At 41.3% G+C, this 144,179-nt stretch overlaps 1 protein-coding gene across 1 annotated transcript; it reads left to right on the top strand.

Moving 5' to 3' along the window:
• The first annotated feature begins 31,705 nt into the window (after nt 1–31,705).
• LOC149279518 (homeobox protein notochord-like) lies at nt 31,706–33,056 on the top strand. The gene is made up of 3 exons (XM_089501096.1): nt 31,706–32,042; nt 32,337–32,536; nt 32,907–33,056. Exons 1-3 carry the CDS (start codon nt 31,706–31,708, stop codon nt 33,054–33,056), a joined length of 687 nt encoding a protein of 228 aa, XP_089357222.1.
• Nucleotides 33,057–144,179: the final 111,123 nt, after the last annotated feature.

Here is a 144,179-nt window from a genome sequence, read left to right as displayed (position 1 = left end):
ATACGGTCAAAATATTGCCCGACGATATCAGATATGATTTCGTTGGATTTAATAAAGAACATTTTCTCGTAACAAGGAACATTATTATTCTAGTTAGCTTAGAGAGGTGAGTCCAGAAGGACGGTAGCTTCCGGCCATTTTTCCAGGGGGCAAACTGCCCTATTGGGAAACCGGCCTCCATAGTGCGTTGCTGTTCCTTGGGTAGATCAAAGATTTCCTTGAAACCGGACCTGCAGGGGTTTTTGCAGACCTCCGTAGTGACTTCTTCATGTGAACTATGACTTAGCACTGGGATATGACATCATTTCTACCACTTCTCAATACATCTGCGTACGTAAAGTTCCTTAAGCTACCTGACAATGAATTCTATGCTCGCCATGTGGCAGGAGTATTAGACAGACAGATAGATATATAGACAGATAGATGCTCAGACATGCCTGGAATAAACGCATTTATACAAGTAAAATGAACAATCTAGATGGAATGCATTTGAACTCTAATGGTCTCCTTTACTCCATTAGATAATAATGATAATAATAATAAAAATGATAATAATCGTAATAACCAGTATTTTTATAGTGCCTTTCTCCCAAGTGGGACTCTTTTTAGCGCATTCTCAAGTCAGCAGCTGAAAAATAGATGATATGCTTCTGCCAAGGCTGTTACTGAGTATCAATGCAGCTCTTCAAGAGCAGCCCCCATATTTTCGGGCTCTTAATTCATGCCCTCCTCTCGTTACCATCACTTGGTTGGCCCCAATGTGGAGATTCGTATCCTTACTCTATAGAAGGTATATATCTTCCATTAATCCCGTGACCTGCAGAGATTTATCTCCTTAATATTTAAATATTTTTATCACATCTCCTACTTCTCTTCTTTTCTCCAAGCTCTACAAGTATAATTATATGCAATATGCATCTCTATAATATATGATCCCAAATGATTCTACCCGTAATGTATCAACCCATATGATTGTAAAACCTACCAACATCCATGTGAAAATATAGGTAAAGAATAATAATGTATTATGAATATAATTGTCTGACATATCCACACGAATACAATATACACTAGGGTGCGACGTGTGTTTAAAAACATTGGTGGGGTCGAAACCCTAAGACTCTGGTTTTGCTATAGAGGTATGACCCTAAGATTTTGGTATGAGATGTGCGCATGCAGAATTAACTGGCTTTGAGAACTCGCCATGTTCTCCATTTGCCAAATTGCCCGCAAGGCACATGGGTTCACCCAGGTTTTGTCTCCACTTTAGTGAGGAAAGAACTCTGAATTTCAATCTAACTCATTTTATAAAAGTTGCTCCTGAATTTGGGCAGGCATCAGCGGTCCTCCAGAGTCCAGGTTCGGTCTTACCTAACTTTATCATTCCTGGGTTATTACTAATGGATTATCACATACGGTGAAGCCTCTGAGCATCTTAACCTTTGGTGAAGACCTCCTCTGCTGACCCAACCCAAAAGTCACAAACTTTTCACCTGAAAAAAATCTATTTGGAATGATTATCCCGAACTCATTTATCTTGAATTAATTTCATTTATAAGAACAAACCAAATTGTACATAATGAAATCAAATAAGGCAATGCAACAGTCTTCTGTTACTGTCGTGGGAGTTTGTAGTTTTTAGTTCTAAAATATATATATTTTTTTTAAATAAAATTTTAAAAAAAGATCTGTATAAAATTGTGAAATTAGTAAAAAAGGCAATTGGACTAATTTGCTGTTTATCGCGATTAAAATGTATCTAGGCCTGCCTATGGAATAAAAGGTTATGGATTTCCATTACGAAGAGGCATGAGGACGACTCAACTTAGTAGCCTACCCTATATCTCAATCAACAGCTCAGTCTGATATCACACAAGGGAAGTCCAGAACCAAAATGTGAGGAACGTTTCCTCTGGACCAAGGGAACCAACAGCCCCAAAATGTCCGGCTTGGCCTCGACGGGCCACGTCATTGGGGTTCGGACATTATCCTTCTACGAACAAGTCAGCGAGGTGCTCCACGTCTGGACTTTGGGTGGACAAGAAAAGATTCCCAAGGGGTGGAATTCCATACAAAGGGGTATCCATTATCTAGAAACCGATTTGTGGTTTATATGCAAATCATGATGGGGATGATCGGTATACGGCCAGTAGGGCCAGTCATTGTGTTTACAAAATAAACAGCTATATCCTCCTCTTTTACAGGAGGTGTTAGAAGAAACTTGCTGGCCGGAGACCTCCTGTGAAGCTTCAGATAACAGAACTACCCTCGTCCTTGTGATACTGGATATAACACAAGAATCAAATGCCCCTTTTGTTGAGGGCTATTAAAGGAGAGGATGGGATTATTCAAATGTAACGAAAATAAAATGCATTTTTTTAATGAGGAATTTGCATGCTTAGACTTTTTTTTTAAAATCCTGCTGTTATTGTTAAATATATTCAGTGTCCTTACAGCGCTGGTGGTATACACATAAATGTACCGTAACATCATGTCCCTTTATGGTACAGTATTAGAAATAAGTCGTAATAATTGTTCAAACCATATGATACATGAGGAAAAATACACTGGCGGGCTTAGAATATGTATTAAAAGCAAAGTGTATAGTCAGTCGTACTTTGTGGTTTCCCCTGTAAATAATTTTATACATTCTGTAACAAGTTTGGACCTAATGGGCATCCTTAGTATTGAACTTTTTTTCCATCTTTGTTTATGTAGTTGTACATACATGTAGATGTCATACGCAGCCCATGTTTGTAACAGGGCACAATATAGCGCAGGCTATATATATATATATATATATATATATATATACGAAGGAGGGTACCGTGGGGGGTGTTTTAACAGTTGGAGGGGCTTCTGTGACTTTACAGAGACTGATCCCTGATTGCTTGAGACATTTTTCCGACATGCTGTCCAGATGATCTCACAACAGATATAGAATAGATACACAACTCTGCACACATTACTATTTTCTTTTTTAAAACAGTTTTTGCCCCATAATATAATGTTTTCAGGCAGCTGCATATCAGCCGTTTTTTATGATTCCCGCTCTGTTATCTGACCCCCCCAATCTACTAACCCCCCCGACTCCTTATCATACTGCCTGTGGGGAGCAATAGAATGGCTCAGTCTTAAATATCCGGCCAGACACTCTGACTATTTAAAGACTAGGAACAGCAGGGCCGGCCCAAGGCAAAATGCCACCTGGGACGAATTTTACCCCCCCCCCTATCTATCCTTTCTAACCTTCCTCTCCCTCCGTCCCTGCCACCCCCCCCTTATCTACCTCCCCCCCAGGTACTTACCTTTCAGCAGTCCTGCGGCGAGTCTCCCTGTTCGGTCTCGGTGCCGGCTTGTAATGCTGAGCGCCGGAAATCTTCCGGCACTCAGCATTACAAGCCGGCACCGAGACCGAACAGGGAGACTCGCCGCAGAGGAGAGAGAGAGAGGCGCCGAGCGGGTACTGACAGCTTGGTAAGCGAAAACCACTCGGCGCCCCTTTCTCTCTCTTTCACTTTAAAAAAAAAAAGGGGCTTGGGGCGGCAAAGTGCCGCCCGTCCAAAAGTGCCGCCTGGAGCGGTTTCCCCACTCGGCTCCATTGTCGGGCCGGCCCTGAGGAACAGTGTGGTGTTGAGCCAAACATATCACATGGAACAAAATAAGAGAAAACCAGGTTTTTGTCACTGACCAATATTACTGTATATAGCATTGGGGTTATATTACTGTATACAGCGCTGGGGTTATATTACTGTATACAGTGCTGGGGGTTATATTACTGTATATAGCATTGGGGTTATATTACTGTATACAGCACTGGGGGGGTTATATTACTGTATACAGCGCTGGGGGGTTATATTACTGTATACAGTGCTGGGGGTTATATTACTGTATACAGCACTGGGGGGGTTATTACTGTATACAGCGCTGGGAGGTCATATTACTGTATACAGTGCTGGGGGGTATATTACTGTATAAAGCGCTGGGGGGTATATTACTGTATACAGCGCTGGGGGTTATATTACTGTATACAGCACTGGGGGGTTATATTACTGTATATACCGCTGGGGGTTATATTACTATATACAGCGCTGGGGGGTTATATTACTGTATACAGTGCTGGGGCTTATATTACTGTATACAGCGCTGGGGGGTTATATTACTGTATACAGTGCTGAGGGTTATATCACTGTATACAGCGCTGGGGTTTTTTTTTATATATACAGCGGCGGGGGTTATTACTGTATACGGCGCTGGGGGTTATTACTATATACAGCGGCGGGGGTTATTACTGTATACAGCGCTGGGGGTCTGTACAGTATACAGAAATGAGGGTCCTCCAGTATTAACCCTTCAGTAGTATATGAGGGAGTCACCTCTAGGCTATGAGACACTAGAGGCAATCTGTCCATTAAACAGAGATTTGGGTAAAATTCCTGAGACTTGAGGCAAACCAGTGACGTCACCAGGCATACAACTGTGGGCAGATGGTCTGATGCATCAGCAAAACTACATGAACCAAATACCTGCCAAACCCGGGACAGGTGTCCCAGATAGTACAACAGAGCATCCTTTTCTTTCTTACTCTCCGTGAATTGGCTCTGTAGAATAGAACATTGTTTGTCTCCAGGGTTCCTAACACAAGAATGAGTTTAAGCACAAAAACGAAAATTCCGCAAAGTATACAGATCGATGCCAGACAAGAGAAAAGCTTTCTGATTTTGGGCTGGTTTAAAAGTGGGGAAATTTGGAAAGATTTCAGAGGCTTGAGCCTCCTTTTCATAAGCGACCAAAGGGGAACTGAAAAAAATTCCATTTTGGAACCTTGAGTTGTAGTTAGTAGGAATTAGAGTTCTCAGGGATATTTCTTCTACAGAATGTTTGGAAGGTTTTTATTGTATACACTTTAAAATAGCGGTTTTCTTCACCAGGATTTAGAGAAAGGGGACGTTATTTGAAAGGATGGCCTGCCTGACTCATTCGTTGGGTTCGGCCAACGTTTGAACTAGTGTTTAACGAGCAGAGATGAGAACATCCATCCAAGAGGCTCGGGACAATAAAAAGTGCCCTGGGTAAATTTGCTGAGCTGGATGGAATGACCCTTGAGAAGAAGAGGGAGAAAGTTGAGTGTAATGAGACAAGCGGACCTCTGAGATGAGAGGGGGCACTGCCTTTTCATCCTGGTCTTTTCAAGTTTGTAATTAAGAAGTAATTATCCCAAAGCTGATTGGCAATTCTGGTCTATCATCTCGCTTAATGCTTTCTGTAGAAACTACGGCACCTGCTGTAAAGGGTGATCTTTAAAAAAAACAAAAAAAAAAAACCAAAAAAACAGGACCAATTATATTATTAGAAAACACACCAGGGGAAACTTAAAATATGACCCAAGCGGAAAAAAAAACAAAAAAAAAACTAGAAAAAATGTAAATGTATAAATAATATTTTCCAGAATTCCATTTATGCTAAAAAGTACACAAAAAGTACACAACCATGCCACAAAATATGGTGTTTAAAATTTCTAAAATTGTTAGGATTTTGCTTAAAAACTACTAATATTTACAACTTTTTTAATGTACTATACATATTGTTATGACATGAGCGCTACCGAGTTTCCTAAAATTCTGTATATTTAAGTAAATCCATAAACACCTCTATTCCGAATTATTTTTTAAAAAACATCTTCTTAAGCTGATGTTTATTTATTAATTCATTTATTAAGCACTGTTTTATTCTGCCTTTCAACCACAATGGCAGATACTCGTAACAAGGTCTTATCTTACTGCACATTAAATCTATACTCAATAATTCAGAATAAGTTGAGAGACCACAAGCAGACGGTATAAAATAAAAGATTAAAAATATATAACAATAGGTAAGCACCAAATATTTCACTGGTACCAAACATTTTACCTTTCACCTATATAATTAGAAATCCTTCCTATATACATGTATCTTACAATATTAAAATTTCAATTGTCACAAATGCCTAACAATTTTTAAAACATTATTATTATTATTTTATTTTTTTTGTAATGTATTTATATAATAATAATAATACTAGTCTTGATAATTATAATCTTCTATAATAATAATCTTTTATAATAATAATAATAATCTAGATTGTAAAGTCCAATGAGCAGGGCCCCTTCTTACCTTTTGTTTTTTGTAAGTGAAAATTGTTATGTGATGCGATGCTATATTCTGTTTACCTGCTGTACAGCGGTATGGAATATGATGGCGCTATATATCCATCAAACCATAAATAATAATTATAGCAGGTCACACTTACCTGTAATTAACCTTGTGATCCATTCAAATAAATTGTCCTGAATATGTCATAAAGATAGAAGCTTTTAAAATGTACAGAAATGTTTTCTTATGACATCATGTGGATGTATAAAATGTTTTTTGACATATAATATTGAGACAGAATTAAAACTTTTTTTTTTAAAGGAATGGGAAAAACAAACTCTGCATGTTTTGGGTAGGGACTGTTTTATATGCCGGTATATTAAAATACAAACAGACTGCGGTCTCCTTTTTTTGTATAAAGTGTCCCAACAAGTTACATCTTGTTTGTATAGAGGGGTCACGGGGGGGGGGTTAATCCTGATTAAAAGCATTAATTGAGATCAAAAGGACTGAAGGTGATACCCTAAAAATATAAAATTTAAAAAAGTAATGGCGCTTGTTAGGTATGGCAATTTAGTTTGTGCCTCTTTTATTCCCTCCCTCACTTTTGCTGCAATTTTATAACATATTAGCAAGATTTCATATTATACCAAATGCTACCGGCACAAGAAACCCAATGCGTACCCTACTTAACCTACGCCATCTACTGTACTGGAGGTAGAATAGCATCTAAACTGAGCTTAATATGGTGTATTTAACATTTACGTCTGAATAAGATATTCGAAATAAAGAAAGGAGAGGTGTCTATTTTCCTCTTATAAGAAAACCCCAGCCGTCTACACGCAAATGCCTAGATATTAGGATAATGTGGTGTCCGATAACTTTATTGTGAGGAATGGCCACATTAGGACTTGTTACCTTTACTGTAGTTAGGCAACGGGGTCTATGAGAGACTCTCGGCCATCCTCCCTGCAGAGACATGTTAGCATCAGAAGCAAGTGATATTGTAGTCAGAGATGTATTTAACTTGGGAAGGACTGAGTAAGCGTATTATGAAGGCTTGTCAGCTAGGAAAAGACCTCCATCGTGTAATTGGCCCCTAAAAAGAGAGATCACCTCTGCTGGTCCATTAAGCACCCGGCTCCTGTGGTGAATTTTCACTGAGTGGTCTTGACTCATTAAGTATCAGATGTTCGGGAGTCATGGCCTAGTTGGGGTCCCACAACTGGCTCTGGATGGTATCAGTCCAATCCTGCACACAAGTTTATGTCAGATGAAGGGGATTTTGCGCCCTCTAACATCTACATTTATTATCCCTCCCTGTTTCTTTATCTCTCCTATAGTTAAGGTAATGATTGTTGTTGATTGGATCAGGCATGATTTGTAAGACTGGAAGAAAAGGGTGAGAGATTGATTTTCAGAAATGGTGTTGGTGGAATGGTTGGGGGGATTAAGGCTGTAGGCTGGAGAGACCTCTGACCCAATAGACAGTATCAAAATGGACTAAGTAACAAACTAATCTCTTAGTTTAGGCTAATACAGCTACATCTATTTATCTATTAAATAAATAAACGTTAGATTGGTGGACATGGATTGGAGGAGAGACAGGGTTCTCCAATGAAGTTTGAAAGTGGTCACCAACAATGTGAGTGGTAGACATCTTGCTAAATGCCAAATAGGTCACAATGATTTCCACAAGCCTGATTGTCACAGACAATGTTATCTATCCAAGAACGCTTAAATCATTGACAGAGTTCCCTAATCTAAGACCATAGTCTGGATAATGCTTGGAACACTTTTCGTGTGGTGGCCTACGATGAGTAGAAGTTATATCTGTTGAGTAGAACGTACATAAGGTGGTAACGTCGAGCTTTCTCCTTCAGATATAAAATGTACCTGGTTTACTTCTAACAAGAAGGAATCATTGAGTCAATTACTCAAATAATCCTAATATTAATGACATGATTTGCAGGAGACCAAGTGCCGAGATGTGCAACACCTAGAAAGGAGGTGGGGAACAGCTACACAGCTGGCCTCCTGTTTGTAAAGCAAAATTACAGTAGCGTTAGATCTCACAGATCAAGAGTAAGCCAACATTACTTTACTGACTATCTGGACACCTTTCCCTAATCTATGGGCAGATCTGATAATTAAGGGACGTGAGTGCGACCTAACGCCTATCCCTCCTCTTTCCCATTAACGGCAGTCCGGCTCAACACGGAAGGTCATCTAGAACAGCTTTCCAGTGTCATGCTAGATTTGTCACTTTGCTCACAAACATTGCACGCCATTTATTACCGCAAATATACTTCTTCCTGATCATGGCTGTTTTATTTCAAAGAATATTTGCTTTAGTGCACAGGAGTGAGTATTGGTGGGTTACAATTTGTTATTTATCTCAAGGAAACAAACCCAAAATGTATGCAAGAAATATAAGACATTATTTGTTAAAGGGACGCTATCCACAACATTCTTGTGCCTCATCATTTTATTTTCATCAGCTATGAAACCATATTTAATGTTTTGATGCTCTATTGATATAAAATGACATATCGTTATTGAGATATATGTGAGTTTCCCTCTATATGACCAGAAGTATGTGGACGCCGCTCCTAATTATTGAGTTTAGGGGTTCCAGTCGCACTCAGCACTATCAGGTGTATAAAATCAGCCCATAGGCAGCCGTCTTCATAGACAGACATTGGCAGTAGAACGGGTCGTACTGAAGAGCTCAGTGGCGCTGTCATAGGATGCCACCTTTGCCAGGAGTCAGTTCCCGAAATTTCTGCCCTGCCTTTGCTATTATTTTGAAGCAGATGCATCTGGCTCAGCCACAAAGCGGTAGACCACGCACAGAGCGAGCGAGTGTTTTAGTATGCCTTGGTAGGTCTTTGGTTTAAAGTCTAACCAGTTGTGTCCTCCTTGACCTTCACTTGGTTTCCAAACGGAATTTAAATGCACCCAGTAGACTTTTCAAGAATCATACATTCAAAAAAGAATGTCTATTGTTCTAGATAGCTGCGAGATGGATCCACATTGTGGTATTTTCTAGATCAATAAAGATGAACCGGGATTATTGTTTCTTAATGTTCTATTTAACAAATTCTGGATGTTTATATCACTCGAACGGTACAACCCCAGGGTAGCAAAATGGGACAAGAGGAACTGACTTAGGAAGGAACTTAGGAGGCAAGATATTCTTTGCTACGAGTGTTCATACTAAACAATGTTTGTTCTTTTTCCGCACGATAAGGTCTCTTTAAGACCGCAGCGTGCTACCTTACCGGTCCCGAAAAACAGATAAACTACGGCTTACGATATCTTCTATGTGTCAAAATATAACCCTTGCCCGTTACTCCGGTATATAAAGCTTTGTTCTGGTTCCTCGTTGGACGCAAGCTGTTCATTCTCAGTCTAACGCTCCAGATGTTAGTCTATTTAAAGGTCCCTCAAACTAAGAACATTCCAGGAGCTCACAGATCCAGAGATATGCATTTAATATGTTTTTTTTCTTTCCTTTCTACTGGTTGTCCTAATGACCTTGCTATACGGAAAGTGAAAATGTACAAGCTTTTAAATTAGTAATGCTAATCCTAACCCCCTCCCCAAGCCAGTTTGTGTTAATCAGTTCTCTGTGTGTGTGTGCAAACACCGGTGACCGTCATTCTAGAGTAATATGGTGTATATTGGCTTGGGACCCGCATAGCGTCCTCTCTCAGCTCCGGCAAAGCCGAGGTCAGCACACAGGGATGTTTGCGAATGTCTGAAGAATTACTTGTTCTCCCCGTCCTCCTATTTCCTCTCTAGTAAAATAAAAGCGGAATTGACTTCTTTTGAATGTGACCTCCATCCCACCCACCTACCCCCCCCCCCCCATCGCAGGTCCAGGGATTGAGGTGTGAACTTTCCCAGCTCATTAGAAGATGGTGTTAAATTTTAGACCTTAAAATTAATGGCCATCTGAATCCCATCAGCCTGGAAATGGAACTGAGCAGGTAGCAGAAGGATAGGATCAGGGACACGCTCCGCGGGTCGTAAAGTCACAGTGTACTAAGAAGAGTAGAAAATCCTTTGGTAAATATTAAAAAAAACTGCTATTTTTTCGGGGGGGAAAAAATAAACAAACAATTTCTTACAAAGGAAACATTATCTAATCGATAAAACTGGATACTTAACGGTGTTGGCGGTGACGCAATGCTCTGAAGAAGCACTGAAAATAATACATTTATTGATTATATATGCCACGAGTCCACTCAAATTCTCCTGTTGAGTGCCAAATACAGGAAACTTTGGAGCCAGAGTCATAGGGGTTTATGGCACAGTCTTGGGGTAAAAGGGCAGATTTGCAGGGCTGATACTTCATATCCTGTTCTGAGGATGATCATAGCTAAAATCCCTTGAATACAGATGACTCCATTGAGAATGTCTTCACTACGGTTGGGTGGATGTTGAAAGTTACTTCTACTAAATGATGTGCCGGCGCTGGCTAGATGTGCACGGAAGCCGCATCCATCCCACGGCCGCTGACTGCAGGACCCGATCTTCCCGTGCAGCACCAGTAAAAGTATGAATGGGGTGCCATCGGCCAGCAGCCCAACAGGTATTGGCCAGGTGTGCCAGATGGCCATTCCGGGCCTGGTTTCGCCCAACATGCAACATTTTTGGGGACGTATGTGGGTTTGTTGTGATCACAAGTGTTCATGTGACGTACACCTCACAACCCTTGGCATCTATAAGTCTGGGGGAACAAGAAAGGTCCCCCTTGGTGGAAAGTGCTACCGCCCGGCAATTTTTTGACTTCCTCTGATCAGTTTTCAGTCTTAGAACCTTTCGGTTGCAACAATTAGTAAACCTTTCCAATAGAGTTTTTGCGATCCAAGGGTTGCGATTTCTAGTCTCGGTTCGAGTAGAAGGTTCCCCGTTATGATCAAATGCCAATAGTGAATAATGCCCGTTAAATCACGTTAGTCTTATTTCACGATGATACAAGTTTTAGTTTAGCTTCTCACCAACCAAACCAAGAAAGCCGAAGGTTATGTCAGGAGCAGAAACTATGTAACAGACGTTATGTCCAGGTAGGTGTCTACTGAGAACAAGCAAGTGAGCAACAAATATTATAAATATATAATATATACAATAGGTAAGATATGACTATCCATTCTAATTAATTAGCACCTGGTGTATAAGTGTATATATACCGTGGTACGCAGTCTTTAATTGCGAGAGCAGCTATAATTAATTAGTCCGCTGATTTAATTGAACGGTTTAGCGTCAAGCAATTAATAATTAAAATAACAAAATTCCTTTAGAGATAGAACAGTAACACTTCCAGGAGAATTAATTAGCAATGAGGTCATAGTCTTCCTGAATGGGGAGGATAATTGTAGCTGGTTTTTTTTTTTTTTGCTGGCCTTTTAATTAGATCGGCGCTAACAGGGTTAATTGATTAGGTGTTGCAGGGCTGGACAGGTAATCGTATCCCTATAATTCAGCTAATTAGGCTACTAATTAAATGTTCTAGTAACAGTAAGCTGCGCTATTCTAACGTCATTCTTTCCCTATTATTCTTTTTTTATTATTTTTTTTAGAATTTTCAGCATCGTCTGTAATATAATTCTCTACCGTCTCGGTGCTATAGAGAGATCACTGGTTTGCATCTCAGACTGTGCAGGAATCATTGCACTAGAGGGTCAGTGGCTTAGAGGTAATCTAAGAATGTTTTACTTTACTGAGAGGATGGTGGATAAATGGGACAACCTCCCTGCAGAAGTGGTAGAGGCAAAAATTGTGAAGGATTTTAAACATGAATAGGGTAGGCTTATGGCTCTAAGATGAAATTAAGGACTTATTAAGGCCATAGACCAGACTAGAACGGTTCTTTTCTGCCGTCATATTCTATGTTGGCCAAAAGTTCAGAACACATAACGTATGTCAAAAAAGCAGACAGAAGCAGATCCGGGGGGGGGTTATAAATGGAAGTTTTCAGGGGTGTTGCTAGTTTCAAAACCGATCTGAACTGCGCATCATCATCATCATCGCATCATGCACAATGACATCACACCATAGGTCACCAGTCGCGCAAACTCACGCTGTCTGCCTAATGCTGCTAGTTATCATGACTTTGTTCTGGAAATAGAGGATCTTCGCTAAAAAAGCTAAATTTCAGCTAAAGGATGAAGTGGAGGCTGACGTATACCTCATCCTCAGAGACTCAGGGCTGAAGTATACCTCATACCCAGAGACTCAATGATTAAGTATACCTCATCCTCAGAGACTCAATGATTAAGTATACCTCATCCTCAGAGACTCAGTGCTGAAGTATACCTCATCCTCAGAGACTCAGTGCTGAAGTATACCTCATCCTCAGAGACTCAGTGCTGAAGTATACCTCATCCTCAGAGGCTCAGTGCTGAAGTATACCTCATCCTCAGAGACTCAGTGCTGAAGTATACCTCATACCCAGAGACTCAATGATTAAGTATACCTCATCCTCAGAGACTCAGTGCTGAAGTATACCTCATCTCCAGAGACTCAGTGCTGAAGTATACCTCATCTCCAGAGACTCAGGGCTGAAGTATACCTCATCCTCAGAGACTCAAGGCTGACGTATACCTCATCTCCAGAGACTCAGGACTGAAGTATACCTCATCCTCAGAGGCTCAGTGCTGAAGTATACCTCATCCTCAGAGACTCAGTGCAGAAGTATACCTCATACCCAGAGACTCAATGATGAAGTATACCTCATACCCAGAGACTCAATGATTAAGTATACCTCATCCTCAGAGACTCAGTGCTGAAGTATACCTCATCCTCAGAGACTCAGTGCTGAAGTATACCTCATCTCCAGAGACTCAGGGCTGAAGTATACCTCATCTCCAGAGACTCAGTGCTGAAGTATACCTCATCTCCAGAGACTCAGGGCTGAAGTATACCTCATCCTCAGAGACTCAAGGCTGACGTATACCTCATCTCCAGAGACTCAGGACTGAAGTATACCTCATCCTCAGAGACTCAGTGCTGAAGTATACCTCATCCTCAGAGACTCAGTGCTGAAGTATACCTCATCTCCAGAGACTCAGTGCTGAGGTATACCTCATACCCAGAGACACAGGACTGAAGTATACCTCATCCTCAGAGACTCAGTGCTGAAGTATACCTCATCCTCAGAGACTCAGGGCTGAAGTATACCTCATCCTCAGAGACTCAGGGCTGAAGTATCATCCTTGGAACCTCCACCAAAACACCTCTTGGACCACCTAGAAGCGCTTCTTGAATTCATATAGTCCAAGTCTACGTCAACCAAATCGTCTTCTAAAACGACATGAGGTGAGCTGTAGAGATATTTCTAGATTAAAATGAAGGTTGATCACAAAGCTTCTGTGTATCCTCATGGCTGTGTCATTATTTTTTTGGCTGATTCTTTTAGCGCGACCCGTTAGATGATAGAACGACCTTCTGGTACCTTCACACGTTTCACGCCTTATTTGTGCTGCTCTATACGCCGGCTCTATACCTACCCGGTATTTTTTGAGCTTGAAATAATCCAATTAGCTGCTACTATGCCTTCTAAACAAGAAACATAGATGTTGAATGTATCTTTGTCGGCGTGACGAACGTCAATGAGATTGGGTGAGATCGAGGTTTAGTGCTCGCATCTGGCAAAATAAAGGAAAAAATTCTATTCCCGTTTATTGTCCATAAAGATAAGTCGCTTTTATGTAAAATTACACATTTAGAGAAAGTTCAGATAAATGTTATAAGACTGTTTTGCCTTCTACTGCTGAAAAGTAATGAAATGGACTAAAAAAAAAACAGACAAAAATGGATAATTTACTTTTTATTGCTGTTTTTAGAAAATACCTAGATTTCAAGTCCAGAAAATAATCACATTGGTATAAGCTATAAGTGTCCCCTATAAAACTACCTATATATCTAAATTACACTTTTAAATTGCACTTTAACCTAAGCCTTCTTTGGATGGTTCTGTCCCTTTAATAGCTAGCATTTGGAGATTTACAGCTTGTGCCGAATAAAAACGTGCTATTTGGTAAGCTGAGATCCAGAGCAGCTCCAGCCAGCTTGGAATATAATGTGTGCGGCCAGGTGCTCCAATAGGAAAAAAGACGACAGGGGTTAAACTTCCTCAGCCAATAAACTTTTACTTTACTGAGAAGGTGGTAGGTAAGCAGAACAACCTTCCAGCAGAAGTGGTAGAGGGTAATACAGTGAGGATATTTAAACGTGCATGGGATGGGCATACGGCTCCTGAATCCAAGACGAGACCAACGACCGATTAAGGTCTTTACGGCAGGAGAAACGGGCAGACCAGACGGGGGCCGAATGGGGCCGATCTGCCGGCAGAGTCTATTCTTTCTCTTGTCGTATGTCTGCACTTCCGTAGCCCATCTGCGGATACATTGTATCGACTATTAGGTATCATATAACTGACCGCTCCTCACCGATGATTGGATAACATCTTCCAGGCCCTTCCTGTACGGGAGAGATTACAAGGTGCTACAAGTCTCTCTTGTACAAACACGTACCGCTGCGTTTTTATGGAGCTCCAGCCTTCCTCTGTGACTCGGTTTCTGCCCGACTCTGGTCCACGTGTCAATTCCATCCATTGTTCCGCGGCTGAACGTATCACTCGTTGTAACAAAATGAAGCTCTTTTTAGTGGACTCCCCAGGCCCTATAAAAGTCTGCGCCGGGTGGAATTTACACCTGTACTTTTACAGCCCACAGACTTTCTCCCTCTCTACCCTGGAATCCGATAGGAGTGAAACTGAAGAAGGTGAATTATATGCCCCACGACATCACCTGCCTGCCCCCCTTCTAGCCTTTAACATGGCTGCTGCTTTAAGTGGGAATGTAGACCGGGTCCTCGAAATGTGTCACCGCAGTGCACACCACAAGTGAGAAAACTTCTATAAAACACACGGGGAACAGACAGGCAGTGCTTTCAATGGCCAGAGTCCTATTATGTGTAAGAATAATACATACATGGGAACTATCTAGAAATAATCAGGTATATCCTTTCAAAATAGGCTTAATCCTTAAATTCACTGAGAAAATATCAACAAGAAAAAGAATTGTGTGTCCCTACTTTAACATAGGGAAAATAAGTAACTCATTTCCTTTCTTCCAACAGCGCATCTGCAGAGTTTTAATGCCCATTCCTGGGCTCCACAATTCCACCAGTTTTGGCTGCTCATTAGGCAGGAAGGTGCGCTTCTTGAAATCATAACGTCCCCCGTGAGCCAGAGTTGGGTTTGCCTTTTTGACCAAGGGAATACCTGTGAGAGGGGAAAAAAGCTAATCTCTGACCTAGAAGCTGTGGAAGTAAATAAGCCTGATATATCTCTCCAAAGTCATCAGGTTATATCCACCTGAGCACTCTCTGGTTGACCGTGTTGTTCTAGGTGAAGGGTACACCTGAGCATTGACTGGTTGACCGTGGTGTTCTAGGTAGGGGTACACCTGAGCATTGACTGGTTGACCGTGTTGTTCTAGGTGGGGGTACACCTGAGCATTGACTGGTTGACCGTGGTGTTCTAGGTGGGGGTACACCTGAGCATTGACTGGTTCACCGTGGTGTTCTAGGTGGGGGTACACCTGAGCATTGACTGGTTCACCGTGGTGTTCTAGGTGGGGGTACACCTGAGCATTGACTGGTTGACCGTGGTGTTCTAGGTGGGGGTACACCTGAGCATTGACTGGTTGACCGTGGTGTTCTAGGTGGGGGTACACCTGAGCATTGACTGGTTGACCGTGGTGTTCTAGGTGGGGGTACACCTGAGCGTTCACCGGTTCATTGAGCTGATAAGCCCATCACAGGCACTGTGATCATTTCCTTGCATTTTTGTGTTTTCTCCTCACTACGCTAGCGATGTTTCCATTTTTATAGTTCCAGCTTTTTGTTTGTGCACGCGTGGTACCTGCTTGATTGAGTTTATTCACTAGATGCATACTCTGAAAATGCCACAGTGGATCCGCGTCCCAGAGGACTCAACTTTTTGGTTGAGGATGTGGTTTGATCTGTTGGCTTCCATGTCCCCTCGAACACTCGCAGGAAGGGGAAGGTGGGAAGGAAAGGGCTATATATCATTTTGAGGAGTGTGGCCCCAGAAGAAGAAGATTGGGGACCTGGTGTTCCTCAGGGGCACAGTCACAGACTGAGTAAAGTACATTATCTGGGGCTTCTAAGTGAAATCACCTCTAGATGCTGCTTAGAAATGAGAAATCATTAATACTAAAGTGAGAACCAGATTTTTTATTTATATTTATTATGGTTAGAAAAAATTAGTTTCATTGCTGCTTAAATCCTCCTTACTGGAAGATTCTTTTCCCATATAGAGGGTTTTTTTTAAAGTTTTTTTTATTTGCGCACCAGGCAGTAGGTCCAGCTTTGTTCATATATACATATAAAACGTCTAATGAACGTTAAAAAGGTTGTGTTCGGTGGTACCTGATACGGCGAAAAGACGGTGAGCTGATTAGTGACCAAAATCAAATTGTGATTGCTGGGCAAGCGTTTAAAATGAAGCCGTTATTAACAGCCGGGAAGGTTTATTGCAGCTTAGCAAAGCAAACGCCAGATTTCCTGACCTCACGTTACAGACACATAAACCTGTGCTCATTCCTGACTTCTCGACGAAGCCCTTCCAGAAGGTTTGTCAAATCTCGCCTAAATTCATCAAATGGGAATTCATTCATCAATTTGTTTAAAAAAAAAAAAACAGCAAAAAAACCCCCAAAAACAACACCTCAAGAGGACTTTAACTGAAAGAAAAAATACTATAATAATTGTACTAATATTATTTATTGTTTTATATAGCGCCATCAAATTCCGTAGCGCTGTACAATGGGATGATTCACATCTATTGATTTTATTCACTAAAACTGTAATTTGGATTTGGACAAGCCCTAAATCATGTATAATTAAATCAGCGAGAGGACTTATTATTGGAAATTATTATGGGCAAACATTTTTTATTTGTTTAATAGACGCCCTTGTTATATTTACTCTTTATTATAATTGGGTAATACTCTTCTATGGTGTCAAGCCAAATTGGGGCTCTTTCAATATTCTTTGAGTTTACTGAATATGCACAAAACTTAAAAAAAAATCTTGTGTTGGATTCATGACTTTTATTATCCGTCCCACAAATTGAAGAGTGTCCGCTTTATTTATTTCATGCGCACGAACAATTCATTTCGTAAAATAATGAATTAAAACCATTAGCGAGACCCAAGTGGATCCGACCATCTTCAAAACCGCATTTCACATTGAACTAATTAGAATTCTGCGTACGCGTTAACATAGAATCCTAGAATTAATATCGAGCCTATTAGTTCATGGTGTCGCTGGCAGAGAGCCTTTCCCATAGTTTCCCCATTGAGCTCCTAGGCAGTGAATTAGCGAAACCAGCTGCCGGTCGGCATCACCGTCCAAGATCTGATTATAAGGATGGACGTGTAATCGTTTGAACCTGTTCAAACAACACTTTATCTCCGTAATCTGATTGTCTCTTTAATCCTCTTCTGTCTCCTTCTCCTGGAAAGCAACTTTGTAACACTGTACAAACTCCTCCAAAGTGTTTGGATAACTTTCCCAGAAAACTTTACATTTCATGTAATAATCCTCTTCTTCCAGATCATCATCTTCATCAGCCACGCCGGTTCTTCGCGCGGCACGGAACTAATTCATTCATCGTTACTAATACATTTTCTTAGCCAGTTAGCTTTTCCAGCGTCGATATTGGTGAACGACTTCAAGCTATCGTGTTACTCGTGATCAAGAGACATCTCGTAAATAACCTTTTCAATATTTGATTTTTAGTTTTGTCCACTTTGGTCACAGATTTCCATTGTCTCGATCAGCGACGTTACGAGAAACACTTTTTTTTTCCCGCCGACCCTTGATGTTAAAAGAGACCTTCGATAAACAACTTTGAAAACCCCTCCATGCTCAAAAGCAATCTAGTGTATTCGATAAAGCCTCCGCAGGATTAGGCAGTGCATTCTAGAACTTTACAGCCCTTGCTGGATTCCCGCCCTAATTTTTGTTAACGTATCTCACTGTTCCAGACATTTTCTTTTTGCACTGTCGAAAGTTTTTCTGATCCAGACAGCTGGAGGGCTCAAGGGTTAGGAACCTTTTCTGGTTGGGAAACAATCTTTTTGGAGAGGTTAAAAGGTCTGTCATGGCAGCCTTAGTCATCTTACTTAATCTTGTTAAATGGTTGGTGAAGCTCTTCCTGGGTTGACCAAGCAGATGGACATCTGTCTCGTAGAGGAGGTTTAAATGACTCGGCAGGCTATACGAGAGGAAAATTAACCTGCGATCAGCTTTGAACTCAACGGGCGATTGGAAATTTACAGAAAATAAGTACCTGGTTATGAATGGTATATATCCACGGGTTAGGAACCATCATACATACATTAAATCTTGGTTCTAGATACAGGGGAAATAAGAGAGCCTGCAAGCAAACAGTAGCACAGAGGGTTATAGTAGAACATATGTAGACAAAATATGTAATACATGTTTCCAAATCTACCTTATCCCCAATTCGTTAAGTGTGTGTATGTGTGTGTGTATGTATGTGCGTGTGTGTGTGTATGTGTATGTGTATGTGAGTGGTCTTCAAAAAAGTATAGACTCCAAACATTATCAGTGGGATTTAAAAGAAAACTGATTCTGAAAGATTGTCCTGTGACCAGAACCTGTGTTCAAGGCAACAGATTGGAAAATATAATGGGTCGTTTTATATGATAAATGTAAACAACTCAGCTTTTGAAGACTCACATGAAGACTCACAAAATGTGTGTTGGCAGGTGAGACCAAGAAAGCACTTGCCTGTTAACCCGTTGGTTTATGGGGGTCATGGAGTTGGGCTGAAGGGTTTAAGCGAGTCAAGGTTTCTCCCCATAAAGAACGTGTATCTTGGTGTAAATCTGATTGGTCTAAGGGGTTCTTTAAACCCAGTAATTCCAAGTTGATGATTGTAATACAAGGTGCCCAATAAAAATGTGAAAAATCAGGGTGCGATAGTTGGAAAAAATTGGAAAATACTAGAATAGGCGTCTGAGGGTCCATAAACTACAAGGTACTATGTAGTTTGATGGGACGGATACCGAGCACAAGGAATGCCCCGCCATTTACATAGACATACTAAATTCCATAGAAACATTTAGGGAATATAGAAACTACACAGATAAACACTAGGACAAGTGATCACAACCCAAAGTTAGAGGTTTAGAGGCTCAGATAACCTAAGAAAGTATTTCTTCACCGAGAGAGTGGAACAGCCTGGCAGTAGAAGTGGTAAAGATTATCCCAAGGACGAAGTAAAGTCTTACAACATCTAGAAAAGTAGATAATATGGGCCAAACGCTCCAGTCAAATGGTGCATCTATATATGTATAAAACAAATAATTATATTTTTGGGATCACTACTTTTCAGGATTTCTCCTCTACCCAGGAAGCCCCCCCCCCCGCATTTCTGCGCCGAGTAAACAATTAGGGGGATATTTGTATTGTGGCGGGGGGGGGGGAGAATAATATAAATCCAGCATAACCATCCTTGATGTGATCAGGCTGTCCCTCTGCCTGTAACTTGTGATCTCTTTGTTGATGCCTAGCCTCGGGGTAGAAGAGTCTGGGAACCTGCGAGAGAAAGCTCTCTTATTCATTAACGATCCCAATTAACAGGGGGACAATGCGGCGGCAGCAGAGCAAAGAGAGTAAGAGAGCCGGAGAATGGGAGAAAAGATAATTAAACAGAGTGGCCGGGATTATAGCCCATCATGAATGTACTAATTCTAGATCAATGGGGACCGGGCTTAGAACTCCTAATTCATTAGACATTAAAGGTCCCAGTACGCTTCTTTATATAATACCAGAACAATACAGAGAGGAGAAAGGAACGAGGGGGATAATTTGTGTCTACAATGATATGATACCCTCTGCCATTAACCCTTACAGGCTTTGATTCAAATGATTAATGAACAGGGCACTGGCTTTGTTTATTAGGGAAACAAAAGTAGGTGACATATATATTGCATTTCTATACGTTCACGTGATTTGGCAATTACGAGTGATCTTGATGGGGTGAAAAGTTAATATTTTGACGCAATAAATCTCGTTTTTGATTAGATCCTTGTGAAGGCTAATTTTTTTTTTACAATATATTTATTATATATATGTATATTGCATTTATGCCATTGGACAAACATAGCTATCAACAACAATAATATATATATTTATATATTATTTTTATTATTATTATTTTTTACCAGTATGTTCAATAAAGTTATTGTTAATTTTGTAAATTGTTATTTTTTATGTTATTGTTAATTTCCCTTCATTATAATAGTGTGTAACGGAGCTCTATAAGTAAAATAAGAGTAGTTTGGGCTGACACAGACCATATTTTAAGTAAAATTCACAGACAATTTATATGCAGTTATGTAAATTACATCACACAGAATACAGATACGTGGATGGGACAAATACATGCATAAAATCTATATGTAATATATGGATTGTTGTGATTAAATATTTTATTTTCCTACGGTTCCACATATAATATATTGTTTACAGGTTTTAATTAAAAATTTAGAGTCACTTTTATCGGAAACACCAAAAAATAATACTTGAGTTTTAGATCCATAGACCCTGCCCTACACATAGATAAATACTCATACTCACTGAGAAGCCTCTTTTACTTTGCCCAGACACTAAAATTAGGTTACAGAAAATATTTATCTAAAAAGGACCCCCAGCATTTATTTTATTCCCAGTATCAGACTAAAAATAAGTTTAAAAAATATTGTTTTTCTTTTTTTTTTAAAACCTTTGTTGTTGTTTTTGCCCCGTAATATAATATTTTCAGGCCTCATCATACTGCCTGAGGGAAACAACAGAAAGCAGAGAAAATTTAGGGCCCGGTACAAACCTAAAGAGCCGCTTTCCTGCTTCATCCCGCCCCGTGCCACTAGGCCCCATACTCCAGAAAGGGGCCCCTGGACACAGGAAGTAGGATGCAATAGCCTAGTTCCGCTGGGGGTTATTACTATATACATCACTGGGGGGGTTATGCTCAAGGAGAAAAATATATTTTTCCACAGAATTTCCACTATAAATAAGACACAATAAGAAATAAAATCTGCAAACCACGCGATATAACCAGGTATAAAATCTTATGTTCCCATGGCGAAAAATTATAAAAGATTAAAAAAGGTTGGTTAAACCCAAAATACCTGAGGCCGCACTTTCAAAAAGATTTATATAATAAGTACCTATAACCATTCACTTTTTACATATATACATAAAACTCATGTATGTATATATATATATATATATATATATATACACACCGAAAAAAGAGTACTTTTCTGGTAGAAATACTGCAAGAAAGCTGACTTTTTAACATTATTCCACTAATTAATGGATATATAAACTTGGAGATTGTTGAAAACAGTTGGTAACTATTAAGCACAATTTATAATTTCTATTATCCAGTAATAACACCCAAACTAACTATAGTGAAAAGTGAATTAAAAATCTAAGATGTCTGTCCCCAGAAACATTATTATTACTTTGTTTATAATATTTCCCCCTATAACCAAGGATACATATAGGAAATCTATACTTTTTTTTTCCCAGAAAATTTCTTACAAAAAAAAAGTTTTTGACCCTTGACCCTACACAACTAGTATTGATAGTTTAGTTTAACTTGAATTTGCAGTTTCTTTTGACTTTAAATGACTTGGAAATATTACTTATTTGCGGTATAATATCAGCTGATTTAAGGACCATTTCCATCCTAACTTCATGTAAAAGGCACATCAAATTGACTTTACTGGAAGTGTACTTAAGTATGCTTCCTGGTAACACTTCCTGGTTTCAGTAGAGGTAACCACGGGGAGCAGTTAAATGAGACAAAACTCAAGTTATATGCAGTAAAATTCATTGGGAAGACTAGATTGTCCCTCCAACCGCTATCATTTTTAGCGCTACCACAAAATGGCTGACTAGAATAAACGAGAGAGGCCATTTGGCTGGGTTGGCCAGAGAGCGTCATTAGGTCTGGTGATTGATGGGATTCCGCTATAATATATGTATGTATACATAAAATAGTAAAAGCACAGGCCTAAATCTCACTCATTTGTAGTAATGACCCACTCCCAACTTCACCCAACCGAAGACACGCATAAATCATGCAATCCGTTGACAATTAGCAATCAACAGCGTTATCAATAGACCATTAGTCTTCAAATGGCTAGAGAAAACCCCGAATGATGCCTGAATGAATAGTCTTCACCCAGCGAGCATAACCCGCACCAAACCAGGCACAATACACATCATTTTATAAACAAGGGAGTGGGCCACGTGCATATCCAAGCCTCGCGCTCCTCACCCCCTGCTGTTACCACCAGATCTCCAATGTCTACCATCTGAGTGCCATACAATATGTGGCCCAACTGCCAGGCATAACAATACAAATTGGTCGCACCTTATGTTAACGCATTAGGATTCGCATAAGAAGCAGCTTACCCATGTCTTGTGAAATTCATTCTTTACATATGATATGTTTATTTGGTGTTTTTTTTGCACAGCTGTTAAATAGATTGTAAACTCACATAACCAGGGTCCCCCTTTTGCATCAATTTCATTTTAAGTCTTAATGTTATTGTTTATTGGACTGTAATGTCATTGTTCATCTTGTCGTTTTGGCTCGTTGTAATAGTGCTATAGAATCTGGTTGTGCGCCATAATAATAACAAAAAATAATAAAAGTAATAGCAATAATATTAAATGTAAGAAATCAGAGGAAAAATAGGTAGTTAGCATTAGGCAACTAGAAGATATAACGGACCCCCATAAAGTTTCTGCATTCTCTTAAATAAAGAATATTAATGTACAGTTTCTGTCTTCTCTGATTTGTCCTGGTTTTATGATGAATTAAAAATAAATATATGAATCACAAAGAAACAAACAGAACTAAATATGTAAAAAAAAAATATATAACTAGTATATTATCATCGTTTCTTTTATATCGCCAACGCAGCGCTTCTTACAGTCCATTTAAAGGGTATGACGAAACTCAACACAATACATTAGGTAAAGCGTGCCCTGCTCCCAAGATTACAATCAATGTTGAAGGTGATTAAATACATTTAAAAAATATATTTGGTGGGTATTTTTTTTTATATACCATTAATTTTGTTCAATAAGTTTCATTAGAATTAAAGATTTTTTATTTTTTTATTATTTTTCTGGACGAGGCATGGTACAAGTTTTGGATTAAATAATATTAACTATTTTTATGATTAGACTTTTCTCCTTTCGGGTTAACAAAATAATATTTTTGAGGTTCAAGAAACCCCCCTGTTGTTAGAAGCTGATGATTAAGCGTCTCATTATTAACAATAATTGTCGGAATTATTAATCACCACCCCCTTTCTTCCACCCAAAACAGAGCGACGGCAATCAGGCTACACTCCTTTCCTTAAAGTTTTAAACTGTACACCTGTGATGTCATAATATTCTCTTACCAGTTAAAGTAACTAGGGCTATGATTTCTCTATAAAACAAAGTTAAAAGCCCAGCAGTGACTTTCATGTATATACATTGCAATCAGGCCTTTTATACAATACCCCGGCAAAGCATGTGTATAGATTTCAAACTATCCCTTATTTTTATTGTTTTAATTTGAAATTGAAAAGCCATCATTCCATCAACATAATTACAACACCTGATTAAAATTATTGAATTAAATTATTATAGTACATCTTGTAATAAATGATTATTATTATACTCATCTTGTAATAAATGATAAATAAGTAGCTTTTTCTACTTATTAACTTTTTTGTGATTAGATTGATAGATAGATAGATAGATAGATAGATAGATAGATAGATAGATGGATAGATGGACTGCTATTCCCAGTACTGATATATCTCACTACTCACAAGGGATTTAGTAGGACATCAAAGTGACAACAGTCTCTTGTATAGTAAGCCTCTTACACAAACATTTACAACATGACAAGTTAAAAGGAAACATGTTTTTGTATTACTTTTGTACCCTGATCCCGATGGACCCTTCCCTACCGGCCATCCAACAGAGAAGAACATTTGGTTTGTTAGTCTCACAGCTGGGGAAGGGTTAATCACGTTACATGGTTAAATCTACCCAGCTAGGAATATTACAGAGATTAGCCCAGGTTCCTAATTCCATTGATTGGAAAGTGTCAGCCTGTGGAACATCTTACTTTAATAATTAGAAGACGTTTTGAATGGATGGATCCCGGAGGAGTAGTTAAAGCTTGCGATGGTCAACCATGTGTCCTCCATGAGACGTGTAAAATTACGTGTAGAACATATGTTAGTAAGCGTGCCCTGTTTAGCACTACGATGGTCTTTGTTTAAAGGTGGATCTGTATAAATACCAATAATCTAGATGAATAAAATAATAATAATTACAAAGATAATATTTTAAGAGAAAGATTGTAAAAGAAAAAAATAAGCAAAAAAAAAAAAACAGTCAAAAAGTGGGTAAGAAAAAAAACACTGATAAATCTGAAAAATCATGAAAACTAAATTGTGTGATTTTTTTTTAAACTTTTTTTTTTTTTTAAAGACAAAACATTTATTTCTAGAAAATATTAGAATTGACAATATACAATGTGACAAATAAGTTAAACACACATTAAGACATACTGGTACAGAAGGAGAAGAGGGCCCTGCTCTTGTGAGCTGACAATCAAATATATATTTAATTCCTCTGATCCCTGTGACGGTGAATATAACAATTTATAATACAGGCTGTAGAATTGTATTTTGCGAAGTAAATAAAACTTTCAATTTCTTAGTGGTCATAATAATTAGCATCACAGCCCACATTTTTAGAAGACAAGAAAAAGAATTAGGACTCTTTAGCTAGAACTTTTTTTTTTAGCCATATGCATCTTGGCTAATATCAATACTGACCCTTCTATACACCAACAAAGCTGGTATTTCATACCTCGTGGGTCTGTTATATATTTGTATTATCCGGGTTAAAAAAAAAAAAAAGGTTTATGGCACAATTGGTACAAAAAATTATAGCCTAATGTGCACATTATATAATACTATACCTGATACAAGTTATAATATGGTTTTAAACAAAGACCCTTCACTGAGACATGGAAAATATTGCAATCACAATATGGGATCCCAATCTGCGCATGTGGAAAAGGGGTATGTAACATGATGCAAAGGTATTGCCTACTGCGCAGAATGGGCTCTCTTATTGGGATCTACAACAATTAGAATTTTGGAGGGAAATGAAGGACCCGGCAGATACACGGTCAGGTTCCAAGTGGGCGCCGATTTGTTTATCCATGTGATTTAAAAGGGGGTTAAGCTACCCGAGATATTTCCATCTCTCACCCAGGGACCCAGAGACCTGGGCAGATGTTAATGTTGGCTATTGATAAGATGCACGATAGGTGTGAAATGCCTCAAGACCAGACAAGGAGCTCCACAGGGTGTCACTGGGCTCTATCAACCCAATGGAAACTCATTGGGGGGGGGGGAATGGAGGTTTCTGTTGGGGCGATTGTAAAATGCACCGTCTAAACTTCTCTTTTCCTTGTCCCCTATTCTTCTCCTACAAGAGTCCCCACTCCATATACTAGTCATTAGCATCTATTAGGGTCTTTTGAAGTGTCGAGCAGCATTGTGTGTGTGTAGAGGCCTTTCACTGGCCATACAATCCCATCTGCGGAGAGGACAGCGGAGCTCTCCTGGTTCCTGGCTTTCATCTTCTTACAAGGCACTTGGAATGTCAATAAGAACGCTTTTCATTAATAAAGTTATCAGGAAATGCTTTTCAGCTCCTCTCCTCCCTTTTAAGAGCAGGGGGTGTCCCAATCAGGGCTGCAGTTTATAGGAAATCGAGTTCGAATTCCCACAATCAACGTATTTGTCCAACTAGACGTAGCATGGAGAATGGCGCGGGTTCTGCATATTCATTACGGGCTGAAAGGTTATGCCAAGGTATAAAAAAAACTTTAATGATATCAGCCAAATTCTTTAGGCCCCTCCATTGTCAGGAAAACTATAAGGGGGGCATCTTTCCAGGTAGACACCTTGCTTTACACTGAATACTTGAATTACAATCTTTATAGGCTGGGTTTTTTTTCCCTTAAAGAAGTTTTGAACTTTTATCAATGAAACAAGAACAAGGCTACAATAAACCCACAAGATCAAAAGGACGGCAAGCGGTAAAGGGGGAAATGGGAAAAAGATAGAAGAAAAAAAAATATGACGGAAAATAACATTTTTTCCGTCAGATTTTTTTTAAACAATGTCTCAATAGAACTCTAGATTGATAGAAGCTCGTTTGATCTGGTTCTCCTTACCTGTCACTTCTGTAAGTCAAATTGTTATGTTATATACTACGTGTTGTATCCTGTTTACCCATTGTACAGCGCTGCGGAATATGATGACGCTATATAAAACAATAAATAATAATTGTGCGTTCTGCCACCAGTTTGCCGACACCGCTCTTTTGTATTTTATTATTATATTCTTATATTATTCTTAATCATAAAAAAACAGGGGATTGTAGATAATTGTAAAGGATATTTGATGTGTTGGTCAGACAAACGATAAGTGTCTTGTTGTGGCTTTCTGTGGTAATGGAAATATGTAGAGTCATTTCCAAGGCTTTCAAGACCTCATAGGTCTTTTCTTGAAATGTAAAACAATTTCCGCCACCTGAGGATTTTTTTTTGGGGGGGGGGGGACTAGATTGTTTAAAATTGTATATTTCATTTTAGGAAATTAACTAATGGGGGAATATGATACAGAGATTATTATATATTATTAATTTAGGATTATTAATATAGGATCCATCTCTATTTTTTTTCTTTCTGTTGTAAGCCATATTACCTGAAATCAATAAATTAATTAGTAAATGAGTACAATTCCAGTTTTCAATTTGGGGCACATTCTACACCATGGGTGCTCAAATCAACCCGCAAATGACGGATTATATATTCATTTATTATTGTCATATTGTAACTGTTTACAATAGTATTACACATGTAATTAAAGAGAAGATCACTCCCATCAATCTCAAATGGGGGCCGAGCAAATGGGAGCTACGTTTCGCAGCGACTTCGGTTTTCTGAGCTGGAGATAAGAAACAAGAGTCTAATAAATAAAGTAAAAAATAATAGAGTTAATATGGATTAGGATATGTTTGTCTGGGCTAGACTTTTTTAATGCAAAAACAAATCTTTCGAAATAAATAATAAATATAGGTTATATTTCGTGAACATGCGGTTTGAGTAACAATCTATTCAAAGTCCAAAGGCAAAGGTTTTTGTTTGGGGGATATATAGCATTCTTTGGTTCCCCTGAGTTGAAATTCTAGAGATAACCTGAAGGGAAACCCACAATACCCCCCCCCACTCACACCGATCACCTATTAGAAAGGGCCAGGTGACCCTGTATAATGTATAATTAAAGCAAAGATATTTCTTGTAACGTAACTTTGGCAGCTGAGGGGTCCCGTTAAATTTACGTGGCGTCCCCCTTCCAAATGCATGGAGAGATTCTGTAGAACCCCCCCCCATCTCCTATCTATTTTCTGTGCGGGAGATGTGTTCAGCGGGTATATCTCCTGGCACGTGATATATTTACAGACAGTCAGCTCCAGCACTGGCTCAGTAAACATCACTTTGGGGTGCCTAACGAGACCCCCCCCTGCGCATGTGCGCAAAGCAATCCCTTTGGTTTCAACAACCCGCTTTCCTGCCACTGGTTGGTTGCTTTAAGTTCTGGAGCTGCAGCTTCCCCCTAATGTAAAGGATTTAATTGTTATTATTTTTACATTTCAAAGAATGCATATTAAAGTACTCATGAAGTAATTAAGCATACATTATTATTTGGTAAAGCTGTTGGGCACACTGAGCTGTCCCTTTAAGGTTATCCATAGTAATATCATGAAATTGAAACAGTCAGCTCTACAGAGTCCCAGTTCACTGAATAGATCCTTAGTTTTCATAAGCCTTCCTAGGCTAGGACCCTGTGATAGGTAGAGTGATAACTCATATCATCTGCAGACAGTAATTATCTTACCCTGGCACTGAAATGGTTAAGACACTTAGGGGGGGGGCTACAGCTGTGTTCACCAAACCCCCCCTTCCAAGAACATCACAGCCACAAGTGTTGGTGGACATTGGCTTTAGCTAACATTACAGCCCTGTGTCACTTGTCACAAGGGCCCCTGTGATGGGAGACCCCCCTCTATTCTTCACTATCTGGTGCAAGATTTCCCAAGTCATTACCAAAGAGAGAAATTCTGCAGCTTTTTAAGTAAAATACATTAACAAAGCACACACAGCTAATGGGAAACAAAGTGACCCATTACCTTCTTAATTAATAAAAGCCTCATCCCCTGGATGGGAATGCAAGGCACATCTGCCCATATAATTACAGAATTATCACAGAATTTAAGGATTTCAGGTGCTCATTAATAATAACATGCTGCTCTTAAGTGCTGATTGTCCTGGTAAGCAGGAGGGGTTAAATTGTGCTAAACCCTTTAACGGCTTGTTGGGTGAGTGAACAAGGCACTGGCACACCTAAGGGTTAAATGCAAGACTACTTATTAAAATCTATGCCGCTCCATTCTGAATGGGTTAATTAAATCTGTGAGTCTGTCTCTCAAGGGGTTAAAATGCTTGTTTTACTTATGCATGTTTTTCTAAGATTATCAAAGGAGCTAACGTTTTTTTTTAACGTTTTATAGAACTCCATGTAGAGTATTGATACATTGTATATCATTTTACCATCAATACTGTTATTAGTTCTGTGTTCTATCTTATTTTGTTGGCTGTATTTCAATCTATTAAAATAATTTACTGTATGGGATAAAAACTCCTTATACAGTAATATACAAATCTGTACTGGCTTATTTTTTATATAAAATCAAAATAACCAAAAATAATAAAATTAAAAAAATCAAATTAGTGTTTGCTTGACATATATATTTATTTTGTTTAAAATATATTTACTTATATATATATGTATTTGGTTTTAAATGATGGCCTCTAATTGAAGCCCGTAGCATTGTTTCCTTCAGCACATATATCTCAGGTGCGAATGTACCTGGCCAGGTATCACCCTAAGTGTGAAGCGAAACACCTTGACCAGCTAGTGCATAACAGCCATTTTTCTCCAATCATTTTAATTATGGGAACATCAGAGGTGATAATGATTACATTAAAAGTGATACATCATTTATTTATCATGTGGTAATTTGGTGGCCATCATCAACAAATTCATAAATAACACAAAACCTTTCATAAACACCAAGCATTACAAAAATATATTAAGCAATATCCTAAAATCTTAAATATGATATGTATTATATGAATTAATGGCAGGATAGAAAAATATACAATTTCTATGCAAAATAATAAATATATGGTCTCCAAATTTCACTGATAAAAATAATTTGGGTTGATTAAACCTCTACTTACTATATATTTTATTAGTCATTTATAGGTGTGTGTGTGTACATATATAGATAGATAGATAGATAGATATACAATGAATATGATTTATTGTTCAAATACAGATTTTAAAACAAGTGTAATAAATAATAATAACAACAATTAAGTCCAAGAGGAATTATCAATATGTCTTTTAAGTTTTATTTTTAATTAAATGTTCAAATTTAATGGGGAGTCAACCTTAAAAACGCCCAGATTTTTAAAAATGATTAAATGTAGACCAGTCTATCCATCCTATTAATTAAACAAAAAGAGAACATTTATTTATTATAAAAGAAAACTTTTTGATATTGTGAACACACTATTTGAGCTTTTGTATTTCATCATGAAACCAATGCATGACCACAAGAAAAAATAGCTCTTCACTGATGCAAATTCAACCTGGCGATTTACTTATTTATACAAACACCCGGCATTTATAAGATAATGGAGCTCTTGTTTACACAAATAAAAATTTATAATCAAGGAATGTTTTCGAAGTAGAAAAAAAACCCAATCAATAAATTAGTCATTCCTAGGTCTTTCAAATCTATCATCAGATTCAGATTGACTTGATAGTGTCCAATATACTTATATATTTAAGTGGATAAATATATTTAGTAAATATCAAAAAATATATTTTTACAAAACATATTCTAAAATAAAAAAGGTAAAATACGCTCTTCTATATAATATGAATTAATACACCAGGATGGGATTTAAAAAAAAATAAAAAAAAAATATATATATATATATATATAAAAATAAAATAAAAATATAAAAATAATATAAATATCTAATCTATAAATGTCGATGTTAAAAATAATTAGGGTTGTTAAATCTTCCCTCCATCACATATTTTATTAGAAATATATAAGTGTAAAATCAATGTATTTAAATAACCCATCTAATTACAAATAATCAACATTCTGTCTTTTGCTCGATCATTTAATTTTAGAAATGATCAAGATTTTTACTCAACAGAATTTTAAATGTGTTAATTATTTAATTTCCCACAGATAACAGCTGATTTTATTAGGTCAGTGTAAAATGGATTGTGATGAATGGAGTAATTTTAAGGGGAAAGGGGGGTAATTGATGATTACTATAATTATGCTTAATTATTAGACCTTTCTAAGAGACCCTTTAATAATCAGCTTTATTTTAAACCTCATATTGTATTTTATTTTATTTTTTTTCATTGTAGAAAGAAATCTGTAAACTCCAAATACACAAAACAAGTGAAAGTAGCTAATAATTGTGTTTAAACTTTCTGATTGGAAATCTCTTAACCCTTTCAATACATGCTGAGTAACCCATTAATAATTCACCTGCTATAACTAAGTGAAATTGGAATTTATTACCAGTGGGGACATGAACATTGTATGGCACTGAAAGGGTAAATCCAAGTGGATCCTGCTCCTAAGGTTAAAAGTCCTGCAACCTTAAAGTCCTGCAATTAGGGTATTCATCAGAATTGATCATTTTTTGGTGGTAAACCCCCCAAAACAATACAGTGAAAGCAGTAAATAAACACACGGGGCTGTTAACTGCATCTAAAGTGATGGTGTCTTTGCTTTGGGTGAAATTCATTAGCCTGGTGGTTGAATGAGTTACAGGAAACTTTCTTCTGCTCTGTGATCCCTCTCTAAGCTGTGATGGGGGGTATACAAACCTTTACTTCCTTTCTCCTCCCATCAGACAGAGTGAAGTTTTGTTTGTAGAAGACAACAGAGTGTGAACATGGTCCCCCTCACCCTCCTGTCCTGACTGGGTGAACATTTGCATACTAATGCCCTATTAACATTTCAGAGCCCAGAGAGGGGCATATATACCAAACACCCCTTGCTAGCCTCACTTGCCTACACAATCTTGATCCGAGCAGATCTTCTAACTAACCTCAGGTCTTCGCTGAAGGTCAACCAAGGTCCGCAGAGAAGATAGCGATCTCCCTGTGGATAATCACTAGCAGCCTACAGTTTTTTTGGAATATTTTGGAGTTTCTTGGCTGCCATCATGCTGCACAATCCCGTGTTTCCTGGTTATGTGCACTCCTTCTCCGAACCACCCAACATTCCTGTGGTCACGGAGGTTCAGAGGAGCTCTAAGCTTTCCTTCAACATAGACTCCATCCTGGCCAAGAAGGATACAGCTGCTTCCAAGGTGGCACCAGAGATGCCAGCATGGCAACCACCCTGTCCTCCTTCAGTGCCCTATGGATGTGCCTATGGTGTGGCACCCTACCCACCTGTGTGGGTTTACCGACCAACACCAGGCTACCCGCACCTGGCACCCCAACACCAGCCAGCTAGAGCACCCTGCCCATGCCCAGACCCCTTCTGCCAAGATAAAGGTGAGTCCACTTCCACTTTTGCAATCATTGATTTGTACATGCAATTTCAGACAGTTGTAACAAGTTATATCCATAGTTATAAAAAAGGCAATAATATTAATTTGCTATTGGTTTTGCAAATACATAGTAATATGTATGTACTGTGTAGCTTGGTTTTGTACAGTAGCATTTTGAATGCCCCAGTTGTATTGCACTCGCCACTTACATGTCAAGGGTTAACTTTACTTATGGCATTGCACAAATGTATTTTTTTTTTCTCCTAATGCTTATACTGCCATCTTGTGTCCGTTCTAGGAATTGCTTACACACATTACAGCAACAGCTCTATGGATTCCCTGCCTTGGCAGACAGGACAGTGCAAAATGAAAAGGGTCAGGACAGTTTTCACCCCAGAGCAGCTGGACAGACTGGAGAAGGAATTCCTCAAACAGCAGTACATGGTGGGCACCGAAAGAGTAGATCTGGCCTCTACACTGAACCTCTCTGAAACACAGGTAAGGACTTTTCCCATAACTGATCTGTCACCTCTTATACACCTTTTGTTGATATTCTGGGTGATAGGGGGTAATACATTGGGGTTCAGCATACCAATGGGATCCAACTTGGTCTGTCTTTTATAGTAACTTTTGAGAGTTGAACATTTTCAACCTGACAACTTTTACAGTGTTTTATGAGGGGCCAGCCCCAGTGAGCTTAGTTAATGCGGAGGGTTTCTTTCTTAATCGCTTAATATACATTAAGCACGGATAGCTAAACCCTTCTTACAAGAAAAACCTGTTGGAGTTAAAAACCACCTGTCTTACCCTCTGCTATTTTAATAAGACAAATGTACTGGTTTCCTTATCGAGTTTTGCTTTCTTCTAGGTGAAAGTCTGGTTCCAGAACCGCCGTATCAAATGGAGGAAACAGAGTCAAGAACAGAAGAAGGCCAAATTGTCTCAGTTTGGGGTAATCCCTGCAGACTCAACAGGCCAAACAGAAGAGAGAAATCCAGAGGAACAAAAGAGAGGATAATCCAGAGACTGCACTCAATGAGACAGGGCTGACTCATGTCCTATGAACTTTGATCAGTAAGACTTTGGATAATGTTCAGTTTCCCTGGATCATCAGACCTCTTCACCATAGCTTTTGTCGGTGGAGAATGTTGCCAAAATTTAATTGAAAGAAGAGCACTACAGATTATGATCTAGATATAAAAGAAGCCAATTAATTGACTTCTAGCAGCTGGACTATGATTCTTTCAAGCAATGCCATCCTTGGGACTAATCTCTTACCCTGGTTTCTCCTAGTCCTTCCAGGTTGCACTTAAACCAAGGGTTCCTGGCAGTGATTGGGATCAGCAATGTCCCCTCTCTAGACTGCATATACAAGGCCAAAGTATTTATGTTTTTACCAAAAAAATGTTTATTGATCATTTTTCTTTGCAGTGGTTTACTCTTTGGGCCGTTTTTATTATAATGATCCAGCACTTGGATGCTATTACCAAGTAAAGACTGCAGGAAGGGATCATCTTACCAAATACTTGGCAAATAAGTGCCAAGAGACAGACAATCAAAGTATGATGGATTATTGCCTCCTTTTTTTATTAAATGTGTTCCAAAAAAGGATACAAAAAAAAGCTTTTCTTTCTTTTGTTGGATTACAACTCCCATTGTCTAAGCATCATGGGAAATGTAGTTCAACAGCAGCTGGAAAACCTTTGTAACTTGTTTTAAGAGAATGTGGTTTCCTGCTTTTAACCCACTTGACACCACTGATCATAGTGAAATTAAGTAATTTATGGAATTTATCAAATTCTTTCCTCTGGACACCCTTCTTTCTAGAAGGTTTTCAGAATATCCTTTCTATTTTTTATGTAAACAATTATATGATCCTTTCTTGAATTAAAATGATTCTGGCTTTTGAAACATTTAAAGCTTACAGCTCAGTTCTTACACTGCAAAATGGAATGTTTTTTATATCCTCTTAGATTGGGTTAACCATTCAGCTGCTATTGGTTTGCAACTCCAATTTATAGCCAACAAAATTCTTGTTTGGCTGATGGTAATGAGAGTTGTCCTCTAATATCAGCTGTGGCATTGCACAAGTAAGCATACACCCCGTTCTAGACTAATTATGTGACATCCACTGTGAATCTCTCAGGATGATTTTATCCCTTATTCCTGTACATATCTGTTAATATGTTATTATTTATACAGACACCCAATCTTTTTGTTTTTATATTGTAATTTATTTATATATGGTTTTTTTTTTTTTAGTTTTTTTTAATTTTACTCCTATACATGAAATTGTCTTATCCTTATTCCAAATAAGAATAGGGCAGATTGATGGGATTATATAGATGTTTGCATTTTCACTAAAAAAGAGAAAGTTGGCTGTAATGTTTCATGATACTGGAAAGATATTGCCTTATTTTCAGACTTTTTGTATTATGTACTTTGTTTAAAAATGTAACAGAATATCTGCAAATGTTTTTGACCCAAACATTTCTATAATGGATTTTTCTCTCCTTCCAAATAAATCCATACAATGAACTCACATCAGCTTGTGCTTTATTTTATAATGTCACATTTCCACCTTCACTATTTAATCGGCTTTAGCCATTGCAGATGAAGAAACATACAGCTCTAGTTATTCATTTATTCACAAAAAATTGATCTATACCTTTTACACACTGTCCTAATACATCAGTGACCTGATTGTACAGCGCTACAGAATTTGATGGCGCTATATAAAACAATAAATAATAATGCTCATGAGACACCTTCATGATGTTTCATGAACATACAGCATTCTGGGATAGAACAGAAGGCTGCTAGCAGCAATCATTTCTTTGAATTTGTGCCTCCTGGGTACAATTTTTACCATACAAACTGCTTTTTTGGGATACGTCTAGATTTTATACTGGCCGCGTCATAAAATCTAAGGATTTTGGGGTTTTATTCACTAAAGAAAGAGAGCGATTTTTGTCATCGTTTTGGTTTCTACTCGAACTCGGTATACACTGCTGTAGGCAGTTCCATATTAATATTCAGTGCTCACCTATGCCTAAGAAACCTAACTTCTGAGCGCTAGCAAAGGACGTCTCTTAAGGATTTAACTTTGTCTTTTATGGACACAGAAGTGAACTTAGTACTGTCCTCCGTAGTGTTAAAGAGCTCTCCCTTTTAACAGAGTAGTGGTGCTACAAGGAGCCTGATGACCCAATGGGCCAGCTCATCCTGGTCTTTGTAATTAATAGTAAAGGAAGGGAGCTTAAACCACAACTATTCAGCAAACTCTCCATTTAGTGAATAAAACTCCCTTTTAGCCTATCTGTGAGCATAGAAACAGATAGAAGATAGACTAATGTATTCTCTAAAAATAATTTAGTTGTATTAAAATTGAAGATTAAGTTAAATAGCCACTACTTGATCAAAATAGCTTTGCGATAGCAGCACCAATTTTTTTTGCCTAGAATTCTAGTGCACACAATGTACAAAGGAGTTGTGAAGCCTGGATGTTGCTGGTTGCGCCACCACATATGATGCAAAAGTGACACCTAGTGGACAAACTGGGAATATAACAATATTTGTATGACCAATCTAGAATGACACACTGCAGAAAACAAAAACAAACCAAAAAAACCCCACAATGTTAAATACAATTGCGAGAGTCTGTGTGTTGAAGTTAGATTGCTCTTTAATATTACAAGTTTTCATTGTATTCAAATGTTGTTTTTCCAAAAAAAAATAAAAAAAGTAACAAGGAAATTAGGTGGTTTGATTCTTTTTTTGTTGCAATGTTTTTTTTGGTTACTTTTTGTGTTTTTGATCAGTTAGGATTCAATAGGATTCTCAGTCTGTGAAGTAATGTAATAATTACGAATAACAAAGCTACAGTATGTTTACTTAAAAAAAGGCTGATGCCCTTTAAAATGCAAAATGCGACCTATTTTCACGCTGATCTGCATACAGTTAAGCTTCCATTATAAAAACAAAGCTTATTTTGGGGTTTATTTGGTTTGGGGCTATTTTTTGCTTTCTGGTCTTTACAGAAGGTGTTAGAGTGTATTTTCTGGGTGTGGATTCAACATAAGAAGAACACACCTGGATTTTGCATTTACTGGGGTGAGCACCTGCTGATGCATATTTTGGAGCCAGATAAATGTAACATGGATATACGAATTGTTATATTGGTATATTTACATGCCTATACCTTGGGAATTGATAACCACACTGGATTTATGTTTAAACCTCAATAGGACCAAAAGCGGCTTTATCTGTAGGAGACCACAGTTGGCAGAAAGGTCAGAACTCTGAAGCCTTCTTGATAAATGTACAGAGAGCAGAGATAATCCATCCATCCATGTATTTGTATGCAAAAAATAAAAAAGAATCTTTCATGTGCATTTATATGAAGTCTTTAGGGCCACGCCAAGGCAGCTGCAAGATTGTGATGTCCCCAACCAGCCCTGCTCAGCGGGCGCCCCTGTGGGCAGTGCGAACCCAGGCACCATGAGTGCTGGTCTGAGTAGGAGGTATCCGATGAGCAGGGCTGGTTGGGGAGATCCCAATCCCCCTCTAACTGGCCCAACATTAGAGATCGTGAAGTCTGTCACTTCAGATCTCAGCTTCTGTGCTCCATAATCACTACGTATCAGCGAATGATGCCGAGCGCCGGGATATGATGTTTACCCCGTGCTCTGCATCAATAGTCGGCGCATAGTGATGAGGGAGCGAAAAAGCAGAAGTGACAGACCTTGTGCTCCTACGACAGGATGGAAGATAGAACATGAGAAAGATAAGATATGGGGAGAAAGGGGTGTAAGGGCAGTCTATGTGTATGTACATGTGTGTTTGTAAGCTGGTGTGTGTGAGAGCAGTGTATGTGTGTGTGTATGGGCAGGTGTGTATAGATGTGGGTTTGTAAACTGGTATCTGTATATGTGTGTGTATGGACAGGCGTATGTCAGGGCAGTGTGTGTGTATATGTGTATGTGTGTTTGGGCAGGTGTTTCTAAAAGCAGTGTGTGTGTGTATAAGAGCAGTGTAGGTAAATGTGTGTTTGTAAGCTGGTATGTGTATATGTGTGTGTAAAGGCAGGGGTGTGTAAGGGCAGTGTATGTAGATATGTGTTTATGGGTAGGTGTGTGTAAGGGCAGTGTAGTTGTATATGTGTGTTTATGGTTAGGTGTGTTTATGGGCAGTCGTGTGTGAGGGCAGTGTATGTGTATATGTGTATTTATGGGCGGTTGTTTGTAAGGGCAGTGTATTTGTATATGTGTGTTTATGGGCAGGTATTTGTAAAGGCGGTGTGTAAGGGCAGTGTATGCGTGTTTATGGGCAGGTGTGTGTAAAGGCAGTGTGTAAGGGCACTGTCAATAAAATAACCTCTGTAAAAAAATAGCGAGAGGAGACACAATTTTCTATTCGTTGGGCTCAAAAGCAGCCAGCTACGGCTCTGCTCACAACAACCAGGCAGCGCGACAGCCCGTCGCTCTGTCTCTGCATTTATTTGTAAACTAGAAAGAAAAGCTTTCAATAGTTTTCCTCTCTTTCTCAGGTCTGAAGCATGATCAAGGCACTAGATACATTTGTGGGTCATGTGGAGAGTGTATGTTCAATAAATAACGACAGACACCAAATTGGATTTTGAAAGGCCACAGTTTTATTTATGAAATACTGTGACACGTAAAAAACTTTATTCAAACTTTAAAACATACATTTTCTTAAACTTGTGTAACCTCCAACCTTAGCGTACGAACCGCCAGACTTAACCCTTTAGAATCAAGGAGGTTACAACCACCGACCGTGCGACAACTAAGTGCTTAACATCGATACCTCAACACAGGTAACTCACACCAACATGTTGCCGCGTACACCAACCACAAGCCGTAAAGCTGCACTAGCTCGTGGTGTAAACGAAGGCCCTCCCTTTCCCATGGGACCCTGCCCGTGGAAAAAAGGCCCACCATAACTCACAATAACCACGGATTCCATACCTCGGATGAAAACCGCGACAATTTCACCCCGTACCATGAATAAACCGACCATAAAACCTGACGGGAACCTCAGTTCCCCGCCACGGCCAGCGCATTCGACCCCACTTGAAAGCGCTGGCTCCTCCACAAAGACACCGCTTTCTCCACGCCACACCTAACGTCTAGCAACCATATATCCGAACCAATGTCGGTCAGGTGAACACCATCCCTGCGAAACAAAGCCGCATTATCGCCCTCCAAATCAGAGTGAGGCACCACAATACCTCCAAAGCGGGACACAAACCTAGACACCGCCTTGTTGACCTTAACCCTGGCCCTGTTAACCCCCTGTAAGGACCGGGCACCGCGCCAAAAAAGCCGAGGAGTGATATGGGACCAAACCACCACCAGCCCCGGAAACCGCGTCCACAACCGCAACAGATCACATTTAATGTTCCGAATTAAAACCCTCAACGGAACTCCACAAAGGTCATTACCACCGCCATGCAATACCAAAACATGTGGGGGAGAACCGGACCGTGCCCTAGCGTAGAATTCGGCGATCACATCCCCCCAGGGCTTGCCCCTAAAACCGAACCAGCTGACCTGAGCGTCGTCAACGGAAAGGCCCAATTGAGCACCCCGCTCCCGAACAGCCGCCCTCCTTTCCGCCCAGTAGACAAAGGAATGGCCAAAAATCCACACCTGGCAGCAAGCATGATCTGCAAAACAAACAAACCAAAAAAAACCGGTTAACAACAAACCAACAGAAAGGAGGGGGCGAAAACAACAACATCAGACAAGCTGAGGCCGGACGTAAGACCGAAACCTAGACGATCTCCACCTCCCGATGCGCTGAATGGTCTCATCAGAAAGGCCCCACCGGGCCGCCTCCGTGGCCGCACCAATCCGGAACGAGTGAGACGCAAACGCCCCAGGGGACAGCCCCAGCCGCGCAAGCCCCTTACGAAAAACCGCTACAAACTGATAGCGCGACAAAAATGAGCCATCAGCGTGCACAAAAAACGGCCCCTGTACATCAGGGCGCAACTGTAAAAAACGGGACAAGCACACCACCGGACACAAGGACGAACCGGACAACTGAAACAAAGACACCGTAAAACCCTTACCCAACTGATCCGTCTTGGACCTCCGAACAAATAACTTCACCACGTCAACCCCAATCAACACGTCCTGCAAGCGCACACCACCACCGACCCGACGCGATGGACTAACAAATTCGCTGATGCGTAAGGCCCCGAAGAAGGCCACCACAAAAGCAGCACGAAATAAGACAACCTCATATGAGTCCCTACAAAACGCATCCAAACCGTCGCAGAGCCCACCCAGTATCTGAAAAGTAACCGGCCGACGAGAGTCCCTCGTCTGAAAACCCTTGCGAAAACCCCTCAAAGCCTGTTGGACCACAAAGGCTTTACAAAAATCCGCCTCACCCATCAGTTTACAACGAAACGAGAGAGCCGAGACTAACTGGTTTACCTTGGAAACCGACACCCCGTTTTCAAACGAGTCGCCTAAATACCTCAGCAGCGCCAGCACCTTGCCATCAGTAGAGGAGGGGTTTCCGCAGGTCCCCAGGAAAGCATCCCAATACGCCCAAGCCGTCTGATAGGCCGTCCAAGTAGAGGGAGCCAGCGACCGACGTATCAGGTGCAAGGCGCGACGTCCCCCATCGTCCAAAGCCAGGACGGGCAAGGCGAGCCCACCGGAAGGGCCGTAGGTGCCAGCTGTCGAAACCGCGACCACTGCTGTCGAGACAAAGCATCAGCAACAGAATTCTCAACACCGGGTATATGGACAGCCGACAAAAACATATTAAGTTGCAAACAGCGCAAAACTAGATGCCGCAACAGTGCCACGACCGGGGGCGAAGAGGCCGACACGTTATTAATGGCCATCACCACACCCAAATTGTCACAATGCAAACGCACTCGCTTATTCTGAAACAAATCGCCCCACAACTCCACAGCCACAACCACCGGAAAAAGCTCGAGAAACACGAGATTCCGACAAAGGCCAGACTCCCTCCAATCCGCGGGCCAAGGAGAGGCACTCCACCGGCCCCCCAAAAAGGCCCCGTAGCCGTCGCCACCAGCGGCGTCCGTGTAAAACTCCAGATCCACATTCGAAACGGCCTCATCCATCCAAACAGTTCTCCCATTAAATTCGCCTAAAAACACATCCCAAACCGCCATATCCTCGCGCAGATCATGCGTGATCCGGATAAAGTGATGGGAGGCCTTAACCCCGGCCGAGGCCATCGCCAACCGTCGACAAAAAACCCGGCCCATCGGGATGATGCGACAAGCAAAATTAAGTTTTCCCAAGAGAGACTGCAACTGCTTCAGAGTCACCTTCCTAACCGAACGAAAATGACCAACCAAAAAACGCAAGTCTGTCACCTTATCCAGGGGTAACTGGAAAATCATGGCCACCGTATCAATTTCGATCCCCAAAAACTTCAACTTAGTCACCGGTCCTTCCGTCTTGTCGGGGGCCAAGGGGACCCCAAAACGCCTCATGACACTCTGGAGCGTAGACAAAATCATGGCACAGACCTGTGACCCCCCGGGACCAACACACAGAAAATCATCCAAGTAGTGGATAACAGAAGAAACCCCAGCCTCTTCCCTGACCACCCATTCCAAAAAACAGCTAAAGGTCTCAAAGTAAAAACAGGAAATGGAACACCCCATAGGGAGACACTTATCTATGAAGTACTGTCCTTCCCACAAACAACCCAGAAGGTGAAAACAGTCCGGATGAACAGGAAGGAGCCGAAAGGCCGACTCAATGTCGGTCTTAGCCAACAGCGCCCCCCGCCCACAACGCCGAACCCAGTGTAACGCCGAGTCAAAAGAGGCATACGAAACGGTACACAGCTCCTTGTCAATCCCGTCGTTCACGGAACCCCCTTTAGGAAAGGAAAGGTGGTGAATCATCCGAAACTTCCCGGGTTCCTTTTTGGGAACCACGCCTAAAGGCGAAACACGCAAATGGGCAAGTGGGGGGGTAGGGAAAGGGCCCGCCATCCGACCCAGGGCAACTTCCTTCGCCAATTTTTCCCCCACAACCTCAGGAAAGGACAGGGCAGACTTCAAATTCCTAGGAATGCCACAAACACTAACGTCAGTAAACGGAATGAAAAAACCCTCAGAAAAACCAGCTTCCAACAACCCAGCAGCCGGCCTGTCAGGGTAACGAGACAACCAAGGGAGCATTTCATTTAGCTTCACTGGAGTCTTCCCCTTTTGAGCCAGACCCAGACCCCTTTCCCCCCTTTCCCTTCTTAAAGCACTTGGACAGGGGGTGGGACCCGGAGCATCCGGAGCACTCGTGCTTAAACCTGCAGCTGGTACCCCACTTGCACTGCCCTTCATTAAACTGCCAGCAATAGCCTTTTTTGAGTCCTGCCGGCGACGAGCTGCTGGCCCCGCCGGCAGTCCCTGAAAAGGGCTGCCGAACAGGGGCCGTGACCTTAAGCCACAACGCAATGTCTTTATGGTCCCATCGCATGGACGACCGCACCGCCTTACGCTGACGAAACTGTTCATCATAGCGGAGCCAGGCTAACCCCCCATACACTCTGTGAGCTTCCCCAATACTGTCCATGTAACAGAACAGCTGGGAACACTGGTCTGAGGCTTTCTCCCCAATCACGCTAGCTAGGATAGCAAATGCCTGCAACCAATTCTGAAAAGTTCGAGGTATCAGGCGATACCTCCGCCTTTCCTCGTCCTCCTACTTTTTCTCATCAGACTTAGAAGACCTGTCTAATTGAAAACGCTCCAATGGCAGAAGGGTAAAAATATCAACATACTCCCCTTTCCAAATCTTTTCCTTCACTTCCTGCTTTAAATGAGCCCCCAAAGGACCCTCAAAACAGACGTACACCTCCCCCTGTGCCGTATCAGACGGACGCACTGGATCAGCCACAGCGGCCGCTGCCACCACACCAGAAGCACCAGAAGCCTCAGGTGAAACGGAAGCCACAGAAACAGTAGCCGCAGTGGGCACGGTGGTCGCAGCAGGAATGACAGGCGCAGCAGGCGCAACAGGCCCAGCAGTAGCTACAGCAGCGGGTGCAACAGGCGCAGCAGGCGCCGTACCACAGGTACCAGTACCCCACACCACTGTCGGCGACGCAGGCGCAACCCCAGAACGGCCCGGAGATGGGGCCGGGAAAGTTTGTAAAAGGGAAGCTAACGCCCCCACAAAAGAACCCCAAGCCCCTGGCTTAACCCCAGGCACATCCCCAACCCCCGTCACAGATTGTGAGCATGGTAAAGGTGCAGCCAAATTAACCCCTGCGGGACCAGTATCCCCTGCAGACTCACCAGGCTGGCCAGGTGGTGTCTGCTCAGCCGTTCCCGAAGTCATCAGAGAGCCCTGGGCAGGAGTGGTGAAGAGGTCAGGAGAGGCAGCCAGCCGTTGAGAAGATGAAGCCCGGCTGGACTGCCCAGCAGCCGGTACAGATGAAGGGGCAGCCGGTACAGATGAAGGGGCAGCCGGATCAGAACGGCCACCCGCACTGGAACGGGGAGGAGACGCCCGTCGAGAACCGGACCGCCGTGAGGAGCGAGTCCTGCTCCTGCTCCGGTCCCTGGAAGCCGCGGCGGACGAGCGGTCACGTGACCGGGAGGGAGACCGCCGTTCAGCACTGCCGGGTCGCCGGGAGTCCCGCCTCTGGAAAACAGGCTCCGCCTCCGCCCGCCGAGATGAACTAGGAGCCGGGGACAACGATACACGCCGTCCCCGGCCGTCTCGCCGCACGGCCGCTCTGGTGCTCCTGCGAGCCGCACGGGGCTCCGGCACCACCACGCTCACCTCCTCTGGACGAGATCTTCTCGGGCTGACGTCCGCCCGACCAGCAACTCCGGAACCCTGCCGCCTGCCGGTGGACCAGTCTGGGCTGAGCCTCACTGGGGGTCGTGCACGCCTCGCTCTGGTAGCCCTCTGCGTCGCCGCGGGAGACCCAGGTGCTGCTTCTTCCTCCGGCCGCGAAGGTCCTCCGGTCAGCTGCTCCAGACGTTCTTCCAGCCACGACGTCCCCAGCTGCAGGGCCGAATCCCGGATCCTGGACAGCATCTCCTCCAAATCAGCCATGGTAAGTGGCAGAGCCTCACTGGAACACAGGAACGCCGGAACACTAGAACGAAACGCTTCTCACTGCCTCTCCTTCCTGTTTAAAGAAAAATGGTAGAGGGTCAGAGAAAACAGCCACTTTTAAAGACCCTTAACCCCACCCCCACCATAAACTTTTGACCTATGGCAACCTAGCCATGAGGTGATCATGCCCCCCTAGCAAGATCCAGGCCTGATCATGCGGCCCCTTCTTTGATGTTTGTGTCTCCGGGGCCCACTATACCCGAGGAAGAAAGGAAGACTTTGAAAGCTTGTCTTAAGTATTATGTTAATCAAATAAAAATGTATCACTGCATACTGCAATACTCTGGTAATTTGGCATCTTATATATATATATATTTATTTAGTTTTTCAGTGGCATGATTTAGTGGTGGAACTTAATAGTGCCAGTTTTGGCTGTGGTATCTTTTGTGCCCACCCCCCCCCTATATCTTATTCCTAGAGTCGCCACCGGTAGTGAGTGATGCTACAGAAGACAGAAGATTTTTACACAATACATGCTTCAGCACTTGGCAGCCCCACTCAATGAGTGTGCGTGTTCTACAGCTTTATGGCAGAGCTGTCGCTACTTTTAGATGCTTCTACTTAACAATAACAGCACTCACACTTGACTGAGGCAGATCTAGCAGGGCAGAAGTTTCACCAACTGGCTTGTGGCAAAGGTGGCATCCTATGACACCTTTAACCCCTTAAGGACTGAGATGTTTTTAATAAAATGTCTACCCTTCATGACCGTTGGCTGTTTTTAACATTTCTGGTATTTGTGTTTTCTCTCTCATTTACTGTACGCGCACAAATTATGTATTGCTTCTTACAGAACAAGAAGGACTTTCTTTCAATATCATTATTGTGATCATATCATCTAATTTACTAAAAAAATAAAATATGGATTGGAGGATCGGGGAGATTAGCTGCCAGTGTCTCTTCTTGATACACAACCAACAATGATGTGCCCGCAAGCGTCATATTGCACTTAGTTCACCTGAGGGCAAAATGACTGCGCTTGAAGTGATGTCCTTTCTGACATCATTATGTCTGTCACTGCAAGCACTGCAACACTGCTGCTTTCAGTGACATCATCTTCCCCAATTGGAGGATTCGGGAGGACGTTACCATAGCGCCGCCATTTTGGCAGAAGTTAATGGGCTATGTCCGCAGAGACACGGACGAAGAGAAAAGACACCATTAAGGTTTGAAGATAGAATAGAAAAGATAAAAGATGAAGAAGACTATGCAGAAGAAGATGCCAACGTGGAAGTGGTTGTCAGAAGCAAAAGTGTTTGGCAGAGAAGGTGGGGAAACATTTAGAGAGCGTGAGAGAGTGAACAAAAATGAAAGTGTGAGAGAGTGAATGTGAGCACTGGGCCGAAAACTAATAGGCCAAAAGTGAACCGAAAATTTTGATTTATTTGGTCTTATGGCTATCAATCCGATTTCTTCATCCACAATATCTTTTGAGCCTAGAAGCTCAAGCAGGTGTTCATCACATTATAAGTTCTGCTGCCCGCTGATAGCCCGGCATCCATCCCACTGTACTTAGAAAAAGAGGTATTTGATGAATGGAGATTGGTGTATAGTTGAAGAACTAGATATATTGATCTCAAGTATAAAGAGGACCCTAACCCCCAGATTATACCGACAGGATATCAGGAGAACAATCACCTTATTTGAAAATTACTATGGGATGAATTCCATTCAGGGGTCGGAATTGTGAGTGTGAGAATTTTATTCTGCAACGCATTTTGTTCCAGAATAAAAAAGGGGCCCTTGCATTTTCAGCCGAAGCGAATGGGCAGGGAACGTAATTTGTTGGCCAAAAAAAACGAACCTTTTTGACCTATTTGCGCATGTCTACTATCTATATTAAGAACCCTTTTTGTCCAAAGACTAACAAAATATAATTTGTTTTTATTACCTGCACACAGGGGTGTAAGTAGAAACCACAGGGCCTTGCTGAGAAAATTGCCCCCGGGCCCCCCCCAACTTCAACAGATGGGGCATCATGTGCCTTCTTTGACCTTTGCTCCCCCTTCCAGCATACAACAAATGTAACACACACTTACTCATACTTACTATACACACACTCCATCTCACCTCACTTACACATACATGCTCACACACACACAAGTACACAAAAATACACAAGTATACATCCCTACCTTCACCCACACAAAAGTACACATCCGTGCTCACACTCATTACACACACACAATACACTCACAAGTACACATCCATGCTTACATCCATCCATCCATATAAATATACATACAGTACATACATACAAACACATATATCCATCCCACCGCCCGCCCCTGCTTACCTCTCACCGCTCCTGCAGCTTCTCCTTTGGCTGCTCACACATTGTGCGGGCAGTATCAGCTTTACCGCGGGGTCACATGAACCCCATACGGTACTGTCTAGAAACTATTGTGAACCGTCAAGGGGAGACAAGAATAAGGAGTTGCAGGTAGTTACGCCAGTGTCTGCACCTAACATTTATCTCCGGAGGTGTTTATCTTTAAATTTTGGGGATTACCCGCCATGCAACCCCAGAAGGAGAGGAATCAGACCGATTTGTTGATGGAGATTTTTCCTCTGTAATGGAACAAGGGAGCGAAAACTTGAGATTCTCCCAAGTTCTCCCCAGTTGGAATTCGGTTTTGGTGGATGCATTTATTTTGTTGATAGAAAAAAGTGATGTCCCAGACAGCCGATCAGCACAGGTAGCAGGGTTATTTATATTAACCACAACCCTTGAACTATCAACTGGATACACGGTAAAGATTTATTCTGATTCTTCATATGCCACTAATACATGTTATTGTTTTGAAAACCTCTGGAGTGAAAAAGAGATTGTTCAACTCTCAAGAGAATGACATTTAAAACCATAATTACATACAAAGGCTTTTGTGTCCCATATGTTTTCTCCCACTCACACATTGTATGTCAAAATTGTGTAGAGTAAAAACAAAGATATCACTGAATGTATTGAATTACAGGCTATGGTAATGATGGAACAGACAAATAACTCTGACAAAGAAGGGAACCCTAAAGGGTTTATCTTTTATATATAATTATTATTATAATATACATAATAATTATATATAAAATATAATTATTATTATACATAATAATTATATTTTATATATAATTATTATGTATATTTGGTAGTTAGCGTGGTGGGGGTTGCTTAGTGGGGAACTAGTGGTTGTTATTAGGCATAAGGTAAAAAAAACAACCTATTTTTTTTATATAAATAGGGGGGATTGTAATCTGTATATATCTCCCCAAACCACAATGGGTATGACAACTTACAAAATGGTCCCTAACGTAACAACACACAGCCTTAACCTCCCTTTAACCTCTCCACCAAAATTCAAAAGATGCCGCTGAGCCTAGTCCTCCTCAGCATTCCAGTCAAGGCCCACTCTGTCCTATTCTATCCCATTTTGGCCCCATGGTCTTCGGTATTGTATTTTTGATTATATTCATTTTCACAATGTATTTCTCTAACTCTTTACTCAAAAGATTTCACATCAGTCTTATGCCAGGTAGATTATTATTACATACCTCCCAACATTTCAAAATGTGAAAGAGGGACACTTAAAACACACTTCCTTTTTGTCAGCAATCATGCATATTAAAAATAACCAACACATTGAATTGAATTCCCATAATTCAGACATACTACTTCCATGATGCTGGCTGAACGTCATGAGAAGTGCAGCAACAGTGAAGCTGCATATGCTAGCTGTGAACAAAAATTCACATGATTCTCAGCCAGCCAGTTGACCACCATAATGCTGGCTGAGCATCATTGGAAGAGTAGTCAACAGCAGCAGAGATTTTTTTAAATGAAAAAAGGCTAATGTTAGCCTCCCTCCCAGGACCCTTACACACTGCCATAAACACACATATACACATACACTGCCTTTACACACACATATACACTGCCCTTACACACACCTGCCCATAAACACACATATACACATACACTGCCCTTACACACACATATACATGTACACTGCCCTTACACACACACATACATGTACACTGCCCTTACTCGCACACACATACATGTACACTGCCCTTACACACACACATACATGTACACTGCCCTTACACACACATACATGTACACTGCCCTTACACACACACGCATATATACATACATGTACACTGCCCTTACACACACATATGTACACTGGCCTTACACACACATATGTACACATACACTGCCTTTACACACCAGCGAACAAATATCTATACTCTTACACACACCGGCCCATACACATACACACTCCCTCCCACGACCCTTACACACTGCCATGAACACACATATACACATACACTGCCTTTACACACACATATACATGTACACTGCCCTTACACACACACATACATGTACACTGCCCTTACTCGCACACACATACATGTACACTGCCCTTACACACACACATACATGTACACTGCCCTTACACACACATACATGTACACTGCCCTTACACACACACGCATATATACATACATGTACACTGCCCTTACACACACATATGTACACTGGCCTTACACACACACATGTACACATACACTGCCTTTACACACCAGCGAACAAATATCTATACTCTTACACACACCGGCCCATACACATACACACTCCCTCCCACGACCCTTACACACTGCCATGAACACACATATACACATACACTGCCTTTACACACACATATACATGTACACTGCCCTTACACACACACATACATGTACACTGCCCTTACTCGCACACACATACATGTACACTGCCCTTACACACACACATACATGTACACTGCCCTTACCACCCTTTCCACCCATCTCTTACCTCTTCTTCAGTCCTTCTTCCTTCTGCCTCCATCCTGTATCCTGCAGTGGGAGCGCGAGGTCTGTCACTTCAGACCTCGTTTTACTACTCCCTCATCACTACACGCCGGCTATTATCTGAAGTGACAGACCTCGCACTCCCTAATGTTGAAACGACTAGAGGGAGATCGTGATCTCCCAGCTAGTCTACAGGTTGCAGCTGCTGATTGGGCGTCTGTGCCCCCCGCAGCTGCACCTGAGGTGAGTATCGCTCTCGCCTCACCCTTCCTCTGCCCTTGCAAAGCAGGACAGAGGAAAGGATAGGCAGGATAGGCGGGACAGCGGGACACAGACCCGAAATAGGGTCTGTCCTGCATAAATCGGGACAGTTGGGGGGCATGCTATTATTATCTTTTATTTATATAGCACCAACAATTTACGCAGCGTTTAATACAATACATATATTCAAGCGGTCTGACAAAACGAGAATTGACAGACTAAGACAAACTGATACATTAGGTGGAGAGAGCTCGGCTCGCAAGCTTACAATCTAGAGCAGGGGTGGGCAATTAATTTTCCCATGGGGCCACATGAGAAATTGGAATGGTTTTAGAGGGCCAGACCTCTACAAACTACAAACTCCGAAGCCTTGTCCATTTTGTTAACTTATGTGCTGTTTAATAAAGTTATTCAAGCCTACGTCATTGGTAGAGGTGCTTGAATAAGTAAGGCCTGAATAACTATTAGCACAGCACAGAAGTGAACAAAATGAACAAGGCTTCGGAGTGCATACCGTATTTTTCGCTCTATAAGACGCACCTAGATTTTAGAGGAGAAAAAAAAGGAAAAAATATTTTGAGCTAAAAAATGGGCTAAAATATTTATTACAATAACTGAATAAGCTATGAACACAGTAAGACACACGCAGTAAGACACACACAGACACAGTAAGACACACACAGACACAGTGAGACACACACAGACACAGTGAGACACACACAGACACAGTAAGATACACACAGACACAGTGAGACACACACAGACACAGTAAGACACACACAGACACAGTAAGACACACACAGACACAGTGAGACACACACAGACACAGTGAGACACACACAGACACAGTAAGACACAGTGAGACACACACAGACACACACAGACACAGTAAGATACACACACACACAGTAAGACACACACACACAAACACAGTAAGACACACACACACAGTAAGACCTCCCTCCCTAACCCCCCTTCTCAGTATCTCCCCTCTAACTCCCTAACCCCCCCTTCTCAGTATCTCCCCTCTAACTCCCTAACCCCCCCTTCTCAGGATCTCCCCCCCCGCCCCGGTCACTTACCTTAAACTCCTGTGTTGGAAGCGTGAGGCGTTTGTCTCGGGTGCCGGCGCTTCACTGCTGATCGCCGGCGTCTGACGTCATATGCCGGCGCCCCGCGTAAAGCGCCGGCACCCGAGACAAACGCTTCCAACACAGGAGTTTAAGGTAAGTGACCGGGGCGGGGGGGGACACCGGACTCATTGGTGAGTCACCAGGACACTCTTTGCGGGCCGGTCCGAGCTATTCAGCGGGCCGGACGTGGCCCGCGGGCCGTGCTTTGCCCAGGTCTGATCTAGAGGGAATGGGGTGACAAACATAAGGAATAGAGAAAGGGTGAGAGGTAGTGTGGTGGTTGTATCAATGACAAGGAGGTTCTTGCAACTAAGATGGTGCGGCTTCTCTGAAGAAGTGAGTTTTGAGATGTTTCTTGAATGTTGGGAGGGTGAATGCTGAAGGTTCGGTGGAAGTAGATTCCAGAGATCTGGAGCAGCCTGAGAGAAATCTGAGAGTATTTGCTTATAAGGGCAGAAATGTATGGAGGAGCAGAGTTATGGAGGGCCTTATATGTTAGTACCAGGATTTTAAATTTAATTATAAAGGTAGTAGGGAGCCAGAGGAGGATTTCACACAGTGGGGAAGCAGAAGATGAGCGGTGTGTAAGGAAGATAAGCCTAGCAGCGGCATTTAGGACAGACTGCACAGGAGAGAGTCGAGACAGTGGAGTGCCAACCAGGAGAGTGTTGAAGTAGTCAAGACGGGAAATGATATGTGAATGAACCAGAGTTTTTGTGGATTCTTGGGTAAGGTAGATGAATTAATATGCACACTCGTCATTTATGTTATAATTTGTTGTATGCATGTTCTGATGATTTTGATAAGTTTTAAATGTGAATAAGGTTTACACTGTCCATGTTGCAGGGGGAAGGTGTTTGGGGTAGGACTGTTACTCAGAAGGAAAGGGTATGCTGAGTCACACTGGTCACAGCAGTAATGAACAAGAGAGCCGGCACATTATCAAGAGTTAACAGAGTCCTTTCTCATATGTAAGGTTGATTAGTTTGTTTAGCAAATCCCCTGAAAAGGTATAAGGTCTGTATATTTGGTGTACCCACATAAGTTATATATTGTTTTTTTCAGGACAAGATGGGCTTTCTTCAGATACCATTATTTTGATCGTATCATCTTATTTACTATAAAAAAATAAAAAAAAACATGGTGAAAAATTGAAAAAAACCCACATTTTATGACTTTTATTTGAAAAATCTTTTACTCACCTAAAAAAGCAAGTAAAAAAACTAGCTAAATAGATTCTACTACTTGTCCTGAGTTTAGAAATACCCAATGTTTTTATGTTTTTTTGCTGTTTTTTGTAAGTTATAGGGCAATAAGTACAAGCAGCGTTTTATGATTTCCAAATCTTTTTTAACAAATCTGGTCAGTCTGCCTCCATCTCCTCTTTGGAACATCTTTGAAGCCGGTTAACTCAATTTAACCCATTCAAACCATATATTTTTGAAAACTAGACACCCCAGGGTATTCCAAATGCTGTTATTTTAACCCTTTCCATGCACCAATTATACAACTACACTTTGTCAAACTTTGTAATAGTAATTTTTTTTTATTTTTTTTCACACAAATTGTACTTTAGTTATAGATATACAGGTTCTGGTATATGCCACTGTCAAACAACACCCCAATGTGTGTTCAGGAACATCTCCTGAGTGCAGTGATACCCGACATGCATGGGTTTGTCGTGTTGTTTGAGATTTAAAATGCCACATTTGGGAAGTGCGCTTTTTTTCTCCATTTTGGTCAGTCTGTACCTATGCCCTATCTTTGAGCTCGGCCACTCCAATTTACCCCATCAGCCATTTTTTTTTATATTAGACACCCCTTGGGTATTTGAAGTGCTTTTATTTTAACTCTTTGTTGATATTTTTGAGAAATCTTAGCACTTGCTCAAAATAATAAACTTTATTTTTTTATTTTATTTTATTTTTTTAATACTTTTTTTTATATTTTTTTACACATTTTGCTGGTACTGGATGGTTCATCTAGTGACATCACTGCATAATTATTTTTAAATGTTAGCACATTTTTTTTCCCATTTTTTTTTTTTTTTTTTTAAATATTTTACTAATCACATTGTGATTAGAAAGCTGGGCTCCATTGACTTGCATGGTTGAGTGCAGTACCTGTATTCAACCTGCAAGTGGAGCCAGAGTTCTCTAGAGGGTCTGGAGACCGTCTAACGAACTCTTTCATCTTTATTGTTTTTTTTCCCGGGCCGCCGCCATCAGCCATGCTGATGGCGAAGATCACCGGCAGCTGCCAGAGGTAAGTGTTTGGTGTCGCTGGATGCCTCCTGATCGAGGCATTCCAGCGACACCATTTAAGTTTAAACGCTTTAAACGCCTAAACGCTTTTAAAACGGGCGTCCGCCGCCATACAATGTATGGCGGCTGTTGACGCCCCGGGGAGGGGCCAGACATGGCCTCCGATGCCGATCTCGGCCTTGCTGAATGCCTCGACATCGAGGCATTACAGTAACGCCGTTTAAGCGAAGAAAGTGATCGTTGATCACTTTCTAAGCTTATTAAATTTTTTGACGGTTCAGGACCGTCAAAGGTCGTTAAGCGACCGTTTTTCCATGACGGTCCTGAACCGGCAAAGGTCGTTAAGGGGTTAAATCACTCTGTATTAATAATAAGGCTAAAGATGGATAGAGTTTATGGATAAGTCATTAATGCATATTATTTGTATTTTGTTCAGCTCTTACGGTGAATTTTTGGCGTTAAAACGGATAGTGTACAATAAAGCTTCTTAAAAATCATCAGTAAAGTTTTGGCCATCATTCAGACGGGGCCTGCTACACTGCTCACTATGTGATAATTAGTCAACGTAATTTGGGCGTTTTTTTTTCAATATTTTTATTAATAACATGAAACCTGCTGCTTTAGGGACATCAGAGGTCCCTCATTGCCTAGGGTACAATATACTGTTTTCAGTGCATTTTTTTTGCAATCATTTAAACCAAAGAGTTTTCAGGTATGGCTTAACCTTTTCAGTCCCCTCAGGACATACCTGTACATCCTTACAACTTGTGGCAAGAAGACCATTAGGACTACAGGTACGTACTGATTCTGTTGCAACAGCAGGCCCATCTCCCTGCCACTACACAGAAGGTCATGCAGTCTATCGACAGCTTGAACTCTCCCCGTTGGCAGAAGCCAGCATCTCTGGTTTCCTGCTGATTGTGTGTAACGGCACTTGCCGGTACACCCTCATTCCAGAAACACCCGCCGATAGTTTTTTTTTTCTTTTTTAGTATAGGTTTTTTCATCTATTATCATTTATTATTATTAATAATTAAATATTATTAATTATTTTTTTATGTATTTCTCTGCTTCCTGCTGTGAAACGGACTTTTAACACTGGTCATGCGTTGACGTGCGTTACAAATAATAATCATTGGTATAAATTGTCACACCTCGTTACAAGTCTAAATGGCAATTCTCTCGCTACCATCTTAGATGAAAATGTCTACAATCATTACAATCAGTGGCTTCGCTACAGGGGGGCAAGGGGGGGCAATTGCCCCCCCTTAGGTTATTCCTTGCCCCCCCTGTTGCCCCATTTAGCCTGTGTGGTACGTGAGTAACCATCTCATCCCTGGAGCGCCTAGCATTTTTACTGCAAAACTTATTTTTGCTGTAAAAGTGATTTTTTTTTCTCCCTTTACCATCATTTCTTTGGGATTGTAAGGGGAAAGAATGGTGTGCGTTTCTGTAAGTGAATGTATGGAAAGTATGGTGTGTGCTTCTCTGAGTGAATGTATGGAAAGTATGGTGTGTGCTTCTGCGAGTGAATGGAGATATGAAAGGCGTGTGAATGATTAGTAATTATGGTTGAAGCCTTGACGTGGCATTACTGCTCACGTAAGAAGTTAATTATGGCACAAAAAGTAAAAATTTGCAAAAACTACACCCCTCATCAAATGAGGGGCTGCATGTGTTTCTAGTACAAACCTGGAGTGCCCAAGACACAAATGAACATGTCGCTATGGTTAGAAAAAACATATTTTCTAGCCAAAGCGACAAATTCCATCATTATTTGTGCACTCAACTTTTGTCCTAGAAATACATGTAGCCCCTCATTTGAAGCTACAAGGGGTGTAGTTTCTTAAAATGGATGAATTGTCTGAATGAGGGAGAGCATGAGTTAATATGTGGATGAATTGTCTGAATGAGGGAGAGCATGAGTTAATGTGTGGATGAATTGTCTGAATGAGGGAGAGCATGAGTTAATGTGTGGATGAATTGTCTGAATGAGGGAGAGCATGAGTTAATATGTGGATGAATTGTCTGAATGAGGGAGAGCATGAGTTAATGTGTTTGTGTGTATCATAGATGTATAATTGTGGAAGGGCAGAGATGGCACTAGCAGGATGTTTGAGCCTTGGGGAACAGGATGGCACAGGCAGGGTGTATATGGGACAAAGATGGCAAATCTTATGTGTGTTATCTGGGTGCTGGCCAGGTTCTATGTGGGCAGCGTGGTTGGGGTGTCCAACCTGTGATCTATGCCTGTAATTTAGGGGGTTTTAAATATTCCTTTAATGCCGGGTTTTTATGTGAATTCCAATTGATCTTTACCTGCAAAGCTGGGTTTCTGTGTTATTCTGTAGATCCATATCTGCTATGCTATGTTTCCATACATTATTTATGTATACCTGCAAATACAGGGTTTGTATGTCTTGTTCAGTTGATTAATACCTGCAATGCTGTTTCCATGTATTTATTTGATCTATAACTGCAATGCTACGTTTCATATATTATTATTGTATACCTGCAAGTACAGGATTTGTATGTCAGATTCTGTTTTGATATATACCTTCTGTGCTGAGATCACAAGTGAATTTCAATTGATCTATACATGCAAAGCTGGGTTTGTGTGTTAATGTGTTGATCTATACCTGCTATCGGCAGCAGGTTCTAATATTTATATATATATTTATATATCGGCAGCAGGGACTAATATTAATATATATATATATCGGCAACTGGGGCTAATATTAATATATATGGGCAGCAGGGGCTCGAATATAGGCCGCACTTTTTCCCCCCACTTTAAGTCTTTAAAGTGGGGGTGCGGCCTATATTCGGGGTCTAGCGCCCGGGACTGCATGTCCCGGGCGCCGGGCAGGGTTAGGATACAGATCCCCCGCAGCGGTGCAGGGGACCTGCATCCTACTCCCCGATACGCTCAGACAGCCTCCCCTGCCAGCACTTCCCATGGGGGGGGGTGCCGGCACGAGAGGTTGTCTGTAAGGATCGTCTTACCAGAAGGAATCCGGGATGCAGGAAAGGAACACGCTTGCTCAGTACAGGACACGCACAAGGGGCCTGAGGTGGATAACAGGGCACTTGGCGGTGTTGCTGTAAGCACGGGTGATCAGGACAGCGCCGTTAAGCAGACCAGGGTCAGGATACCGGAGGTTCTCAGAGTCGTCAGGAAAGCCAGGGTCAGGATACCGGAAATACACAGGAGCCGAAATGGAAAGCCGAGGTCAGGATGCCAGAGATACACAATAACCGTTTAGCGGACCGGGGTCAGGATGCCAGAGATACCCAAAGTCGTAAGAATAGCCAGGGTCAGGATTCCAGAAGTTCACGATAGCCGTTGAGCAGACCAGGGTCAGGATACCAGCAATAGAACAAGATACAGGAAAAAATACGAGGGGCTCAATAGGTACGGAAGCACCAGTACAACTCAGCACCGGTGGATAGGTTTGGGAAGTTTAAATAGCCCGGGGAGGCGTTCCCCGGCGTCCCTGACGTAACCGCGTCCACCGTCGCCATAGCGACGCAGCGGAATCCAGGCGGCGGTCAGCCGCATAAATATTCATGAAGTGGCCGCGCGTGCGAGCGGCTGCTTCATGTAGCAGGGAATGATGCCGGCGTTTCTGCCGGGAGGACGGAGAGGAACTTCCCCGCGTCTGCCAGGTAAGTGCCTTACATTGTCTAAGCGCATCGTGCGGATGGTCACCGGCTGCGGAGGTTGTTTACCCGCATCGCCGCAGCCGGTGACCGTCCGCACGATGCGTTTTACATCAGCTGAGTGCCGGCACCGGAAGTTGGATACGCGTATTGCGTAGATGTCCCCCGCCGGCCCCGCAAGACACCCGGGAGTCTCCTCTGGTAAGTTGGGGGGGGGCAGAGTGGCAGCATATCTCGGGGGGGAGGAGGAGGAGGACAGTGGCAGCATATCTCGAGGGGGAGGAAGACAGTGGCAGCATATCTCGGGGGGGGGGAGGAGGACAGTGGCAGCATATCTCAGGGGGGGAGGAGGACAGTGGCAGCATATCTCGGGGGGGAGGACAGTGGCAGCATATCTCAGGGGGGGAGAGACAGAGTGGCAGCATATCTCGGGGGGGGGGGGAGACAGAGTGGCAGCATGTTTTTTGGTGCTTTTTTAAAGAAAAAAGCACCAAACTTTTAGGGTGCGGCCTATATACGGGGGCGGCCTATATCCGAGCCAATACGGTATATCAGCAGCAGGATCTAATATTAGGCCCTGAAATCATTTAGTGCAAAAGTTAAGGTATTGTGTTGTTTAAAGGATTTCAAGGATTAGTCGTACTAAATTGTGGCTTCAGGCTTCCCATGTTGGATGATCAAGTATTGTATTGTCCAATAACAAAAGTATCATTCCATACCACATTACTTTTGAATATATATATATATATATATATATGAATATATATATTATATATATGTTTTTTCAGTGGTATGATTTAATGGTGGAAATTATTAATTGATCTCAGGCTCCTCTGTCAATAACTGAAACATGATTATACCTGAGAACATTCTGCTTATTGCCAGGTGCCAAGCTCAAATAAATGGGGGGGGGGGCTGGTTGGGAAATAAAGACAAGAAATGCATTTTATCAAAGTTTTTTTATACTGCTGTTTGTATTTAACATCATTTATTAAATTATTTTAAATAAATGACAATTTTACATTCATTTGTTTTATCCTATTAATCGATTAATCAAAAAAAATAATCGGCCAACTAATCGATTATGAAAATAATCGTTAGTTGCAGCCCTAATTGAATTCGATTATCCTAGAGTTGTGCGCCTCCCATACAATCAGTGTTAGCTTGTTTGGACAACACAGAGCCTACTCCTTGTATATATCTTTTGTCACTCTCTTCATACGGCAACATCGCTGTCCAGTTTGTATCAATCATGTCTCGCTAATGCCTAGTAGGGTAATGTTGTTGCTCCTCATCTCTGCTGCAACCTGCACCGTCTTGCCTGACTCATAAATGGTCCTCACGTTCCATGTGCCGATGTTGATCCTCATGGTTGAAAGAAAGGACAAATAAATATGGCCTGTTTGTATTAGGTGCCTGTAAAAATAACCCTTTAATGGGATGTTGGGAACTGTTGCTGAAACTGTTGTTGTTGAAAATTTGGATATGGTTATTGAGGAACGCTATACACTTGATCGGCTGTTATGAATCAGAAGGCACATCACACTTTGGTTTAACAAAAAAAAAGAAAAAGTTTATTAGAAAAAAATACTTTGCAATCTAAAATAATAGTATTTGTGTGCCGAGCAGGGAGTGTATCCCAAGTGAAATATGTCTATTTTCTTTGTGGACAATTATTAGAATGTGAGAGGTTTTTAGCTATGTGAAGACATTATAAAGACATAAACCTTGAAGCCTTATCCTTCACTGTACAAAATGGTCTACAGATACAAAGTTATTACTGTGGAGCTGATGGTGTCTATATAGCAACTTTGGAGAGTTACCCTTGGAGCTTAAAGTCATGATTTTTAAAAAACGGAGCATGATGCTACTGGTTTGCTGGTTAATTCATATCATTGTCTCCCAAATGTTCTCAAAATTATTCCTTTTGGTTGCCTTGTTGGTGACTCCTTGTAGATCTGCAATCCTGAAATCTCCATGTAACCTTTTAAAGAGAACGTATACATTTGAATATGAGTATTTCCAGGAAGGGGATATCATTATTGGAGGAATATTCACAGCGAACACCTGGATAACAAACTGGTATCCTTACTCGGATATCCGAACACATCAAGCGTGTACGCAGTGAGTAGATTCCTTTATGTATTTATATTAGATTTACATCATATAGGAGCTATCCCAGATAATGTGACAAGACCTTATGTGAGGCACGAGGAGACTGTTGTTCCGGTAACACTGACTGTAGGAAAGCGATAGTAAAATTCAAAGCTTTATAGTCTGTGTGATTAATATTTTCCTGAAGCATATGGGTCTGTTTGTCTTTGAAACGCGTTTCTGTGTCTGTGGGAAATGAGAGGTTAAATAGGTTAAATAGCTGTTACACAGCAAGTTTCCATTCTAGAACCGTGCTACATGATACTTAATTATCAAAAAGTATTGCAGAAAAAAATGGTTAATCAGGCTTAATATTATTAGTGCCAAATATCCTGTTACAGTTTTGTATTATAATAAAACACGATGGGGGTAATTTATAACTGCGTGGCGGGCTGAAATTTCTGTCTAACCGGTATGCTAACCTGCTAAACCTGCCAGATTTCTGCTCCAGTAGCCACAGCGCAGCCCTTCGAATTATTTTAAGCAAAAATCACAAAAAGGTCCCTCTTGCTGGCATCGCAACCCGAATATATAAAGGCAGCAGAGTCGGTAGTTTTGTTAATGTGCGGCATCGACTGCCCTTGTTTTATGCGCCGTGCTGTCCTGATGGCGGTGAGATAAATGTATGTGGCATTGCTATTGTGTTTTTTTTACACTTAAAGCTCCAGTCTCGTTTGGTTGTGAAGGAAATATTAACCCCTTCGTGACAATAGATTTTATTTTTTGTACCCTTCAGAACATTTGCTGTTTTAACATTTCTGCGCTGCTCGTGTTTAGCTGTAATTTCCTTCTTTATCATTTACTGAACCCACACAAGTTACATATTGTCTTTTTCAGAAAAAGAATAAAAAAAGTATAAAATATGGTGAAACATGGAGAAAAAAGGACTTTTTCTGACTTTTACTTGAGAAAAATTTTACTCATCTATAAAAGCTAATGAAAAAACCTGCTAAATAGATTCTGCTATTTGTCATGAGTTTAGAAATACCCAATGTTTTTATGTTTTTTGCTTTTTTCTGCACATTAAGGGGCAATAAGTACAAGTAGACTAGACACCCCAGTGTATTTCAAATGCTAGTATTTTAACTCTTTCAATGTACTACGGCACTATGCATTATTCCATTTGGCGCATGCCCTATTTGGTACATCTTTGAGCCGGGCCAATTCAGTGTGAACAATCAAGCCATATATTTTTGAAAACTAGACACCCCAGGCTGGTAGTTTCACTCTTTGCATGCACACAAACCCGAGTTTTGTCAAAGGCTGTCTTGTACAGCGGGTGATTACTTTCAAGGGATCCATGTATAAAGTGGATAATGGAGGCAAAGGTGATTATTGTTGACCTTATTTGCATGCGCCTACCCAGAATCCCCTGTGGTTGTGGCAGCACCATGAGATTTCTGAGGGGAAAAAAACAAGCCTTTTTGCTTGTCTGGTGTCTGTAGATGAGTGTGTAATAATACTTCTACTACCCCGTTAATTTTAGTGGAAGGGTTTTCCATCACTTTTACCCACCATAACTTAGGTAATGATATTTATAAGTTGAAGTAGATTATAGCACCAGGTTTTCTTTAGATGCTGCAGAATCCAATCTTGAGAGTCGTTTCCTCGTTCATGACAAACCTGCAAACAGATGCCCATGAGTAGTAAACGGTCTTTGTAGACTGTTGATAATCTTGTAGAGTGTTATGTTTTACATGTCAACCCTGAATTTGTCACATTCTGTTATGATTGGCTCATCAACTGCACATTAATTCGCCATCTTCTTCTTTCGGCGTACCCTTCTACACATAGGAAAATGGTCTCTTAAGGTGTCCATTTTCTCTGTCACCATTCAATATGCCTGAAGAACACCCAGACCCTGGGTTTGCAGGTACAGAGACAAGGGAGAGGTATGTTTGAAAATAAATAGGTACATTTGGGCTGATTAAAGTTTGAAACCTTCTCAGTGACTCTAGGAATATCCCGACCTTTTACCTTGTTTCTGCATTAAAAACATGAGATGTTGAGATTTCAGCCAGGGCCTGAATGAGTTCCACGTCCATTGCTTGGTCATTAAATGAAGCAAACACTTTGGTCAGTGCTGCATCCTTGGCCCACCGCCTTGTTTCTCCAATAACAGACAGAGATCTAAATCGCTCTTCATGAGACTGCTCTCTCCAAACATTCATGTGGAGGTAGGATTCAGAAATAAATACTGCCCAAGAATTTAGCAGTCCAAATAACGATATTGTCTGTACAGAAATCTTGGTGACATGCTGTTTGTGTGCATGTGCTGGTAGAAGATGCAAACGTTCAGACAGGGCTCTTCATAGACCAAACAGTAACATCTTTCAATCAGTTTTATCAGTCTGTGGATCTGTATGCTGCTACTACTACTACAGATTTTTACTCTTTAGCAATATTAGAAATAATGGAATCAAAACATTTGCTACTGCAAACATTTTTAGATGAAAAGTTTTATTTTAGTCAGTGGAACAAAACAGTGATCACATTATTTCTTGGCTATTAATACCACCACAACTGTCCTAGCACTGCATCACCCAATGAAAACCGGGGCCCAGATACATTATTAATTTTTTTTAAAAGAATACATATAGTTCATAGTGCAAAGTTGAATACTACTTTGTCTGCCAGTGTATTTGTGTAAAAGGTCCTGACCCCTTAAGGGGGAAGGACTGTGAAACCAAAGAGAATTATGAAATCAGTCAATTAATTTTCTGCGACTAATCCTTTGTGAAAAGATATGCAGATTGAAATAGAGTAAATAACACGAGACCTATACTTTTCCTCTCACTGATTTACGGGCCTAGAAAGTTTTGTCCTCTGAAGTGACTACAAATTCAGAAGGGTGTTTTATCTCTGGATAAGTAAAAATTAGGACAGGTTCTGCCATACTGACACCCAAATGCACACACAGCAGGAGAGGCGCTGCCACACCGACACCCAAATGCACACACCAGGATAGACTCTGCCACACCAACACCCAAACACACACACCAGGACAGACACTGCCACACCGACAGCCAGACACACACCAGGACAGGCTTTGCCACACCGACACACAAAAACACACACACACCAGGACAGGCTCTGCCACACTGACACCCAGACACACACACCAGGACAGGCTGTGCCGCACCGACATCCAAACACACACACCAGGATCGACTCTGCCACACTGAAGCATAAAACATTTATTTTCTACACTGCTTTGTCATTAACTCCCCCTTTTGTATTTTTGCCCCTTGTGTATTGATGCCCCAGCCAGGCAATGTAATACTTAAATTTTTGCTTTTCTTTTTTCCTACTCTCCTCCGACATGGCGATCCTATCCTTATCACGGGGAAATCTTCTGTGAGCCCGCCCCTTGAATTTCACGTCTTAAAAGGGAAGAAGAGCTGAGGCACTGCCACTGGGCGGCCGCTTTGAAGGTTGGTCAGCCCACCGGGAAATTTCCTTTTTTCCTGGTGGTCCAGTCCAGCCCTGGTCTATTCAGACTCCGTCCACATGAGAGGATAGCACTCCTGTTAATTCCAGTGCTTGAAATGTTGTATCATGGAGTTGAAGCGTACCTGAAGGAACGAGGCTGCAACTTCTAGCTCAGCTATTTCTCTATAGGATAACATAAAAAATTTCACTTGCTACAGACCTGTAGACTGCTTTCAGTTTTGTGATATTGTGGGTGACTTTCCTGCTCAAGCATCACACTGATTATTATGATTTTATACCAATACCAATTAAGCCTTTATTTTTAAATTACTTTAAAAAAAATGGTGTTATTTAATAATTATAAGAAATCATTTTCATGCTTTTATTCTTTCCTATAAATATACCTTAGTGTATATCTATATATATATAGATATACTTGCATATAATGTGGTTTAGACCTCTCTTTTAGCCCTGTAAATTGAGACAGAGAGATCATAGTGTAACCCATAAATGCAGTTATGATATTAATGGGGTATAGAATAAACTCACATGAGATAGAGCCGTGAACAGGCTCTATATAAAGAGCTCAGGGTGCCCATTTGGGGTGTAAACAAAAGGATGCCTTCCTTCTGAACCTATTCCAGGCAGTAAAGGATCCACACAGTTCTTTTTCTTCTATTTTTTTTTTTAAATTAGGAGAACTAGGTATAAAAACCTATATTTCCACAAATATAAAAGTACAGTATACTTAAAAACACAACACGTTTCGACTTTTTGTGTTTTGTCCTTATCCTTTGGTTCCATATTTATAATGTGCCCAACACTGGTTTTGGATCCAATTCTATAGACTTCCTATGTCTATTCCGGTATGTAACATCCGGTTTGCGGTATGTCATGTCCGGTTCCCGGTATGTCACATCCGGTTCCCGGTATGTTACTTCCGGCACAACCTCTCATTTGTGCTAGGTCCTAGGTCCTGTGCAATCTTCAAAGTGTCCCTTCCAATCGGCTGTATTTTGAACTTAGTCCAATATGGGCATCACCCATTATAAAGGCTCTTATGGAAGGCAGAATCCGGCAGCCATTTTGGAAAAGGGCAAAAAGAAGAAAAGTTTAGATATTTAAGACAATGGAATATCTAACAATAATAAACCGTATAGGCTCACAACAAGGCTTATGTAACATGGAGCTTGTATTTTCACAGTATTAACTATGAATATTGTCTACACGTCCTGGCTTTTATATTCACTGTTGATGAAATTAACAAGAATCCAGATATTTTACCCAACGTTACTGCGGGATATTATATATATGATTCCTGTGGATATGTGAATAAAGCTCTAAGAGACGTCATACAGATAATATCTGGACGCGGTAAGATAGCACCTAATTATTCCTGCAAGAAACATGGCCAACTGGTGGGTTTTATTGGAGACATTGGTTCACATACAACCATGGCTGTGGCACAAATGTTGAATCTTTACGGCTACCCTCAGGTAAGTTACATTGTTCAATTTCCATTAAATTAGGACTTACTGTGCTTTAGTAACTGGATGGCTATATGAGCAACTTACTTCTATACTTCCTCACCTGGAAAACTATCAACAGCTTTGGCTTCAAATACCACCTGTGACGGAAGCCTCCATCACTGGGGCCACTGGAGAAGCCTGACTGCCAGCCTCCTCCCTATTGACTATGGGCCCTGGGTTTGTAAAGACTTCTGTGGCTACCCCCAGCAGTATCATCTCATCATTGGCTGAGGGGATTATCTCCAGCAGACAGCCAGGATCTGCCACCAGGGAGTGACCACCATTCTTTGATGTTTAATGTTGTATAAATCAGTCTCCCCCCACCTATTGTATTGTTAATCCCGTTACTGCCCCTGTTGTCTCTGGGAGGCAGATTAAGGGGGCGGTTTGTGTCCCAATATCTTGTTTTATGTTAATGTGTGTTTTGCTGGATATATCCAGCTCTGTGTGTCTAAAATAAATCAGTCTTCGTTTGGTTTTACCCTACACTGAGTCTCGGCTAGTGACTGGGGAACCGGGGAAAGTGTTGTCCCAGGCTAAGGGAGCACAAGACAGCGGAGGCAGTCGGTCGGACTAGCCAGCTCCGTGACATTGGTGGCAAGCGGTGGGATTGCTTCTTAGTCCGAGGGACACTTACTTTCTACCGGGATTAACCGACAGGACGGCAGACTTCGGCCGCCTTGACAAGGACATGGATGTGGTATCCGAATTCCAGGGGCTGCTGCGGGTCATCCTCTCCTGCTACACCACTGCTTTGCCTACAGAACAATACCAGAACCTGAGGCAAGTGGTTCGACGGTCAGTATGGCAGAGGGCTGTTATACGCCGGGGTCAGTGTCTTCCAAGCTCCGAACAAAAGATTAGAGACCAGCGGGAACTACGGATGTCATTCCTGGGACAGCAACCCCAGGAGCAATGGGTATCCGAATTGGACAAGCTGGTCCAACAGGAGGTAGAGCTGGAAGATCACTATAGGGCTCTGCAGTGGTATACAGAGCAAGCATATTGGGGAACTGCGAAAGATTGTTCTCCAGAGGGCTATGACTTTGGTGGCCCTGGATTATTATGGGATAGTCTTCAGGAGGATCCGGACTTCGGCAGCACAGCGGAGTGGCGGATTGAGGACATCCGGGATTTCAGGGAGTGGGACCTCCCAGATGCGCTAGGACTTAAAGGTGATTTAGACTTTTTATTTACGCAGGAGTGGGAACTGGAGAAGGCGTATAAAAAACTGTTCGAACGCGTTCAACAGAATGCCCCAGTGTCCAGGGATTGTATGGATTTTGTGGATGTGATTGAGTGGTCACCTGAGGATGTTGACCCAGGCGGGGTGGATGGGACTGCGGTCTCCACCCCTGAGTCACAGGGATACTGGGCAGCTAATCCAGATCCGATACTGGAGCTGTGCGACTGTGCTCCACAACCAGATCCAGAGATTGTGGATCTAACTGATTTTACATCTGAGGATGTTAACCCAAGAGGGGTGGATAACACTGCGGTCTCCACACCGGGGGCCTCAGAATGCTGGGCAGTCTGCCCAGATCTCTTAGTCCCAGCTGAAGAGCTGGCAACAGGGCAGAGCGCTGCTGGCTTCTGCCCCACATCTGCAATGACTACAGGGATCCAGGGAGATGTGGCAGCCGGCCCTTCTCCCCAGCGGCAGCTCACATGTCCGGGAGCAGAGGAACCGGCCCTCCCTCCCCAGCGGCAGGCCGACCCACAAGATTCCCTAACCCCAGCTGAAGTGCTGGCAACCAGGCAGAGCATCGCTGGCCTCTGCCCAGCACCTATCAAAGCTGCAGGAGTTCAGGGAGATACAGCGGCCGACCCGCCCCCCCAGCAGCAGAACCTAACTCCAGGACCGGATCAACCGGAACTCCCTCCTCAACGGCAACAGGAGCACCAGGGAGGGGATGCAGGAGGCATCCCTCCCCAGCGGTACCCGGGAGATGGCACAGCCGGCCCATCTCCCCAGCAGCAGCAGGAGCATCAATTTTGGGAGGGAATTAATGGGCCAAATAAACTGACTGACTACGGAGTCAACCCGTTTGGGGTCTCATCCTATGTCAGTCCAATTCGAAGGGGGGAGAATTGTGACGGAAGCCTCCATCACTGGGGCCACTGGAGAAGCCTGACTGCCAGCCTCCTCCCTATTGACTATGGGCCCTGGGTTTGTAAAGACTTCTGTGGCTACCCCCAGCAGTATCATCTCATCATTGGCTGAGGGGATTATCTCCAGCAGACAGCCAGGATCTGCCACCAGGGAGTGACCACCATTCTTTGATGTTTAATGTTGTATAAATCAGTCTCCCCCCACCTATTGTATTGTTAATCCCGTTACTGCCCCTGTTGTCTCTGGGAGGCAGATTAAGGGGGCGGTTTGTGTCCCAATATCTTGTTTTATGTTAATGTGTGTTTTGCTGGATATATCCAGCTCTGTGTGTCTAAAATAAATCAGTCTTCGTTTGGTTTTACCCTACACTGAGTCTCGGCTAGTGACTGGGGAACCGGGGAAAGTGTTGTCCCAGGCTAAGGGAGCACAAGACAGCGGAGGCAGTCGGTCGGACTAGCCAGCTCCGTGACACCACCTCTATGCACATGACACACAAACCTATCTCTCCACCCCCAATCTCTCTGCATCTGTCCTCTCTCAGATCAGCAGCTGCCTATCTGGCATCTCTTCCTGGATGGCCTCTCACCACCCCAAGATAAATTTGTCTAAAACTGACCTCCTTCTAATCCCTCCCTCTAACTCTATTCCCCTTTCTGACCTTTCTATCACTGTTGAGGGTACCACTACCTCTCCTTCACAAGTCCGCTGCCTTGGAGTGACCCTAGTCTCAAACCTATCTTTTATCCCTCACATCAAATCACTCTCTAAATCCTGCCGCAGCCAATTATGCAACATTTCCAAAATTCGTCCATTCCGACTGCCAGCACCGCAAAACAACTAATCTACTCCCTCACAATCTCCCATCTAGACTACTGCAACAACCTATTTACCGGCCTCCCTCTCTCCCGACTATCCCCTCTCCAATCTGCCAGGCTAATCTATCTCACCCAGCACTCTGCATCTGCCACACCTCTCTGCGAGTCCCTCCACTGGCTCCCCATCCATAGCAGAATTAAATTCAAAATACTAACTCTATCCTACAAAGCTCTCACTAACACCGCTCCCCCCTACCTATCCTCCCTCATCAGCAAATATACTCCAGCTTGCCCTCTAAGATCCAACAATGACCTGCTCCTTGCATCTTCACTCATCACCTCCTCCCATGCCCGCCTACAGGACTTCTCTCGCGCAGCACCAACCCATCTCGAACTCTCTTTCCGTGCTGTCCGCCTCTCACCAACTCTACCCTCCTTTAAACGCTCCCTAAAAACCTCTCTCTTCAGGGAAGCCTACCACTGACATAAACATCAAAACTTCTCTCTCACCCACTTAAAACCCTTATCTCATCCTACATTAACATCATTCACGACGACGCAGTCCTCACCTCCTGTTTCTCACCCCTTATCCACCTAGATTGTACATTATAAATAAAAAATAATAATAATAACTTAGTTTATGGAAACATAAGCTAATAGAATAAGTAATATATATTTTTAGTACAGGGGGACTCTGGCTTCTTTAGAAGGTACAGTTAACTATAATTACCATCATTATTTTATTTTGGATATTTTAAATGAACTGATAAAATTATGTTGATATTGTATAGTTAAGGATTTAATTCCCACATATCACATGTGGTTATATACAGGGTGGGTTATAATTGTGTTTAGCTTTGACTGACCCAAAAACACCAGACACGTCAAAATCCCCTATTAACTATTAACATGTATATCACCGACATTTCTACCCAGTGTCCTATGCAAGGGTTCCTTGTTTTTATTATATCACTTTTACCCCATCTTTATCGAGAGCACTTTGTACTCTATATCCTTGACCTTTATTTGTGTTTCTACAATATGTTTGTTTAGCTACGATTCCCCTTTTTCTCTTGATACTACTTTAGATGTATCTTCCAAAATAATGTATTTATAAATGGAGAAAAAAAGCTACATTTTGTATAATTTTAGTATGATAATTGACTAAATTAGCTGAATTGACCAAAATAACCCAAATATATTAATATACACTATAGTTCAAAAACTGTAACATATTCGTAAAGGGCTTTTCTACTGATAAATTACTCTTTTAAACTTAAACTTAGATTATCGAACACAACGTACCATTTAAACACAGGAGTGATGGGCAGGGCCGGCCTTAGGCGCCCTGTGTGGACTACTCCTCTGGCGCTGTCATAAATCAACTCACCCTCTCCCCGGTTCCAGCGTCGGCAGGTCTCGGCGTCGGGTTTCCTCTCAGCCTCTGCTCGCTGACACAGACACGAGCAGAGGCTGCGTGCAGGCACGCCCCCTCCACTGCCGGCAGAGAGCAGCAGGGAGGAGGACGCGGTCCCAGGTTGCTATGGATACGCGTCCACTCCCTGCTACTGCTGATAGACGCCGGCAACGTAGGAGTTGTGTACGCGTTGCCATGGCAACGCGTCTCTCAGTATGACGTCATTTTGGCGCCAAATTCAAATTATAAAAGCCCCTTCCACTGAGAGATCATTGCTCAAGTATCAAGCTATTACTGCCTCTGTACCTAAGCGGTCCTGATTGATTCTACTAGTGTACCAGATCCTTCCTTCTGATTTTTGACCTACGTTCCTTGCTGCCTGCCTCGACCATTGCGTGTGACCTGACCTTGTTTTTGGATTATAGTTTTTGTACCTCGCCACGGACTTTGTGGTTGCCATCTGCTATTAGGAACCATCTACCTTTTCGGCTCACGGGTCAGCCGTGATAGGCGCCCCCCTATCCCACAAAAAGAAAGGAAAAAAATCTTGCAACAAACAACTAGTTTTAATTGAAGGTTATTTATGTGCAAGTGCAAACAAGTACAATAATATATAACTTGAAACACTGGTAACAATAATATACATTAAATATAAGGAAAAAGACAGCTAATCTTTGTAACAAAATTTTTTTTTTTAAATATTGAAAAAATTGGACCCCAGAAAGCATTTCCTTGGGCCCCGCTCCACGCTCCCTGGCATGCAATCACTCCCTCCGCTCCCACACCAAAACAAAATATTTGCCACACTGACTACAGATTAGGGGAAGACTGTGAGTCAGTGCAGTCTTCCCTCTTTCTGACCCTACCGTGACTTTGAGTGGTCCTCCCCCCACAATCATCCCCAGAGTCCCCTCATTCGCTAAGCCATACCTCTCTTTTCTGTCCTCGCTGTGAATTATAGATCAAACAAACAACACATGTAAAGAGCACTTGCATCACCTGAATAAGACATACAAATCCTATATTTGCAGGTATACATAAATAATGTATGAAAACAGGGCCGGCCCGACAATGGAGCCGAAGGGGTCAACTGCTCCAGGCGGCACTTTTGAAGAGGCGGCACTTTGCCGCCCCAAGCCCTTTTTTTTTTTTTTTAAAGCGGAAGAGAGAGAGAGGGGCGCCGAGTGGTTTTCGCTTACCACTCTGCGAGCCCTCTAGCTCGGTCTCGGTGCCGGCTTGTAATGCTGGGCGCCGGAAGATGACGTAATTTCCGGCGCTTAGCATTACAAGCCGGCACCGAGACAGAGCAGGGAAACTCTCCGCAGGACTGCTGAAAGGTAAGTACAAGGGGGGGGGGTAAGGGTAGATAATGGGGGGGCGGCAGGGACGGAGGGAGAGGAAGGGTAGATAATGGGGGGGCGGCAGAGGAAGGGTAGATAAGGGAGGGGGGCGGCATTTTAAACTTCGCCCCAGGCGGCATTTTGTCTTGGGCCGGTCCTGTATGGAAACATGGCATAGCAGGTATAGATCAAAAGAATAACACACAAACCCAGTTTTGCTGTTATAGATCAATTGGAAATCACATATAAACTTGGCATTAAAGGTATAGATAAAAAAATCCTAAATTACAGGCATAGGTCACAGGTTGTACACCCCAAAGGCCAGCACTGGCGTCCACATAGAACTTGACAAGCACCCAGATTACACACAAATTACAGCCCAGCCTGAGCCAACTTTGTCCCCAAACAGCCCAGCCTAAAACATCTTTGTCCGCAAACAGCCCACCCTTTGTCATCTTTGTCCCATAAACACCCTGCATGTGCATTTGCCTTTCCCCAATTACTTAACCATCCATGATACACACAAACACTTATACAGTCACTCACTCTTTCATTCACACAATCATTCCTTCTCTTACTCATTCACACCAATCATTTATACATATTCATTAATGGATTCTCACATATCATTCAATTCACCCACACATTAATTCATTCTCTCACCCATTCTCACTCTATTTATTTCAATATTCTTACTATCCACTTTCTCACTATCTATTCCCCCTTTCTCACTATCTATTCCCCCTCTCCCCACTTCTCACTATCTACCCCCTCTCCCAACTTCTCACTATCTACCCCCACCTTTGTAGTTCACTTACCTTGATGAAGTGTTGTGGTGGGAGTGCAAGGCCTCTGTCTTGCTCCTCTGCCGCGGCTTTACTGCTGAGTGCCGGGATTTTATGTCACATTCTGGTGCTCAGCATGAAGCACTGGCACCAAGACAGAGGTCTCGTGCTCCCACCACTGCAGTCAGAGCAGCGACGAGGAGGGTGACTGTAGGGAACGGAGGAGATAGAGGGGTGCCGAGTTGTTGCTGAAAGCTTTTTCAAGAGCGACCACTCGGCGCTCCTCTCTCGCCTCTGCTGCCTGGGTACATCCGCCTCAGCAAGGCCCTGGCCCTGGTAATAGGGCAGTGCCTGGCACCTAGAGTGACCACATTTTCAGGGACAAACTATGAAGCGCATGAGATCACACACACATGTATTAGACATGCATTTTAAACTACATAATATGTACTTATCTCTTAAGTAAAGACTGATTGAAATATGATTTCAAAATAATATGCATGATTAAAGGAATGAATGAGTATATAAATGAGTGAATAAATGTTTGTGAATGAGTGTGTGTTTGTGATAACATGGATGTGTAAGTTTTTTTGGGGGATAGCATGACATAGGGAGCCTGTAATTACACTCCTATCATACCAAGGTTCTAGCATGAACTGGCTGCCTGGGCATGATAGAAGTGTGATTGCTGTTAGATAGATATATGTATGTATTTGATATATATATATATATATATATATATATATATATATATATATATATATATATATATATATATATATATAATTGTTAACAGCAATCACACTCCTGTCATGCCCAGGCAACCAGTATATGCTAGAACCTGGGCATGATAGGAGTATGATTGCTCGGCGCCCATCTCTCTCCTCCACGTCAATTTTTTTTAAAAAGACAGCGTTTTAATAAGGCTGCATGGAACCCGGGCAATCCAGGACATGTGGTCACCTAGTGGCAGCCATGCTGCCATGGCGCCCTGTGCAGCCGCACAGCTCGCACCCCCCCCAAAGGCCGGCCCAGGTCTAATAGGAGCCCAGGTGCAGGGGATACGAGGGGCTCTGTCTACCCCACGATGCATGACGGATTGGGGTTGTTACAGACAGGTGCAGGAAATAAACCACAGACAGAAGATGCTGATAAGAGTTGTATTGCAAATGATGGTACAACAACATAAAATTATAGAAAGTCTCTTGGCAGGAAGCCCTCTGGATGGGGCACACACGGCAGGAAGCCCTCTGGATGGGGCACACACGGCAAGAAGGCCTCTGGATGGGGCACACATACACAACAGGTAAGCCCACTTGCAGGGCACACGGCAGATAGCCCACTTGCAGGGTACTCAGCTTGGGAGTCCACTTGTGGGGTGCTGGCCGCAACGCAGGAACCGATCAGGAACCAAAGCAGGAACCGATCAGGAACCAAAGCAGGAACCGATCAGGAACCGATCAGGAACCAAAGCAGGAACCGATCAGGAACCAAACAGGCAGTCCTAAAACGTCAATGTCAATGCCCAGACTGAAGGGCAGGTTTATAAAGGCTGTGATAACCAGGAAACAAGGTGCACCTGGACATGGCAATCAGGTCTGAGTGCAGCTGGACTTGATAATCACTCTGAGTGTTTTACAGTGACAAGGGCAGCCACTACTGGCTGGAAGCGGGAAACGAGCAGCACCGAGTGAAGATAATTCCTAACAGCAAACAGTGGACGTTACAGCGCCTCTGTATGCCTATGACGATATGCCATTAAAAACATTACAACATTAACAATGTCTGCACTGTATTTCTGATCCATTTTTTGTTATTTTATTGAGCAAAAACAAGGCACTTCCTATGTCACCCCAAATTTTCGAATGTTAGTGTAAAAGTGTTATATAAGTACAGCTCACCTGGTATAATCAGGAGGGTTTAAAAAGCCCAGCTTGGTGCAATTCAGTCCTCATCTTATTTCCAGCAGCTCTCTTGCCCAGTGATGGTAAGTAATTTTCACATTAATGGTGCTTAGATTGGCCTCAGAGATTTTATGCAAAGAATTTACCCCTTTGTTGTCCCTATTTCTAGATAAGCTATGGGGCCACAGACTCTATATTAAGTGACCGAAGGCAATATCCTTACTTTTACCGAACCGTTCAAGGGGATGAGATCCAGTATACTGCAGTTTTGAAGTTATTGAAATATCTCGGATGTAACTGGGTTGGAATTATTACTACTGGAGATGACAGTGGAGAAAGGACATTGCAGTATCTGACAAGAGAGACCCCTAAATACGGCATCTGCATAGAGTTCTCCATTTACATTACGAAAGAAGGAAAATTTACTGACTACGTTAACATTATTCGGAAATCTACAACTGAGATTATCATCATTTGTGGTTCATTTAGTGCAAAATATATGACAGTCCTCAAGAAAGCATCAGCTATAGTTGTTAATAAAACACTCATCCTTCCTGCTTCATGGTCACATGAGCGTGAGGTTATATATATTGCACCCACATTGTATAACTGCAGTTTGTTATTGACATCACCCCATAGATACATCCCTGAAATGCAGACTTTTGTTGAGAGTGTTAACCCATCAAATCATGCAAATGACCCATTACTCGAAGACATTTGGATACGCTTCTTTAAATGCTTGTCAAAAAACCCATATAAAAATAGATTTTTTACATCAGCATTCCTTCATGTTAAACTTCATAACTGTACTGGGGATGACAAAACTTTACTATGCCCTAATTTTATGCTTACAGGAGCGCCTTATTTTGTATATACTGCAGTATATGCCATGGCCTGGGCATTGAACAGTATTGATATCTCCACAATTAAGGATTCAACGAGAAAACCATTAAGCAGATACAGCTACAAAGTGAAGGTGAATATGTATCATGAATGCTATTATAAGAAATATAGGGGCATCAGTCATTATTAAACATTCTCCACCCCACCTACCAACGTGAGGCACAATTTTAGTCACTACCAAGGACTCGCAAAGGGGTCATGTTCTGGTGCTTTGGTGGGATCAAATGGGAAGATTGCTTATAAGCTATTTCAAGGAGAATAAAACCACTAGTAGTGCCACCGCTACTGCAAGCGCTGCCATCACTGGAATATTCCTGCTTCCGAGTAAAGATGGACAGGCAGTGTCAGATGAGAGCAGCAGATCTTTGTTTAGGTCGCAAAAAAAGTAAGAAGAGGAAAGGGCAACCCTTGCAGCAGGAGGGGGTCTTACTCTGCCTAGTGAAAAAGGATATTGTCATCGACAATGACAATGATCTGAATTTAAGTAATGAGCCAGAGGATGAGGAGTCAGGCAACACATCTTCCAGAAACTTCTTTGTCAGCTTTCATCCACTCTGCAGCAGCAAGATAGCTATAACACTGATTCCCCAGCATGCAATGGCACCAGTACCATCACCACCATTCTTTAACCTCTGCTTTTCCAATGCGTCTGGTTCTCAATAATGGAAAATAGTTGGCCACGTCTAGTCTAGAGAGAAAATTTAAAATCAGTCTGCTGTATCTTAAAATATATTAAATCTAGCAAGAGTTTTACATAAACCAAAATGCTTTGCTGTAAATTCATACTGTCTGTAAGAGGTATAAAGGAATCATCTTTTACTGCGATTTTTCCTATTCTCACTGGATTGTTAGTTGGAAAATACTCGTATAACAAACATTTTTGAATTAGAAGATTGAAGGGGAGGGAAAGTATCCAGATCAAATATTTGTATTTGATTTACCTGGGATCTGTAATGATAACTGTTTGTTCTTTTTTTTAAGCTTAATACCTACCTTAAGAACGTTCATTACAAAGACAGCACAGGCAGCGACATTTTTTTTAACGACAAGGGAGAACTTCCAGGAAATTATGATATTATTAATCAGATACTACTACTTGATAGAGAACAAAAAGAGAAAATCCTAAACCGGGTGGGCACGTTTAATTAGCTTCTTCCCGATAACCAGCAAATGCATATTGAGATCCGGAACATAATTTGGAAACATGACACGGTGAGTTATATATGACATCATGTATCATATAAAGCTTCTGTTTAAAAATATATTAATCTCTAATTTCCTCAGACACCCCTTCCCCCCCTATATACACTATATACATTGACTTATGCTCAATTTTTGCTAAATGAATATTGTTCTCTTTCATACTGGTCTTCTATCAAACTTAAGCTTGAAACTTGCTTTTACATAGTAGAGTAATATATTTTGTTATTACATAAATTTTATAAGTTTGTTGAATTTTGCACACCAGCAACATTGATTCTTCAGTCTATGAACTATGAGTTCTTTCTTTAGATGCCTCGATTGAGGTGCACGGAAATGTGTCATCCAGGATTCAGAAAAGCACTAAGGGAAGGATATCACATCTGCTGCTATGACTGTATCCCATGTTCAGAAGGAGAATTTTCCTATGTATCAGGTAAGCCATTATACCACAAAGAGGCCTTCATTACAATATTAATAAATTTACAATTTCACAAACAGGGAATATAAAGCAGATACAATGTTTGAGCTGCAAATAAAATTCTTGTGTTAATTTGGTGTCGCAGTTCAAACCATAGGAACTACCAGAAGAACTATACGTCTCTGACATAGAATTTGACTGCGCACAGACACGTTCTCGTCTCAGTATAGAGAATCCAAGTGAATCCTCATTGTTTTAAGATACATCTATGATGATTCACCCCTTCACGCTGGGAATATTATATCAGGTGTAATATCCTGTTCAACCTCTCGAGACCCCCCCTTCTGAGTGTAGAACCTGTTGGTGATCTTCTAGTACTGACCCAGCTCGACTGCGTCTTATTGTGTCCTGTCTAGGGACTTTCAGCCATGTGCCCTGCCTGGGAGTTTCCAGCCGTGGGCCACGCCTGAGTGCTTCCTGCCGTGTGCCTTGTCTGTGGGCTTCCTGCCGTGTGCCCTGTCTGTCGGCCCCTGCCAGTGTGGCCACAGCTTCCTAACTAGAAAATTCCCAAACCGTATTTCCTGTTTGAGGTCTGTGTCACTGTAAAAGGCCCATGTCCCTATCCTGTCAAGGTGCCTTGATAAGGTCCAAGTCCTCATTTTTTATCCAAAGTCTGTATCCTGCCTGTACATTATCCTGTTCGTGCATGCCAGTCCTGTTTGTATTTACCCATCCAACCTGCACATTCCAATACAGACTTCATTCCATATATCCAGATATCTCTTGTCTGTCCCTACCCGACAAACATCATGCATCATAGGGTACCCTTCTATAAAAACAATCTGGCATTCTAAACACACTTATTGTGTTATTTTTTTCACTTTGTGCACTTCCTTTAAAGATCACGACAATATTCTTCTTCCATAATATCATGATGCAGGAGTTAGCTTTTAGATAAACTTTTTCCACGTCATTCTGTCAGAGACTGGGTCCATACAGACAACTGTAATGACCCAGAGCGCCCAAAGATTGTGTGCAGGAGTTATTGTGCAGTAGCGGAGCTGCACAGGGCCTGATGCAAGTTGACTGCACTCACATGGGTGGGCATCTAGGGTTGTGCAGCCACATACCAGCACCCTGACATAGCAGCTGATGATGACAGAACAGAGCAGAACTCAGAGATATCCTGCAGACACCCTGGAGCAGGCATGAACAAAGCACTGGAATCATGTGCAGGATGCTGCAGGCTGGGAGTATGGAAGCTAAGCAGTGTATCAACAGAAACATAGCAAGCAAGGAGGACAGAGCAAGGAACAGGGAGACCGAGCAAGGAGCATAACCAGACAAGGCATACATGATACAGGGCACAACAAAGGACAGGGAACAAGACCAGGAAAACAGGGAAGGAGTGAGGAGCCAGAATCCTCGGACGCTTCTCCTTTAAGCAAGGATAGGACATCTTAACTGGGACATGGGGAGAGGAGAGAGGAACCAAAATCCTCAGATGATTCAGGGAAAGGAGGGCAAAGTTACATAAGAGACAGACAAGCATATATACAGGAACTAGCCTAGGACTACGGATAACAATTGAAGATTCCGTCACATCTTATGACCATAGTATACTTAGCCCACCACTACGCCAAAGGACTCCAATGATAGTGGGTCCTAATGCTAAACCCTGCTTACTGAATCACTAATAAGCTGAAACCAAACATTGAATCTAAACACAAAACCAAGGACATACCTTTAGACTGCAGACTGAGACAAACAGAACAAACGGGTGGGACATACTTTATAAAGGAAACAGAGCTGAAGCAAAGAGCAAGACTGGAATCAAGGAATCAGAGGTTCAGGACAGAACATACAGAAAGCCAGGAACGGAGTACAGCAAAACATGGGAACGAGGTAAGGCAGGGAAAAACAGAGAAATGCAGCTCCGCAGCCTGGATGGACCCTGACACATTCTTATTTTTATTTTTTGGCTTATGTTCATAATATAGGAGGTCCTTAGAGGTCACACTATTGGGCGGCACATGAGGTTTTATTGGGTTAGATTTTCACATTTTTCTATTCATTCAATATTTGTAGACTGGATACATACAGAAAATATATTTTGATTATTTGTAGTTATTTATTTTTATGAAGATTCACATAATTTATCAACATAATTGTAGGTTGCACATTTTGCTTGAAAACATATAAATATGCATATCCCTTTCTTTCACAGAAGGCCTGCTATTTGCATTTTAAACGTGCCTCTATTTAAAAAAAACAACATTTGACTTTTTTTTTTTATATTAACGAAAAGTAAATACAAAAAATCATATAATTTTAAAATGGTTTGCAATGTAACTGTATTTGAGATTCAGTATTGATAATGCCATTCATATTATTTTTTTGATAGACAGTGAAGACTGCTTCAAGTGCCCTGACAATGAATGGCCTGACCAATGGAAAACGAAGTGTATTCCAAAAATTCTGGAGTTTCTATCCTATGAAACAGATGTTTTAGCTTTAGTTTTTTGTGTTACTTCTTTATTCTCAGTTCTAATTACTACTGTAATATTTGTCATATTTTTCTCATTTCGAGACACCCCCATTGTTAAAGCAAATAATCGGAATCTTAGCTTTGTCCTCTTGGTCTCCCTCAAACTGAGCTTCCTCTGTGTGTTTTTGTTCATTGGTCGCCCGTTGGATATAACCTGCATGATACGTCATATTTCCTTTGGAATGGCCTTTTCTGCAGCTCTGTCTTGTGTGTTGGCCAAGACCATCATGGTTTGTATCGCCTTCAAAGCCACAAAGCCTGGCAGCACCTGGAGAAATTGGGTGGGACTGAAGCTGTCCAATGCCGTTGTCTTGGTTGGCTCCTCTGGTCAGGTTCTGATCAGTGTCATTTGGTTGTTACTCTCTCCCCCGTTTCAGGAATTAGACATGCACACATTTACTGGGAAAATCATTGTTCAATGTAATGAAGGCTCTGTCCTGGCCTTTTTCTGTATGTTGGGTTACATGGGGCTTCTGGCAGCTGTGAGTTTTGTTCTAGCTTTCATGGTACGGACATTGCCAGACAACTTTAATGAAGCCAAACACATTACATTCAGCATGCTGGTGTTCTGCAGTGTGTGGGTCTGTGCTATACCGGCCTATCTGAGCAGCAAGGGCAAAAACATGGTGGCTGTAGAGATATTTGCTACCTTGACATCAAGCCTTGGAATTGTAAGCTGTATATATCTCCCAAAATGTTATGTTATTGTGTTTAAAGCTGATCTTAACACTAGACGACATATTTTAGGTAAAACGTTTTCATAATATCAACTGTTATACAGGGTAGTTAGTCTGGCCTTCTTAGACAGCTTCAAAATCACAATAAGTGTTCCAGAGTGTTCTAAAAAATCTTCCCAGGAATTGTATAACTGAGACTCTGAGTGCAAACCAAGAATTGTTGTTCAGAAACTCTTTGCTGTGTTTTATTGTGTTGTCTCCACTTCACATTTTTAACGTTTTGATGTGCACCTCCATATGTTAATAAAATTATCAGTTTATTTATAAGCATATCCTACACGATGTGTATTTAACACTTTACACATGAAATCCACGCACATTGTGTTAAAGACCCAAGGGTTGGAGGTAAGTGGTAATCCCAAGACTCATTGTTATATACATGTATGAAGGTAGTGGGGAACATGCTGACCTCTAGACAAACTGTTACACACACCCCTTAAAATCCGAAACCCACCAATAAAACTTCTTGGATCTAAACAGGCCACAGCTTTATTAAACAGAAAGTATGCGCTGAGTTAGCCTATAACTTTAATATTCACAACCTTTTATAAACAACCAAATAAATTCATAAATAATAAAAAACAAATATAAACAAAACACATTCCAAGTAATGCAAACTTGCCTAACACAGTACAAAGCTAGCATCGTTCTCTTATAGACTTGGACGCCAGGGGGCTCTTTGTCTTCGTGTTCGTCTTCGGCAAAAAAAAATCTTCGTATTCCGCGAATATTCGTCCGTTCCTGTCTTCTCTTCGGGCGAATATTCGTGGACGTTCTTCGTGCCCATTTTTTCTTCGTTTTTTTCTGGTTAAGGGGTTAATACGGGGTTAACGCGTACCGCAGCAGCTCTGGTGCCATGAGTTTAATTGTCCGTATGAGCAACTCTATTGGTCGCCAGCAGGGGGCCTCCTGCTGGCGACCAATGAGCACACTACCATATATAGCTAATATATTCTCGGGCAGAATATTATGCTACTCAATGTATCTTACCAATAGAGGGCAGAATTCTGTCTGAAGATATATTAGCCATATGTGGTAGTGTGCTCATTTTCATTTATTAATTATTTAAATAAAATATATTCCCATGATCTGCTGGTCTCCCCGCTGCAACAGTTAAATGTCCGTACTGGCGACTTTATTGGTCGCTGGCACGGAGTTTTAACTGTTGCAGCAGGGTCCCAGGTTTTTTTTTTCGTTTTTTTTCTGCATAGCAACCAGTGGTAAGGGGTCGTGTGAGTGAGCCTATTGGTCGCTTGCACGGCACTTTAACCTACGGATTTCTGCTCCCGGTATCCAACGCAGCATCGCAGGGGTTAATGGGAGCGGAAATCAGGAGTTAAAAAGTCCGTGCGAGTGAGACTATTGGTTACCTGCAGGGTAGACCCTGCAGGTGACCAATAGGCTCACTCGCACTGCCCTGTAACCCCTGACGGCGAACCTGCGGATTTCTGCTTCCGTCAACTCCTGTGATGCCGTGAAGGTAAGGTAGGCTAAATGGGGAAGGGACCGGGGGGATTAGTAGATGAAGACAATCATGAAGATCCTTCGTGGTTTTGCGTCTTCGCCTACGTTTTACTGGCACTGTATTCTCTTCTACGTTTCTTCGGAACGAACAAAAAAACGGACTCTTCGTGGTCGTTTTCATGTTTGCCCGAAGACGAATGCACAAGTCTACTCTCTAATACCGGTTACCACCACACAAGTAGAAGGCACTCACCTCCCCCTTGGCCAATAATACTGACAGCTCTCTCATCTGCCCCCAATCATGCTAACCCCCAGCTGTCCTCAAGCTCGGTGGGCACGTCGAAGGTCATTGAGCACACCATACCAGATGTCAGGGGGGATTGAGCCCAACTTGCCTTCCTTCAGAGCAGCACAATACCCATAACTTACAACTACTTTTTTAGCAGCAACTACACTCCATTCGCCATCAACCCCGCTTTTTGACCCATCAAATCAGCAGGGTCCCCCAGACACCAAAGCCATGGCCTGTTCCACCGCTTCCTGCAACGCCAAGTAAAAAAGGTCCAGTCCAATATCATTCAAATGCACACCATCACTACGGAAAAGGTTGGCCGCATCCCTTTTTAAAAACTGTATGCCACACTGCCACTCCACCAATCTCTGAAACAAACTTAGAAATCTACCTATTCAACTTCACCTTCAACCGCTTCAATGCCTGCTGAGTATGAGCCTGCTGGCAATAACCTCGGACCCAATCCGCACACCAGGAAATAACACCGAAAAACGGGACAAATCTCTTTTAATCTTATCACCCAAGGACCGAACAGGGATCACCCCTATATCGTTCCCTCTAAATGCACAACCAAAACTCTCTTGGAAACCAACAAGAAGCTGCACCCAACACATCCCATGAACCACTGAACGTCGGCCGCCAATGATGAAAAACCCAGCCCCTCACCATCCTGCCTCAACGCCGCCCGTTTCTCCGCCCAGAAAATAAAGGAATAGACCACGAGCCACACAGGAGGTAAAGCAGGACCTGAAACACATAAACAGCTTCTCGCCGAACATATGACCAAATATATGCCAGTGCCCGATAAGCCCCACAGATGCACCTGACAAGCCAATCCTAGCCGTCTCCGTTGCCACGCCAATCCGAAACGAATGCCCCCATACTCCCTGAACGGGAGCCCCAACACCTCTAAAGAATTTTTAAATACCCCAACAAACTGAAAAGGGGACAAAAACTGCCCATCCAGATGCACCATTAACTGACCCACCAACCCCGGGGCGTTCGACACAAAACTCCCTGAAGGAAATTCCTGAGATTCAGTAATATTTCTGTCCCTCAGAGTTTTTTAAAAGCTTTTTAATATACCTTGGTATGTACGTTACAACGAAGAAAAATATTTATTGCATTTAAATAATTATATCATCCAAGCATTTTGTCATGTCCCTGAGGCACTTCACTGAATTTATACTTTGAAAATAATTATTAAAATGTGCAAAGCACAAAAGTATTTATTTGCATTTCTTTCTTGTGAAAAATAATTTTAAAAAATAATTTTAAAAATAAATGCAGGATATTTTATAAAAAAAACAGGCTATAAAGTTATGTGCCTCAGTCTACACTCAACCCCATCACACAATCGATTCTCTGCCCATAATAATTGAAACTTAACCCATATGTGACATCATTGACAGGAAGTGACATCATTCAGCTGTCTTCTACAGTGTGGTTCAGAAGAAAGTAAGCAATATCATACTTTTATTAATATATTTGATGCATATTATAGCCAGGGAGGGTAGTGTCAAGCTTAACCACATAGAATTAAGATGAAAAATTATCACTTTTAAAATATATATTTTAACCAATATTTTAACTACATAAAATATAGTTACGGTATTTCATTGCTGCCATGTAGCCTTACACCTCATGAGGACCTCATGACCCCGTCACACTCAACCCCATCATTTTCGGTTATAAACTTGTGACAGGGTTGAGTTATTAACCACATTTATAAATAATTACATTTAGAACAATCACTTTGCATAAAGTGAGGATGCAGAAATGTTCCTGCAGGACCCCATGAAAAACTTGCACAGAAATCAGAGAACCTTGGGAATATCTCTTATCCTCTGTTTTGCCATCTTAGACCTTTTGGGTTGTACATGTTTCCATGTCTGACCACAAACCACCACAAACAACCACACTCCCATTCAAAAAACGTCCACTCGTCCCATACTTTACCATACCGCCCCCACATGGCCCTGGATACCAAGTTACAAATCCATCACGTCACTTGCCCAGCCCAAGGGCCCAGACGTCCGCCGGACACGGGGTCCCTGTCGTATTCGCATAAGGTGCCGTAGCTCGAAACTCTGCCCACTGGAAGTGAGAGAGCGCATCAGCCATTAAATTCTTGACACCTGGAATCTGCATTGCCCTACAGGTCACATTTCAACCCAAAAAATCCAACACCTGAGGGGAAGAGGCCCTCACACCATTGATATTCTGCACCACTGTTATCACAGTGAAAGATTCCCCTCCTGTCCTTCAGAAACTCCCCCCAGAGCCACCACTGTGGGAAGCAGCTTGAGAAATGCTATATTTCTTGTGAGCCCCACCACTTTGCAAGACTCGGGCCACTGCTCGGCACACCAGGATAGCCCCAAACCCCGCCAACCCAGCCACATCTCTGTACAAATTCAACTAAACATTGGAAACCTCAGGGGCATGCGAATAAGCTCTCCCGTTGTAGGAATCTAAAAAGGTCCCCAACACAGCCAAATTGCTGATGCTAAGCGCCTACTAAAAACTCTACCCATGGGCAGCCCCCTCGCCACTTCCCCCTTCAGATCAGACAACTTATTCGCCATTAACACTGGGGACCTGGGTCACCCTTTATCCCCTCTGTGACCTCCACCCCTCTCAATTTGCATACACCAATCACAGAGCGCTCACGCACACTCCCTGTCCATTCAGCTACGCTAACAAAGACAACCATATCACCAGAACTCAAATCCAACCCTGAAACCAGGGACAGACTGAGACCATCCAGGGCCCCAGGCAAAAAAAATTAATGGAATCGTGTAATAGTGGCCTAACCGGGCCATAATCCCAAGAGCTATGGCCGGAGAACATGGATCTATAGCCAGGGTGCTGAATAAAAGCAGCTTTAGCAATATGTTTATTCACACCATTTTCAGAATGTAGGCCCAGTGATGTACAAAAAACCCAAAAGACAGTATTATCGGAGCTCAAATGTAACCTTGGAACTATAAACCTCGAATAAACAAGAACCATTACTACTGTATTGTAGTGCACAACATCAATCGCCATGCTGATATACCTCATAGGTCTGTCCTAACTGAAATACAATTTTCAATAAAGCTAACTGTTCTCTCTGTAGGCCTTCACCGAAATGTAATAACCATAATCAAGTTTTTTCCATTACAAATGACCATCTTTAAAATGCTGTTGGAAGAAGCAACAGGTAACAGATAAGTATGTATATTTAAGAATCAAATACAGAAGATATAAAAGTAGGTCAATGTGGTTTAACCCCTTCACGACAAAGCCCGTGCATGTACGGGCTGCTGTTAAATACCCTCACCGCGTGATTGGCGGCTTTGCAGCATCCAAGTGAGGCTTCCCGTGGATTATGGGAGGTAAGCCCTCCTCCCCCAAAACGGCCTCCACCGAAATGATCATCAAAGATGGCAGGCGGCTAAAACAGGGCTCAGTAAATGGCTATCCAGACCTTCCTGCAAACTCTCGAGCTCTGCCTTTTTTGTTACATTGAGGGATTAATAAATTACACAGAGGGGCAATAATTGGAATAGCAATTAATATCCCACTTATGAACTAAAACTCCTAAGTTTTAACAGAAACCATTCTTGCTGTGCCAATGCTTGCCTTAATGTCTACATCAAGGCCACCCTACTGGTCGATGATGCTGCCCAGATAGGTTAAAGACTGCTCTTCTTCCAGGCTTCCATTCAATGTTACTGGGTTATTGCTGATGGAGTGTATCTTCAGGGTCACGCTGTCAAATGCATTCTGACAGTTGATAAAGTTGATATACAATAGGGACTTCCACTCCACGGACTGCTTGACTATGATGTGGAGCATTGCTGTCTGATCTGCTCTACCTAAAGCTCATCTCGTAGCTGTGCAATAATGGCGTCCTTCATTCTTTTCAGGAGGACCTGGCTGAACATCTTCCCTGGCACTGAGTATGATTCTAATGTAGCTGGCACAGTTGCCGAGGTCCTCTTTCTTGGGGATCTTGAGGAGGTATCCATTTTTCCAGTCTGACAGAATCTTCTTAAATAGGGGTTACAGTATCTCCACAGCATTTAGGTCTGCTTTCAGGGTCTTTGTTGGAATGTCATCAGGTAGGTGGCCACCTTCCTTTTCTTCATCAGGGTTAGGACTTTCTTGATGTGATCTCTGGTTGGCTTGTTGAAGTTGGTTGAGAGCTTCTCCTTAGCTGGGTCGATGACTGGTGAATTTAGTGGTGTTGGTCCATTCAGGAGTTCCTCAAGGTGCTTCCCCCATCTGTTCATCTATTTCTGTGATGATCTTTCCCTCCTTGTCTTTGACAGGAAGCTCTCATTTAGTAGTGTCATGCAGCTGTTTCATCCTTCCACTGTATGCTGCCTGTTGACTGCTACCTTATTCTTTCTGTCCTTCATCTTTCCCTGCTGTGACCCACTTGGCATGATGATGTAAGTGTATCTTTCTACTAGATGTTGAGGGCACTTTTTTCCTTTTCCCCCGAACAGCTCCAAGTACTGCAAACCTTTTCTTCAGCATCAGTCCAAAGTCTTCTTTGTTTTTTGAGTCCTTCAGAAAGCTGACATCGTGTCTATCCAGTTCATCTTCAACTTCAGCTTTAGTCTGGCCACCACCAGGTGATGGTTTGATGTCATGTCTGCTCCTCTTCTAACTCTAATGTCCTTCAGGGATCTTGTGAACTAATCCAGATATGGTCATTCTGGTCCTCTGTCGAGCTGTTTGTGAGGAAAGATGCTGCCTCCAATGACCAGGTTGTTGAGTGCACCAAAGTCCGCAAATCTCTCTCTGTTCTCACTCTCCTACTGCCAGGGTCCACATAACATCTTGGCATTGAATAAGAATGGTGATATCTTTGTCTGGAAAAATCTCTAGTATTTTCAGAAGTCTGTTGTAAAAAGGTCTTTATTCACTTCTTCACTGTCATTTGTTGGAGCGTAGCACTGAACACTGACGATCCTCTTCTTCATGGTTCTGACAAATTGAATTTGAGGATCCTATGGCTATGCACCTCCCATACAATCAGTGTTCTTTTAGCTTGTATATTATTGGACAACATGAAGCCTACTCCCTGTATATAGTTTTTGTCACCCTCTTCATATCCGGAGTATGGCAGCATCTCTGTCTAGTTTGCATCGATCATGTCCTGCTAATGCCTAGTAGGGTCAAGTTGTTGCTCCTCATCACTGCTGCAACCTGCACCATCTTGCCTGACTCATAAATAGTCCTCACGTTCCATGTGCCGATGTTGATCTTCTTGGTTGAAAGGGACAAATATATATGTATTAGGTCTCTGTAAACATAACCCTATAATGGTATGTTGTGTTTGTGGCAGGTTTTTTATATATACGTTAATTATACAATTCAAAATGTACGATCATGAAACACGTCAGTCTGTGAGAGGATATTTGCTGCTTATTGTTATGTTACCCCTGCAATAAACTGTTACCGGTGTATAGAAAAATTTGGATTTGATTTTTGAGTAATGCTATAAACTTGATTGGCTGTTATGAATCAGAAAACAACATGCTTTACCAACACATCACACTTTGATGGAAAAAAATATATTCAAAGTTTCCTAGAAGAAATATGATCTAAAATAATATTGGTATTTGTGGTGCCCAGAAATTAGGTATCCCAAGTGAAATATGTCTATTTTCTTTGTGCACAATTATTAGAATGTGAGAGGTTTTTATATAAACACAAAGCTTAGAGCCTTATCCTTCATTGTACAAAATGGTCTAGAGATACGAAGTTATTATTGTGGAGCTGATGGTGTCTATATAGCAACTTTGGAGAGTCACCCTTGGAGCAGAAAATCATGATTTTTAAAGAACGGAGCACGATGCTACTGGTTTGCTGGTTAATTTCTATCATTGTCTCCCAAATGTTATTGTTCTTTTTCCTAGCCCTGTGGGTGTCTCCTTGTAGATCTGAAATCCAGAAATCTCCATGTGTTCTTTTAAAGAGAACGTATACATTTGAATACGAGTATTTCCAGGAAGGGGATATCATTATTGGAGGAATATTCACAGTTAACACCTGGATAACAAACTGGTATACTGACGTCAATATGCATATAAATCAAGCGTGTTCGCAGTGAGTAGATTCTAGAACTGTGCTACATGATACTTAATTGCCTAACAGTATAGCCGAAGAAATGTTTAATCAGGTTTAATATTATTAGCGCCAAATGTCCTCTTACATTTTTGTTTTACAATAAAACACGATGTGGGGTAATTTATGACTGCGTGGCGGGCTGAAATTTCTGTCTAACCGGTATGCTAACCTGCTAAACCTGCCAGATTTCTGCTCCAGTAGCCACAGCGCAGCCCTTCAAGTTATTTAAAGCAAAAAAGCACAATACGGTCGACTGCCCTTGTTTTATGCGCTTGATGGCGATGAGATAAATGTATGTGGCATTGGGATTATGTTTTGTTTACGCACCAGTCTTGTTTGGATGTGAAGGAAATATTAAATCTTAAAATGTAATATATTTAAAAAAAAAATTAAAGTCCTTTCAAATTATCCAGAAAAAAAATCAGCAACTGATTTTTAAAGCAGATGATGAACTATTGGAAGGGGGATCTTTATCTTCAGAAGAGGAAGCAAAGGGGGGGAAATGACAAGATTTTAAAAAAGTAAATAAGGAAGGTACCAAAAAACCAATAGGTATTTGTGAGTTTGGGAATATTAAAAATTATCACATTCATCCCAAAAAAAAACACACATAGGTGACGGCGCCCTTCACACCAAGTGAGTGTGAAAAATAAATATATTGATATATATAATACCAACAGAATCTTATTCAAAAGGGGTCCAAGTGATGTATCCGGCAGAAACATGTAAAGGAAGATAACAATAAAATAGTATAATATGTCAAACAAATATAAAGAAATGGTGAAGGAAAGATGGACCCTTACGTTTGGTGGGGCTTTTCAAAAAGCCCAAATCATAGCGTATGTGAGTGAGATGGATGGTTTTTCCTCTCCCTGTTTAACCTCTCCTCTCTAGAAATATAACATAAAAACCTCCTGTGATGCTTTGACTTTTCCTCCTCAAGCACCCAATCTGATTTTATGCCAATTTCAGTTAAGTTTATATTATTTTTTTCAATATATGTATAGGCACACCACTAGGGTTATGTAACACGGGGCTTGTATTTTCACAGTATTAGCTATGAATATTATACACACCTCCTGGCTTTTATGTTCACCGTTGATGAGATTAACAAGAACCCAGATATTTTACCCAACGTTACTGTGGGATATTATGTATATGATTCCTGTGGATATGTGAATAAAGCTATAAAAGACGTCATACAGATAATATCTGGACGGAGTGTAGTAGCACCTAATTATTCCTGCAAGAAACATGGCCAACTGGTGGGTTTTATTGGAGACATTGCTTCACATACAACCATGGCTGTGGCACAAATGTTGAATCTTTACGGCTACCCTCAGGTAAGTTACATTGTACAATTTCCATTAAATTTGGACTGACCAAAAAACGCCAGATACGTTAGAATCAACTTTAATGATCACTTATATCACCAGCATTTCTACCCCACTGCAGGGTTCCTTGTTTATATCATATATCTTCTTTACCGAGGGTACTTTGTACCCCTAAACCTACAGCTTTATTTGTGTTTCTACAATATGTTTTTTAGCTATGATTACCATTTTTGTTTTTTACTGAACCAAAAAAAATATTTTTTTCAAGGATAGGGCTTACTTTTAATACCATGTTTATTATTATTATTATTATCCTTTATTTATATAGCGCCAACAGTTTACGCAGCGCTTAATACAATACATAAATTCAAGGGATATGACAAGACAAGAATTGACAGACTAAGACAAACCGATACATTTGGTGCAGAGAGCCCTGCTCGCAAGCTTACAATCTAGAGATCTTAAATGTATAGTCCAACATTTTCTGTGAATAATATAGTAAAATATGATGAAAAAAAGCAACACATCATTTTTATATGGTACTTGTAACTAAAGTAGCTGAATTGAACAAAATACCTCAAAATATTTTTAAATCAGTTTTTTGAAAATATCTTTGGAAATACCTAATATGTAAGAATTCCTATATCTTTGTAGTAATTATTGGGCAAATATATCAGTCTATAGTCTTACATTATTTATACAGTTTGTAACGGTAATCACAAACAAATAAAACAATAAATTACCCAAACGTACATATTTCTGGAAGGCAGACAACCTGTGGTATTAGGGAACCAAATTAGCCATTATTATCTTTTGTAGTTTTTTTTCCCAAAAAATGATTTCACATTGGTCAACATTTTTGCACGGGTTATGTACAAAAATCACTTGAATGAAGTAGCGTCCAGTTTCGGTACCTCTTTTACAAATAAAACAAGAGACACTTCTTTATTTCAAAAATTTTATTAAACGTCAGACATGGAATTATTTGTCCGCGGTGCGGACTTAAAATAACTTCAGCACCGCGGCACTCAACCTTTATTAATATGTTACAAAGTGTCAAATATTATAAACACAACAAATTTTGACACAATATATATATCAATAATTTATTGTCAAAATGAAAGCAAACATAACCAATTTTAACCATTTAATAACCACTTAATAACCAAATTAATAACCAAATAAGTAACCTGCTGGTATGGGCGCGACCACCTGTATCCCTGCTGGAACTGCCGGCGTCCCCTAGCGCGGCAGTCACATGACCCTATGATTCACAGGGGCGCCTGCCCCTGGAGTGTCCTGCACTTACACCTCTGTGCACCACAAGTAACGGCACCTAGAGGGTTAACTGCTGCACCGTACCAGCTTAAAAACCAGAGTACCGGGCAAAATGCCACAATTCTCTTTAAAATGATTGCCCCTATAGGCCACGACCCTTCCTTATATACCCCCAGGGAGGGTAATTCCCCTCTCCCCTCTGGCCCTGCATGTGCTACTAATACTTAACGCTTTCAGTGCCAACATTTCTGCTTAGTCATGCCTTAACCCCTTAAACAGGCTTGACCATGGGTACCTTGTCCGCACTACATTCATGTGGCCCCTCTGTCCAATTCTTTCCCTCCGGGGCTGTTCTAGAATGTATTCAGTATGAAGCAGGTGAATGACAGCAGGGATAGGCACGCCACTTTATTTAACATTTAATTATTTTTTACTTTTGATGGCATGGTAGCAGACAACCACAGGTAAGTACATATATTTTTTTCCTTTAGAATACCAAGGGATAGATAGTAATTTTCACAGTAATGGTGCTTAGATTGACCTCAATCCACCACCACCTTGGAGATTAAGAGTTGGTGGGTCTGGGTAGAGATTATTTTTCCCACAGGACACGGATGGATGCGTGGGGAGAGGTATGGGATGGGGTGCATACCTCCAATAAGCAATATTTCTATATCATATATCCCATTCTGCACCTCCAAGCAATGTCAATGGGGGGCAATTATTCCCCACATGGAAGAGTTATGTGAAATTTAACAGCTAGTTGGATGATTTAACATAGCAGCAGGGACATCATGCCTGACCACCCATCTTTTATAGATTTAATCAGGGCCGGACTGGCCCACCGGGATACCGGGATACGCCGATCGGTGCGTGGGGCGGGCGGCTGACAGACCAACATTCAAAACAGCCGCTGAGCGGCTGCAAGCGGGATTGAAAGTGGGAATCGATCGTGCGGCAGCTGGGCCGCCTCCACCCGCGCCTAATGAAGTTAAAGTGGCCGGCGTGCATGCACTGCACTGCCCAATGGCCGTGCCTCAGCACTTCGGGGGTTAAAAGGCATATTATGGGGCAGGGTGGCATATAGGAGGGTATAAGGCATTTCTGGAGGCAGAGTGGCAAGTCTGGGGGCAGAAAAAAAAAATAAGGAAATAAAACCAAAAATATATTTTTCTCAATCACAACTTTTATTAAATATGAAAAAATAGTTTACATGAATTAATAAAGAAATAGAAGTTTCTTACAAGAATATCGTGAAGAATAATGTGATCAGTGTTTTGTTCCACTGAATAAAATGGAACTTTTTCATCTAAAAATTTTTGCAGCAGCAAATGTTTTGATTCCATTCTGTGTAATGTATTTCATTTATTAGGGCCTTTTGCTTTCTGGCATTTTATTACACATAATGTGAATGTTTTATAGTTATTTGTACAGCAAATAGTGTGACTCGGGCATGTATAAGAGGTGCGTGTGGGTATAAGAGCTCGACCCTGAGATAAACTATATGAGGCTGTTTCCAGGGCTGCTTTTCATTCTCAGTCCGGCCCTGGATTTAATTAGTCACTTGAGGCTTTTCTTTTTTACTAAATATTTGCAGATAAGTTACACCTATGTTGTCCATATCTCTAGATAAGCTATGGGGCCACAGACTCTATACTAAGTGACCGAAGGCAATATCCTTACTTTTACCGAACCGTTCAAGGGGATGAGGTCCAGTATACTGCAATTTTGAAGTTATTGAAATATCTTGGATGCAACTGGGTTGGAATTATTACTACTGGAGATGACAGTGGAGAAAGGACATTGCAGTATCTGACCAGAGAGACCCCGAAATACGGCATCTGCATTGAGTTCTCCATTTACGTTACAAAAGAAGGAAAATTTACTGACTACGTTAACGTTATTCAGAAATCTACAACTGAGATTATCATCATTTGTGGTTCATTTAGTGCAAAATATATGACTCTGCTCACGAAAGCATCAGCTACAGTCATTAATAAGACACTCATCCTTCCTGCTTCATGGTCACATGTACATGAGGTTGTATATGTTGCAGCCAGAATGTTTAACTGTAGTTTAGTATTCACATCACCCAGAAGATACATCCCTGAAATGAAGACTTTTGTTGATAATATTCACCCATCTAATCGCCCAAATGACCCATTACTAGAAGACATTTGGATATGTTTCCTACAATGCTTGTCAAAGAGCCCTAATAAAAATAGATTTTTTCCATTGGCACTTCATATTAAACTTCATAACTGTACCTGGAAGGAGAAAACATCACTGAGTCATAATTTTGTGCTTACAGGAACGCCATATTTTGTATATACTGCGGTATACGCCATTGCATGGGCATTGAATGGCATTGATGTTTCACTAATTAAAAATTTGGCAGGAAAACAATCAAGCAGATACAGCTACAAAGTGAAGGTGAATATGTATCTTGAATGCTATAATAAGCAATATAGGGATATCGGTCATTATAAGTAAGTGTTCTTTCCTCCATAAGTGTTTAATGGTAAGAAGTTTGTGTTCCTATTAGATTTGGGCACTGGCCAACTCTTCGTGTTCGTCTTCATGGGGAAAAAAATATTCGTATTCCACAAATATTCGTCCATTCCTGTGTTTGGTTTGGGCGAAGTTTCATGTATATTCTTCGTGTTCATTTTTTTCTTCTTTTTTTTGTAGAAGGGGTTAATACGGGGTAGTATGCACTACGCATCAGCTTTGGCACCAGGATTTTAAAGGTCTGTACAAGCAACTCTATTGGTCGCGAGCTGGGCCCCCTGCTGGCGACCAATAGAGTCCCTCGTACAGACTTTTAAAATCCTGGTGCCGCTCCAAGAGTTAAAGGTCTGTACGAGCATATGGCCGTTCGTATGGACCTTTAACTCTTGAAGCAGAGAGACAGGCCAAGTTGAGCTGTCAGGAGTTAAAGGGCCATACAGGCGACTCTATTGGATGCCTGCCGGGGCCACCTCTGGCATCAACCAATCGGGTGATCCCAGAGGAGACCCCTGCAGACGACCAGTAGAGTCGCTTTCATGGCCCTTTAACTCCAGATGGGGAACTTGGCCTGTCTCCCCGCTCCAAGAGTTAAAGGTCTTTAATGCCTGATGGCGAACCTACGGATTTCCGCTCTCGTTATCTACGCAGCATCGTAGGGGTTAACGGGAGAGTTTAAGGGCTGTGCGGGCAACCCTATTGGTCGCCTGCAAGGGCCTCCTCTGGCATCAACCAAAACTGTTGAATTTTTACATTTGATATGATGGGATTACAACTCTAATTTTGAATAAATTAATCAAAAAATACCCACAAAAGTATATATTTCTGTAAAGCAGACAGGCCAGACTATCATGTCAGGGGTATTTGGGCTCTTCACGCAGCTATTTGGCCACCAATCACTGTCAAAGGTGGTCGCAGAAATTGTGAAGTGTTACGGCAGAGAAACCCGGCCAAAATTGTTCAGCCTCATCTCCAGATTATGGAAATACCCCACATCCATATTTTTTTTTGGTTTTCTGGACATTACCGAGCACAAATCGGGCCATGCGAGTTATAGATTCCAAAGACAAATTTTTCACATTTTGCGTTAGTGGCCCTATGTCTCATTTGGGCCTGTTTAGGACCTCCTAATTCTAAATGTGCAAAAACAGCTCATTACTGTGCAGAGCTCTGGTAGTGCCGCGCCTCTGCTTGGGGTAGGCCAACTTCTTGGGAAAACCTTGCCGGTTTTTCCTTACAGTGCCACATGCTGGGGTCTGTGCCAAACATAGAAAAAACGCAATAAATCTGGGCTGATTTAATCATTATCCACCCAGAGGTGGTAGCCTGTATTCAAATAGGGGGCAGCAGGTTACTGTCTGAAGTGCAGTTTACCTTTGAACAGGACCAGGGACTCATAAACAGGAATATTTTTATTAGGGGTATACATTTCGGAGAAATTACTACACAAAAAATTAATAATGGGCCTCAATTTATATAAACGGTCAAATGGGGGGATGTTCTCTAGAGTAAAGTGACCAGATTCTGGTAGAAATGGTGAAAAACTATTGTATTAGCATATTTTCTTCAAGCTATACATGCAGTGTATATCCTTTTTAGAATGTGTTGGGCAGGGCCAGATTATGAGCATCACAGGCCTGGTGCTGAGGATATTGGGCCTTTTTATGGAAATAAATAAAATAGACAGGATCTTAAATCCTTGGCATCCATGTGTACCGGATAAAGATGACATCAGTGCTCAGCAGATAATATAAGATGTGATGGGATTGGGAGTACATAACTACACTAAAAAAGTAATCATACACAGGACGCCTAAAGCCACAATTTAGTGCCACTAACATATACAGATTGAAATAGAGTAAGTAACACAAAATCTTTACTTTTCCTCTCACTGATTTCTGGACCTAGAAAGTTTTGTCCTCTTTTTTTTATCTCTGGATAAGTAAAAACTGGTTGCAGCTTGCTGTCCAGGGGTTAAATGGGAGGAGGTTTAATTGCCCCTCCCCCAACACATTAATAAGGTTTTGGTGGCCGTATAAACTGCTTTGTGTGCCCACTATGTAGGAGGTGAGAGTAGGTTCTCACCCTATTGAGAGTGTGCCTTGACGTGGCGGGTGAGCTTAATTATGCTTTGGCCATTTCTTATAACCAATATTATGTTTATATATTTGTTGCCAACTTTATTAGGGTGAGAAGCGCAGGCAGTATTTTGTTTTTGTAAGTAAAAATGGAATACGGTATTTGCTCAATTAGAAGCCGACCTTGATTATAAGACGACTCTATAGGAAAAAAGTTTTACTAGTGAATATTAATGCACATGTAAACAATTTTTTCATATTTAATAAAAACTATGATTGAAAAAAAAGATTTAATTGTTTTTATTTCCTTTTATTTGCCAATAAGAAAAAAAGTTTTACTAGTAAATATTAATTGACATGTAAACTATTTTTTCATATTTAATAAAAAAACTATGAGCAAATACAGTAATTGTCCCAGCTTCCCCCCTTGTGTATTGATGCCGCCAGCCCAGATAAAATGCTGCCCTGCAATAAGGCGGATGTATAGCTGACTAGTTGGTTCCTTCCATTAGTCTTTACATCCCCCATACTGCAGGGCAGCATTTTATCTGGGCTGGTCAGCAATACGTAAAAGTTATATGTGCCCTGGAAAACATGGCCGATGTGGTCACCCTAATGCCCCCACACCGTTTTGTACAGGACGTACCAGTAGGTCCATAAGGCCATCTTAAGGGAATGAAGAGGTTAAACTCTACGACTATAAAAGTTTTCGTATTTGAATAAGAAGATTGGAGGGGAGGGAAAGTATCCAGGTGAAATATTTGATTTACCTGGGATCTGTAATGATAACTGTTTGTTGTTATTTGAATAGCTGAATAACAACCTGAAGAACATTCATTACAAAGACAGCACAGGCAGTGACATTTATTTTGATGATAAAGGAGAACTTCCAGTAAATTATGATATTATTAATCAGATAATACCACTTGATGGAAAACAAAAAGAGAAAATCCCGAATCAGGTGGGCACGTTTGATTCAACATTTCCAGATAACCAGCAAATGCATATTGAGATCTGGAACATAACTTGGAAAAATTACAGGGTAAGTTTTGACATCACGTATCAAGTCAACCCCATATACTCAAGGGAGCGCTGTTTTTTACCACGTAACAGGAATTGGGGACGTAACACAAAGGATTCCAGATGCAACATTCTTTAGTGCTTTCTGAGGCAAAACAAATAAAAATAAAAAATATGACTGCACGTAATGAACATTTATTACATATTAATATGTATTTTTAAGTCAATTATTACACAAAATAGTATCAGATTTAAAATATGGTTTCAAAAATATTGTGCTGTTTTCTTTAATTAAAACAGTTACAGTTTTTGCCCTGTAATATAGTGTTTTCAGGCATCTGCATATTAGCTATTTGTATGAGTTCTCGCTCTGTCCACAGACACTGTTAATCACCCAACCAGACACTCTGAAAGTCTATGGAGGAACAGACTTCATTAGCATTGTCATAAAGCATCAGCTCAATGTGGTGTTTGAGAACGGAAAGACCCCCAAAATATCACATCACTGACATCAAGTTCTGTAAATAATGGAACAAAAATTAGATAAAACAAGTCAATTAGTCATATATTGCCAGGTGAATGTGAAAAATAGAGATATCTGTGACATTTTTATACATCTTAAAAAATATACATTTCTATCATGTTACACAAAGTTGACTACAGTTCAGTTTTTGCTTAGTTGTTTTTTTTTCTTCATACTGGTCTTCTGTTAAAATTTGATTTAAGCTTTCTTTTGCATAGTAGATTACGATATCATTACTTAATTTTTGGAAATTTGTTGAATTTTGCACACCGGCAACATTGATTTTTCAGTCTACGAACTATGAGTTTTTTCTTTAGATGCCTCGATTGAGGTGCACGGAAATGTGTCATCCAGGGTTCAGAAAAGCACTAAGGGAAGGATATCACATCTGCTGCTATGACTGTATCCCATGTTCAGAAGGAGAATTTTCCAATATATCAGGTAAACCATTCTACCACAAAGAGGCCTTCATTACAATATTAATAAATCTACAATTTCACACACAGGGAATATAAAGCAGATACAATGTTTGATCTGCAAATAAAATTATTGTGTCAATTTGGTGTCCATATCTAACCATATGCTCAAGCAGAAGATCTACATGTCTCTGACATAGGATCTATATGTCTCTGACTGTCCACAGACACCATCTCGTCTCAGTATAGAGTCCAAGTTCAAAGGTTTTTTTTACACTGTGCATACACTCATAATGCAGGAGTTAAATACATTTATATTAGATACATTTATTCCACATCATTATTATCATTATTTATTGGCTTTTACATCACCATCCTATCACATATTTAAATTCAGTTGGGTAGCTGAAACCCCAAACTATTATTAAAATATTTGTTTAGAAAAAGAGTTGCATTTATTATAATATCATTAGAACAATTTAATTTGTCGAAGAACATCTCCCAGCACACATTATAAAGGAGATCCTTAGAGATCACACTATAGGGCATCATATTAGGTTTTAATAGGATGTATTTTCACGTTCTCCTATTCGTTCAATATGTTGAGACTGGATACAGGCAGGCAATGTATTTTGATCATTACTAAATATTTATTTTTATGAAGATACACATATTTTTAACTGTTGTATCTTGCATACTTTGCTTGATAACACATATACGCATGTCCATTTTTTTCACATCATACCTGCTATTTGCATCATAAATTTCAAATTTAAAAAAAAACCTAAATATATTTTTTTTATATATATTAAAAATAGGAAATACAAAAAATCATATAATTTTTAAATGGTTTCGCAATGTAACTGTATTTAACATCCAGTATTGATAATGTCATTCATGTGATATTTTGTTTGATAGACAGCGAAGACTGTTTCAAGTGCCCTGAAAATGAATGGCCTGACCAAAGGAAAACCAAGTGTATTCCCAAAATACTGGAGTTTCTATCCTATGAAACGGATGTTTTAGCTTTAGTTTTTTGTGTTACTTCTATATTCTCCGTTTTAATTACTACTGTTACAGTTGTCATATTTTTCTCATTCCGAGACACCCCTATTGTTAAAGCAAATAATCGGAATTTGAGCTTTGTCCTCTTGGGCTTCCTCAAACTAAGCTTCCTCTGCGTGTTTTTGTTCATTGGTCACCCATTGGATATAACCTGCATGATACGTCATATTTCCTTTGGAATGGCCTTTTCTGCAGCACTTTCTTGTGTGTTGGCCAAGACCATCATGGTTTGTATCGCCTTCAAAGCAACAAAACCTGGCAGCACCTGGAGAAATTGGATGGGACTCAAGGTGTCCAATGCTGTTGTCTTGGTTGGCTCCTCTGGTCAGGTTCTGATCAGTGTCATTTGGTTGTTACTCTCTCCCCCATTTCAGGAATTAGACATGCACACATTCACTGGGAAAACCATTGTTCAATGTAATGAAGGCTCTGTCCTGGCCTTTTTCTGTATGTTGGGTTACATGGGGCTTCTGGCAGCTGTGAGTTTTGTTCTAGCTTTCATGGTACGGACATTGCCAGACAACTTTAATGAAGCCAAACACATCACATTCAGCATGCTGGTGTTCTACAGTGTGTGGGTCTGTGCTATACCGGCCTATCTGAGCAGCAAGGGCAAAAACATGGTGGCTGTAGAGATATTTGCTACCTTGGCTTCAAGTCTTGGAATTGTAAGCTGTATATACCTCCCAAAATGTTATATTATTCTGTTCAAGGCTGACCTTAACACTAAACGACATCTTTTAGGTAAAACCTTTTTATAATATTGTATATTATACTGTTATACAGCATAGTCAGATTGGACAACCTAGATAGCTCCGAAAGCACGACAAGAGGCCCAGAGTGTTCTAAAATCTTCTCAGAAATGGTATGAATGAGACTCTCTAAAATTGTTATTCTGAAACTCTTTGCTGTGTGCTCCTGTGTTGACTCTGCCTTATATCTTTAAGGTTTTGTTTTCATACTTAGTTGTACTTGATGTGCAACTCAATGTGTTAATAAAATAATAATTTTATATATGAGCTTATTATACGCAGTGTGTATTTAACACCTTACACATGGGTGTCCTGAGAGGGGGCGCAAGGGGGCACTTGCTCTCCCAGGAGATTCAAAGAGGCTCACTGGGACAGCAGCAGTGGAGTGAGAAATGGTAGGTTTTTTTCATGTCAGTTAAATAGACATAGAGGACAGAAAAACACCCAGTGGTCAGCAGAAAAAAATATTTTATTTAATTCTGTACACCCCACCTGCCAGAGTGGTTTGGTCTGCTCTTTTCATCTTCCTCTAGCTGGTCTTTTCTCTTTCACTCTGGCATCTGTTCCTTCATAGGTACAGAGTCCCTGTTTGGGCAGAGACACAGTTTGCATGCTACAGACAGAAGGTAGTTTATTTGAAACATGTATTGCTGCTAGGGTTACATAATGAGACTGCTGTTGAGACTACATTTCCCATGACTCTCAGCCAATGTTAAGCATCATGAGAATGTGAGTGTAATGGTATGGTGAGGTAGGACCCCAGATGGCGGAGTGGGCCGGGCCAAACAGGAACCAGAAAGTCAGAGAACCAACCGGGTCAGACAGGTAATCAGGATAAGCCAAATCAGAATCCAGAGACGAGGTCAACAAGCCGAATCAATACCAGACGAGCAGGAATCCGAAGCCGAATCAGGAGACAGGAACGAGGTCAACAAGCCAAGTCAAACCGGAGCAGTCAGTCACAATCTAATGCGCAAGCAAATAGCAAAAATACACCAACCAAGGGTGATCCAGAAGAGGAAGTCCGGGTTTAACTAGGGAGAGGAGGAGGCGTGTCCTGCATGAAGAGGTCACCCGAGGTTATAAAGGCATGTTATAAATGTAACGTGCAATATTACATTTTGACCACACTGGCGCTGTGGTACCTGTTTGCCGCATGGTCGCCATGCGGTGAAGACGCCGACCAGGTAGCGGTGGTACTCGCTGCCTGGGAAGTTGCCTGAGGAGGAAGCGTCGCGGGAGCAGCCATGGAGCGGGACTGGAGAGGCAGGTAAGTCCTTACAGTGAGTAGTCAACTGGGGTGCCACATGTTATCTTTTATATCATTGGTACTGCAGCTGCTGTAGAATGCATATCTCATGATTCTCAGCTATCCATTTGGTTGGCTGAACTTCATGAGAAATCTAGTAACAGCAATTTCAATGCTAAATCTTACTGCTGGAAAACTACGAGGTGTCCTATTTTGGTTCCATGCTGCCATGTGCCTTTTTTACTACCCTCTAACTAGCATCTTTTTTGTAATACCTCAGAATGTTTGCTGTGCATCACAGAGCTACACTACACAACATTAACTTTTTCTGATGGGCAACTCCCACGATGTAGAGTAGCAACACAGTTAGTTGATTAATAGTAGATTATTATGGGAATAGTAGCTGTAACTGTAGATTTGGCTTTAGGGGGGTTCACTTAGTGTACAGTGCAAACACCATCTTTTGTTGGCTGCATCTACAATGATATTCAGCAAGCCATATTGCTAGCTGAACTTCATGGTAATTGTAGTTATTATTAATATTTATTTTTTTATATAGCGGCATCAAATTCCAGAGCGCTGTACAATGGGTAGACAGGACATAACAAGTAATATGTAACATAAATTGATTAACAGAGGCAACAGGTGAGGAGGGCCCTGCTCAAAGAAGCTTACAATCTAGTTATAGACAGGGGTTGTGGTTGCCCACACTACACACTAGTTTTTTTGTTGGTGACTGCAGCTCTAATCATATCCAGTCATCCATTGCTGGCTGAACATCAAAGAAATTGTAGACTCGTGGCACTTATAGCTAATATTTTGTCACTCCAGCTATTGTAAGCTAAAGGTCTCATTGCAGGTACATGCTGGTTTGTTAGCTACAGGAAACTTGGAAGCGTCTCTCCCGAGCCAACAAAGGTAGGGAATAGGGAGGAGGTAAGGAGGTATTGGGGTGGGAGAGTGGGAAAGTGGGGAGGATATTTTGCCCCCTCTGGAAAAAACCTGCGAACCCCCATGTTCATGTATGAGAAGAATGCATTTTGTGTCAAAGACCCAAGGGCTGCAGGTAAAAGGTACCTGGCCCAAGCTTGAATAAAAGCTGTTATAGTAATATCCTTTAGTACCATATTTTGGGCAAAGCGCACAACATCACCTACCATGCTGCTAAACCTCATAGGACAGGGGCGCCCAACATGCTTCCAAGTAAAGGTTTTGTGTCATTTTCTTTATTTTAATCTGCATATTTTATTAAAGGCCATTTTCCTAATCCCTTCACCTCTGTTGTCTATTAGCCATTGTTGAATATGTGAGGAGGTTAGTCTGGTGCTGATCATGTCTGCATAATGCCATGCAGCTGTGTTATGTTTTAATTGTGTTAATCCTTTCCTGTTTCCTGTACTGACTATATAAACTATGCCCAGTCCCAATGATAGTCGAGGCAACACAGAAACTAGTCCTCTCTGAAACTACTGTGATCACCCCAGTCTTAAGTCTGTATGTGCAGACTCACATTGCACATGAGAGTCGCATTCCTGTGGGAGACTTTGAGAGCAGTCCCGACGACAGAGGTGGAAAGTCCAGCAGTGAGATCTCACCATCAAGTCTGGAACAAGCATTAACTACAGCTGTTGTAGAGGAGACCATCCAATCCCCACTATCCACTAACCCTGCACATACGATTGCTCTGATGGAAGCAGATGTGGAGTATCCAGCTGGTCCTATGCCTAAGAGGGGGAAGTCTGACAGTGAATGCTGTTTGGCACCCCTTCTGGGGGCTGAAGTGGAGGTCCTGGGAGACAACGCGGAGGAGAAATCCAAAGTAGAGTTTTTCGGGAGCCCTGGAGATGACGCAGTCGAATCATTAAAGCGCAAGTCAGAGCAAGGAGACCTCCCGCAGTCATCTGTCCGGAAAGGTGGCTCGGAACATACAGAGCTGTGCAGGTGTTGCTGAGATGGGACTTTCTCTGTCTTATCCTTTTTTCATTATGGATTACAGCAGCATATCAGAAATGTCGGACTTTGAAGGTGAGAGGGATGTTAATAAAATACACTAAAATACACTAATGCTCTCACTGTTGCCTCATTTACTGTGAGTAGTCTGAGGAGCTCTGTCAGAACGGCTGCGTTGTTTGCATATTTACGGACATCATTTTCTTACAGGAGTGTGCAATAGATCATGGACTGTTTTATGGACATTTAAAGAAGGACTGGACCGTGGGGCCCTCTTACTGGTCCGGGTCAAATGATAATAAAGCCGTTGGTTGGGATCCTTTTTAAGAACAAACATGTCGTTTTAAATTCTATTATTGAAATTGCTCCCGGGAGAGCAATTTTAATTGATGTTGTTTTTAAAGGTTTTAACGTGCGTCTTATGAATGTATATGCTTCACCGATTAAGAATGAAAGAATAGAAATGTTTGAGCGTATCTCCTTCTTTGCCACAGGTTCTTCCCCTCTAATAGTTGGAGGTGATTTTAATTGTATACTACTGGGTGAAAATTGAAGTTGAAGTGTTAAGAACCAGAGGGTAGATAAAACTTCTCGCCAGCTTAGAAATATTATCATTAATTTTAAATTGAAAGATGCGTGGGGGCCTTTAAAACCCTCTGACCCTCAATATATATGGTCTAATGGCGCGGTCAGCTCCCACATAGATTTTATGTTGTCCTCTACTGGTTTTAATCTCCAGGACATGTTTTTAGAAGATGATATATTCTCAGACCATATGCTTTTAAACACTAGCTTTTTAATTCCTAATGAATCAAAAACTAGGAATGGTCTGTGGAAACTCAATGTATTATTACTAGAGGACGAATAAATCCGTAATAATTTTAAGGTCTCATATGGGCGATGGCGGTGCCAGAAAGACCCAAGTCAGAATTTTTTGGACTGGTGGGAAACCGTCAAATTAAGAACTTTCTGCTTGTTGCTGGCAAGAAGAAGAAAACAAGAGAGCAAACAAGCTTTTAAAGATCTAAATGTGCGTTTGCAAACTCTTTTTAAGTTGAAAAAGCCTGGTGTAAGCAATACTGATGAACTGATTTTTTATTTAAAGAAGGAGATTAAAAAAGGTTTTAGATTTTAAAGGTAAAGAAATTATTTTTAATGCCGGGGTAAAGCACTTGGAGGAAGGGGAGAAGTGCTCTCGCTTCTTTTTTAAACAAATATCTCAAAAGAGAGACCTAATTTTAGAAATGGAAGGCCAGTCCTCCATTGCGGGCTTTTTAAATGTGTCACAAGAGTTTTACCAAAACCATTTTAATGAGAAAGTCATAGATCGTTCCTTTTTAACAGATACTCTGGGGGCCTTAACTAATGTTTTAAAATCTGATGATCAAGCACGTTTAAGCAGAAAGCTGTTGTTAACCGAATTGCAGGATGTAATTAAAAGCTTTTCTGCTGGTAAGTCCCCAGGAGCAGATGGAATCCCTATTGAATTTTATACATGTTTTTGGGAACTTTTACGGGATGATCTTTTTAATAGTTTTATAGAAGCTTTTAATTCCCAGGAGTTACCCTCTTCCTGGACAAGAGGCATTATTACGCTCATTTTTAAGAAGGGTGATCAAAATTGGAGAACTGGAGGCCTATCACCCTATGGAATGGAGTAGGGCTGCAACAACTAATCGATAAAATCGATAATAATCGATAATGAAAATTGTTGCCAATGAATTTCATTATCGATTAGTTGAATCGATTTTTATCGATTATAAAATGAGGGTTTTTTCAGAGCAAACGCTCTGAAAAATACCCCTCATTATATAATCCGTTTCAGTGACTCACAACAGCAGTTCCTACTTACCAGCCCCTCCCTGTAATCACTGTGACAACTGGCCCCGCCCCCTTCCTTCTCCCAGAACCACATGGCTAAGACACTCATCTAACTGTAAATATAAAATTAATATTTGGGCTGCTGAAAGTTAGGGGAGGTGGGGGTTCATTTAGGGGCAGTTATGGTTAATGGGGTGTTTAGGGTTAATTTAGGGGAAGTTATGGTTAATGGGGTGTTTAGGGGCAGCTATGGTTAATGGGGTGTTTAGGGTTAATTTAGGGGCAGCTGTGGATAATGTGGTGTTTAGGGTTAATTTAGGGGTAGTTGTGGTTAATGGTGTGTTTAGGGTTAATTTAGGGGCAGTTGTTGATAGGGTCTTTAGGGTTAATTTAGGGGATGCTGTGGTTGATGGGGTCTTTAGGGTTAATTTAGGGGATGCTGTGGTTAATGGGGTGTTTAGGGTTAATTTAGGGACAGTTATGGTTAATGGGGTGTTTAGGGTTAATTTAGGGTAGTTGTGGTTGATGCGGTATTTAGGGTTAATTTAGAGGTAGTTATGGTTAATGGGTTGTTTAGGGTTAACTTAATGATGATGACTGAGGTTTAATTTAATGATGAGGACTGAGGGTTAATTTAATAAAGTTAACGTAAGGTGCAGTTAGAGGTAAAGGGGGGGCAAACTAAGGGGAATCTACATCCTGGGGGCAGTGAAGATTAACCCAGTACTTATTTATAAAAGTATGGTGTCAGTGTGATGCAAACGGGTCCGTGACTCTATGAGGGGACTATGAGATATCTGGGGGGTATAAGGCATATAGGGTATAAAAGGCATATGTGGGGAGGGCAGTGTGGCATGTCTGGGGAGGACGGAGTGGTGTATCAGGGTGTATAAGGCATATCTGGGGCCACAGTGGCATATCTGGGGGTAGAGTGGAGTGGCATATGTGGGGAGGGCAGCGTGGCATGTCTGGGGAGGATGGAGTGGCATCTCAGGGGCCACAGTGGCATATGTGGGGGTAGAATGGAGTGGCATATGTGGGGGTAGAGTGGAGTGGCATATGTGGGAGGCAGCGTGGCATATGTGGGAGGCAGCGTGGCAAGCTCAAATGTGCATAAATTGGGGGGGCTGGTTGGGAAATAAAGACAAGAAATGCATTTTATCCGGTTTTTTTATTCTGCTGTTTGTATTTAACAAAATTTGTTTATTAAATTATTTTAAATAAATGAAAAATTTACATTCTTTTTTTTATCCGATTAATCGAAAAAATAATTGGCCAACTAATCGATTATGAAAATAATCGTTAGTTGCAGCCCTAGAATGGAGACTATAAAATTATGGCCAAGATTTTAGCTAATAGAACAAAAGCTGTCATAGATAAGGTTATTCACCCAGATCAGATCTGTGGTATCCCAGGACATGCTATCTCGGAACACCTAAATGTAATACATGATCTGATCTGGTATCAGAAAGAGCGTAAACAAAAACTGGCCATTTTATCTCTTGATTTTAAAAAAGCGTTTGATCGTGTATCCCATGAATATCTCTTTATGGTTTTAAAGAAAATGGCATTCCCAGATGATGTTTTATGTAAATTGTCTTTTAGTTTTTTACTATGTGTCTTAAAAACTTTTACAAAGAATGTAATTTTGCTTACTTTTTACGCTACGCGTCTGGTCATATTTTTAGGAAATATAACTTTTACTCGCTGTCTCTTAACTCTCCTGTGCTTTTAAAACCGCCAAAGCAGTATGTCTTCTGAGAGAAAACAATACAATTTTATCACCTCCAAGATTTTGGCCCGGATATTTTATCAAATCCTAAGAAGTTGACTGCTGCTAAATTGTCAAAGGAACAAACTGAAAAAGTGGCACATTACTCTCTTATAAAGTCCAGAAGAGTTTGGCAGAATGTTTGTTGCCACTTTCTGGCCAACTCTGAGAGAGATCTTGCATGGCAGGTAGCGCACGAACAGGGGAGGGCTGGCAGCCTAAGGCCTGGGGGGCAAGTCAAGTGAAGTGGCTCCGCCCCCTCGCACTCACCTTTCACCCCTCACGCTGCTCCCATCACTATGCGGCCATCAGACTGCTGGAAAACTTATCTAAACGGCCGCTGGGTCCTGATGCCACCGGCCGGGGCTACTTTAATCCTTTTTTTATTTATTTAATATGCCGGATCGGCTTGCCATATTAAAAATAAATAAAGTATTAAAGTAGCGCCGGCCGGCAGCATCAGGACCCAGCGGCCGTTTAGATTCGATTTCCAACAATCTGATGGCCGCATAGTGATGGGAGCAGCGTGAGGGGTGAAAGGTGAGTGCGAGGGGGCGGAGCTTTCACCCCTCACGCTGCTCCCATCACTTGGCGGCCATCGCACACGGCCGCTGGGTGCTGATGCCGCCGGCCGGCGCTGCTTCAATACTATTTTTTTTTTCATTTAATAGCCGATCCGGCTTGCCATATTAAATTTTAAAAAAAAGTATTAAAGTAGCGCCGGCCGGCGGCATCAGCACCCAGTGGCCGTTTAGATTAGATTTCGGGCGGCCTGGGGGGCAATTGCCCCCCTGCCCCCCGGCCCAGCTCGCCCCTGCGCACGAATGTTTGCCAACTAGACAATTGTAGCACAGGAGAGGTCTTGGTGCCACCGCTAAGTGCCCCAGAGATCAGTGTACCCAAGATGAGACAGTGTTACATATATTTTGGAACTGCTTTTATGCACAGGACATATGGGAAAAGGCAAGCCCACTCTTAAAACGGATTTGTGGCCTCCGGTTTTTAAGCTATACAGTTGTTTTATATGGCCTTTTTACTTGTCCCACAGCTGACCAGTCGCGTGTTTTATGGATTAGGATAAATTGTATAAAAGAAGCAATTTGGAAGACCAGGATTATTTTATTGCTTCATAAAGCATATATAGACCCTTCATTTGTCTTAAGATGACTTTAAGTACACACATTTTTTAACCCCTTAAGGACAATAGGGGTTATTACTCGTAGTATATTGCGGGACAATGGCTCTTTTAACGTTTTTCAGTGTTACTGTTTAGCTGTGATTTTCTTCTTTCTCATTTCGTGCTCCCACACATATTATATATTGTTTTTTTCAGGACAAACAGGGCTTTCTTTATATACCATTAATTTTATCATATCTTCTAATTTACTATAAAAAAATGATAAAATATGTGGATTTTTTGTTAAAAAATTACTTTTTCTCACTTTTTAAACAAAAAACTTTTACTCATCTGCAAAAACGAATGAAAAAAACCTGCTAAATAGATTCTACTATTTTGTAGTTTAGAAATACCCAATGTTTTTATGTTTTTTTGCTTTTTTCTGCACGTTATGGGGCAATAAGTACAGGTAGCGTTTTGCTATTTCAAAACCTTTTTTTCCAAATCTGGTAATTCTTCCCCCCATGTGCCATTTCGGTTATCTTTGAGGCCGGCCAATGCAATTTACCCCATCAAATCATATATTTTTAAAAACTAGACACCCCAAGGTATTTGAAATGCTGGTATTTTAACCCTTTCCATGCACTAATTTTACCACCAGCCTTTGTGAAACTTTATGGTAGTACATTTTTTTTGTATTTTTTTCACACATGTTGTAGTTCAGGTATAAATGTATCGCTCCTGGTATATGTCCGTGTCAAACAACACCCCAATATGTGTTCAGTAACATCTCCTGAGCGCAGTGATACCCCCCCATGCATGGGTTTGTTGGGTTATTTGGGAGGTAAAAGGCCGTCTTTGTGAGGTGTGTATTTTTATGCCATTTAGACATCTGGTCCTACTGCCCCCATGTCCCATATTTGGGACATCTTTGAACCCGGCCAATTCAATTTACCCCATCCACTCATGCATTTTTTAATACGAGACACCCTATGGGCATTTGTAATGCCAATATTTTAACTCTTTCCATGCTGGAATTCTTGTAAAGATAAAGAATTTTAGGACTTGCTTATTAATTATTATTTATTTTTTTGGTGACAAAACTCAAGTTCCTCAACTACAGAAGCCTGTGTATCTTTGTAAGAAGTCTTATTGGAACATCAACTCTGCTTCATTGATTTTGCTCATCATAGTTACACCTGCTACAGATTCCAATTCTCCTTATAGCTCCAATATCTCACTTAGACTTCAACTCTGGGGCAGTGGCGTCACAACCCGGGTGCCCTGGATGGTCTCAGTCCACCCCTGGTTGCAGAGTTGGATTTGAGTTCTGGTGATGCGGTCATCTTTGTTTATTAAGTATATATCCATGAGTCTAGGGATTTCCTCTTACTAGCAGCCATTGGGTACTTGCCACAAATTGGATTCTTTTCCTATGTAAATTGTTAAAATACACACTGTGTGTTCTATGCTCATAAATAAACTGATAATTTTATTAACATGTGGAGTTTTACATCAAGTACTTCAAGTATTATGGACCAAACCTTTAAAGACGTGAGGCAAAGACAACACAGGAAAGGTTTTCTGGTTCTGATTCAGAGTCTCATTTGTATCATTCCTGAGATGACTGTACATCACTCTAGACCTCATTGTGCTTTTGAAGCTGTCTAAGAAGGCTAATCTAACTGACCTGTATAACAGTTGATATTATAAGAAAGTTTTACCTAAAAGATGTTGTTTAGTGTTAAGTTCAGCTTTGAACAGAATCATATAACATTTTGGTAGATATATACAGCTTACAATTCCAATACTTGATGCCAAGGTAGCAAATATCTCTACAGCCACCATGTTTTTACCCTTGCTGCTCAGATAGGCCGGTATAGCACAGACCCACACACTGCAGAACACCAGCATGCTGAATGTGATGTGTTTGGCTTCATTAAAGTTGTCTGGCAATGTCCGTACCATGAAAGCTAGAACAAAACTCACAGCTGCCAGAAGCCCCATGTAACCCAACATACAAAAAAAGGCCAAGAGAGAGCCTTCATTACATTGAACAATGATTTTCCCAGTAAATGTGTGCATGTCTAATTCCTGAAATGGGGGAGAGAGTAACAACCAAATGACACTGATCAGAACTTGACCAGAGGAGCCGACCAAGACAACAGCATTGGACAGCTTCAGTCCCACCCAATTTCTCCAGGTGCTCCCAGGTTTTGTTGCTTTGAAGGCGATACAAACCATGATGGTCTTGGCCAACACACAAGAAAGTGCTGCAGAAAAGGCCATTCCAAATGAAATATGACGTATCATGCATGTTATATCCAACGGACGACCAATGAACAAAAACACGCAGAGGAAGCTCAGTTTGAGGGACACCAGGAGGACAAAGCTCAGATTCCGATTATTTGCTTTAACAATGGGGGTGTCTCGGAATGAGAAAAATATTGCAGCTATAAAAGTAGAAATTAGAACTGAGAATATAGAAGTAACACAAAAAACTAAAGCTAAAATGTCCGTTTCATAGGATAGAAACTCCATTGTCTTTGGAATACACTTGGTTTTACTTTTGTCAGGCCATTCATTTTCAGGACACTTGAAGCAGTCTTCACTCTCTATCAAATAAAATATCATATCATTGAAATTACCATTTTGAAATTACATGATTGTTTTTATTTATTATCATAATAGTAGAGAATTATAATAATATTTTTATTATAAAATATACAAATACATATTTAGTTTTTTTTTAAATAGAGGCATATTTATAATGCAAATAGCAGGCATGCAGTGAAAGAGAGTCACATGCAAACGTTTTTTTTCAAAATGTGAAACCTACAATAATGGAAAACTATGTGTATCTTTATGAAAAATAAATAATCTGGAATTATCAAAATACATCATCCACCTGTACCCAGTCTCCAAATATTGAAAATACATCCCAATAAAACCTCATGTGCCGCCGTACTTAGTGTGACCTCTAATGACCTCTTTTATCACATATTCCGGAAGAAATTATTAAGACAATTGAAATTGAGTTTTAATGATATGATAATATTTGCAGCTCTTTTTCCAAATGAAATATTTTTAATAGTTTTGTTTTTTCACCAATTAACCCAATTTAAATATGTAAAATATTGTTATATATCATGGAAATTGTAGATTTGGTATATGATGGTGATGTATAAGCCAATAAATAATGATGATGTTGAATACATTTATCTAGAAGCTAACTACTGCATCATGATAATATGGTAGAAGAATGTTGTTGTGTTCTTTAAAAGAAGTGCACAGTGTGAAAACCTTTTTTTTTTTTTTTTTTTTTGAACAATAAGTGTGTAAAGAATCCCAGGTCGTTTTTAGAGAAGGGTAAAGGTTAAAAAATAAGGAGTCACTTGGACTCTCAATACTAAGGAGAGAACGTGTCTGTGGACAGTGAAATCCTACATCAAAGAAGTATAGGTCTTCTGCTAGATCGTTTGGTTTGAATTAGACTTGTGCATTCGTATTCGGGCGAAAATGAAAACAAACACGAACAGTGCGTTTTCGTTGTTCAGCAAGAATACCGAACATACGAACATGGTGGCGGCAAAACGTATACGAAGACACACAACACGAAGGGTCTTCGTGTTCATCTTCGCTAACTAATCTCCCTTGTCCCTTCCTCGTCTAGCCTACGCAGCATTGCAGGAGTTAATGGGAGCAGAAAACCGTAGGTTCGCCGTCAGGAGTTAAAGGGCCATAAGAACGACTCTTTTGGTCTCCCTGCTCCAAGAGTGAAAAGTCTGTACGAGCGACTCTATTGGTCACCAGGAGGGGGCTCGTCTGCCATCAACCAATGAAGTTCACTTGCCAGCGACCAGTAAAGTTGCTTGTACGGACCTTTAAAATCCTGGCGCAAAAGCTGCTGCGTAGTGCGTACTGCGTTAACCCCGTATAAACCCCTTCTACAAAAAACAAATAAAAAAAACAATATGAAGAATGTACACGAATATTCGCTCGAACCGAAACACAGGAACTGACGAATATTCGTGGAATAGAAAGATTTGGTTCCCCACGAAGATGAACACGAAGAGTTGGCCAGCGCCCAAATCTACTTTGAAATTGTAGATTTATTAATATTGTAATGAAAGCCTCTGTGTGGCAGAATGGCATACCTGATACATTGGAAAATTCTCCTTCTGAACATGGGATACAGTCATAGCAGCAGATGTGATATCCTTCCCTTAGTGCTTTTCTGAATCCTGGATGACACATTTCCGTGCACCTCAATCGAGGCATCTAAAGAAAGAACTCATAGTTTATACACGGCAGTATCGATACTGCCAGTGTGCAAAATTCAACACATTTTCAAATATGAAGTAATGAAGTTATCATATGAAAATATAGTAATCTACTATGCAAAAGCAGATTTGGTATAGTCAAGCTTAAATGAGAAGCCCAGTATGAAGAAAAAAAACAATAATTAACTATAAATTGAGCAGGAGCCGCATGTCCCCAGTAATAAAGTAATACAGTGGCCCAAAACACAGATAGCACAGTCCAATCACGCTGTCCAAAAATGTCTGCTTGGAAAATTCTTCAAGAGAAAATTCAATGGGGAAAAAAAATCTAATTTGGAACATAAGATGTAGTGGTGTATATATAATAATATAATAATAAACCAATAATAATTAGTTTTATCTAACTTTGTCCCAATAACTCTTATTTACAGATCTAGATACTGTCAGTCTGTCAGTCATGTGACATTTTGGGTGACTTTCCTGGCTCAAACACAACTCTAAGATGATGCTTTATGGCAATGCTAATGAAGTCTATTCCTCAACAGGCTTGAGTCTGGCTGGGTGATAAACAAAGAGCTGCTTTATATAGGCATACGATATGGAGTCAGGGTGTTTGTCTTATAGTTTATGTTCAGATAACAGAGCGAGAACTCATACAAATAGCTAATATGTCTATAAACATTATATTATGGGGCAAAAACTACTACTGGTTTTTTATCTCATACTAGTTATAAAAATGGTGAGCGTTGTCCCTTTAGTTTAGACAACTATTTCTTACCTTTTCCTATATAGAATATTTACTTATAAATAAAATATTATGTAATAATTGACTTAAAAATACATATTAAAAGTGAATTCGATAATTTAAGGAATGTTGCCTTCCAACAGATCCTCCTCTGCGGCCTCCCTTCTTACTGCCAAGTGGTGAAATACAGTCCTCCATAATGTATATGGGGTGCTTGGGGAGATCACAGATTAAAATCTTTTTAAACAGAAGCATACAGGCCAAGAGTGTTGACTTAATACATGATGTCATATATAACTTACTGTGTCATTTTTCCAAGTTATGTTCCAGACCTCAACATATATTTGTTGGTTATCTGGAAGTGTTGGATCAAATGTGCCCACTCGATTCAGGATTACCCCTTTTTTTTCTCCATCAAGTGGTATTATCTGATTAATAATATCATAATTTACTGGAAGTTCTCCTTTTTCATCAAAAAAAATGTTGCTGCCGGTGCTGTCTTTGTAATGAACGTTCTTTAGGTAGTTATTCAGCTTTTAAATAACAACAAATAGTTATCATTACAGATCCCGGGTAAATTAAATACAAATATTTCACCTGGATGCTTTTTCCTCCCCCTCCAGGAGGCAAGTATTTTGCATATCTCTCTTTACTCTCACCCATAGCAGCAAAAGAAAGAGTTAACAGAAAACTGGTAACAACCAATGAAACAACTTCCAGAGGTACATAAACCCCAAAACAGATAAAAAGCAACAAACAAAAACCTCCACCCCACCCAGATCACCAAGCCCTAGAAAGGTCATAAACGGTAAAATAAGGGGGAAGGGAGGGAGTGAAAATACTTGCCTCCTGTCTTTATTAAAATTTTAATTACTCAGATACCAAGGCTAGAATAATTTCCAATTTTAAGACAATACAGGAGGCTCCTATTTTGCAGTTTTAACATCAGAAACCAAAGCCATTGCCCCCGATGTCAAAGGGCAAAAATAAAACGTACGGAAAGTGGAAGTCCGAGACCAGTCTGCCGCCCGCAAAAAGTCACCTAAAGCAACACCTGCCACCAAGGCGAGGCCGCAGCTCCCCTGGGCTCTGAACGTACCTTCAACACCTGCTAAGGAAAGAAGCCAGCGAACCCACCTCACCAACGTGGGTGAAGAAATGGAAAGGCCTGAAGTTGCGCAGACTGGGCCGGTCTAAGGACCGAGCAACACAGAGTTTAGGGTCATCCTGCAGATACGGATAGGAAACCAAAGACGAAAGAGACTTAGTCCTCCTATGGACCTCCTATGGAATAGAATCCTCTCAGGGGAAAACGGGATGGCATTAACATTGAAGGCCCTAATATCTGATACCCAACGAAAGGATAAAAGACAAAGAAGCAAGGTGAATTTAGCCGACAATTGTCTCAAGGAGAGAGACTCGTTATCTGGCCAGGTCCTAAGAAACCATCACAACATCCCCGGCTCTCCCCGCCGGCTTACCCGAAAAACCCACATGGCCATAAGAAATAGCCCCATCGAATAATCCAGCTAGGAAGTTGAGCACACAAGTTAAAGGGGTTGAACAGGGATTAACCTGTTTTCCCACTGGTGCCAGGAGCCTAGGATTCTCTGAGCAAGGATTGAGCAACCTCCGAAGTCTGCGTTCATTCGGGCCCAAAAGGAGCAATGGAAATGACAGCAGAGCCAACGGATCCTAAATTAACATCTCCAGCAGCGCCGGAAACCAAGGTTGCGCCTGCCAGTGTGGGGTCACAAGGACATGGGATGTCCTGGATCTTTGAAGATAATGCACGGCCCTCGGGATGAGAGCAAAAGGAGGAAAAGCATACGCACCGGACGCTGGCCATACCTGGGTGAAGGCATTCATTGCTAGGGCCTCCAGGTCGGGTAGCCAGCTGAAAAAATCCTTTGTTTGGTGATTTGTCCAGTCACTTGCATCCCTCCGATGCCTCGAAAACCAGTCCGCCATCAGGTTGTCTTCCCCCGGCAAATACCCCGCCTGGAGCATGATGTTGTGGGACAGGCAGAAGTTGAATATCTCCTTCGCACCTCCATAAGGCATTTGGAACACAAGCCCCCCAGCGAATGATGTATCTCACGACGGATATGTTGTCCATCCGCAGGAGAAGGCAATCTGTCTGATCTTTTCCCAGACGCTTTATGGCAAATCAACCCCCCAATTTATGTAGAGGGAGCGCTCCTCCCGGGACCAAAGTCCTCCGGTCGCTTCCAAGAGGGAGGCTGCCCCAACCCAGAATGCTGGCATCGGATTCTAACACGAAATCGGGTTGCGCACTGAAGATCACTCGACCATTCCAGTCATCCATGTGGCAAAGCCACCACACGAGTTCCTGTCGTACTACGTACGTAAGGAGGATGGGCCGATCGTATGATGGAAGACTGTGAAGATGCTGGGCTTGAGGCGCTGAAGAGCCCGGTAATGCAGGCGACCCGAAAAAGATCGCCTGAATGGAGGACGACAGGAGACCTACCACACACACCAGCTGGCGTAACAAGCACAAGTTGTGATGCAGGAGAGAGTGTATTTTCTTCCTTATGGAAACTATCTTGGACCTCGGTAGGCGAAGCATTGCAGCCTTTGAGTCTATCTTGAACCCCAAGAATTGAATCCGCTAATTAGCTTTGATTTATGGGTGTTGACGATAAAACCCAGCTCTCGGAGTGTCTGCATGACAAAGTCTGTCTGGGATTGAAGGGTATCCTGGCAATCGGCAAAGAGAAGAATGTAGTCGGGATAAATGATACCCCAAGACCGAAAGAAAGCCATCACCGGCTTGAGGAGCTTTGTAATGCACCAAGGGGCTGAACTGAGGCTGAACCACAGTGAGTTAAACTGCCAAACTACTAAATTGTAGGTACCTCCTGTGGTCCGGGTGAATTGGGACCGCCAGATAAGCGTCTTTGAGGTCCAATCTGGTAAACCAGTCGCCTTCCATCAAGAGGTCCTGCAGTAAATGGATGCCCTCCATCTTGAAATGGCGGTACACCACAAGTTCAGAGCCTGTAAGTTGATCACTGGACGGAACTCCTCTGTCTGCTTTCGGACCAGAAAGATGGAGCTGAGGAAACCTAAGGGTCCCCGCATCCACTGGATAGCCCCTTTTTGGAACAGAGCCTAGAGCTCTGCTTCCACTAGCCTCTGGTCGACGGCTGACCTGCATATGGGAAAAGGCCTCCTTACCCGCTGGGGAGGGGAGACAAAGTCTATCCAATAGCCCTCACCGTCTGGAGGATCCAAGGGTCTGACGTAATCCGTCCCCAATGGTGGAAAAAATGTGAGATCCTGCCCACAACCTATGGAAGGGAAGAAGGAGAGGAAACAATGGGACTTCCTAATACCAGAGCGGCCCCTAGGAAAGCTGGAAGAGCCTCTGCCTCTACTTCCTCCCCTTGAAGTGAAGGCACGTTGATGGAACGATCCTCGATAGGACACCTGTGCCTGCGGGAAACTCCTGGACCCTTGAAAAGATGAACGGCTGGAGATCCGGCCCCTTGGTTGGAGGAAAAACGGGGGCCTGTCTGGAACACCTTCCTCATGGATAGCTTCGCCTTATTCCAGGAGGTCATCAGTGAAACATGCCTGTTCAGCTCCTTGGCCACAGCCCTAGGTCTTTGGACCATGCGAAGGAGTGCTGCAAGGCAATAGCCACATTGGCATTGCCCAGGAGACACACGACTCGGAGGGCCCAATCCCTAATGGGGGGACCACATTTGGATCGAATTCCGGCGCGACCGCCACCTTGTCAGATAGGGATGGATGGGGAGATTCCACCCTCAACTTATTTTGGACCTCCTTGGGGATAGATTTATGCAGCCGCTTATGAAGGTACAGGCCAATGTGCTCTGGAGGTGCCCACTCCATGGCCCTAGAATGGAGCATGGTAGTGGGATCAAACAGGGCAGTGCCTGCAGGGTCTAAGACCGGGAGGTCTGTTGAAGTCCAGTGGGATGTAATGGAAGTCACTGCTGTTTGCTGGATATCAGCTAGGTGGGGCTCATCCGCCTGAAACTCACGAGTGAAGCGTGAGTCCACAGTCCTGGGCGAGGCCAGGTTAACCGAAGCCACATCATCAGACTCAGTAGAGGAGTCAGCCCGCCACTTATCCACTATAGCTAGTGGGTTGTGGTAAGACAAATCATCTCTGAAGAAAGAGTGCCCTGAGGGTAAAGGAGTGGCGGTAGATTTCGGTTGTTTGGCCGGGGCTTTGCCCTTACTGGCAGAGGCACTATTGCCGCTTCCTCATCTTACTTATCCGAATCAGACTCTGAGGGAACAGTGGCAATTTCCTGAGGCGCCTGGGCCTGACTAGGGGCAGGCTGAGGCATGTTAGCCGTCATTTTAGAAATCAAATTCTCTACAGAGCTAGAGAACTTAGACTCTAGCCATGCCATAAAGGCATCCTGGGAAGTTGTGCTCTCATGAGGCATGCTATCCAGAAGAAGTACCAGTAGAGAGACTAGGTAAGGTACAAATAGGGGCTCACCCTGAAATAAGCAGCACCAGTATGGGCTCATCCTGTAAGTCTGCCCAGGTATACAAGCAGCAGTTTGCCACACAAACAGTAACAGGAGCTCACCCTGTAACCCAGCACTTCCCAAAAGCTAATAGAAATAGCAGGGTCTCACCCTGAAGAGACAGAGCTCTCTGAAAGGCTGTATCACTTGGAAACTCAGGCGGAAATATCAGAACTGGAGACTATCAAGTGAAAGGAGCATTAAAAATGGTGACAAAATACCAAAAAATGAAATGTTACCCTTAAAAAAGATGGCTGCCGCTGGCAACGTTTATGTCGTCGAACTACAAAGATGGCCGCCACTACACTCTTAACAGAGGAACAAGGAACCAAGATGGCGGTGATATATCGCGAAACAAGATCTTGCCGCCCCAACGAAGATGGGCGCCGCGAGAACCAAGATGACATGGACTCTCGCGAGACAAGAGTTCATCGCGAGAACCAAGATGGCCGCCGCAATGGAGAAACACTGGAAAACAGGCAGAGCAGCACAGGACAAAAGTAGAAAGGAGCAGGATGGCGATACAACAAACCCACAAGTAAGCCAATAAGATGAAAACCACAAAGAGAATAAAAGGCAAACGAGTACGGTATAACAGGAAAACCGGGCAGAGCCAAAGACCAAAGGGGAAAGGAAAAAATGGCAGCCCCACATACTATAAAACAATATAAATATAAATTAACATGTATAACTAAATAAATTCAAAAACAAGGTCAACCAATAACTCCCAAGGCAAAATGCTTGGAAAGAGAAGGAAAATTATCTGACCTGCAGCTACCTCTGGAAGTTGTTTCATTGGATGTTACCAGTTTTCTGTTAACTCTTTCTTTGCTGCTATGGGTGAAAGTAAAGAGAGATATGCAAAATATGAGCCTTCTGTCTTGCCTTAAAATTCAAAAACATTTTTCCAAACCAACCTCTGTCTACAATCCAGCGAGAATAGGAATAATCACAGATAAAGATGATTCCTTTATACCTTTTACAGACAGTATGAATTTACAGCAAAGCCTTTTGGTTTATGTGAAACTCCTGCTATATTTAATATCTTTTATGATACAGCAGGCTGATTTTTCATTTTCTCTCTAGACTAGACGTGGCCAACTATTTTTCATTATTGAGAACCAGACGCATTGCGAAAGCTGAGGTTAAAGTAGGTGCCATATTAGGACAAGGGGTAATAATGTCAAACTGGAAGGTAAGAGGCTCAGATGTGATGTAGGAAAGTTTTATTTCACAGAGAGGGCGGTAGATAACAAAACTTTTGAAGTAGTAGAGTTTCATATAGGGAGTTAGTTTAAACATGTATGGGACATTAGGCTCTCCTGAATATGAGACAAAACAATTACAATTTAAGGTCTTACAGCAGGAAAAAATAGGCAGACTAAATTAACACCTTAACATCCAATGACGGGCCAGGCACGACAGACAAAAAACGTCAGGTAACAACCAATGATGTGTCTGGCATGTCATTTCATTGAACAGGCTTAGAAAGTGATCTACGATCACTTTCTTCGCTTAAACGGTATCGCTGTAATGCCTCGATGTCAAGGCATTTAGCGACACTGAACTCCCACCCCAGGACGCCCTGTGACCTCTCTGGAGAGCAGTCATAACCGCCACTGTGAGAGACTTTGCCACTCGCAAGAAGGCGGCCCGCCCTTTAAAAAAATAAAGAAGTTATGAAAGTTCGCCATAGGGTCTCTCCAGACCATCTTGAGAACTCTGGCTCCCCTTGCAGGTTGAGTACAGGTACAGCATTCAACCGTGCAAGTCAATAGAGCCCAGCTTTCCAATCATAATGTGGTTAGTAAAATATTTATAAAATAATAAAAGAATATAGATAACAATAGCTTAAAACATGTGGTAACATTTTAAAAGCAATTATGCAGTGATGTCACCATCAAAGGGACCATCCAGTTCCAGCAAAATGTAAAAAAAAGCGCAAAAAGAATAAAATAAAAAAATAAAGTTTATTATTATGAGCAAGTGCTAAAATTAGCACTGTATCTTCCCAAAAATCTTGACATGGAAAGAGTTAAAATAAAAGCATTTCAAATACCTAAGGAGTGACTTATTTAAAAAAAAATGAAGTTTCATGGGGTATATTGGAGTGGCCGGGTTCAAAGATAGGGCATAGGCACAGACTGACCAAAATGGGGAAAAAAGCGAACTTCCCAAATGTAGCCTTTTAGCCCCCAAACACTAGACAAACTAATGCAGGTGTGGTATCAGTGTGATCAAAAGATGTTGCTGAACACATATTGGGATACTGTTCGATAGTGAAATTAGATGATCTAATCAAAAAATGGTATCTGAAGAAATCCCTTCTCGTCCTGAAAAAAAATGTATAACTTGTATGGGTTCACTAAATGAGGAGAAAATTACAGCTAAATATGAGCACCGCAAAAGTGTTAAAACAGCCTTGCTCACAAAGGGTACAACAAATAAAAAACAGCCTGGTCCTTAACGGGTTAATAGTTCTCATGTGATGTCAAAATGTAATTGTTTGTTCCATTAGATTATGTAGGTTTCTCATGGAGGCTGAGAGGAGTACAAAACCCTAGAGAGAAAATGAAATCATCTCTGAATTTATTGATATATAAAAAGTGCTGTCTGTCAATATTATACTAAGGCAAATAAAGGTGTGTTTATCGGGCCTTCAAAATAACTTTCAGGGTCCATAATACAACATACCAAAATGTATTTAAATCGTTTTAAAGTCTCTGACATTCTTGACTAACTAAATTTGATTAATCAAAGAAATAATCGCCAAACTAATCTAAAAATGAAAATAATCCTTAGTTGCAGACCTAAGCGCAGCCACGGTCAAATGCTTAATTTTGTCACCAATATTTATCAATGAATATAAAAATAATTGTTTTGTATTGTCCAACCCAATTCAGGAACAGTATTTCAACAAAGAAAACAAACTGTGCAGAACCCTCTGTGAGTCCTTGGTAGTGACTAAAATTGACCCTCATGTTGGTATGTGGGGACGAGTATATTGAATAATGACTGATGCCAGTATAATAATTATAATAGTAATTCATGATACATATTCACCTTCACTTTGTAGCTGTATCTGCTTAAATGTTCTCCTGGTGAATCTTTAATTGTTGAGATATCAATACTGTTCAATGCCCAAGCCATGGCATATACTGCAGTATATACAAAATAAGGAGCTCCTGTAAGCAGAAAATCAGGACTTAGTGAAGTGTTGTCATTCCAGGTACATTTATGAAGTTTAATATGAAGTACTGATCGAAAAAATCTATTTTTATCAGCGTTTTTTGACAAGCACTGTAGGAAACATATCCAAATGTCTTCGAGTAATGGGTCATTTGGACGATTTGATGGGTTAACACTCTCAACAAAAGTTTGCATTTCAGGGATGTTTCTTCTGGGTGATGTGAATACTAAACTACAATTAAACAATCTGGCTGCAACATATACAACCTCATTTACATGTGGCCATGAAGCAGGAAGGATGAGTGTCTTATTAATGACTGTAGCTGATGCTTTGGTGAGCAGAGTCATATATTTTGCACTAAATGAACCACAAATGATGATAAACTCAGTTGTTGATTTATGAATAATGTTAATGTAGTCAGTATATTTTCCTTCTTTTGTAACGTAAATGGAGAACTCTATGCAGATGCCGTATTTCGGGGTCTCTCTGGTCAGATACTGCAATGTCCTTTCTCCACTGTCATCTCCAGTAGTAATAATTCCAACCCAGTTACATCCAAGATATCTCAAAAGCTTTAAAACTGCAGTATACTGGACCTCATCCCCTTGAACGGTTCGGTAAAAGTAAGGATATTGCCTCCGGTCATTTAGTATAACGTCTGTGGCTCCATAGCTTATCTATAAATATGGACAACATAGGTGTAAATTATCTGCATATATTTAGTAAAATAAACAGCCTCAGATGACTAATTAAACCTGTAAAAGTATATGATCAATTTGATTGGCTCATGGAGAGCATGATCTGTCTGCTATGGTAAATCATCCCATGTGTGTGTAGCGCTAAGCTTTACTCAAGTTAGCTGTTGAATTTCACATAACTCTATAACAAGAGGGTGAACTGGAGAAACTGTCCCTGGAACTTACTTGGAGGTGTAGAGTTGGAAGATGGGGTAAAAATATATAAAGATTCCCTATCGGTGGCATGCACCCAATCCCATACCTCTCCCCACCCTTCCATCCTTGTCCTGTGGGAAAAATATCTACTCAACCCCACCAACTCTACTTCCCCAAGATTGTGGTAGTTGGGGAGTGAGGACAATCCAACCATCACTGGTGTGAAAATTACTGTCCATCCTTTGGCACTCAAAAGGAAAACAATATTTTACTTACCAATTTTGGTGCTTCCAATGTTGTCAATGGAAGCTATTTTGGAATTAAGTATTCAACCATCATCCCCCCTTCCTGTGAATAGTGTACCCTTGTAAACTATATATTGTTTTTTCTATGACATTTAGAGCTTTATTTTGATACCATAGTTACATACCTACAAAAATAGCATAAGTAATTTTGTAAAAACTAGAGACAAAAAAGAGAAAAAAAAACATTTATCATGTATTTTTAATTCTGAATCATAACAAAATTAGTTAAATTGACAGAAAATACTTTCGCATAGACAAGCTGTCTGGGGACAAAGATAGATCTGGGGAGCTGCTTGGGAACAAAGATGGCACTGAAAAGCTGTTTGAGGACAAATATGGCATTAGGAAGGAGTTTTTGGACAAAGATTACCCTTACAAACTGTGAAAATAATGCAAGTTTTACAAGATTGTAAGGTCTAATATTTGACCTATGATTGCTAAAAAGATATAGGAAACCTTATATTTATATATAGGATATCCAAACACAAGACACTTACACTATGATTGTAAAGTCTAGGGTCACATAGAATTCTTCTTCTTTTTTTTTTTTTTTTTTTTTAAAAGAAAAGTAAATTTTGTCCGTTAAAATAACATGTAATGGATCAGAAATCCAGCGCAGGCGGGTTGATGTTGTAAATGACTATTATCGATGTCAACGGCTGATTTTTTTATGGAATATCTTCATAGGCATACAGAGGCCCTTTATCGCTCCCATCACTCCTGCGTTCCAGTGGCCCTTTATCACTCCTGTGTTCTGATGGCCCTTTATCATTCCCATCACTCCTGTATTCCAATGGCCCTTTATCACTCCCATCACTCCTGTATTCCAATGGCCCTTTATCACTCCTGTGTTCCGATGGCCCTTTATAATTCCCATCACTCCTGTATTCCAATGGCCCTTTATCACTCCCATCACTCCTGTGTTCCATTGGCCCTTTATCACTCCCATCACTACTGTGTTCCAATGGCACGTTGTGTTCTCTGATCGAAGTTTACGTTTAAAAGGCTAATTGATCGTGAGAAAACCCTTTTGCAGCCATAAATGTCCTTGTTTTCCATAAAAACAGCTCAGTGACCCCATACCTTTGTATTGTACTGTATATTAATATATTTTGTTCTATTCACAATTATCATATCCAAATCTTACAAAAATTTTGCATTTTTTCTTCACTTATTAAAATATTATTTATACTATGCAACTAACGATTATTTTCATTAATTTTCGATTAATGGATTAATAGGATAAAAAAATAAATGTAAATTTTTTGTTTACTTAAAATAATTTAATGAACAAACTGGATTTTAAAAACAAACAGCAGAATAAAAAAACTTTGAGAAAAATGCATTTCTTGTTCTTATTTCCCAACCCCCCCCACCCCAGTTATGCACATTTGAGCCCAGGCTTGCCACACTGCCTCCCAGATATGCCTTGTACCCCCAGATATGCCACTCCGCCCTCCCCAGATATGTCTTATATCCCCTATATGCTTATATGCCCTTATATGCCACTGTGCCCTCTGATATGCCTTATACCCCCCCGGATATGCCACTCAGCCCTCCCCAGATATGCCTTATACCCCCTTTATGTCATAGTGCCCTCTGATATGCCTTATGCTCTTTATATAAATTGAATGATCTAACTTACCTATCTTTGAAAAAAGGATGTATAATTTGTAAGGGTTCAGTGAAAATGAAAAAGGGGAATCATACCTAAACAAACGTATTGTAGAAACACAAATAAAGGTCTAGGATTTAGAGTACAAAGTACTCTCTATAAAGAAGGGGTAACAGATATATATTAGAAACAAGGAACCCTTGCATAGGACACTGGGTAGAAATGTCGGTGATATACGTGTTAATAGTTAATAGGGGATTTTCACATGTCTGGTATTTTTTGGTCAGTCAAAGCTAAACACAATTATCACCCAACCCGTACATAACCACAGGGGATATGTGGGAATTAAATCCTTAACTATACAATATCAACATACGCAAAGTTTAAAAGGATCATTTTATCAATTCATTAAAAATATCCAACAGAAAATAATGGTGGTAATTAAATAGTTAACTGCACCTTTTAAAGAAGCCAGATTCCCCCTGTACTAGAAATATAAAATTCTTATTCTATTAGAACTAGGTAGCTTATGTTTCCGTAAACTAAGTTGCTCATATAGCCATCCAGTTACTAGCACAGTCAGTCCTAATTTAATGGAAATTGGACGATGTAACTTACCTGAGGGTAGCCGTAAAGATTCAACATTTGTGCCACAGCCATGGTTGTATGTGAAGCAATGTCTCCAATAAAACCCACCAGTTGGCCATGTTTCTTGCAGGAATAATTAGGTGCTACTACACTCCGTCCAGATATTATCTGTATGACGTCTTTTATAGCTTTATTCATATATCCACAGGAATCAAATACATAATATCCAACAGTAACGTTGGGTAAAATATCTGGGTTCTTGTTAATTTCGTCAACGGTGAACATGAAAGCCAGGAGGTGTGTATAATATTCATAGCTAATACTGTGAAAATACAGGCTCGGTATTACTTAACCCTTGTGGCATGCCTATACGGTATATTAAAAAATAACACTGACTTAAATAATATAAACTTAATAAAAATAACCTGGTGTGGTGTAGGAAAAGTCACACAACTGACAGCCGTCTCCAGGTCTGTGGAGAAATTCTTTTATGTTATATTTCTAGAGAGAAAAACCTGAGCTATAAGTTTCAGCCCTGTTGCCGCGTCTGCCCTCCTCCTCCTCCATGATATAACATTTCCAACATTGAAATGAATAGTAATGTTTGCCGCACTTGTGAATGATGGAAGTGTCTAAAGTGACACTCTAGCCATGATATGCACTTGATTCTTATTATTTGAAGGGCTGCGCTGTGGCTAATGGAGCAGAAATCTGGCAGGTTTAGCAGGTTAGCATACCGGTTAGACAGAAATTTCACCCCGCCACGCAGTCATAAATTACCCCACATCGTGTTTTATTGTAAAACAAAAATGTAAGAGGACATTTGGCACTAATATTAAGCCTGATTAAACATTTTTTTCTGCTATTCTGTTTGGTAATTAAGTATCATGTAGCGCAGCTCTAGAATGGTTCATTGCTGTGTAACAGCTGTTCGGGTTAACCTCTCATTTCCCACAGACGCAGTATGTCTCATATAAGGTCTTGTCACATTATCTGGGACAGCTCCTATATGATGTAAATCTATTATAAATACATAAAGGAATCTACTCACTGCGAACACGCTTGATGTGCATGCAGACTGACGTCAGTATACCAGTTTGTTATCCAGGTGTTAACTGTGAATATTCCTCCAATAATGACATCCCCTTCCTGGAAATACTCATATTCAAATGTATATCTCTTCCTTATAAATTGACATGGAGATTTCTGGGTTTTGGATTTACAAGGAATCACAAACAGGGCAACCAAAAGGAACAATTTTAGGAGCATTTGGGAGACAATGATATGAATTAACCAGCAAACCACTAGCATTGTGCTTCGTTCTTTAAAGCTCATGACTTTCAGCTCCAAGGGTGACTCTCCAAAGTTGCTATATAGACACCATCAGCTTCACAATAATAACTTGGTATCTCTAGACCATTTTGTACAATGAAGGATAAGGCTCTAAGCTTTGTGTTTATATAAAAACCTCTCACATTTTAATAATTGTGCACAAAGAAAATAGATATATTTCACTTGGGATAGACTCTCTGCTGGGAACAAAAAGGATTTCTTTTTTCTAGAAAATTTTGAATCTGTTTTGTTTTATTTTTGAAGATGTGATTTCTTGGCAGCCTTTTGATTAATAACAAACATAGACTCAACAAAGTTTATAGTCCGTAAGAATATACAAATAATTTTTAATACAGGGGTAACGTAACAATAAGCAGCAAATATCCTTTCTTAACCTTAACCTTTGTTTCCTGCCATCTTAGGCATCTCATGGCTAAGACAACATAATCCTTTTATTGACTGGTCTTCCAGCTCCTTGTTGTTCACTTCTTCCTAGTGCAGCACCACTTGTATCAAGAACACTGCCTGCCTCCTTAAAGCTCCATCAGCCCTGCCCCTCCCACAGAGATACCACAACTTCACGCACATCTTATAAAAGAAGGGAGCCAGGAGACCATTCGACTTTCCTATTGATCTGTTGCCTGGAGCCCCTTTACCATGTGGTCCCACCTACTCCTTATCTTTACCAGAGTCACAAGCCTTCAAACAGTACATCGAGCAGGAACTCCCGAAAGGGTTTTTTACGACCTTTTACGTCTTCTAGAGAAGCCGGATTTTTTTTTCTCGGAAAGAAAGATCTTGGACTACGGCCTTGTGTTGATTACCATGCTTTCAATAACACAATAACCATCAAGAACAGGTGCCCTCTGCCTCTCATTCCTGCTTTGCTGGACCGAGTAAAGAACGCCAACATCTTTACCAAAATAGGCCTCCAAGGGGTTTACAACTTGGTTGGTATCAGAAAGGGGGACGACTGGAAGGTGGCATTGTGGTCCAGATATGGGCACTTTGAATACAGAGACATGCCTTTTGGACTCTGTGGCGCCCCTGCCACATTCCAACACTTTCTCAATGACATCTGTCTGACATGCTTGATACCTTTGTAGTGATCTATCTAGATGACATCCTGGTGTTCTCAAACACACTACAGGTACACGTGACACACATCAAGGCAGTTCTGTCTCGTTTGCGTCAACACGGACTGCATGGGAAACTGGAGAAATGCCTCTTCGAGGTACCATCCATTGAATTCCTTGGCTACGTGCTGTCTAATGGTCATATCGAGATGGAGCCAAAAAAAAACGCAGCCATCGTGGAGTGGCCACCTTCAAAGAACAGACGCATGGTCCAACAGTTAATTCAGTTTGCGAACTTTTACCAATGGTTTGTCTGTAACTTCTCCAGAATACTAGCCCCTCACCAAGAAGGCTGTCTCCTTCCTGTGGACCCCGGTGGCACAACAGGCTTTTGAAACGATGAAACAAACCTTTCTGCCACACCACAATACCTGTATCATGGTTATGAGATCAACGTTCCCCAAGGGGCATGACTGAAAGTCATGCATCACCACCATAACTCCCCCATGTCTGGTCATGGCAGTATCAAGAACACCATCGAGAAGATACAATAACAGTTCTGGTGGCCTTCCCTACTCAAAGACGTCTAGAGGTTCGTCAACTCCTGTTCCACATGTGCCCCGAGTAAGCATTTGACCCTGAGACCCGCTGGCCTCCTTCAACCTCTTCCGGTTCCATGTCACCCTTGGAAGGAGGTCGCCGTGGACTTTATAGCCAATCTGCCACCTTCCCACAAACACACTTCTATTATGGTGGTTGTGGACAAAAATGTCCTATTTCATACCTGTGAAGGACCTTCCCTCTGCCAGTTAGACGGCGTCTCTCTTCATCCAAGAGATCTTTCGTCTCCATGAGATTCCCAGTTCCATCATCTCCGGCGGTGGTTCCCAGTTCACCTAACAGTTCTGGACCCCTTTCTGTCGTCTTCGAATTAAAAGATGTTTTTCATCTGCCTACCGTCCTCAGATGAATGGACAAACGGAGAGGACAAATCAGACAGTTGAGCAATAACTCTGGTGCTTCTCCTCGTACCTACATGGCGACTGGATGGATCTACTGCCTATGGTCGAGGTCGCCTATAACAATCAACACCACAGTACCAGTGGCATGTCACCCTTCTACGCCAACTACAGATGTCATCCCAGTACCTTGCCTGACCTACCGTCTATGCTTCCTGTACCTGAAGCCTCTCAACGCTTCCGTAGCCTGTGACTACATTATCGGCATCTATCACAACAGCTCCACCAGATGAAAAGTTGCCAAAAGAACCAAGCACATCGTCAGAAACATCCAGCTCCTGCATATGCAGTAGGGGACAAGGTGTGGCTCTTTACTCCTCACTTAAGACTCTCCTGTCCTTCCAAAAAAGCTGAGACCACGTTTCACCAGCCCCTTCCCTATAACAAGAACCATTAGTCCTGCTGCAGTCCTGCTCTCTTTGCCTCCACAATATCGTATCCATCCAGTCTTCCTTGTCTCTCTTCTCAAATCTTATCATGAAAACACATTCCCAGGATGACTGGACGTGCCTCCTGCCCCCACTACTGTGAACAGGTCTGTAGAGTATGAGGTCCATCAGATCCTATGACAAGTGGAGTATTTAGTTCACTGGAAGTACTATGGCCCGGAAGAAGGGTCCTGGAATCCTGCTAGCCACATCCATGCCCCTGCAAAAATCTGTGCCTACTACGCCAAGCATCCTTCTCGTCCTTCTCCAGCTCGTGCCTGGAGGTCGCGTCTAATGGTCCTCTTATAATAAGACCTCAAATAGATCTAGATACCCTGCAGAGCTGCATCGGACCAGAATCTTCCTCTCTGGCAACCTCTGCTGCTGCCGGCACTTCCGAGTGCCAGGGTGAGAGGAGGATCCCTCCAGCACTGCAGGGGACCTGGATCCTCCTCTCTGGTAACCTCTGCTGCTGCAGGCACTTCTGCTGGGGCTTCTATGATGGAGCACTAGCGGGACATGACCTTCAGGTGCTCAGTCATAGAAGCCCCAGTGGAAGTGGCGGGCAGTAGCGGAGGTTGTCTACGCATTCACTGGCTGCCCCCACTAGACACCAGAGAATCTGAAGCATGAGGGACCAGTCTGGGGATGCATTGGTAAGTCTGGGCAGGGGTGGCAGAGTGGCATATAGGGGGTATAAGACATTTCTGGAGGGCAGAGTGGCATATCTGGGGTGCAGAGTGGCATATAGGGGTATAAGGCTTATCTGTGCAGGCTCACTGCGGTTGGGATGACATGAATTTCCAGTCATTCAACAGTGATTGATTAATGAAGCAAGCAGAAGCATTCTTCATGAGTTCTGCCTCTAAACAAAGCATTCTCAACACAGTACTGTTTACAATAAATGTTACTCTGAAGTAAACCCTTGGAAGTTTAACTTCTCTGTGCTTAATGTATAGGTAGGCCAATGTTATTGTCATTTAATGCTATCATGAATTCCCTAAAGAGTTTAGCTGTTCCAGTCCCAACAAATCAAAATGGTGTCAATATATCTTTTCCAGATTTTAATGCGGCAATGAAATCTAGAAAGTGTTTCAAGAGAGAGGATTTATTTTTCTCATTTTCCATGGCAAAAGATTAGCATATGCCAGGTCACATCATGTACCCATGACAATGCCTTTTTATTTGATGGTATATCTTATCGTGGAACAGTTATTTTTAAGAATAAATTATAAAAATCAGAATTGCTGTGCGTTGAGTCCCTAGAAAGCAAATCCTTGCAGGCCGTGATGCCTGCTTTGTGTGGGTTATACTATACAAGCTTTCAGCATGAAGACTCATTGGTGGGAATGCTGGAAGTCTGGCAGACAGGTTCTGAGTAAGGTGGCACCCTAACGCTATTGGGACAAGCCTTAAACCTACAGCCCTATATAAACCATGCATTGCCTTCATTCTATGCTTGGATTTTGTCCATTATTAGTACCTTGAAACAAAGTTGAGGAATACATTACAGAGTTTAGGAGGTTATAAGTGGAAACCAGGTAACCCGGCTGGGGCACTTAATCAGCCAACACAGCCCTGTTTGCCAGACAGCACCCGCACTACAGGGGGGGTAACACAGGTGGGGGAAACCATTGTATTCCTTAATCCCCTACCTGATACATTGCCTGTGTACTGATGGGATTTGTGATGGGATGTGGGTGATGTGATTGGGGGTTGGGTTCGGTGCACATTGAATTGAGGTTATATATAAATTCTGTGTGTTTGTAAATAAAAGAGTTCTTGTTTTACTACGAATGGTGGTCTGACTGATCCTTGGGTACGGTTACCCTGTAACAACAGGAACCATCACTGTTGGCAACATTGTCTTATTCGTTCCTGTTTCTGCCCCACTCAAGAGACTGCCCCTGTGCCTCCAAATTTACAGTTCCTTTAGTAAAGTGTTGGACAAAAGAGAGGCAGAACACGTACAACCTTGCAGGCCCTATTGATGTATTGTTGGTAGCAGCCGTTTTGCCGGAAATTACTGCTCTCTGAGCCTGAACCGGCAACATTAAAGAAATATTTAAAAGATAGACTTCATTAAGGCTTTATTAAGCCTTCCACATCACCCATGGGAGCAAGCCTCTTTGTTGTGGGTTAAATGGATGGAGGCCTACTTCCCAGCATGGATTACATGAAAAAACAAGTCCACTGTGTGGACTTGGTCTACTCCCCGTCCATGACTCACTACAACACCACTTCTATGCCAAACTGGAGAAATGTGTTTCGAAACTACCACTGCGGAACTTTCACAATAATTGACTCATTCAGAACGAGCTAGGAAAAATTCTAATAAAAGGCAGCTTTCCTACTATTTATATATACAAATTGCTTCATATGTATCTAGTAGCTAACTTATAATGAAGAATTTTTAGGTGACTCCATTCATGCAAAATATTATCTACCTATTACTATAGGATCTATGTACCATTTTTTTCGCTCAATATAGTGGACAATAAATACAAATCACAAAGACCATGTGATGGTCTTATACCATATATATGGTTTTATAGCTTTCTTTGTTATTTATCACATAAAACTAACACATAGTTTATATTTTCACATTTTCATTTGTATGTGTTTACAGGAATATTTATACATTTTTGATTATATAATCTTCATTTGGGTTACCCCATTGGTATTCTCTTAGTTGTGATGGGAATTTTGATGTACCACTGTCAATGTCTGGCACAATATATAGTGATAGGAGTAATGCTGTACCACAGTCAATCTCTGGCTCGGTATATACTGATGGGAGCTAAGTTGTACCACAAGCAGTGCCTGGCTCAGTATATAGGGATGGGAGCTATAATGTACCACTGTCAATGTCCTGCACAGTATATAGTGATGGGAGTTATGCTGTAGCATTGTCAATTTATCGTTCAGTATAAAGTGATAGAAGTTATGCTTTACCACTGTCTGTGTTTGGTTCAGTGTATAGCGATTGGAGTTATGTTGTGCCATGGTTAATGCCTGGCTCAGTATATAATGAGCATGAGTATAGCTTGGATGAAGCCATTGAACAATTTTCAGAAATAGAGGCTCAGAGGCAGAGAATATGAATCAATTTACAAAATAGAGTGGTCCCTGTGGACCTGTATTTGTTGTTGGGTTTTCTTATTATAGAAAGCAACTTTATCTGTTCAGTACATATTCTTATTTAAACAAATTTAATTTATTAAATACAATTTTTACGTGTGTGTGTTGTGGGGGTGCCACCTTTGGATCAGTTCGGTACCAAATACTGCATTTACTCTCCTTCTGTCTGCCCCTGTGCAGAGATGATTTAGTTTCTTTATCTGAAGTTCACACCAGGCCAGGGAGCCATCTGGACACTATTACGCTGCTCCATGACTTTTTGTTGCCCAGGCCCTGGATGGTCTCAGTCCGCCCCTAGTTGCAGAGTTGCATTTGAGTTCTGGTGATGCGGTCGTCTTTGTTTATTAAGTATATATCCATGAGTCTAGGGATTTCCTCTTACTAGCAGCCATTGGGATCTTGCCACAATGTGGATTCTTTTCCTATGTAAATTGTTAAAATAAATAAATAAACTGATAATTTTATTAGCGCGTGGAGTTTTACATCAAGTACTTCAAGTATTAGGGACCAAACCTTTAAAGACGTGAGCCAAAGACAACACAGGAAAGGTTTTTTGGTTCTGATTCAGAGTCTCATTTGTATCATTCCTGAGATGACTGTACATCACTCTAGACCTCATTGTGCTTTTGAAGCTGTCTAAGAAGGCTAATCTAACTGACCTGTAGAACAGTTGATATTATAAGAAAGTTTTACCTAAAAGATGTTGTTTAGTGTTAAGTTCAGCTTTGAACAGAATCATATAACATTTTGGTAGATATATACAGCTTACAATTCCAATACTTGATGCCAAGGTAGCAAATATCTCTACAGCCACCATGTTTTTACCCTTGCTGCTCAGATAGGCCGGTATAGCACAGACCCACACACTGCAGAACACCAGCATGCTGAATGTAATGTGTTTGGCTTCATTAAAGTTGTCTGGCAATGTCCGTACCATGAAAGCTAGAACAAAACTCACAGCTGCCAGAAGCCCCATGTAACCCAACATACAGAAAAAGGCCAAGAGAGACCCTTCATTACATTGAACAATGATTTTCCCAGTAAATGTGTGCATGTCTAATTCCTGAAATGGGGGAGAGAGTAACAACCAAATGACACTGATCAGAACCTGACCAGAGGAGCCGACCAAGACAACAGCATTGGACAGCTTCAGTCCCACCCAATTTCTCCAGGTGCTGCCAGGTTTTGTTGCTTTGAAGGCAATACAAACCATGATGGTCTTGGCCAACACACAAGAAAGTGCTGCAGAAAAGGCCATTCCAAATGAAATATGACGTATCATGCATGTTATATCCAACGGACGACCAATGAACAAAAACACGCAGAGGAAGCTCAGTTTGAGGGACACCAGGAGGACAAAGCTCAGATTCCGATTATTTGCTTTAACAATGGGGGTGTCTCGGAATGAGAAAAATATTGCAGCTATAAAAGTAGAAATTAGAACTGAGAATATAGAAGTAACACAAAAAACTAAAGCTAAAATGTCCGTTTCATAGGATAGAAACTCCATTGTCTTTGGAATACACTTGGTTTTACTTTTGTCAGGCCATTCATTTTCAGGACACTTGAAGCAGTCTTCACTCTCTATCAAATAAAATATCATATCATTGAAATTACCATTTTGAAATTACATGATTGTTTTTATTTATTATCATAATAGTAGAGAATTATAATAATATTTTTATTATAAAATATACAAATACATATTTAGTTTTTTTTTAAATAGAGGCATATTTATAATGCAAATAGCAGGCATGCAGTGAAAGAGAGTCACATGCAAACGTTTTTTTTTCCATGATCAAAATGTGAAACCTACAATAATGGAAAACTATGTGTATCTTTATGAAAAATAAATAATCTGGAATTATCAAAATACATCAGCCACCTGTATCCAGTCTCCAAATATTGAAAATACATCCCAATAAAACCTCATGTGCCGCCGTACTTAGTGTGACCTCTAATGACCTCTTTTATCACATATTCCGGAAGAAATTATTAAGACAATTGAAATTGAGTTTTAATGATATGATAATATTTGCAGCTCTTTTTCCAAATGAAATATTTTTAATAGTTTTGTTTTTTCACCAATTAACCCAATTTAAATATGTAAAATATGGTTATATATCATGGAAATTGTAGATTTGGTATATGATGGTGATGTATAAGCCAATAAATAATGATGATGTTGAATACATTTATCTAGAAGCTAACTACTGCATCATGATAATATGGTAGAAGAATGTTGTTGTGTTCTTTAAAAGAAGTGCACAGTGTGAAAACCTTTTTTTTTTTGAACAATAAGTGTGTAAAGAATCCCAGGTCGTTTTTAGAGAAGGGTAAAGGTTAAAAAATAAGGAGTCACTTGGACTCTCAATACTAAGGAGAGAACGTGTCTGTGGACAGTGAAATCCTACATCAAAGAAGTATAGGTCTTCTGCTAGATCGTTTGGTTTGAATTAGACTTGTGCATTCGTATTCGGGCGAAAATGAAAACAAACACGAACAGTGCGTTTTCGTTGTTCAGCAAGAATACCGAACATACGAACATGGTGGCGGCAAAACGTATACGAAGACACACAACACGAAGGGTCTTCGTGTTCATCTTCGCTAACTAATCTCCCTTGTCCCTTCCTCGTCTAGCCTACGCAGCATTGCAGGAGTTAACGGGAGCAGAAAACCGTAGGTTCGCCGTCAGGAGTTAAAGGGCCATAAGAACGACTCTTTTGGTCTTCTGCAGGGGCCTCCTCTGGCATCAACCAATTGGTTGATGCTAGAGGAGGCCCCTGCTGGTGACCAATAGAGTTCCCAGGCCTGGGAATGGTCTCCCCGCTCCAAGAGTGAAAAGTCTGTACGAGCGACTCTATTGGTCACCAGGAGGGGGCTCGTCTGCCATCAACCAGTGAAGTTCACTTGAACTTCATTGGTTGATGGTAGAGGAGGCCCTGCCAGCGACCAGTAAAGTTGCTTGTACGGACCTTTAAAATCCTGGCGCCAAAGCTGCTGCGTAGTGCGTACTGCGTTAACCCCGTATAAACCCCTTCTACAAAAAACAAATAAAAAAAACAATATGAAGAATGTACACGAATATTCGCTCGAACCGAAACACAGGAACTGACGAATATTCGTGGAATAGAAAGATTTGGTTCCCCACGAAGATGAACACGAAGAGTTGGCCAGCGCCCAAATCTACTTTGAAATTGTAGATTTATTAATATTGTAATGAAGCCCTCTTTGTGGTATAATGGCATACCTGATACATTGGAAAATTCTCCTTCTGAACATGGGATACAGTCATAGCAGCAGATGTGATATCCTTCCCTTAGTGCTTTTCTGAATCCTGGATGACACATTTCCGTGCACCTCAATCGAGGCATCTAAAGAAAGAACTCATAGTTTATACACGGCAGTATCGATACTGCCAGTGTGCAAAATTCAACACATTTTCAAATATGAAGTAATGAAGTTATCATATGAAAATATAGTAATCTACTATGCAAAAGCAGATTTGGTATAGTCAAGCTTAAATGAGAAGCCCAGTATGAAGAAAAAAACCAATAATTAACTATAAATTGAGCAGGAGCCGTATGTCCCCAGTAATAAAGTAATACAGTGGCCCAAAACACAGATAGCACAGTCCAATCACGCTGTCCAAAAATGTCTGCTTGGAAAATTCTTCAAGAGAAAATTCAATGGGGAAAAAAAATCTAATTTGGAACATAAGATGTAGTGGTGTATATATAATAATATAATAATAAACCAATAATAATTAGTTTTATCTAACTTTGTCCCAATAACTCTTATTTACAGATCTAGATACTGTCAGTCTGTCAGTCATGTGACATTTTGGGTGACTTTCCTGGCTCAAACACAACTCTAAGATGATGCTTTATGGCAATGCTAATGAAGTATATTCCTCAACAGGCTTGAGTCTGGCTGGGTGATAAACAAAGAGCTGCTTTATATAGGCATACGATATGGAGTCAGGGTGTTTGTCTTATAGTTTATGTTCAGATAACAGAGCGAGAACTCATACAAATAGATAATATGTCTATAAACATTATATTATGGGGCAAAAACTACTACTAGTTTTTTATCTCATACTAGTTATAAAAATGGTGAGCGTTGTCCCTTTAGTTTAGACAACTATTTCTTACCTTTTCCTATATAGAATATTTACTTATAAATAAAATATTATGTAATAATTGACTTAAAAATACATATTAAAAGTGAATTCGATAATTTAAGGAATGTTGCCTTCCAACAGATCCTCCTCTGCGGCCTCCATTCTTACTGCCAAGTGGTGAAATACAGTCCTCCATAATGTATATGGGGTGCTTGGGAAGATCACAGGTTAAAATCTTTTTAAACAGAAGCATACAGGCCAAGAGTGTTGACTTAATACATGATGTCATATATAACTTACTGTGTCATTTTTCCAAGTTATGTTCCAGACCTCAACATATATTTGTTGGTTATCTGGAAGTGTTGGATCAAATGTGCCCACTCGATTCAGGATTTCCCCTTTTTTTTCTCCATCAAGTGGTATTATCTGATTAATAATATCATAATTTACTGGAAGTTCTCCTTTTTCATCAAAAAAAATGTTGCTGCCGGTGCTGTCTTTGTAATGAACGTTCTTTAGGTAGTTATTCAGCTTTTAAATAACAACAAATAGTTATCATTACAGATCCCGGGTAAATTAAATACAAATATTTCACCTGGATCCTTGGTGTCTGAATAATTACATTTTTTAACAGGAGGCAAGTATTTTGCATATCTCTCACCCATAGCAGCAAAAGAAAGAGTTAACAGAAAACTGGTAACAACCAATGAAACAACTTCCAGAGGTACATAAACCCCCAAATATCTCTCCCTCTTCCCCTTCCCCTTCAATCGCTGTGAACCGAAGCTCTAGGACTCAGCCCCAAAACCGATGAACCGGAACAACGTAGTAACCATAACAGGAACCTAAACCCGGAACCAAATTCAGGAACGTCCAACGGACTGTAGGAAGGCATCTCCCTCAAAAGCCACTACTCCTCAGATGCTGGAAGAGAGAAGGAGACATAACAGGACCATATCCAGTTGGGAAAACCCATAAGGGAATATGGATAAAAGACTAAAAACAAAAACCTCAACCCAAGCCCCTGAAAGGTCATAACCTATAACATAAGGGGGAAGGGAGAGAATATACTCTTTATTTTAATTGCTAGGGCTTCCGGGTCGGGTAGCCAGCTGAAGAAATCCTGGTGAAGAAGTTTGGTGATTTTTCCTGGATGCGAACAAGTCCAGATGTTGAGGACCCCTCTGACAATGAATTTCCTGAAAGACCCGGCTGTGAAGTCTCCAGTCACTCACATGCCTCTAATGCCGCAAAAACCAGTCCACCATCAGGTTGTCTTCCCCCCGGCAAATACTCCGCCTGCAGCGTGATGTTGCAGGACAGGCAGAACTCAAATATCTCTTTTGTCACCTCTGTAAGGCATTTGGACCACTAGCCCCGGAGGATAGCGCTCAAGGATAGCGTCGCTTTATTCCAGGAGGTCATCAGTGAAACGTGCCTGTTCAGCTCCTTGACGAAGGAGTCACCGAAGAATCCGTTGGCCACAGCCTAGGTCTTTGTACCCCAACTCCACCTGGAGTGGGTCCATGTGAAGGACTGCTGCTTTTTGGCGCTCCAAGGCAATAGCCACATTGGCTTTGCCCAGGAGGCACATGACTCGAAGGAGCCCAATCCCTAATGAGTTTAGGGTCGAGTGGGGAGCCCAATAAGAACGCCCGGTCGAGAATGTGGGTCACTGGGCCCACCAAATCCAAGAGCTTGTCCTGAGTGGATTTTAGACCTTGCTCCAAACCCTTTCTAGGATCCCTCTTGTTGAGAGATACGAGGGCGACCACATTTGGATCGAATTCCGGGGTGACTGCGACCATGTCAGGAAGGCATGGACGGGGGCATTTTGCCCTCAACTTAACTCGGACCTCCTTGGGAATAGATTAACACAGCTGCTTATGAAGGTACAGGCCAATGTGTTCTGGAGGGGCCAACTCCATGGCCCTAGAATGGCGCATGATAGTGGGATCAAACAGGGCAGTGCCTGCAGGGTCTAAGACCGGTAGGACTGTCGAAGTCCAGGGCGAGTGGGGAGTAATGGAAGTCACTGCCGTATGCTGGGTATCAGCTAGGTGGGGCTCATCCGCCTGAAACGAATAAAGTCCTGGGCGAGGCCAGGTTAACTGAAGCCACAGACTCATCAGAGGAGTCAGCCCGCCACTCATCCACTATAGCTAGTGGGTTATGGTAAGACACATCATCTCCGAAGAAAGAGTGCCCTGAGGGTAAAGGGGTGGCGGTAGATTTCGTGCGTTTGGCTGAGGCTTTGCCCTTACCGGCAGAGGCACTATTGCCCTTCCGAGGGCATTTAGACCCTTCCGCTTCCTCATCCGACTTATCCGAATCAGACCCTGAGGGAACAATGGCAATTTCCTGAGGCACCTGGGTCTGACTAGGGGCAGGCTGAGGCATGTTAGCCGTCATTTTAGAAATCAAATTCTCTACAGACTCTAGCCATGCCATAAAGGCATCCAGGAAAGGTGTGCTGTCATGAGACATGCTACCCAGATGAAGTACCAGTAGAGAGACTATGTAAGGTACAAATGGGGGCTCACCCTGAAACAAGCAGCACCAGTAGGGGCTAACCCTGTAAGTCTGCCCAGGTGTACAAGCATCAGTCTGCCACACAAACAGTAACAGGGGCTCACCCTGTAACCCAGCACTTTCCAAAAGCAAATAGACATAGCAGGGTCTCACCCTAAAAAGACAAAGCTCTCTGAAAGGCTGTATCACTTGGAAACTCAGGAGGAAATATCAGAACTGGAGACTACCAACTGAAAGGAACATTAAAAATGGTGACAAACTACCAAAAAAATGATGCCCTCAAAAAAAATGTCAGCCGCTGGCAACGTTTATGTCGGCGAGGAACTACAAAGATGGCCACCGCTACACTCTTAACCCCTTCAGGACCGGCATTGGCAAACTGCGTCTTCCCTTGAAGACCGCAGGTTTTTTTTTAATATTTAAATTCCATGGTCGTGATTCGCTGCAAAGCGATCACGTGCACGGAATTGAGGGGGAGTGGCTGCTACGGATCGCTGGGGACACCCAGCGGTCAGTAGCAGCCACCCCTCGCGATCCCAGAGTCCATAGCGACGCTGGGATCGTGCATCATCGATGACATACCTGGTACGTCCCGGTCTGCCGGTGACCTTTGACCCGGAAGTACCAGGTACGTCCCGGTCTTGAAGGGGTTAATAGAGGAACCAAGATGGTTCCTCAAGATGGTTCCTCTCACGGCGGTCATCTTGATTGGGGCGGCAAGATCTCGTTTCACAAGATATTACATCTTGTGAAACGAGATCTTGCCGCCCCAATCAAGATGACCGCCGTGAGAACCAAGATGACAGGGACTCTCGCGAAACAAGAGTTCATCATGAGAACAAAGATGGCCGCCGCAATGGAGAAACACTGGAAAAAGGCAGAGCAGCACAGGACAAAAGTAGAAAGGAGCAGGATGGCGATACAACAAACCCACAAGTAAGCCAATAAGATGAAAACCACAGAGGGAAACAGAATAAAAGGCAAACGAGTACGGTATAACAGGAAAACCGGACAGAGCCCAGACCAAAGGGGAAAGGAAAAAACAGCAGCCCCACATACTATAAAACAATATAAATATAAATTAACATGTATAACTAAATAAATTTAAAAACGAGGTTAACCAATAACTCCCAAGGCAAAATGCTTGGAAAGAGAAGGAAAATGATCTGACCTGCAGCTATGGTGAGCAGCAAAGAAAGAGGAAGAGAGAGGGATGCTTGGGGGTTTATGTACCTCTGGAAGTTGTTTCATTGGCTGTTACCAGTTTTCTGTTAACTCTTTCTTTGCTGCTATGGGTCAGAGTAAAGAGACATATGCAAAATAGGAGCCTCCTGTCTTGCATTAACATTCAAATACATTTTTTCCAAACCAACCTCTGTCTACAATCCAGCGAGAATAGGTATAATCACAGATAAAGAAAAAGTCTTTTGGTTTATGTGAAACTCCTGCTATTTTAAATATCTTTTACGATACAGCAGGCTGATTTTTCATTTTCTCTCTAGACTAGACGTGGCCAACTATTTTCCATTATTAAGAACCAGACACATTTCGAAAGCTGAAGGTGCCATATTAGGAAACAGGGAAAAGAAAAACGTCGGTGCGCTAAGCTAGTCTCAGGCTCAAATAATACAAATGTATAATACGAGGCCTACCAAACAGGTGTAAGCATGCTGCAAAAACAGTGTATTGGCTGTACAATGTATACAAAAAACTAAAACTGTCTGCGCTTCTTACCCTAATAAAGTTGGCAACAAATATATAAACATAATATAAAAACATTTATATTATGTTTATATATTTATTTGGTGCCATATTAGGATAAGGTGTAATAATGTCAAACTGGAAGGTAAGAGGCTCAGATGTGATGTAGGAAAGTTTTATTTCACAGAGAGGGCGGTAGATAAACAAAACTTTTGGAGTAGTAGAATTAGTTTAAACATATATGGGACATTAGGCTCTCCTGAATATGAGACAAAACAATTACAGTTTAAGTTTTTACAGCAGGAAAAAATAGGCAGACTAAATTAACACCTTAATGTCCAATGAGGGGCCAGGCACGTCAGACAAAAAACATCAGGTAACAACCAATGACATGTCTGGCATGTCATTTCATTGAACAAGCTTAGAAAGTTATCTACGGTCACCTTCTTCGCTTAAACGGTATTGCTGTAATGCCTCCAGAACCTCTTGAGAACTCTGGCGCCCCTTGCAGGTTGAATACAGGTACTGCATACAATCCGTGCAAGTCAGTGGAGCCCAGCTTTCTAATCACAACAGGGTTAGTAAAATATTTATAACATTTTTTAAGACTGACCAAAATGCAAAAAAAATGCAAAAACAATTACTAGCATAAAGTTTGCCAAAGACTGGTGGTAGATATGGTGCATGGAAAGAGTTAAAATTCTAGCATTTGAAATAGCCTGGGGTGTCTAGTTTTCAAAAATATATGATTTGATGGGGTAAATTGAATTGGCTGGCTTCAAAGATACCCGAAATGGCACATGGGGGGAAGAATTACCAGATTTGGAAAAAATGGCTTTGAAATAGCAAAACGCTACCTGTACTCATTGCCCCATAACGTGCCGAAAAAAGCAAAAAAACATAAAAACATTGGGTATTTCTAAACTCAGGGCGAATAGTAGAATCTATTTAGCAGGTTTTTTCATTACCTTTTATAGATGAGTAAAAGATTTTTCAACTAAAAGTTAGAAAACCATATTTTATACTTTTTTTAATAGTAAATAATATGATACAATCAAAACAATGTCATCTAACGAAAGCCCTTCTTGCCCTGAAAAAAACAATATATAACTTGTGTGGGTTCAGTAAACGGGAAAGAAGAAAATTACAGCTAAACACGAGCAGCGCAGAAATGTTAAAACGGCCATTGTCACAAAGGGTACAAAAAATAAAATCAGCCTTTGTCACGAAGGGGTTAAATAAACTCCCTCACAACCTTCGGTATGATCCAGTCCCCAGTTCCAATTATTAACTTCCCCAGTCCCCTCATTATATTATCTTAAATAAACAAAAAAATGCATTTTTTTGTATCCGATTAATCGAAAAAATAATCACCAAACTAATCTAAAAATGAAAATAGTTGCAGACCTAAGCGCAGCCACGGTCAAATGCTTAATTTTGTCACCAATATTGTCCAACCCAATTCAGGAACAGTATTTCAACAAAGAAAACAAAAAGTGCAGATCCCTCTGTGAGTCCTTGGTAGTGACTAAAATTGACCCTCATGTTGGTATGTGGGGACGAGTATATTGAATAATGACTGATGCCAGTATAATAATTATAATAGCATTCATGATACATATTCACCTTCACTTTGTAGCTGTATCTGCTTAAATGTTCTCCTGGTGAATCTTTAATTGTTGAGATGTCAATACTGTTCAATGCCCAAGCCATGGCATATACTGCAGTATATACAAAATAAGGAGCTCCTATAAGCAGAAAATCAGGGCTTAGCGAACTGTTGTCATTCCAGGTACATTTAATAAGTTTAATATGAAGTACTGATCGAAAAAATCTATTTTTTTCAGCGTTTTTTGACAAGCACTGTAAGAAACATATCCAAATGTCTTCGAGTAATGGGTCATTTTGACGATTTGATGGGTTAACACTCTCAACAAAAGTTTGCATTTCAGGGATGTATCTTCTGGGTGATGTGAATACTAAACTACAGTTATACAATCTGGCTGCAACATATACAACCTTATTTACATGTGACCATGAAGCAGGAAGGATGAGTGTCTTATTAATGACTGTAGCTGATGCTTTCTTGAGCAGAGTCATATATTTTGCACTAAATGAACCACAAATGATGATAATCTCAGTTGTAGATTTCTGAATAATGTTAACGTAGTCAGTAAATTTTCCTTCTTTCGTAATGTAAATGGAGAACTCTATGCAGATGCCGTATTTAGGGGTCTCTCTGGTCAGATACTGCAATGTCCTTTCTCCGCTGTCATCTCCAGTAGTAATAATTCCAACCCAGTTACATCCGAGAGATCTCAAAAGCTTTAAGACTGCAGTATACTGGACCTCATCCCCTTGAACGGTTCGGTAAAAGTAAGGATATTGCCTCCGGTCACTTAGTATAGAGTCTGTGGCCCCATAGCTTATCTAGAAATATGGACAACATAGGTGTAAATTATCTGCATATATTTAGTAAAATAAACAGCCTCAGATGACTAATTAAACCTGTAAAAGTATATGATCAATTTGATTGGCTCATGGAGGGCATGATGTCTCTGCTATGGTAAATCATCCAATGTGTGTAGTGCTAAACTTTAGCTTAGTTAGCTGTTGAATTTCAAATAACTAACTCTACAACAAGAGGATGAACTGGAGAAACTGTCCCTTGAACTTACTTGGAGGTGTAGAGTTGGAAGATGGGGTAAAAATATATAAAGATTCCCTATCGGTGGCATGCACTCAATCCCATACCTCTTCCCACCCTTCCATCCTGTGGGAAAAATATCTACTCAGTACCACCAACTCTACTTCCCCAAGATGGTGGTAGTTGGGGAGTGAGGACAATCCAACCATCACTGGTGTGAAAGCTACTGTCCATCCTTTGGCACTCAAAAGGAAAACAATATATTTACTTACCAATTTTGGTGCTTCCAATGTTGTCAATAAAAGCTATTTGGAAAGTATTCAACCATCATTCCCCCTTCCTGTGAATAGTGTACCCTTGTAAACTATATATTGTTTTTTCTATGACATTTAGAGCTTTCTTTTGATACCATAGTTACATACCTAAAAAAATAGCATAAGTAATTTTGTAAAAACTACAGACAAAAAAAGAGAAAAAAAAAACATTTATCATATATTTTTAATTCTGAATCATAACGAAATGATGTTGAGGTAAGAGGTAAGAGGGTGAGTGAGGGAAGGAGGGAGAGCTTAAGAGAGAAAATATGCATGTATGACTGTGTGTACTTTAGAGTGTATAAGTGTGTGTCAGCCTCAATGTGTGAGCATTCTTAACTGTGGGCACTGTTAAGCTATATGGGGACAAATTTTGCAGAGACAAGCTGTCTGGGGCCAAAGATAGAACTGGGGAGCTGTATGGGGATACAGATGGCACTGAGAAGCTGTTTGAGGACAAATATGGCACTAGGAAGGAGTTTGTGCACAAACATTACCCTTACAAACTGTGTAAATAATGCAAGACTGAAACAGCAGTCTTACAAGACTGTATGGTGTCTAATATTTGCCCTATGATTGCTAAAAAGATATAGGAAACATATTTATATATGGGATATCCAAACACAAGACACTTACACTATGATTCCAAAGTCTAGGGTCACATAGAATTCTTCTTTTTTAAAAGAAAAAAGAAAAAGAAAATGTTGTCCGTTAAAATAACATGTAATGGATCAGAAATCAAGCGCAGACGGGGTTAATGTTGTAAATGACTATTGTAGCTAGAACCCGCTGATTTTTTAATGGAATATCTTAATAGGCATACAGTGGCCCTTTGTCACTCCCATCACTTCTGTGTTCCAACGGCCCTTTATCACTCCCATCATTCCTGTGTTCCAATGGGACACTGGGGTAGAAATGTCGGTGATATACGTGTTTAGTTAATAGGCGATTTTCACATGTCTGGTGTTTTTTGGTCAGTCAAAGTTAAACACAATTATCACCCACCCCTTATATAACCACAGGCAGGCCCGGACTGGCATTGGCCCGGTGGGCCAGGAGGCGGCAGGGCCAGATTGACGTAGGGGCTGATGTTTGGGTGTCAGTGTGGCAGAGCCTGTCCTGGTGTGTGTGTCTGGGTGTCAGTGTGGCAGAGCATGTCCTGATGTGTGTGTCTGGGTGTAAGTGTGGCAGAGCCTGTCCTAGTGTGTGTGTTTGGGTGTCGGTGTGGCAGAGCATGTCCTGATATGTGTGTCTGGGTGTCAGTGTGGGAGAGCCTGTCCTGGTGTGTGTGTTTGGGTGTCAGTGTGGCAGAGCCTGTCCTGGTGTGTGTGTCTGGGTGTCAGTGTGGCAGAGCATGTCCTGATGTGTGTCTGGGTGTAAGTGTGGAAGAGTCTGTCCTAGTGTGTGTGTTCAGGTGTCAGTGTGGCAGAGCCTGTCCTGGGGTGTGTGTTTGGGTGTTGGTGTGGCAGAGCCTGTCCTGGTGTGTGTACGAACACAGAAAAGAACCCCAGCACTGCAATTAAGTTCCAATTCTTAGGATACTTTATTCACAGAAAGCAAAACAAAAAAAGCAACGTTTGAATAAAGTAACCTAAGGATTGGAAGCTGATTGGAGTCCTGGAATTCTTTTCTGTGTTCGTATACTTCAAGAGGGTTTATGCTGTCCCTTTTTTTCTGCTAGCATCCAGCTTCCTGGGAGTTGAGCGCTGAACCATTTTTTTAAATGTCCTGGTGTGTGTGTTTGGGTGTCGGTGTGGCAGAGCCTGTCCTGGGGTGTGTGTTTGGTTATCTGTTTCCTTAATTTACAGTAGGAACTATTTCATTTTTACTTATCCAGAGATAAAACGCCCTCCTGAATTTGTAGTGACTTCAGGGGAGAAAACATTCAAGGCCATGAAATCATTTAGTAGAAAAGATAAGGTATTGTGTTATTTACTCTATAATAATTATTTCAAGGATTAGTCGCACTAAATTGTGGCTTAAGGCTTCCCATGCTGAATGACCAAGTATTATGTATGTGCATGTACATATATGTTTTTTCATAAAAATGGGCTGCTCAGTCTGAAATACCCGGGCCTATTTTTTGTCCCAGTCTGGGCCTGACCACAGGGGATATGTGGGAATTAAATGCCTAACTTTACAATATCAACATACACAAAGTTTAAAAGGATAAGACAACCCTGATTATAAGATGACCCCCCAAAATCTGAATATTAATTTAGGAAAAAAGAAAAAGTCTGAATATAAGACAACCCTATAGGAAAAAAGTTTTATTAGTAAATATTAATTCATGTAAACTATTTTTTCATATTTAATAAAAGCTATGATTGAGAAAAATATTTTTTTTTGTTTTTATTTCCTTTTATTTGCCAACCTGCCCCCCAGTTGTGCACATCTGCCCCCCCAGATATGTCTTATAGCCCCCTATATGCCACTCTGCCTGCAGAAATTCCTTATACCCTCTATATCCCATTGTGCCCCATGATATGCCTTTTAACCCTGTATATGCCATTGTGCCCCATGATATGCCTTTTAACTCCCTAAGTGCCACTGTGCCCCTTGATATGCCTTTTAACCCCCTATGTGCCACTCTGCCTCCAGAAATGCCAGAGTGGCATATAGGGGGTTAAAAGGCATATCATGGGGCAGAGTGGCATATAGAGGGGTATAAGGCATTTCTGGAGGCAGAGTGGCATAAAAGGGGGCTAAAACACATATCTGGAGGTACAGTGGCATTAAGGGGGTTAAAAGGCATATCATGGGGTACTCTGCCTACAGAAATGCCTTATGCCCCCCATTTAACACTCCTCCCCCCGACTTACCAGTGCTTCTGACTCCCTGGTGTCTAGTGGGGGCAGCGGGTGGACGTCTGTGCGATTCACATCGACAAGGTAACTTCCATTGCCCGTTAGTTCCACCTAAGCTGCTATGACCCGGAAGGTCATGTGACGCCTGTCCTCTGTCATAGAAGCCCCAGAGAAAGTGCCGGTAGCAGCGGGGATTGCCTGCGTCTATCGCACCCTGCGACTGCCAGAGAGGAGAATTCCCCGCAGCGCTGCTCTCTGGCAGTCGGGGAAGGTCTGTGCGATGAGTGCTACCGGCACTTGGTTATAGAAGCTGCGGAGGTTACCAGACAGGAGGATCCAGGTTCCCTGCAGCGCTGCGGGGGATCTGGATCTCAGTCTTATAGTCAGACCTCTACTTGAAGTCTGATTATAAGACGACCTCGATTATAACACGAGGGGTATTTTTCAGAGCGAATACGGTAATTTTATCAATTCATTAAAAACATCCAAAAGAAAATAATGGTGGTAATTAAATTGTTAACCGCACCTTATAAAAAAAGCCAGATTCTCCCTGTACTAGAAATATATATTTCTTATTCTATTTGAACTAGGTAGCTTATGTTTTCTTAAACTAAGTTGCTCATATAGCCATCCAGTTACTAGCACAGTCAGTCCTACTTTAATGGAAATTGTACAATGTAACTTACCTGAGGGTAGCCGTAAAGATTCAACATTTGTGCCACAGCCATGGTTGTATGTGAACCAATGTCTCCAATAAAACCCACCAGTTGGCCATGTTTCTTGCAGAAATAATTAGGTGCTACTACACTCCGTCCAGATATTATCTGTATGACGTCTTTTATAGCTTTATTCATATATCCACAGGAATCAAATACATAATATCCAACAGTAACGTTGGGTAAAATATCTGGGTTCTTGTTAATTTCGTCAACGGTGAACATGAAAGCCAGGAGGTGTGTATAATATTCATAGCTAATACTGTGAAAATACAGGCTCGGTATTACTTAACCCTTGTGGCGTGCCTATACGGTATATTAAAAAATAACACTGACTTAAATAATATAAACTTAATAAAAATAACCTGGTGTGGTGTAGGAAAAGTCACACAACTGACAGCCGTCTCCAGGTCTGTGGAGAAATTCTTTTATGTTATATTTCTAGAGAGAAAAACCTGAGCTATAAGTTTCAGCCCTGTTGCCACGGCTGCCCTCCTCCTCCATGATATAACATTTCCAACATTGAAATGAATAGTAATGTTTGCCGCACTTGTGAATGGGGGTCTGATGGAAGTGGAACTTGATTCTTATTATTTGAAGGGTTGCGCTGTGGCTACTGGAGCAGAAATCTGGCAGGTTTAGCAGGTTAGCATACCAGTTAGACAGAAATTTCAGCCTGCCACGCAGTCATAAATTACCCCCATCGTGTTTTATTATAATACAAAAATGTAAGAGGACATTTGGCGCTAATAATATTAAGCCTGATTAAACATTTTTTCTGCAATTCTGTTTGGTAATTAAGTATCTTGTAGCACAGTTCTAGAATGGTTACGTTTCAGGTTAACCTCTCATTTCCCACAGACACAGTATGTCTCATATAAGGTCTTGTCGCATTATCTGGGATAGCTCCTATATGATGTAAATCTATTATAAATACATAGAGGAATCTACTCACTGCGAACACGCTTGATATGCATGCAGATTGTTGTTAGTATGCCAGTTTGTTATCCAGGTGTTAACTGTGAATATTCCTCCAATAATGATATCCCCTTCCTGGAAATACTCATATTCAAATGTATATCTCATCCTTATAAACTGACATGGAGATTTCTGGATTTTGGATTTACAAGGAATCACAAACAGGACAACCAATAGGAACAATTTTAAGAACATTTGGGAGACAATGATATGAATTAACCAGCAAACCACTAGCATTGTGCTTCGTTCTTTAAAGCTCATGATTTTCTGCTCCAAGGGTGACTCTCCAAAGTTGCTATATAGACACCATCAGCTCCACAATAATAACTTGGTATTTCTAGACTGATTTGTACAATGAAGGATAAGGCTCTACGCTTTGTGTTTATATAAAAACCTCTCACATTTTAATAACTCTATTTCACTTGGGATAGACTCCCTGCTGGGAACAAAAAGGATTTCTTTTTTCTAGAAAACTTTTTCTAGAAATCTGTTTTGTTTTATTTTTTAAGATGTGATTTCTTGGTAGCCTTTTCATTAATAACTAACATAGACTCAACAAAGTTTATAGTCAGTAAGAATATCCAAATTATTTATAATGCACTGGTAACAGTTTATCGCAGGGGTCACTTAACAATGAACAGCAAATATGCTCTCACAGATGTTTTATGACGTGTCGCGGTCCTCTGCAAAACCCATGACCAGGTCCTACCTGGTGCTCCCAGGTCACACGCGGGTATCCTCTAATCCGTCACAGCCTCTACACTGGTCACCAACAATCCCGGGTTCTCTGGAGCAGCACACGCGTGCGTTCCACCATCCAATATGGCGGACGCATGCATTCTACCATCCAATATGGCAGATGCAAGATTCAAACGGGAACACATGTATCCAGGTATCAACATACCCTATGGAATTCTGCATACTGCTGCTCCTCCTTCCATTTCCGTAGAGACAGAGGTATACCTTGGATACCACGAAGTATAAAAACTAGACTTGGGCACCAGGGGGCTCTTTGTCTTCGTGCTCATCTTCGGCAGAAAAAAAATCTTCGTATTCCCCGGACATTCTTCGTGTTAGTTTTTTCCGTTTTTTTCTAAGGGTTAAATACGGGGTTAATGCGTACCGCAGCAGCTCTGGCGCCAGGAGTTTAAATGTCCGTATGAGCAACTCAATTGGTTGCCAGCAGGGGGCTCTTCTGCCATCAACCAATGGTTGATGGCAGACGAGCCCCCTGCTGGCAACCAATAGAGTCGCTCGTACAGACTTTTAAATTCCTGGTGCTGTAACTTGGCCAGGAGAGACCACTGGCCTCCATGCTCTATCAGTTAAATGTCCGTACAAGCGACTTTATTGGTCGATCGTACGGACTTTTAACTGTTGCAGCAGGGAGACCAGTGGTCAGGTTGCACCTTAAGGAGTTAAGGGGCCATGCGAGTGAGCCTATTGGTCACTTGCACGACCCTTTAACCTACGGATTTCCGCTCCCGTTATCTAACTCAGCATCGCAGGGGTTAACGAAATCTGTAGGTTTGTTGTCAGGAGTTAAAAAGGCCGTGCGAGTGAGCCTATTGTTCACCTCCGCCAACTCCCGCGATGCTGCGAAGATAAGGTAGGCTAGATGGGGAAGGGACCAGGGAGATTAGTAGACGAAGACGATCATGAAGATTCTTTTTTTACCGCCATTTTAACGCCGCTTTAATTTTGACCTTAATACCTGCCTCTACCTCAGATCTGTTCCTGAATACGACGTGTCTACTCCTTCTGTTTCGACATTTTGGATTACCTGAACCTCTATTAG

The sequence above is a fragment of the Sceloporus occidentalis genome, unplaced genomic scaffold, assembly GCF_023333645.1.
Source record: "Sceloporus occidentalis isolate IW3139 unplaced genomic scaffold, rSceOcc1.0.p SCAF_163, whole genome shotgun sequence".
Lineage (NCBI taxonomy): Eukaryota > Metazoa > Chordata > Lepidosauria > Squamata > Phrynosomatidae > Sceloporus > Sceloporus occidentalis.
This window is presented reverse-complemented; position numbering and strand designations above follow the sequence as displayed.

Bases quoted from the DNA above. Each gene is read 5' to 3' on its own strand.
- LOC149279518 (XM_089501096.1), top strand. From the start codon at position 31,706: ATGCTGCACAATCCCGTGTTTCCTGGTTATGTGCACTCCTTCTCCGAA. The intron at 32,043-32,336 runs GTGAGTCCACTT...TGTCCGTTCTAG, and splicing joins CCCCTTCTGCCAAGATAAAG to GAATTGCTTACACACATTAC. The intron at 32,537-32,906 runs GTAAGGACTTTT...GCTTTCTTCTAG, and splicing joins TGAACCTCTCTGAAACACAG to GTGAAAGTCTGGTTCCAGAA.